Source organism: Amphiura filiformis, chromosome 12 (genome assembly GCF_039555335.1).
Source record: "Amphiura filiformis chromosome 12, Afil_fr2py, whole genome shotgun sequence".
Lineage (NCBI taxonomy): Eukaryota > Metazoa > Echinodermata > Ophiuroidea > Amphilepidida > Amphiuridae > Amphiura > Amphiura filiformis.
Genome location: NC_092639.1, coordinates 47,498,228 through 47,617,879, shown reverse-complemented (window position 1 = coordinate 47,617,879; position 119,652 = coordinate 47,498,228). Strand labels below are relative to the sequence as shown.

Sequence of the window (119,652 nt, the reverse complement as noted above, 5' to 3'; positions counted from 1 at the left end):
ATACACGTGCTATTATCGCGATTTTGTCATTACTTTATATAGGGCCTACATGTTAGCACAGGTGCCCGTAGCGCAATAATTTTGACTTTCATCGCTTGGAGGGGCGCAGAATCGATGCTAAATTGGTCAATTTGGCTCCCCTCTAAGGGTGGCGCCCGGGGCATTTTGCCCCTCTGCACCCCCGGTAGTTACGCCACTGATCTGCAGTGGTATTGATACCAAAATGAGTTCATTTTCATCAGTAAAACGTGAGTTTTGGTGATTTGTATGTCCCCTACCCCTTAATATTGTTATTATTTTATGTTGCTACACATGGAAATTAACCCTTTTTCACATTTTATGTCTATCTACCTGACAACTAATGGTTTAATTGCTTTTAAAATAATTACTAGAAAGTTAGAACAACCAATTAGCTACATATTGGTACCAAAATGAATTCATTTTTATCAGCAAAACTTGAGTTTTTCGTGATTTGTATGTCCCCTACCCCTTAATATTGTCATATTTTACGCTGTTAGACATGGAATATTAACATATTTATCATATTTTATGTTTAACTACCTGACAACTAATGGTTTAAATGCTTTTAAAATAATGCTAGAAAATAAGAACAATCAAATATAGCTACATATTGATACCAAAATGAATTAATTTTCATCAGCAAAACTTGAGTTTTGGTGATTTGAAATTTCGAATGTCCCCTATCCCTTAATATTGTCATATTTTACGCTGTTAGACATGGAATATTAACATTTTCGTATATTTTATGTCTATCTACCTGACAACTAATGGTTTAATTGCTTTTAAAATAATACTAGAAAGTTAAAACTATCAATTAGCTACATATTGTTACCAAAATGACTTAATTTTCATCAGTAAAGCTTAACTTTTGGTGATTTGAATGTCCCCTACACCTTAATATTGTCATATTTTACGCTTCTACACTGGAAAATGGATATTTTTTTACATTTTAAGTCTATACAGCTAACAACTAATGGTCATTTTGCTTTAAAAGATTACAAGAACCAAATAGCTATGTATTGATGCCAAAATGAATAAATTATAATGAATAAACATCGAGTTATGTTGGATTGTACGTCCCCTACCCCTTAATATTGTCATATTTTACACTGTTACACATTGGAAAATTTACATTTTTTCACACTTTATGTCTATCTGATGGTTTTTCTGTTAAAAATATTACTGGAAAGTTAAAACAATCAATTAGCTACATGTTGATACCAAAATGAATTCATTATTATGAGTAAAGGTTGAGTTATGGTGGTTTTTATTTCCCCTAACCCTTAATAATACCATATTTGACATGGTTATACATGAAAAATTAACCTTTTCTCACATTAAAGTTTGCTTTGCTTTAAAATAATACTAAAACATTCGAACAATCAATTAGCTACATATTAATTCAAAAATGAATTCATTATCATGAGTTGAAGTTGAGTTATGATAGTTTATATTTCCCCTACCCCTTGTTACACACGCTGCTACATGTGGAAAAGTAACTATTTTTTACATTTTCAGTCTATTTTCCTGACAAACAGTGGTTGATCTCACCCCGCACATATGTGACCGTACAGCACGAATGAGCCGTAAATGTCCTCAATTGTATTCTGAGTTACAGTGTAAAATGGGCATGAAGGTCGTATTCAAAGGTACCTCAATTGGGTGCTACGTGTACCTCATTTAATGAGATACACGTAGCACCAAATTGAGGTACCTATGAATATGACCTTCATGCCCATTTTACACTGTAACTCAGAATACAATTGAGGACATTTACGGCTCATTCGTGCTGTACGGTCACATATACATATTCAAAATATTACATGAGTGGTAACTTTCCAAACAAATTTTGTTAATGGAACTTATAAAATTCAGCTGAGTGACATATTAAGACATATTAAGACACGTAAAACACCCCAACCCCGAACCCTATACACACCCACCCCACCCCCACATACACACCCCCGCCTACCCTAAACCCACACAACACAAACCAACATGCACGCAAACATGCACTTTGATATTTGAACCGCGGAACAATAATGTTTGCCTAGATATGCTTGATATTAAAAACAAAATTAAAAAATGGAGCTTAATTAATTTTGAAAATAGAAATTGGCACAATAGTAAAATTTTAAGCCAGTGCCACAAAAACACCCACCCTACGCATTTTTGTGAAAAATCTGATTTTCTACTAGTGTATGAACTGGCCACTTCCAATCATGATCTAATGAAACCTAGGTTTGCTTTCAAATAATAGGCCTACTAGGAAGTTAGAACAATCAATTAGCTACATATTCATACCAAAATAAATTCATTATTATTAGTAAAAGTTGAGTTATGGGAATTTATATCTCCCCTACCCCTTAATTTTGTCCTATTTTTTGTGATTTTATGTGATTATACGTCCATATATAAAATGACCTGTAAACAAGAAATGTCTTTAAAAAGACAACGCCATGGATGAAGATCATGTTTCATAATTTTGCATTGCAAGTACTTGGAAAGCTAGTAAATTTGAATGTTTGGCACAACTAACCGGGTGCGAAATATTGGCATTTATTGGTAAATACCACCAATGACATACTAGGAAATACTCAAATTTTTTATGTCGAAAGCTGAATTGGAAAATGTGTGCTAAATTGGTCTACATTTAAAGTATTTAATTCATACTTGTAACAAACGGCTCAATTGAAATCACATCCTCTGAGTTTTACAACAATCCAACAATCTATATTCAGATAACCTTAAGAATGTTTGCTGCTTAATTAAGGGATTTCATATCAACCACATTTCATGACAATCCAATTATCTATTATCAGTAACTGTTAACCTTGATGAAGCATGGTAATTAATTTTAGATATATTTATTCGCAATGTATAGTTTACTGGTAGTTACAATCACATCATAAGGCCACTAACAGTCAATTTTGAGTTTCCCGTCACATAATTTCTGAAAACAAGTGAGGGAACTTTTTCATTATTCATTATTTTTCTGCCTTTCGTTATACGACTAACACGAATGTAAAATGTGTTGTTATTTGCCACTCACTCACTTGAAGATGGATGTTTAGCCCTAATGAGATTCAAAAGTATATTAAAAATAGTCACAATAATGAATTCAAATGAGGGTCAGAAAATGAAGTGAGGGCGGTGACGGGAAACTCTACACGTACCAAAAATGTATAAAACTAAAGCCACTATCTACCCCAATTACTGGTATCTCCCCCCCCCTCGACGACTAGTGTCACTCCCAACATCAATTAGTGTTGGTAGTAGTAGTGCACTATTTATACCCAGCTCTGGTCAGATCAGGGAATGGTCAGATAATGCTCATTATTATTGTTACCACAATTTGAGTCCACTACCTACCTAGCAGTGATCTAGAGGGTCCATACTAACTACCTATGGTGTCAAACCTTGTATGTAGTGGGGCGAACGAACTCCTTATTTAGGGCCCCTGTGTGATCTTGCTCCTGGACTAGTCGGGCGTGCCACCGCATTCCGCTGTGCGCTCCCACAAAATAGGACCACCTCGGACCCCGATCGGATGGTACGAAATTTTTTGCCAATAAACCGTTTTGAAAGGATCGCTCCTTGTCAATATATCTGAGAATACTGCACACGTATTTTATTATGGGTTTAAGTTATCAAAACCGCATCATACCGATCAACCAGGCTTCCAAAAGAGAATGACCGAGAATAGGTATAGAAAAACTATACGGTGACCGAGAATAGGTGTTTAGTGACCGAGAATAGGCGTTGTCGTCGACTTTGACCTTTTGACCTTGTACTCCCAATACAAGTTCAATGGAAGATGTCATGCAGGGTATGGTAAACGGGGTGTTGTGGGGAATGCACATTCCCATATAGCTAACTTTTATAATTATTTACGCAAGAAATAGAGCGGGTTGTTTCTTAAGTGACCGAGAATAGGCGTATTTACCCTAATCAAGAAATCTTCACAAACAATTCTAAATTTGTTATGTGGTGTCAAAACAAAATTATCTCACTCTAAAACCGTTGGGGTACGACAATGTACCACACTGTAAGTATGTTAATTTTCCATTTGTAATTGCTAACCGTGTATTTTGAATGGGGCTGTCAGCCCTGTATCTTCGCCAGCCTCATACGTCACGTGTTGCGCTTCCTATGCCGCCTGATGAAGAGCTCTGTTGCAAATGCCCTAGCAAAAGCCCTTACATCCACTTTTGGCTGTTATTGAGTTATTGGGGGTTATTGGCATATTTATAAAATAGGTAAAAACAACATATTTTAGTGGTTGTTTAACCTTCATACCACCTTCCCTTCCGGAAATATCGCATATTTCCCGTTTGGGAAATCTTAGGGAATTTCCATAAATCTGAACTTCAAATGAATATTAGGAAAATATTTTTTTGATGTATAATAGTAGCCTTGAATGTTCTTTCTATATTAAACCCAAAAGTAACTGTTTTGTGGTCACTATGTTTGAAAAAAAAAAATCATTGTAATTAACGAAATCTGTAGCTTCGGAAATGCTCAAAAATGTAATTTTGCCGGGTTTAATTAAAAATTCATAATTAAAAAATGAAAAAAGTAGGCCTAAATGAGATATTTAAATTTTTCTTTTTGATTTTGAAAGCATTAGTCAAGTTACATAAAGTAGTGCAAACAAATGGGCTCAAATTTGATTGCAAAGGTGGTTTCTAGAAAAGGGGTAAACTTATTTTGTTGCAAAAGCCCTTACATCCACAATAGGCGCGATATAAAATATGTTTTTCTTCTTTTGGTTAATAAAGATGATTAAATAAAAATAATATAATAAACAGGAAGGCTTGAAAATGGTAACAAACCTATTCTTTTAGTTTCTATTCATCAACACTTTATCCGAACCCAAATTGAATCAAATCGAACAAGTAATAGGCCTACTTGCACAATTTTCTCAAAAAGTCCAAAGTGGATGTAAGGGCTTTTGCAACAAACTTCTTCATAATTATACTGGTTTATACAGGGTGTCCCCCCCCCCCAAAAAAAAAGAGAACCCTCATTGCGCTCTCTTTTTCTCCTATTTCTGAAAAGTTGATCAAATATATTTTGGTGTAAAGAAAACTCTATACGGCTCACAACTTTTGAAGATATTCCAAGCACCAAAGTTATCATTGAGGAATGTTTCATATTCATGCATGGTACGTGTACTCCTTTTCAATCTTGAAGTAGCCAAACCTCCTCCGTGGACAGAGTGAAAGTTGGTCAAATATGCTGGTTAAAACCCCTATACCAATGTATTCATCTCACCTTAAGGATTCACAAAAGTTTAGTTTACACTGCCTCCGACATACAGTTATTGAGTTAGGCCTATGGGTAAAAAGGCCAAAAGGCGTACATTTTCGGGTCCACAGCGTCTACAATCGAAAAATGCTCCGATTTAAATCAAACTCTCAAATCGTGCCTTGGGCAAAACTATCTCAAACTGAGAAAAGATGCATTGTTTTGGATGTTTTGTAACATGTAACATCACAAAATAGGTCAAGGTCAACAGGGCTCATTTGATTTTGATCTTTTTTGCCATGTTACCAGGTCACAAGCCACCTGAGATATGGCAAACTATATTCTTTGTTTAAAATAATTTTGAAAGCGGAGCAATCTGAGACCATTTTTATTTGTCAAAATCAGAGATTTGTTCAATTTTTGTCTCCTGTGGAATCCAAATTTTGCCATAGGACCTTTACCCCCGGCCTTTACCCCTGTAACATTTGTATACTTCCGTAAAGGTTCACCTGATGGCGCTATGGGATCCCTTTACATAAGTGGAACAGCAAATAAGGACACGAAACCTTAATTCCTGGGCGGGTTAGTGTAGTGGTCTTCTCACTCGCTTCTCACCACTGTGGCCCGGGTTCAATTCCCGCGGCGCCACATGTGAGTTTGGTTGCCGATCCATGCTCGTCCTCGCAGGTTTTTCTCCGGGTGCTCCGGTTTTCCTCCTGCATCTAAAATCGGACCTCTTCCCATATCCCTGTCCCGTCATATCCGGATGGCGTCCCTTAAATTTAGTAGCCTCTGAGCACTATTGGGATTAGCCTGGCTTCGGCCGAATGTTATAAATAAATAAATAAAAAATAAATATTACTATCAGCAGTAGATAACAACATATTTGAATTGTTGCTATCAGCAGTAGATAGCAAAATGCTCGAATATTACTATCATCAGAAGATAAAAACATGTTTGAATTATTGCTATCAGCAGTAGGTAGCAAAAATGCTTGAATATACAACTAGCAGTAGATAAAAACATGTTTGAATTGTTGCTATCAGCAGTAGATAGCAAAAATGCTTGAATATTACTATCAGCAGTAGATAACATGTTTGAATTATTGCTATCAGCAGTAGATAGCAAAATGCTCGAATATTACTATCATCAGTAGATAAAAACATGTTTGAATTATTGCTATCAGCAGTAGGTAGCAAAAATGCTTGAATATACAACTAGCAGTAGATAAAAACATGTTTGAATTGTTGCTATCAGCAGTAGATAGCAAAAATGCTTGAATATTACTATCAGCAGTAGATAACATGTTTGAATTATTGCTATCAGCAGTAGATAGCAACACGTTTGAATTGTTACTATTAGTAGTAGATAGCAAAATGCTCGAATATTTAATACTATAGCAGTAGATAAAAACATGTTTGAATTGTTGCTATCAGCAGTAGGTAGCAAAAATGCTTGAATATACTAATAGAAGTAGATCAAACATGTTTGAATTGTTGCTATCAGCAGTGGATAGCAAAACTGCTTGAATATTACTATCAGCAGATATAAAAACATGTTTGAATTATTGCTATCAGTAGTAGGTAGCAAAAATGTTTGATATTACTATCAGCAGTAGATAACAACATGTTCGAATTCTTGCTATCAGCAGTATAGATAGCAAAACTTATTTGAATATTACTATCAGCAGTAGATATTCGAATTCTTGCTATCAGCATAATTACTATCAGCAGTATAGATAACATGTTTGAATTATTGCTATCAGCAGTAGATAGCAAAAATGTTTGAATATTACTATCAGCAGTAGGTAACAACATTTTTGAATTGTTGCTGTTTCCGCAAAAATGCTTGAATGTTGCTATCAGCAGTAGATAACAACATGTTTGAATTGTTACTACCCATGCAGCAAACACAAAAACGTTTTAAAAATGTTTTAAATAAGTTATATTTTGGCTTTTGGTTTAGGTAAAAACGTTTGAATAACATTAAAATGTCGGGTTATATAAAGGTCATGATAACGTTTTAAAACGTTTCGTATGAAAACACACTACAACAATATTTTTAAATGTTTTCAAAAAATGTTATTGTAAACTATTTTTGTAAACATTTTTGCCAAATATTTTGTTAATACTTAAATAACATTATGTTAAAATATTTGAACACAGCAAACACAGAAATGTTCTTAAAATGTTTTTTTCAAAACATTTTAATAACATTTAAATGTCGGGTTATATAAAGGTCATGAAAACGTTTTTAAAACGTTATTGCAAATATTTTGGGCAAACATTTTCGCAAAATATTTTATCAACCCCAAAATAACATTCTGTTTAGAATGTTTTGTTTCAATTTTCAAGAATGTTTTTGGAATGTTATCAAAACGTTTTTATACCATTTATATAACCCGACATTTAAACGTTTTCTGTAAAACATTTTTGTTTGCTGAGTAGTAGACTATCAAAAAATGTTTTTTAAGGTTATCAAACCGTTTTATACTCTTAATATACCCTTTATATAACCCGACATTTAAACGTTTTCTGACAACCTTTTATAACCTTTTGCGAATGATGTGGAAAACGTTTTGTGTTTGCTGGGTATCAGCAGTGGATAGCAAAAAATGCTTGAATATTACTATCAGCAGTAGATAACAACATGTTGAATTGTTGCTATCAACAGTAGATAACAAAAAAGCTTGAATATTACTATCAGCAGCAGATAACAACATGTTTGAATGGTCACTATCGGCAGTCGATAGCACAAATTACTTGAATATTACTACCAGCAGTAGATAACAACATGTTTGAATTGTTGCTATCAGCAGTAGATAGCAAAAAATGCTCGAATATTACTATCAGCAGTAGATAACAACATGTTCGAATTGTTGCTATCAGCAGTAGATAGCAGCAGTAGATAACAAAAATGCTTGAATATTACTATCAGCAATATAGATAACATGTTTGAATTGTTGTTATCGGCAGTGGATAGCTAAAGTACTTGAATATTACTATCAGCAGTAGGTAGCAACATGTTTGAATTGTTGCTATCAGCAGTAGATACCAAAATATGCTTGAATCATAGGGCCTGCACTTTGGCTCGTTTTTTGCAGGTTTACATGGTCCAATAATCACAAGATGACTGACATGTGGTAACAAAGGAAGCAGTCACTGCAATTTGTTTATGTCCCATATGATTGGCCATTCAAGACACCCCTGTGAATATACTATAGCGGCCTTTTCAAAATATAATACCTGTTTGCTTGACTGTATTGACAATACCCGGGAACAATACACACAGTATATGCATTGGACACACTTTTTACAATAAGCATGATAATTGATGATGTGACCTCCAGATTTATTAATCGTTCGTCTCGCACACTGACAACATTTGATTGAATGGACTGTAGGCTATTGCGCCGTGATGACGGTGAAGGACACCGGTTCAAATCCTTTGTTTGGAGCCAATCGATAAAAGCATGCAGGGCTTCTATACCCATGTACAGTTTATCCCTACATAACCTATGTCTTGAATACGCTGGCAAAGTTATGTAATAATCGGATTAATACTATATAGCAGTAGGTAAAAATAAGTTTTGAATAATCCGCGCTATAAAATCCCATTCAGTGATCCCAGCGAAAGTGAAAAAAAAAATCAAATTGTTACGTTTATAAATTTTTTGATGAAAAACAAATGGCAAAAAAAACAAAACAGGAAAACGACAGTATTGACGAAGTTGAAGCCCCATTCAAATACATGTAGCTAATTTATATACTGTCAGTACCGGTATATAAATTACAGACTCACGTAAATGCATTATTTTTTTTTTTTTTTTCACACGGTTTTCGGCTGAACCACTGCACTAGCAAGCTATGTTAGCACATCTATGACAATGACGAAAGGTACAAAATCAGCCATAGGCCTTTAGGTAGCAGAAGACACAAAAGTGGTGTTTTATGACCTTTGACATTATTTTGTGGCGAGTGAGATGGTCTTTCAATTCACGCCGAGTGTCCTTGACAGGTTTGACTATGCTTCAGTGGTCATGAAAGAATTCAAAAGATAACCTCTGCCCCAATAATCCCAAGCAATTGTCTGAAACTGCTCCTCGGATCATAAGAACTCAGTCCTCAAATGATAGTCATAATAATGTCCAAAATATAAAAATTACTGACTATCATGGGAAGACTGAGTTCCGCAGTCTAGTATCCAAAATCTGAATTTTGATGATTTTTACGATCGTCGGGATGAAAAAAAAAATCAAAAAATCACTGAATGAGCCTTTAGTTCCCTCTCCTTACCCTGGCAATATAAATCAAAGAAAAATAAAGAAAGAAAACAAGAAAAGAAAATTAACCAAATTAAGGGATCTGGAATGAGCGTTTTGAGCGTTTCGATAGTATTTTTTGTGGGACATGAGAGCACATCAGACATATCGAATTGCATTCTGAATACAAAGAATGTCTTTCTGATATCAAATAAATTTCATTGTTTGAAATTCACGATATAATACAAATTTTATGACAAATTATTAAAATTTGATATTTTTCAAATTTTGATAAATAACAGTCCTCGAAGTAAATATCATAAATCTAATGTTATATTCTTAAACAGTCCCTGGCATGATACCATACATGTATAGGCCTATGTATAGTAAATCTGTCTGCTTTATCTGTTTTGTGCTGTTTAAGCAAATAGTTAAACATAATTTCCATAAAATGTAAGCTTTTACTGTCAGCTAGATATGTCCCCTTTTAATTTTGAGCAGAACAAGTGAGGTAAAGCAAAGAAAATTGAAATTTACTACTACTAGCGCCAATGAATGTTATAAGATTGTAAAACGGTACGATCCTCTGGGTGGAGGTGTGTGTGGGGGTGTGTGTGCGTATGTGTGTCCTGCACGCGTATTTTTTTTTTCTGCAACTATAACGGGACGCAATACGATACCGGTATGTTATAAGAATCAAACTTACAAGAAACATGGCTCTTGTCAAATCCTACAATTCTGTCAGAGAAAATATGCATATTTGCATTAAATTTTTAATTAATTGACATAATTGATTAATTAATAAATATTTTATTTAATGATTTACCATAATTCCAAATATGTCAAACAATATGTCAAATTAAAGCTAATGAAATGCTTTATAAATTGGTCAGAGCGCATTTTGCAGAATGCATTTAGTACTTTAGTTACATGATTCCAAACATTCTATTCCAATTTGTTGCTATACACGCATAAGAGCTGTACTTTTAAAATCCGCGCCTAATCAATAATAATAGTCTTTCACTCCATCGTCAAAGTACTGTGCTCCCTGTAGCTGTAGCATTATGGAGTGACCAGGTCCTAGAGTGTGATGGTTTTGTAGCAGATGACAGTGCTCATTCAAGCCTGTCAAGGTCAGTTAGTAGCCACTTGCTGAATGGATGGCCATGATCAGCTATCAAAGAGATGCCTTGTGCAGCTGCCAATCACAGTAGAGGTTTGATAACATCATGATGCAGTCATGTCTACAGTAGAATTCATCTCGACCTTTGCAGGACTTAACCCCATTAAAAGCTATTAAACCAAGATAACACTCATTGAAACAGCTCAACTGATTAAATCGGATCTTCTCTGGCTGTGCACATGTGACTGTTTTCATGTGCGATATCGCAATAAAGTTTGTATTATAGCTTCAGTTGGGTAACCGATTATAAAGGAAACGAAAGGAAACAATGGTATGTGTACTTTTGTTCACGAAATGAGACAATGGCGTGCTTTTTGTAAACCAGCATTCTTGAAAATGAGCAACATAATGATTGTTGACTTAACACGGTTTGGAAATAATTTCTTCATATGTTTGGTGTTATCTGTCGTTTACATATCCTTCCTAAAACACAAAAGTACGACCCTCTCCAAACACCTAAATTAGCTAAAAATTTAGGACATGTTACAAAACTATATTGTCTAGAATTTTAGAAGAGTACTTTTAATATTGGCCGGTTATTTTTCACACAGCGACGTTAACTAGGCAATGTACTATTACCTATAACATTAACTAAAACACCAAAGTACGAATATTTCCAAACATCTAAATTAGCTAAAAATTTAGGACATGTTAAAAAACTATATTTTCTAGAACTTTAGAAGAGTACTTTTAATATTGGCCGGTTATTTTTCACACAGCGACGTTAACTAGTCATATCCCCATACTTATAACGTAGGGCTATTTGTAGAGGTCACGCGTCAATGGGAAAGAGCACTGTGTATTGTGTATAGGAAAACGGACAGTAACTGCAGTATGTTTTGTTAAAACCCCAAATGTGATATAAGGACAAAGCTGTGCATGTTGGTACTTAATTGTTTGGTTTCTTACGTTGAAATTCCCTTGTATTAGTATTTTTATGTGTAGTGTATAGTGGTCATAAATTATATAGCTTTTAAATTTTGGGCATTTTTGCTCTGTTGCACTGTACCATTATGGAATTTGAGCAAATCAATTACCGACACAAGCAGGTATACAGTGTATTATTTTATTTTTATTTCGTATCTCAGGAGCACAGCTCACTTGGTAAGGCATCAGAATTTGGTACACTAGCGCTTCGAACTTTAAATCGGAAGGTGGTGAGTTCGAGCCTCATCACGGTCACATTAATTTTATAAACCAAATATTGTTCGAACTTTTCATATTTGTTTTTCTTTTATTGTTTCTTTTCTTTGTTTTTTTTCTTGTTTTCTTTATTTTTTTCTTTATTTTTCTTTGATCCATATTGCCAGTGTAAGGAGAGGATGGAACTAACGGCCCATTCAGTGATTTTTTTTTCATCCGGACGATCGTAAAAATCATCAAAATTCAGATTTTGTACAAGACTGCGGAACTCAGTCTTCAATGATATAGTCAGTAATAATCTTTTGGTCATTATATGTGACGCGATCAAGCCAAATCAGTCGGAACTCGGAAATATTGATTTTGAAATATAGCCAAACAAAGGAAACTTTTCCTTTTGTTTCCTCTTGTTTTGGAAACTCTTTAATTGCTCATATCTTTGGAACTGGTTGTTCAATTTCAATGGGGTTTTCTGCAAAATCTAGCTTTGTAAATGTTTTTTACTATCCTATAGAAAACTGAAAATTTATTATTGCCGAGTTCCGACTGATTTAGCTTGATCGCATCACATATGACTATCATCATTTGACGACTGAGTTCTTATGATACATCATCCGAAGAGCAGTTTCAGACAATTGCTTGGGATTGTTGGGGCAGAGGTTATCTTTTGAATTCTTTCATGACCACCGAAGCAGAGTTAAACCTGTCAAGGACACTCGGCGTGAATTGAACTGACCATGTCACTCGCCACAAAAGAATGTCAAAGGTCATAAAACATCAACTTGGTGTCTTCTGCTAGTGGTTCAGCCCCACACCACTCCACGCCATACATAAATTCTCCCAGTCACATTTCCCCAATATGAAATTTTTAAAAAGTAAAATTTTAATTTTAATTCTTTTAAAGTTGGGCAGAGGCGGGGTTCGAACTCACGGCTCACCGCTTTGGCTAGTATCACGTATACCATACGTCCAGCGCCTTAGACCGCTCGAGCACGAAGAACTTGACAGTGTCATCGTGAAAATTTATACATATAATATTAATAAATCGCAACTTCATTACTGCATCATATTTTGGAATTTTATCTGCTTAAAACATTAATGTGTATTATAATAAAGCTACCATTATTTATATTGTTGAATTCTCAAGCGCATAGAGACAATTAATACGAGGGTCCTATGAATAGGCCTACATCCACAATACATAAAATCGATTTTGATATCGGCCATGTGCTCTGCTGTGCATGTGGTTTCCCGCAGTGGCGGAAGTTGTATTACGAAGTGCATCCGAACTCCATTTTGAAGCAAATGATTTTGACAAGGCATTGGATTGTTCCAGTTTGCATCCTAAATCCACATTAGACCCTAATTTTATTTACAAAATCAAAAGATTAGATTATCATAACAACAAAACGGTAATCTTTTGTCGGGTCTAATGTGAAAATTACATAAAAAAATACAGTTTTTACAGAATTAATTTTCACTTAATTCCAAAAAAAAAAAATGGCGTATATAAGATTGAAATAAATTATCTACCTTCTATACTAGATCAATTGTGACGCAAGTTGTTATCAAAAATTGTTGTGATAGATGTACAGTTAATATTCATATATTCCATTACCTATCTGATGGTACAGTTTTTACACAGAAAATATTTATTTGAAAAACCTGCCACTCGGCTTTTTCCGGAAAGGTCACAGGGTCGCCGTGACCTGTGCAATAATTACAATTAAAATTTTTCTTATTCTAACATCAAGCGTTTCTAGAATATATTATGGCGAAATGTGGTGTAGTTCAGCCCTAAGCCGTGTAGGCCTATTTAAGACAAAAATAATGCATTTACGTGAATCTGTAATTTATATACTGACAGTATATATAAATTAGCTACATGTATTTGAACGGGGCTTCAACTTCGTCAATACTGCCGTTTTCTTGGGTTTTGTGCCAATTTTTTTCATTAAAATTGTTTATAAAAGTAACAATTTGATTTTGTTTTCACTTTCGCTGGGATCACTGAATGGGGCTTTGCAACGCGATATATTCAAAACTTGTATTCACCTACTGTTATAGCATTAATCCGATTATTACACAACCTCACCAGCGTATTCAAGATATCCAATGCAAATAATCACCTAGATTATGACGTATCATACCGTAAATATGGCGGAGTACTCAAATTCATTCAACAAAAGCATGATTACAAGCTATTGCAATCTACCGCGACAGCTCGTCTCACACACATAACAAATGCACAAATACGATCAAATAGGTTGACGACAACGTTTGATTGAATGCACTGCATTGTGCCATGATTACGGTGAAGGACACCGGTTCAATTCCTTTGTATGGAGCCAATCAATAATTTCACGCACATCCTCTATTATTGCCCAATTATTGCCCGGGATGATTGCACACTGTAAAAGAGCTATTGTTATAATGTTTGATGAAATCGTGTTTAACTACCGTATTTGCTTAAGAAGGGCACAATACAGATAAAGCAGACAGATTGACTACATGTGGTACATGTATATACATATTAATATAGGGAATGTGTGTGAGTCGAGTATTACCTAATTATAATAGGGGCGTATCCAAAAATGAATTCACGCCCCTTTCAAATGTCGAGCCAAAGTGCAGGCCCTATGATTAATATCAGCAGTAGACAACAACATGTTGAATTGTTGCTATCAGCAGTAGATAGCAAAAAAGCTTGAATATTACCATCAGCAGTAATTTTTGGGCCCTAAAATAAATTTCTTAAGCGTTTCAATATTTTTAATAACTGATATCTATTTGGAGTAGCCTAGATACCTGACTTTAATTGCAGAAAATGTATAAGACGAGTGAGATATGGCAATTTCCAAATTTCCATTTAAAGACCCATTCAGTGATCCCAGCGCAAGTGTGAAAAAATTAAAAGTGTTTATAAATTGCTTAAAAGTGAAGGATAAGTCATTCAAATTCAAAATTGTCATTTGGTATTTTTGAAATGACAAATTTGGCAAAGAAACGAAGAAAACAGCAGTACTGACGAAGTTGAAGCTCCATTCAAATACATGTAGCTAATTTAGATACTGTCAGTATCTAAATTACAGATTCGTGTAAAATGTCTTATTTTGTCTTAAATACACGGCTTTCGGCTGAACCACTCGTAGGCTATATGTTAGCACATCTATGACAATGACCAAGGTACCAAAATCTGAATTTTGGTGATTTTTACGATCAGCCGGATGAGCAAATCACTGAATGGGCCTTTAACTAAAAAATTGCAGTGCACTTCTTTTAAAATATTAAAGGGCATTTTGTAATCCACCGCCTCGTCCCCCACCCCCATTTCATTTACCACCGGAAAGCTCTGACTACATAAAAGACCTACAAATTCTTGTCTTTTGGTAAATTTTTATATTTTCAATATTTCAAAATTAAAATTTTCAATTGATGACCGGCTTTTCATCCCAGCTACATACATTAGATTTATAAAGTGCACTTTGAAGACTGTTAAATGTCAATTTTTAATAATTTGCAATACATCGTGAATTTCAAAAATCAAAATTATTTGATACCAGAATTACATTCCTCGTAGAATGCAATTTCGTGTGTCTGATTTGCTCTCTGGTTTCCCAAAAAATACTGCGCAAAGGTGGGGGACCGAGCCTAAAATCATCTTTTTGAAAATGAGTAAAGGAAGCTAATAATCGCATTTATATTTCCAAAGGTCTTGCGGTTCTTCAGATAAGGCCAATGTTTCGGGCGTTATCACCTCCCGTGAAAAAAAATATGCACATAGGGCGAAAATATCACCCCTTATTTCATGTCTTGTGATCTCCTTATAGAACCCATATACCATTCATCTTGTGTGCCTAGGCTATTTCAGAAAAGTTGATCAAATATATTTTGGTATATATACAGAAACATTTTATTCGTTTAACAAAATTCAGTTTCAGTTTTATTTACCATATAAGTTTATCATATAAATCGAAACAAACGCAATTAATGGAGGGATGACCAAAAAAGAGCACAAGGCTCGTACAAGTTTGGCCACCCTGAGAGAAATTTATGAGAGAGCTAACTTAAATACTACGTGCAGAGACAAGAGACATTTTAAAGCGACAAAACTACAATGTGCAAAACGAGACAGGACAACACAGGTGAGACAGACAAGTATGTTGGCAATGGCAGTATAATCATGATAATAAATAATGGTTTACGAGACACAAGTCAAGTAAATATTTATTGGAAATCAACATGATCAATAGCTTTAAGGGCTCGAATAACAACGCTTACACCGTATTTTTTCTGGGACATGAGAGCACATCAGACGTATCAAATTGCATTCTGAATGAGGAAATGTCCTAATGTTTATTTGTCCTTCTGATATAGGCCTATAATAATTTTGATTTTTTTGAAATTCGTGATGTAATACAAAATTTATGGCAAATTATTAGAATTTGATTTGTAACTTTTTTTTTGATATTTAACAGTCCTTTAAGTAAACTTAATGTACTTAAAGTGTAGGCCTATGTAGCTGCTGGGAGGAAATACCGACGATCAGTTTTGGCCAGTTTCATATTGAAGGTACACATTTTGTTCCCCAAAAGACCTAAAAAATTGGGGAAACATGTGTATCTTCAATACGAAAGGTCAAATTTTTTGAATGATTGCCGGCTTTTCCTCCCAGCTACATACACTTTAAGTACATATCATCAGATTTATAAAGTTTACATTGAGGACTGTTAAATATCAAAATTATAAGTTTTTAATAATTTGCCATAATTTACTCTCTTAAATTGGCCGATTGAAATATGTCAATCTTTTAACAATTGATAGGAATCAATCTAAATAGATTGAAATGGTTTTTTGTTTGTTTTCACTCTAACTCTCTTTGTAGACTGATTTCCCTATCTAATCAAGTGTTACTCCTAATGAGATGACGTCATTAGTTTGAATATTCATGAGATGACGTCATTAATTTGAATATTCATGAGATGACGTTATTAATTTGAATATTCATGAGATGACTTCATTTGAATATTCATGAGATGACGTCATTAATTCGAATATTCATGAGATGACGTCATTAATTTGAATATTCATGAGATGACGTCATTAATTTGAATATTCATGAGATGACGTCATTAATTTGAATATTCATGAGATGACGTCATTTGAATATTCATGAATGACGTCATTTGAATATTTATGAGATGACGTCATTAATTTGAATATTCATGAGATGACGTCAGTAATTTGAATATTTAAGAGATGATGTCATTTGAATATTTATGATGACGTTATTTATTTAAATATTCATGAGATGATGTCATAATTTGAATATTCATGAGATGACGTCATTAATTTGAATATTCATGAGATGACGTCTTTACTTTGGAATAGGCCTACAAGTTACAACATCATTAACAAAAAGAGAAACGAACAAAAATCTCATCCGCCATGTTGTAAACACGCCAGTTTTGTGAGCTCCGGATATACCTCCTATTTTTACCAATCCTGCGAGCATTTTTCATCTCAGTTTCATCTCTTCATGTCTGGCAAGCGTCCAAGATCACAACTGAGTTCTTCAGAAGTCTCACCAATTCAGCAAAGAAGTGAAAAACTGTTCAGAAGTTCGACTTCTCCTCCTACTACCATGGCCTCTACTAGTCACGATTATGCACTTTCAGTTTCCCACGCGTTTGAACGGGAATTGGATTGCGTACTTTTTCGATGTCTAGTGAGCAAATTTTTTCATTATTTTGAGAAAATGATGTCAAATTTTCTATTCTATATTGTTTGGTAATAATGTCTTTTGCCAATAGTATGTTTAAAGTTGTAATTTTGTGTTTTTGATCGCAAAGATCGGATATTTTCGTTCCCGATTCGAATTCTGAACCCTTCGCAAGGGTGCCGATTTCGGCAGAACTTTGACGATAATTTTGCCTTTTTGACACTAAAATGCTTTCGATCCTTAATTTTGTTTCAACCGAGTCTTAAATTATCAAGCACAATACAGTTGGTACCACATTTATATACATTGATGAAATTTTAAAGATTTTTTTTTTTCTAACCGGCGCAAATCGTTAAGTGTGTATTTCCCATTGACATCCAAAATGGCGTAAGCCAGTCCTCAATATAGGCCTACATAGGTACGGCGTATATAGGACTGGCAAGCGAGTCTAGCCTCTACGCCTACCATGATACCGTTACTACAGACTGTACAAAATCCGGGTACTATCGACCTCACACTGGTATACAATGCCTTACAGGCCTTGGCGGCAGATATGAAATCCCAGTTCGTGGCATTGTCTACCCAATTTCAGGAAGTCAAAGATGAGGTACATAAAGTACAAACAGACATCAAGGAACTAAAGAATGGTCTTAATTTCACAGATGAACAGGTAAATGATATCAAAACAAAAACTTTACCAAAATTAGAAACCGACCTCCGTGAGCAAATCAAAGCACTGGAGCAAAGTCGTCTAGAGACCGAACTTTACAGTAGGAAAAACAACCTACTTTTCTTTAATATACCTTGCACCAATGACGATGAAGACACCGAGGCTGTGCTCCGAAATTTCATATCAAGTCAACTAGGGCTAGATCAAGATATTCTGTTCATGAATGTTCACCGCCTGCCTACCAGAGACACCTCCAAGTCCAACCGTGCTGTACCGATTATTGCTAAGTTCGTCTCCATGCGTGATCGAAACCTTGTTCTTGATACCGCTATAACTAAATTATCGAAGACGCAATCCAAGGCTGGTCCAGGGAAGAAGTTTGGTGTTGCCCAGCATCTCCCTGCCCAAATGCAGGCCGAACGGAAACGACTCGTCGCAGTTAGGGCCCAGCATTTTGGAGGCAAGACCGCGAAGATTCGTGTGACTGGCACCAAGGTTCAGCTGATAGTTGATAATGTTGTTTGGAAAGGATAAGATATAATAACTGTCATTGAACTTTCAAAGCAAACTGTTTAAGATACTTGTTTCCAGAGCTTTTTCGGTGAAAAGTTATCATGTTGATCCACACTATTTTATTTTAATATTTTCTCTCGTTTAAATAATGCTGTTTGGAAAGAATAATTTTTCTTATGTGACTCTTGAACTTGAACTTAATTAATTATCTGAATGTGAGCATTTGAACTTGAATCTTTCAAAGCAAAACAGTATTCATAGCATGAAATTCATGTATGAATTGGTGAATCTGTCATCTATGATTATGCATCATGAAATTGTTTATAAACTTTATTTATCTTTGAACTTCCTTCGCAAACTATTAAAGATACATGTTTCCAGAGCTTTTTGGTGAAAAGTTACTACATTGTTCTCCACTATTTATTTTAATATAGCTCTCGCTTTGATAATGCTGTTTGGAAAGAATAACTCTTCTTATGTGACTTTTGAACTTGAACTTGATCATTTGAACTTGAGCATTTGAACTTGAGCATTTGAACTTGAATCTTTCAAAGCAAAACAGTGTTCTTAGCATGAAATTCACGTATGAATTAGTGAATCTGTCATCTATGATTATGCAACATGAAATTGTATTTAAACTTTATTTATCATTTCCAGAATGTACTTGGTGATCATCATGTTTATTCATATCCATATTGCTTAAATTTATCTCGTATTGAAATGATGTGTGTGTATTTTTCCCACATTTTCCCATTATGTTTCCTCATTTATATTTTTTTCTCTCGTTTACATATTTCTTATTTGTTTTATTTACTTACCTACTTTAAACTCATTCTTGTACTGTTTAATTCTTAGTCGCCTTTTATTGACTATCTTTAATTATTAATGTTTTTCTTATTTATTCAATCTCTTATTTATTTATTTATTTATTTACTACTTATTTACCATTATACTTGTTTTTTCTTTTTACCCTGTCATTTGTGCTCTATCATTCATTATTATTCTTGGTAGGTTTCCGCCTCACACCACCTGTGTTTCTACTGCCTTAACTTCTTTTAGTGTATTAAACCCCCTTGTTTTTTGTGTTAAGTGTTTTTCGTATCTATATAATTGTTGTATGTTGGTATTTTATGGCAGAAAAGTGTAATAATTGCTGTAAATTAATTTTAAGACATCATTCTCATATATCATGTACTTCTTGTAATTATTTATATCATACCCGTTGTGTTTATACTGATGTTGACAATCACCTAGATTGGTTTTGTTTCAAATGTACTGGTAATCTTTTCCCTTTTAACCATTATGTCGATGACGATGAGTTCAGATTTGCTTTATTTTGTTTTGACAATACAATTGAGTTTAATCGTATGCTTAGTTTGAAATTAAATCCCTTTAACTTTGAAGATATGTTTCGGACATCATCCAATGAATCTAATAATTTGAATGAGCACACAAGCCCTCTCAATAATTGTTCTTATTTATTTGACAACGATATTACCTGTTCAGGTGATAATGATTTTTCAATTTTGCATTTCAATTCACGTAGTCTCAACAAAAATTTTGATAACATTCATAGCTTTATTTCTGGACTAAGTCACACTTTTACAATTATTTCCATTTCAGAAACGTGGTTAAATGATGACAATTTTAATATGATTGATATTGAAAATTATGTTCTCGTTAATGCACCCCGACAAGGTAGAAGAAGTGGTGGCTCTGCTATTTATATTCATGATTCAGTTGCTTACCGTGAAAGGGAAGATCTTAAATTAATTGTTGAATCATCTGATGACATCGATCACTCTGAGTCTGTATTTGTTGAAATTTTAAATTCTGTTAACAAAAATATAATTGTGGGTAATATCTATCGTGCTCATCGTACTAATGTATAAATATGTTCCTTACTGACTTGGAAAATTGTGTTGCTAAATTGTCGTGTGAAAATAAGCAATGTTATATTTCTGGTGATTTTAATTTTGATCTACTACAGTATACTAACAATAACACAATTAATGATTTTCTCAATATTTTTTACAATAATAATATGCACCCACTGATTGACAGGCCTACTAGAATAACACCCACTACCGCTTCTTTACTTGACAATATTTTTACAAACGTCCTCACACACCAAATAAAATCTGGTATTTTCGTTAGAGGCTTAAGGGGGTACTACACCCCTGCCCAATTTTGTGCCTATTTTTGCATTTTTCTCAAAAGTTATAGCGCATTGGTGACAAGTAAGATATGTATATTATAGGGGCAAGGACTACAACTACTGCACTGGAAATTTTATTTCAGCACATACAACAATTGTGGAGTTACAGTCAAAAATGAGGAAAACCAATATTTGATCAATAAATCAATAACTACTTGCCTTGAGTTGCTGAATTTTCAGTGCAGAAGTTGTAGTCCTTGCCCCTATAATATACATATCTTACTTGTCACCAATGTGCAATAATTTTTAAGAAAAATGCAAAAATAGGCACAAAATTGGCCAGGGGTGTAGTACCCCCTTAACTGATCATTACCCTATTTTTCAAATTACCAAATCTATTCCACTTACACACCCACGCCACCACCAGCATACTACATATCGATTAATTAATCAAAATAGAATCCGAAATTTTCAGAATCATTTAAAACTGGTTGATTGGAATTTTGTTGAAAGCATAGGTTCTTGTGAGCCTGCCTACATGGCTTTTCTTAATAAATTTTCTGATTTATATAACATTCATTTTCCCTTGAAATCGTCTCGCTCTAGTAGTTCCAGTAGTCGTCGAACTCCTCGCAAACCGTGGATTACAACAGCTGTCCTTAAATCTATTGTTCGAAAGGAAAAACTTTACAGAAAGTATGTCGGTCATCCAACAGAGTCTAATAAAACGAATTATCATGTTTATCGCAATCGACTGACTTCTATCATTAGGTCTTCCAAAAAGACTACTACGCTGAGAAACTAGAGAATTGTAAAAATAACTCAAAACGAACTTGGAATATTTTAAATTCCATTCTAGGTCGCCAACATAGGCTTGATCTTCCAACCATGTTTAACATCAATAACGTTTCAACTTCGGATTCTCAGCATATTGCAGATCATTTCAATTCATATTTTTGTTAATATTGGATCTAAATTAGCTAGCAAAATTCAACAACCAAATACTGATTTTCGTGAATTTTTAATTAATGCTCATTCTCCTGTTAACTCACTCTTTTTTTCACCCACCAACTTCGATGAAGTAGTCAATCTTTGTATGGCACTGAAACCTGGTGCAAGCTGTGGTCATAATGAAATCAAACCCGAGGTTATTAAAGCAGTCAGCACCTTAATCGCAACCCCACTTGTCCACATTTTTAATTTATCCCTGTCTTCTGGTTTTGTTCCCCACCAACTCAAGATCGCTAAAGTTGTTCCCATTTTTAAAGATGGTGATCGCCACGATTCTTCCAATTATAGACCAATTTCAGTTCTTCCTGCTTTTTCAAAAGTTCTTGAGCGTCTGGTCCACAAGAGGTTGTACAATTTTATTTCCCGATTTAATCTACTTCATAACTCCCAATTTGGTTTTCGTTCTAACCGTTCCACATCTATGGCCATCATGGAAGTCTACAATAAAATTGTTAACGATCTCGATAACAAAAATCACGCCCTTGGTATCTTCCTGGACCTCTCGAAGGCATTCGACACGATTAACCATGATATTCTTTTTTCAAAACTCGCTCATTACGGTATTCGTGGGAATGCCTTCGATTGGTTCAGGAGTTACCTTACTGATAGGTCCCAGTTCGTTAACTTTAATCATCGTATATCAATTCATTTGAATACAAGTTGTGGAGTTCCACAGGGCTCGATCTTAGGCCCCTTATTATTCATTTTATATATAAATGACATTGTGTTTACAAGTAAATTCTTCTCATTTGTCATCTATGCTGATGACACTAATTTATTGGCTTCACATAAAAATCTCCATCACCTCATACATTCAGCTAATATCGAACTTACAAAAATTTCCACATGGCTCAAAGTAAACAAACTTTCCCTTAATATTAAAAAGACCACGTATATGTTATTTAAAAACAAACACAACACGCGCTTAACGTATCCAGACACCATATCAATAAATATTGAAAACAAACCAATCTCAAGGGTCTCTCACACAAAATTTCTCGGGATAATTCTTGATGATTCTCTAACATGGCATCAACATAACATTTATATTACAAATATTGTTTCGAAGTATTCAGGTATCCTTTATCGTCTTAAACACATACTTTCTGTCTCAACGTTATTTTCTCTTTATTCTAGTTTGGTTCTACCACATATTCAATATTGTAATATCATTTGGGCCGACAAGAATAATTGCAATTTACAATCTATTTAAAAGAAAATTGTCCGTTTATGTACCAACTTACATTACCTTGCACACACACAACCTTTGTTTAAGAGATTAAATACACTTACAGTCTTTGATATTTACAAATATCAAATTTCCCTCTTTATGTATAAGTTCAAAAGTGGCTTACTCCCAAATATTTTCACTGATTATTTTAAGAAGAGTAATACCTTCCATTCTTATGGAACCAGGTCAGCTGAACTGTATAGACCTCACAACTTCAGAACAGATCTTGCAAATAACACAATTAAAAGACAGGGTCCATTAAGTTGGAATGTAATTGATCTCAATATTCGTAACTGTAACACCGTTAAATGTTTTAGTAACCTGTATAAAGATTATCTTGTATCACAATATGAGTTGTAATTAGATTGCTTCGGGATTTATCTATTCATCATGTTGATTTCCAATAAATATTTTCTTGACTTGTGTCTCGTAAAACCATTATTTATTATCATGATTATACTGCCATTGCCAACATACTTGTCTGTCTCACCTGTGTTGTCCTGTCTCGTTTTGCACATTGTAGTTTTGTCGCTTTATAATGTCTCTTGTCTCTGCACGTAGTATTTAAGTTAGCTCTCTCATAAATTTCTTTCAGGGTGGCCAAACTTGTACGAGCCTTGTGCTCTTTTTGGTCATCCCTCCATTAATTGCGTTTGTTTCAATTTATATGATAAACTTATATGGTAAATAAAACTGAAACTGAAACTGAAACTGTTTATGAATGCAAAATTATATAAAACACTAGAAACCAACACTAGTTCATGAAATTGAAATATAAATATATATTGATAAATTCGTATTGTAATCCTTTTTGTGATCTCAAATTTATTTATAGATATGGTGCAACCTTCCACAACTCATATTTCTCTCTTGAAATTTGAAACTCTTTGCATCTCGAAACAATAGAGGTAAAAAGTTTTATTTAAAATTAATAAGAGGAACACGCCGAGTACAATTAGAGAGGACTTGTGTATTTTTGTAAAGCATCTGCAGGGTGGTGCTTTAAAGACATACCGTAAAAATTGGATAGTTAGCATAATGTGCTTACTATCGAGCGCTTTTAAAACATGCAAGCATGAAGTGCCCCATCCACAAAAGTGTAAAGGGTATTGAGCAAATCATCGATATACGAACAAGTAAACCTGCAAATTTGTGTCTCGACCCCATTAGCTCAGTTGGAAAAGCGCCGGACTTTGGACAATTGCATGTTTTCAAAAGCTCTCGATAGTAAGCACATATGCTAACTATCGAGTTTTTACGGTAGTTGTATGCGACACAGAGACGTTAACTCTCAAACCATACTACCCCTATAATCATCCGACATGGTAGTGCATTTATAGTTTATATGTACATTTCTACATTTCAGCAATCTTTACTCCCAAGTTCAATTCGTTGTTTCACACGCTTCCACTCATGACGTATGTGTGTTAATTTATTTGAAGAATATTCTGTTAGCTTGTCGTCTAATCATCGGCAGGAATGGTTAAGTGGCGGGATGATCCTGAATAAGTTGTAGAATCAACTCTATCTTCTTCCTTCAACAAAATACAAGAAATTAAAGAATATTTAGTGATAAAATCAAAATTTGGCCGGTGGTTACCGGCGGTTCAACCGCGGTCCATTGTTTAGAACAATAGAAACCGGCTCCAACCGAACGGAACCGCCGGTCGAGTTTTGATTTCATCCCTTACATATCTAATAAAACGTTTCTGTATTAAACATGTTAAAGAAAAAAGTAAACCAACATAATGAAAATGACCAAAAACTAAATAAAAGGGGCGATCAGGATTGTGGCACAACGTTCGATGTAGTATACGTGCTAAATTGGTGACGGGGGAAGTGCAAGAAGTTGAAGTAATCAGTCCCTGAAAGTTGTTGAAGACGAACTATGATAAATTGAAAAACGATAATGAGTCCAATGATAAATATATGCCAATAGGGGTGGAATTGTGCAATTTTCCGTAAAAGCAACAAATTTGGCACAGTGGTAGAGTTTAGTAAGCTGAACATTTTAGTCTAGAAACAGGCGGCATAGGAAGCGCAACACGTGACGTACGAGGATGGCGAAGATACAGGGCTGACAGCCCCATTCAAAATACACAATTAGCAATTACAAATGGAAAATTAACATACTTGCAGTGGGGTACTTTGTAGAACCCCGACGGTTTTAGAGTAAGATAATTTTGCTTTGACACCACATAACAAATTTAGAATTGTTTGTGAAGATATCCTGATTATGTGTTAATCCAATGGCGACCTCAAAATTGGCGATATCGCTTCCATCACCGCCTGGTCTAGAAAGACATTAAAAATACGCCCCCTATCGGTGAACAGCGCCCTCTATAGTTTTGATTAACTGAGTTTACACGTTATCCAATGTAAAGCGAGTGTACAACTAAATTGCACTAAATTTGCCAGAGTGGCAAAGTTTATTGAGCTGAACATTTAAGACTAGCGAGATATAAAAAAAAATACGCCCAATCGGTGTACAGCGCCATCTATAGTTTTGATGAATTGAGTTAACATGTTATCCAATCTAAAGCGAGTGTAAAATGACAAAATTGCATCAAATTTGGCACAGTGGTAGCGTTTAGTAAGCTGAATACTTGAGGCTAGTAAGACATAAGAATATGTCCCCTATCGGTGCACAGAGCCCTTTTATAGTTTTGATCATCCTCGTACTTTCTAGAGTCTATGTTTTGATGAACTGAGTTTACACGTTATCCAATCAGCCTCTTGTATCACTTTCACGATATCCGACGGGTACCTATTCAAGCGCTACGAAGCGTGCCTCTTCACACCTTTCGAAATGCTTACTAGCGTTGCCTTGTGTTGCGCTCCGTTGTCAAGTTACCTAGGCTACTATTTCCTCTTACTTAAGGGATCTAAAATGAGCGTTTATTGCGTTTCGACAGTATTTTTTGTAGGACATGAGAGCACCTTAGACCTATCGAATTGCATTCTGAATACGAAGCATGTCTTTCTGATATCAAATAATTTTCATTTTTTGAAAATCACAATATAATACAAATCTTATGACAAATTATAAAAATTTGATATTTTTCAAATTTTGATATATAACAGTCCTCGAAGTAAATTATATAAATCTAATGATATATTCTTAAAGTGTATGTAGCAGGGAGGAAAAGACGACGATCAATTGAAAATTTTGACCTTTCATATTGAAGATATGGATTTTTTTCCAAAAAGACCTATTTTTTTTTTGGTGTTTTGGGAAAAAAAAATCCATATCTTCAATACGAAAGGTCAAAATTTTCAATTGATCGTCGGCTTTTCATCCCACCTACATACACTTTAAGTAAAATCATCAGATTTATAAAGTTTACTCCAAGTACTGTTCAATATCAAAAATATCAATTTTTAATGATTTGCCATAAAATGTGTATTAAATTGTGAATTTCAAAAATCAAAATTATTTGATATCAGAATGACATTCTTCGTATTCAGAATGCAATTCGATATGTCTGATGTGCTCTGATGTCCCAAAATAAATACTGTCCAAACGTTCATACCCCAGCCCTTAATAAAAAGAAACGAAACAAGTTAGATTTAAAATTCTACCAAGGATCCACCGGGGTTCGAACCAGCAACCTTTCGATCCATAGTCGAGGCAATACACACTACGCTACAAGTGGTTGTGCTAGAAAGCCGTCTATTTATTATACTTATTGTTTACGGAATAAAGCGCGCGCACACGGTATACTATTACTAGTATATTACCAATGAATAACCCTAACCCTAATCCTAACCCTAACCCTAATCCTAACCCTAATCCTAATCCAAACCCTAATGCTGGTCCTAGTGAGCTGCGCCGGGCTGAACAGGTACGACGGGTAAAACAGGCACCTGCTAAACGCTTGCAAGCGGGTTAGCCAGTGCCTTTTATAGCGCTTATAAGCGATAAAAAGTGTGACAACGGGGTGCTCCAATATCAGTCCCAGAACAACGCCAAATATGGATTAAAAGACCTTTGACCTTGGATGTACAACAGCATGTTATGATCTAATGGGAAACTGTGCACATCCACAAACACCATTTCTATCAAAAAGGCAACGTCTGATATAATTTGAAACCACATAAATTACTAGAGTTGGTTCTTCTCTTGGATTTGGACCAAGCTTTAGAATATCGAATGTTGCGTTTTGAAATAAAACAAACCAGAAATTTATCACCCATTGTAAAAGATATGGTACATGTACCGAATACATGTACATACATTGGCTGACCTTGTGGATTTCCTGGACCAGCCATGCTAACCACATAAAGAGATTATACGATTAACCTAGTGCAGCTATTGTCATAGCAGGGTATTATTATGTAATACTCCTGATCCATATTTGGCGTTCTCTTGGACTGAATATAAAGTAAGTGTACAATGACTAAATTGCACAACATTTGGCACAGTGGCAAAGTTGATTAAGATGAGAGATATAAAAAATACGCCCAATCGGTGTACAGCGCCCTCTATAGTTTGATGAATTGAGTTTACATGTTATCCAATCTAAAGCGAGTGTAAAATGACAAAATTGCACCAAAATTGGCACAGTGGTAGCGTTTAGTGAGCTGAACATTTTAGACTAGGGACACATAAAAACACGTCCCTATCGGTGCACAACGCCCTCTATAGTTTTGATGAACTGAGTTTACACGATAAAGCAAGTGTACAATGACTAAATTGCACCAAATTTGATACAGTGATGGTACTTAGTGAGGTAAATATTTTAGGCTGAAGCAACACTAATATAGCGCCTTCTATTGGCTTACAACGCCTCTATTGACCTACTGAAACTGGTATGTACGGTATCAAGTAAAAAACCATGGTGTATTATTGCCACATTATCAAATTAATCCAAATTTGGTAATGTGATAGTGCCTTGTACGCAGACCAGTTTCATGAACTCTAACATGGTGCCAAATTTGGTGCAATTTAGTCATTGTACACTCGCTTTATATTGGATAACGTGTAAACTCAGTTCATCAAAACTATAGAGGGCGCTGTGCACCGATATGGGGTGTATTTTAATGCATCCGTAGCCTAAAATGTTCAGCTCACCAAACTCGACTACTATGCCAAATTTGGTGCTTTTACGGAAAATTTCACAATTTTACCCAAAATCTGCTGAGCTTTTGAACCGAGAAATCATTTTCCATCCTCGACTAACTTAACTGATAAACCTTTGCTGTCATTGGGCATATGAAACACAGGTCAAATGACAGTGTGCAATGACAGTAGGCATACAGAATCATCAGTCAATCGATCTACTGGAATTACATCGCTGACGACGGTGGAGAATGGTTTCTCTAAAATATGTTCAAAAATGCGAGTGTTGTTGGCCAGTTTTAAATTTAATACCTACTCCATTGTTTTTAAAGAATCCTTCATTTCGGTCATTTCCAGTGACAATTGTGTTGTACTTCCACTTCTCACTGGTATTTCGTCATCAGAGTCAACGTACGTCCCGACAAAGCGATCAACTATGATTTTAACTAATGCCTGAACAAAAATAGAATGAAAAATTCGATGAGTGCACGTTATAATATGACCGTTTCTAGTCAACTGGATCACGCTTTCTTTGTTACGAACCACTGATCGAAATGATCACAACACAAAGCCTATGGCATATCAAAATTCGGAACAGGTGTATGAGTCCAGGCTTGGCGCAGTAATCAATGGTTACTAACGTGCACTACGACAGCGAATAGTGATTGTTTGTAGGTAGATATCATAATTTACTTTTAAAGGCGGCACTACACCCCTCGATAAATTTGTGTATATTTGTGCATTTTTCTTAAAAACGAATAACACAGTGGTAATTAAAGTTATGTATATTATAGGGGCAAGGAATCCAATTACTACACTGGAATTTCAGTGACCCAAGACAAGCGGTTCGTTATTTATGATAAGAAATAAGGTACCGCTAAGATGTACCCCTTGCCGCAATAATATACATAACTTTTGTTACCAGTGTGTTATTATACCACAGGGATATAGTACCCTCTTAACCTACCGTATTGTTCCTAATAAATGCCCCCTAACAAACGCCCCCATATTTTTCAATGAAAAGTGACGTAAATGCAGAAATTTCCATGCCATATCATGAGTGATAGGTCAATAATGACAATAAAAAAACCCCGCTGGCTTTGACATATTTTGGTACGTACATAGGTAATGAAATATTCTACATATTGCCAACTAGCATTATTTAAGATCATTTATTAATACGAAGATTTTGACATCATATTCATCAAAATCGGAGCAAGTTTAAAATTTTGACCCTTTAGAGGTCAACGGTTGACCTTTGAGCTTTTTGGTAATATATAGCTCAAGAACGGTACATTTTTTAAATCCTTATGACATTATATGTTTTCGACACAATTTGATAAAGTTTGAAATTTGACCCCATGTAAAGTTCAATGACCTTTCCCCCACCCATGGGACAGTATTTTGTTTTGGGAACAACAAAATTTGTATACTATTGGACTTTAAGGATTATGAAGAAATAGGATAGAAATATACACCATTCAGGTACATGCAAAGCCATCTGTTAAATAGACTCTTAGGCCTTTGATATTAACTTCTCTATGGAGAAAAATGTAAATGTTAGAGAGATAGCGATGTTACATGGTGCGTGCCACGTACTTTGACCCGTGCGTTTATACGATGTTGAAAACGGTGTTAAATATTGCTAGTCTCGGTTCCAAACTGGATTGTGCTCGTTCGTCACGAAGGAGAACAAGGCGGCTCGAACAAAGACTAATATCTGATCTGGTCGTCAATGGTCGATAGAGGGCAATGATTGAAAATTTACTGGTTATCGAGTCTCTGCCTAAATTCAATACCACATGCTTTTGATTTTGACTAAACACCAAAGTTAACATGCTGATTAAACTTAATTTGTATTTAGGTGCTCCCCAAATATTATAGTTGGCCAAAAACATATATTTTGGTAGATTAAGGACCACAACATCCATATATCATGACTTTTAATTTCAAAATGAGACTTTTTCGTGCTGAAAATTAAGCGCGTTGCATGAACTTCGACATGTTGTAAAATCAGCATATTTCACCGTAAAACGTGCGTTTTATACGACGTTGGTGTTCAAAATGTGAAATTGCAATGTCCTTTTTTCACGGAAAGTGTTACACACATTTCAATCTCTGCGTATGAACATCGCGTATAAATGGAGTCAATGTTTAACACATCGCTGTAGCTTTATTATTTGTTGCAAACAAAAAGATCATAATAATGATAAAACTTTCCTTCGTATGTTCATTGTTCTTGACTGTCTTTAACATATTGTTAAAATTTAAATGGACAAATTGTGTGCATTTCAATCAAATGTTGTCATGTCATCAACATATTTGATCGTTGTGCATTTGTTATGTGTGTGAGACGAACTGTCGCGGTAGATTGCGATCATGCTTTTGTTGAATGCATTTGAGAAGTCCGCCATATTTACGGTATGATACGCCATATCATCATGCACAACCTGTATGTATAAAGAAGTTTCAAGTTGTAGCATACCTTGTACGACGTTGTCTGCTGAAGATCAATAGTCTCATCTGTTATTTTGTTCTGCAAAATATAAGAAAAAATATGTTTCGTTACCTAGGTAACATCACAAAACAGCAATCGCAAATCTACTGAGTACTTTAACCAACAGCCGTTGGTTTGACATTATACCAACAGTTATACCAACAGTTGGGTAAATTCATTCCACCCACTAACACTGTGTTTTTAACATTACACAACATCTGCGTTAATATTTTACCCTGTAGTGGATTTATATTATCCGTTCCGCTATTGTACCACGCGTAATTGCATAGGGCATATTGCAGCATGGCGCCCACTCCATTTTTGCCCTTGCCGCTATACAGAAGGCAAAAGAATGAGGAAAATGTACCTAGCTAGCTAGTGCAGTATGGCTGACTCAGTCCTTGACCATGACAATCACGGATTCGTATATCTTATAGAAAAGCTCAGGAGCTCTCAGGGTTGCTTCAAAACTCTCCCGCCGGTTGACCGGCACGCCGCGGCGGTTGATCCGCGTTCCATTGCTTCGTCGTCGATTTATTCATATCTGAGTATTCGTGACATTTCATGTACATATCCTTAAAACTTTTGAATCCATGCTTTCTTCAAATGTTTTCAGCTTTGACAGCCAGTTGCCATGGCAATTGTCATGAGCATGAAAGTTAGTCTTAAAAACACAGTGGTCAATCTGTCATCCTAACCAGCTGGACTTCACTTGGCATAGACTGCGATGCATTCCTTTTTTTTTTGGTAAACAATTCATACGTTTCCATGCATGAAACCATTTAAAATCTATGACGAAACACATCACATCTCCAGTGACTGCCCTGCCCAGAGAAAAAAGGACTGCGGTAGTTGGATATGACCTGTGTGACCCACCATATCTTAACACATAGACTCAACCTCTTTCATCTCCAATCTGAGATGAATGTTAATGAAGTAAAAATCAATGTGGGTGGTAAATCTTAACCAATAACAGATAGGCAAGCATACATGTTTATGCATTAGCCCAACCCACTGTGTTCACTGAACCCAACCCACGTGGGGTAGCTCTATCTGGGTCAGGTAATTCAGATTTCCTTTTACAAATTAAGCGTACTAATAGCCGTCCAGCGCGTATTATTTGCACAAGGTCCATTGTATACGCTTGACGTCGCGCACGTATACGCGATGGTTAAGCTGTCAAAGGAAATCTGAATAAACCACAGGATATGTGCATAAACAACCAAGACTGCATTTTTAATGAGGTAACATCATAGCCACTATACAGCCTGTCTCAAAAAAAATTGTGCAAGTGAAAAGCGCCCTCTCTGGCCATTAGAAAATACCCTTGTGACATAATGCTTATATCAACGTCAAGGGCGTAGTCTGAGCTTTCCAATGCCGTTTGTTCTGTTCAATTTGCTTGTTTTAATCTCGAGATATGTTTAGTTAAAGACGAAAGGGTAAAATCACAATTGTGCCACTTTTATAGGGAACATGTAACAGTGATAGCATCAAGTTTATCAAGAGTTCCTTCGTGAAATCAAAAGAATGCATCAATTACACAATACAAAATGTTTTTGACTGTTTTTACTCTTTTATCATGATGCAGGAATGATGATTCTCTTTTTCCACTTAAAAGAGATTAAAAGATAAATAAATATTTTACATTCTGCTGTAAAAATTAAATACATGTGCATGTCAATGTTTTTATCATGGTAAATACTGTTCTCTTAGTCACTTAAGACATGTTAAAAGACAAACAAATATTGCGCACTTATACATGTTATAGGTTAATGAACGCGTATTACTTGTTGGAAGAGATATTAGACAAAATAATGCACGCGTGCTGATGTTGATGCGTCTAGTGCATGCGCCCCGAAAGGAGGAGTGCATTAGACGCATCAAAATCAACTATCATTGATTTACATGTACAGCTCTCTTCCCTAGTAAAAGTGGCACAATTGTGATTTTACCCTTTCGTTGTTAAATAAACACATCTCGAAATTGGAACAAGCAAATAGAACAGAACAAACGGCATTTGAGAGCTAAGACTGCGCCCGTGACGTTGATGTAAGCATTATGTCACAACGATATTTTCTAATTGCCAAAGAGGGCACTTTTCACTTGCACAATTTTTTTTGAGACAGGCTGTAGAGTGCATAGTTCATTGTAATTTCCAAATACAGTAGACCAGTTTTCTCATGGATAGCTGAGCTGTTGAATCAGAACAGGAATGATGAGTTTTCCATGGTCAGGTTAGAGAGATTAGGGAATGATAAATTAAACTGGTCTACTACAGTAGACTACACTTGGCACAGTGTCGACGTCCTTTACGATAAATATAAATTTAATACTCCGTTGGTGAGCGACGGGCGAGTGGTATTTCACCGAACGCAAGAAAAGGAGTTCTATCTGATTGGCTAGCAATCGGTCGCTTAGTAATCAACTACAAACTCAAAACTGAGCAATGTATTCAATTCGATTGAAATCGATATTCTATTATTGACGTAGATAAAGAGAGTGATAGTGTGACAATAATGTACATTGTATTGCACCTTGATTCTACATGCATTCCTTTATATAAATATTTTCTCAAAGAGTTGAAATGATCACAATTTTTACCCAGGATTTCAAAAGTTTACCGCAAAATTGCAGTTAAACATATCCACAGCAAAATACCGGTCCTCACTAATTAGTGCATTTAATTTCCAGTTAGTGTAATTAAGATAAAACCTGTGATTTATCTGACAACAAATAAAATTTTCTTGTAATAGAAATATCATATGGGATACTGATATGGTAGGCCGCAACCGCCACAACGTGGAGCTGCTACGCGTAGCTGACTTTTTGCTCCGTGGAGCCAAATTGACCAATCATGATCATGTTAGAGTTTTTCATTACTCGGAGGTAAAACTGACCAATCAAGTACGACTTACTCATTACGTGAAGCGAATTTATTCATTAAGAATTTGCCAGACGAGCGTCACGTAGTTGCAAGATATCCTCGGTCACAAAAGTTATGATTCAAAAAGTAGTTTATGAAAAGTACGAACCGACTTATTATTAAGATGGACATGCACTCATAAGAAACTCATACCGGGACTCATACAGTATCGTACATAACTATATAGCTAGGCAGAGTGGTGGTAAACCATGCACATAGTTCTGCGATCTGCAGTGTATCGCCGGGAGCTAATTTGTATAACTTGCGCGGTGTGGCCTGCGGAATTCGACCTTCAGCAAACTGCAAACCAGTTCGGATTTACTTTATATACTAGTAGTAGGCCATACATACTGTAGTTACTGTCCGTTTTCCTATACACAATACTCAGTGCGCTCACCATTGACGCGTGACCTCTACAAATAGTGTATGTTAGAAGTATAGGCCATTGCCTAGTTGACCTCGCTGTGTAAAAAATAACCGGCCAATATTTAAAGTATTCTCTGAAATTCTAGAAAATATAGTTTTGTAACATGTCCTAAATTTTTAGCTAATTTAGGTGTTTGAAAATATTGGTACTTTTGTACCAAAAAATATGAAGAAATTATTTCTAAACCGTGTTAAGTCATTAAGCTTCTCATTTTCAAGAACGCTGGTTAACAATAAGCAGACTATTGTCTCATTTCGTAAACAAAAGCCCACAGTATTGTTACCTTGCGTTCGCTTTATAATCGTTCACCCAACTGAAACTATAATACCAGCTCATTGCACAGGTAAAACAGACACAAGTGCAGTGTGTATTTAACCAGAGAAGATCTGATGTAACATAGTTGAGCTGTTTTCATTGAGTGTTATCTTGGTTTAATAGCTTTTAATAGGGTTTAAGTCCTTCAAAGGTCGTGGTGAGTTCTACTGTAGACATGACTGCATCATGATTATTTTAAAGTCAACAACATTCAACAATATGATCACCGTGATAGTATGAGAGTATCAGTACCGTGGGTGTCAGTGATCCTGGCCTGACACAGTAGACAAACAAACAAACAAACACGCCACACACATGACACATGCATGCAAGGTAACATTGACTATACACTAATCAAACAATGGTATTGATCCTGTACAACTGGTCGTAGTTTATTTACAATCGATTCATTTAAAATCCCCATAGTAAACATTAATTTTGGCAAGAGTTTTCTCTCTCTGGAACGAGGATGCATGGAAAAGATCTAACATGATTGGTCAATTTAGCTCCGCGAAGCGAAAAGTAAGCTACGCGTAGCAGCTCCACGTTGTGGCGGTTACGGCCAGTCATATATTGATCATGCGAAAATCGTAAAACATAGAATAGAAACAGTGTGGCAGGCTCTCAAAATCTCAAATTGTATGCTTAGCCTGAGTCGCACCGCCTATCTCGAACAAAATCACCATGCGTAGTTGTTGAAAAATTTGTAACACGAAGATATAGGGACGATGACGGTGTCCTTGGGTCACCATACTATATGCCCTCTGGCAATTCCAGCCCTGAAACTCACTCCCCTGCCCAGCTGACCTCCAGAGCACCAGGAATGTGTTGACCTTTTGCATGTCAAACATGCACAAGCGCTCGCATAGCAACCAGGTCGAGAAAGGGGGAACTGCACATGCGCACACATGTTTTACAAGGCTATTTCCCGTTTGTGACGTCAGCCCGACCAAGAGAATGAAGTTTCTCCACTCATGTAAATCTTGTGCTTTGGTGTCACAGCCGTAAATTGACATTTTGGTTAACGAAACAATCCCAGCTGTCCACCTGAGTCTCTGTCTTCCTCAACTTTTCCGAACATTATCACTTTCTCTAGATTGATTCCTTCTCACCTGGCAACATGCCCAACATACTGTAGCTTCTGTTTCATCACTGAGTTTCTCTCCTATTTCACGCCGAACACTCTCATTTGTCTTTTTGGCGGTCAATAGAAGTTTTCTCCAGCACCACATCTCAAACGCTTCATGATCTGCCGCATTGATCACCCACGTTTCACATGCATATGTTGCGATCGGGAAAATCAAAGTGGAGACAAGTCAAATCTTTGTTTACTTGCTGATGCATCTGTCTTTCCATAACTTGTGCATTGTGCACATTGGTGTTTTGCCCTTGCTATGCGACGTCTGATCTCAGTAGAGCATCCGCCTTGATTTGAAATCATGGATCCAAGGAAGTTGAGCTGTTCAATAACCTCAATTACTTGGTTTCCTGCATGGTGTTCTCTACTTGTTGGTTGATGACCATCACATTTAGTGAAATAATGAAGTGGGTTCCCGTTTTCTTCTTCACCAACAGTAGTCTTCAGTCATAAGAAAGATCAAATCATCCGACTGCCAACTTCCATCATTCTGCTGTTGGCTGATAGTTCTTCCACCAGGAATGAGTACATAAATGCTGCTGCCCATTGACGGTCGCCCTGCGACATGTGTCTACCATTAGATAGCATTTCTTCTATCAGAGTGTTGACAAAATCCCACTCAGAAAAATCTGAGTCGGTCGGGTTATTTTATTTACCGCCGCCCAGTGCTCGGCGGTGGTGCTAACTGGCAATACTGACTCACCATTATGGCAATTAGGCTTGGTGTCGCCCCACAGTAGCAACAAGAACCAAAGAACTCCCTGGTCAGACAGTCGCATCCCAAGATGTTAAAACAACCTACTTACACTGTATGATTGGGGAGAAAGAGAGAAAGATGAAAGGGAAAGACACAATACCAGTTAGTGTCCACATTGCCTGCAACCATAAACAGTATAACTGTACATAGTTTACAGGGGATGGCACACAAGAAAGTGCCCATGTGGCGCTGGCCTTCACCATATCCTGTACCCCCAGAATGATATTACAGTCGGTATCGCCCCTGGGATCAGGCGCTATACCCTATACTAAGAACAAAACCCATTGTCCTAGACAAACCTGATGATATCCTACCAAGCCAACTGGATTGCGAAATGAAAAATGATAGCAAGAAAAGATTATAGAAAGAGCGAGAGGTGAAAGGCAGAGATGAGGCAGGTTGGGAGCAAACCATATAGATAAATCCATGAGGGGAAAATCCAGCTTCTGCACCTACTGGTGCAGGTGCTGGAAAAGGGTTATTTTCAGCTCCTCGACACTGGGACAGTGCCTCCCCTTTGAATAGTCAATATTCAGGGTGGGTAAAATTTATATTAGATGTAACATAGTAATAATTTTAAAATATATGCAATTTGTTATAACCTGGTAATTTGTTTCCCATTGATGAAAAAGTAAAAACAGATATCGGTGAGCGATTGGTTAAAAAGCAATCATTGGCTAAAAACCAATCGCTAATAGCTCAGCGATGTAATTAATTCAGCTATGCGCTTTCTTTCAAAATATGAGGCAGACCAGGCTAAACCTATTGTCACTGTATTGTTGAAGGTCGAGTCTTCCAATGTCTGTATAGAATAGATTTTTATTCCTAGCTAATTGATTTTTATTCCTAGTTGTAATGAAAATAGACTACATGTGGTGATCTGATGGTGTAGATTCTTCTGATATGATTATATTCTCGAATCCAGGAACATATTTTGTTATGTTTGGTATAGAAACTTTTGTAAGACTTGCAGTTGAATATATGTGTTGAAATTTTTTTTTCTTGGCAACGTTAACGGTCAAGAACGGTCAAACTATATTTTGTCTGAATCACTGAGATAAAAGGAATATTTTTGAGCAAGTTTAAGATTCGATCGCTGTGTTGACTTTTGCTTGACCCCTATACGCTCACACCTACTACCAGATATGCCAAACAAGCAGGTTGTGAGTCCGAAATGAATTCCTTTAAGCAGATCAGTACGTATTTATTCGATTTATATTCTATTGGTATCAAATGTAAGTGCGATACATGTCGCACTTAGGGACCGATCGTTATTTACGGCAGGGGGGGAATGGGTGTTTTGGCAAAAATATCGACAAAAAATTTCGCGTTCCCCCCTCGCGTCCGCTCAAAATTTTCGCGTTCCCTCTTGTTTTCGCAATTTTCTCCATTTAAAATTTAACAATCCCCCCTCCTGGTTCAACTAAAAATTTCAGGTTCCCCCCTCAAGACCACAAAAAAATTTCGTGTTCCCCCCTAAATTTACCCATTCCCCCTGCCATAAATAACGATCGCTCCCTTACCTTGGGTTTCTGATAGTCACTTGGGCAATGACAACATAGTCTTCTACAGCCACCAATAATCCAGTTGAACACCGTTTTCAATGTTACTAACAGGTTGAATGGCGGCGGAAGTGTAGCATTAGCCATGTAACGTGCCATTAGATTGGTACGAGCAACTTTCCACTTTACATCTGAGTTTTCCTAGTACAATTTGAAAAAGCACCGTTAATGGTTTATGATAACAATTCTATTGAGAAATATTTGTTATTTTCTGCTGGGTCTATTGGTTTCCAGCGGTTTCCCCTTCGCCAACAGTTTCCCCTTCGTATTTCTTCCTTTCTTTCTTTCTTTCTTTCTTTCTTTCTTTCTTTCTTTCTTTCTTTCTTTCTTTCTTTCTTTCTTTCTTTCTTTCTTTCTTTCTTTCTTTCTTTCTTTCTTTCTTTCTTTCTTTCTTTCTTTTTCTTTCTTTCTTTCTTTCTTTCTTTCCTTCCTTCCTTTTTTTTCTTCTTCTATCATAGATTCATCAAAACATAATAATGACTGATTGAACAAATTAATCAGGATCGGTAGAGTAAACTCAGTAACCAAAGTTTCTTGTATATGATCCAATTATACACTTACTTGGGAACGTTTGAGCAACCACTGTTGCCTTTGTCAACACTTGATGAGGAATGACTGCATCTACTGACAACCATCGCTAGAGGGATTTCCAGCGTGATTTTTGGGGTTGCCAAATCACCAAAGAAAAGCTATCAAAGACCAGAAAAAGCAGAGGATATCATCATACTTCCAGCAGACAAAGGGAAATTCACAGTGGTGTTAGATGAGGTAGAATATGAGGAGAAAGTTACAACCATGCTCGATGACAAGACGTATGAGGAATTACCAGCTGACCCAAAAAGTACAAGCGTAAACTCTTCTCGATGTTGTCTAACATGAAGAAGGAAGGTAAGATCAGTGAAGTTAAGTATAAACAACTGTATCCTACGGCTGAAAACGTGCCTAGGTTATACTGTACGCGAAAATTCACAAGCCAAACACTCCGTTGCGTCCCGTCGTTGATTATACGGCGACGATTGGGTATAGCTCTTCCAGATGGCTGGCAGATATTCTAGGTGGATTAGTAGGCAACACGCAGCATCGTGCACGAACTCCCAGCATTTATCTGAAGTACTTGGTAAAGTAATCATCGAGGAAGAGGATAAAGAGGATATTCTCAACTCCCATGATGTGGTCAGCTTGTTTACTAATACTCCTATTGACCAAGTGCTGGATATCGTAAAAAAATGGACCTGAGAAAGCAGTTAACATATTTATGGAAGCGTCGGAACAACAGGCTATCGCTACAGCTCCTCTCGACTGCAGACCGAAGTTTTGGCTTCGTTACGTAGATGATGTGATAGAAGTTAGAAACAAAGACGCGTTCAACAGCTGACTGACCACATCAATCAAGTTGATAAGTTTGGCTCCATCAAATTTACTTTTGAGCAAGATACACAAGGTTCGCTTCATTTTCTGGAACATTGATTGTAAGGAAAGAAGATGGTACGGTTAAACTCATGGTCTACCGCAAACCAACGCACACCGAACAATACCTCAGTAGTCAGTAATCAGTCCCATCATCCTCTGCACCAAAAACTTGAGGTCATACGATCGTTGTACTACAGAAAGGACGCTATAGTGACAGAAGGTTCAAATTGTTAAACCAAAGAAAACTACAAAGAAGACGGAGAGGAAAACAACAAGAGCAAAGGCATGGTTGGTCTACCATTATGTGAAGGGTGTCACGGAAAGAGTGTCCAGAATAATGAAGAACTATAATATCTTGAGATGAGACCGCACAACACCCCAGAAAGCACCTGGTCCATTCAAAAGATAAGCGAGACTCTCGCAACATCACTCAGGCAGTGTATAAAATCCCCTGCAAGAACTGTATCTTGTCTTATATTGGTGAAACATGAAGGAACTTCGGCACGCGATTAGAAGAGCACAAAAGAGCAGGGAGAAAAGAGTCATTAACTGCCACAAACAAGTCAGCTATAACAGACCACGTTGTTGACAAGAATCACGTCATTGGGTGGGGGGGCGCTAAGGTCATTGGCACAGAGCAAGATAGATACAAACGCTGGATTAAGGAAGCTGGGGCGTAGCGTTTCTGCAGCAGGGACCAAGAAAATCCCTAGAAAGAAAACCATCTGGCAACCTAAAAAATCACGCTGGAAATCCCTGTCGGTTGTCAGTAGATGCAGTCATTCCTCACCAACTTTTGACAAAGGCAACAGTAGTTGCTGAAACGTTCACAAGTAAGTTGGATCAGATAGAAGGAACTTTAGTTATGTTTTGACAATATTTATGGTTATCGTGTTTTTGATAATATTACTTCGTACGTGATATTTTATTACGTACGTGATATTATTATACTTTATATATATATATATATATATAAATATATATATAAACAAATTCAAAGTATAGACCAAGGGGCTGACACTAAATTCACGGTTGTTCTATTAGCAACGCAAAATCTATGAAAAATTCAGCTGGTTTACTAGCTAGAAAGTGAGGCCAGTTATCGATCCGTTATAGCTCGTTATGAATAATTCATGTTCGACCCCTTGGATCATGTTAATTGAGTTTGGCAAATAACAACGTTGTTAGTTTTGCGAACTTTGCCTGTTCAATGAGAGTATAGCGCGCCCCAATACATCTGGGCGCAAAACAGGCGAAAACGATCCAGTTTAATGAAATGGCGGACGGGTATTCCCATCAGGCACCAGTGATTTGTTTTTTCAAAGAAAGTCTACTAATTTGATATGAAATGACATTTTGCAATAGCAAAGTCAAAATTAGGACTTGCTGTCAATAATATGAAGGAAACATGTGACAGAGGCAAGGTGGGAAATACAAGTAGTATTTAAGTTATGAATAACCTTTGATACCCGACCTGACCTTCCATCATGGCGCCTTATTCGTTTTTATGTATTTCTATTATGCTCTCAAGTAAAATAAAATACCAATCTGCTCTGAGCAGACAATGTTACTTGGCTCCCAGCATGAATTATTGATTTTATACAGAAGGAAAGAAATGCACAGTGTATGTGCATGATGTGCAAGCATACTCCAAATATTTACGGTAAATCTGAATAGTGGTCACATGTTAACATATCATGTGTTCGGGAAATCACGTGGCAACATTTTAAGATTTCAGGCTTGTTTACTAGTTAATTGCCATTTGTACTCTTTATTATTTATCTTTGTTAATTAACATATATTTTAAATGCTGATAAATCGTGGTTGGCTACCCACGATATCTGTTAAATTCAACATTTTATGAATATAATTCTACCACGCAGAGGGGGTCACGCAGCAGAATTTCACATCACCTGACTTAGCTACATTTCGAAGCTCTGCTCTTCAAATTCATGTAAATTTCAAAGTTTATACATTTAATATATTTAATATGATACTAATTTTTTTGTTATAACCAACTGGTACACGAAATATACTAGCTTGTTACCTATACAGAAAGGTAATTATCAGCCTTCACTCAGCAAATTGACATGCCCGGCATATGCAGCCATTCTCCGTCTGGATAACATGACTGTCGCCCTCAATACGTCTGGGCGCAAATTTAAATAACAATACGCTATTTACATATCAATGCGGCCTCATGCTAATTAAAGCTGCCCCATCCAGGAGTTCATCTATGGTATAGACCTCTGGCAAGGCAACCGTTACTTAAAGTTTCACGGAATACCCTCACTTACGATCATTGGGTAAACCGATCATCAGACGGATAGTTTGTCATGATTTCAAATTTACAAAAATGTTTATACGAGTATATACATTCTGTGGTGTCAAAATCATGACGAACCAAGCCAACCAGAACAGTCTCTACTCCAAAAGTAGTCGAGAGTGCTCAACCACTAAAAATAGTGGGGGCGTATTATAACAAGTTTACTTTACAAGTGACTAACTTTGGAATTTTAGAGTGCTCAAACCCATTACAGGTGAGCAATAGAAACAAATTCAAAGTATAGACCTCTGGCAAGGCAACCGTTACTTAAAGTTTCACGGAATACCCTCACTTACGATCATTGGGTAAACCGATCATCAGACGGATAGTTTGTCATGATTTCAAATTTACAGAAATGTTTATACGAGTATATACATTCTGTGGTGTCAAAATCATGACGAACCAAACCAACCAGAACAGTCTCTACTCCAAAAGTAGTCGAGTGCTCAACCACTAAAAATAGTGGGGGCGTATTATAACAAGTTTACTTTACAAGTGACTAACTTTGGAATTTTAGAGTGCTCAAACCCATTACAGGTGAGCAATAGAAACAAATTCAAAGTATAGACCTCTGGCAAGGCAACCGTTACTTAAAGTTTCACGGAATACCCTCACTTACGATCATTGGGTAAACCGATCATCAGACGGATAGTTTGTCATGATTTCAAATTTACAGAAATGTTTATACGAGTAAAGTAAACTTGTTATAATACGCCCCCACTATTTTTAGTGGTTGAGCACTCTCGACTACTTTTGGAGTAGAGACTGTTCTGGTTGGCTTGGTTCGTCATGATTTTGACACCACAGAATGTATATACTCGTATAAACATTTCTGTAAATTTGAAATCATGACAAACTATCCGTCTGATGATCGGTTTACCCAATGATCGTAAGTGAGGGTATTCCGTGAAACTTTAAGTAACGGTTGCCTTGCCAGAGGTCTATACTTTGAATTTGTTTCTATTGCTCACCTGTAATGGGTTTGAGCACTCTAAAATTCCAAAGTTAGTCACTTGTAAAGTAAACTTGTTATAAATATATATATATATATATATTATATACTTTACCATGTCCCTCTGGGTGTTCGTACGTATGCACCTATACCTCAGCATAATTTTTTGTGCTTTTAATTTTTCCAAACATTGTGTTACCCGTTACTTAAGGTACCTTAAGTCGGGTGCTACATACATCTCATTTTGCTGTAGGCCCTATCTATGTCTATAGAACTGTTTGTGATACAGCTTACAGTCTTTGTTTGCTATGGCTAATCCTAGCCACCCACTAACAATGAGAGGACATACCTGAACCTCGTTGACTTGGGGATGATTTGAAATGACCGCCACTTCAGATTGTCATGATCATGGTCATGATTGTTTGATATTTTCTGCCAACAATGTTGACAATGAGACACATGTAGCAGCCGACGGACCTTTCGCTATAGCGGGTCACATATAAAGTTATTTTTAATGTGAACACACCATTTGAAGGGTTGATTTTTTCGGTGTATTTTCTTTGGTTTATATTGTCTCGAGTATGTACATAGAACAAGAATAAAATATGAATATTATACAAACCTCTACACGCGTATACGTGTTGCTCAACATAGCGATCAGTGCATTTAACATGACTACAACAACAAGTATCAAGTAAACTGCATAGAGTATCTGCCCTACTATGGAAGTTATTTTATATTGCGATCTTAAATGTAATTCTTCTTTGCCCAGTATATTAAAAATAGACCAAAATAACATCTCAAGTGAAACATAGAACCTGGAAGAGAAAAAGAGGTATCACATGTATTTATTATTATTATCCCTGCCAGGGAACAACTGAAGAAATAAGCAGGTAAAAGGCAACACAAATAATATTCAAAAGCTGAATTTACACTCGATGGCTTTCGCAGAAACGCGATTCTCACGCATGCTCAGTATTTACTTCCGTTTTTCAGAGCGTCAAGCCGATCAATTGATACCAATCGCCGAGGCAAAAACGACGTCGTTTTTGCGAGTTGAAGAAATCTCAATTTCCGAGTGATATCGCTTTACACGTGAATGCATCAACCAATCATTTACAACAAACTGGGTCTATTATTTTGCTAATTAATTTACCCATGAATTTACCTTTCACGATTATTAACTTTCGGTGATGAATTAATTCAAAATAATAGTTATTGACAGCAATGGATGTTCTAAAAATGTATTTTGTGGCAGTTAGAATATTTTAATTGTCGTCTGCAATCGCTATATTGCCGATAATGTAAAAATGCAAAAGCGCCCGAGCGGTGCATCGCAAAATTCGGCGATTTCCCATCGCTTTCCAAAAGCGGTGCATCGCAATCGCTCGGCGATCGAGTATAAATCCAGCTCAACGCAAAAATACCAAAAACCAAAAACAACAAACAAACAAAACTAACCAGCGCCTATATACTCGTTTTGTATGTGCAGAGGTGTTAAACTGAGAGTACTAAATTAAGAGAGGTGCTACTTGTGTAAGAGCTTGTCGCGGCCATTCAAAAAAAGGTGACTCTTGGCCTATGTCATTGATCTTTAATTCTGTGATCTTGGCCCATATTTAGAGAATGACGTCATTCTTTCTACGTGCCTTTATTTGGCAGACGACGCCACAATAAAAACGTTTTTCTCCTCTTTTCTGAAGTTGTAAGTAACTACTCTTTCATAGATTATTTAATTACCTTTTAAAACAAAATGTGTGGTAGAGTTACCTACTTATATTTGTTTTTATATTCTTATTACCGATTTCAGCAATTCTGCTTGTTGCGCATGATGATTGACAGCTGCATATCAATGGTACAAAAAGGTGACTCTTAAACCTTTATTACCTAGAGGGCGTTGCACAGTTCACTGACCTCCGACCCTGACTGACCTGCACTGTTTGTCGCGTAAACAGACCGTGACTTGAGTGACTGCTGCGTACAAGCAGGGAGTCTCGACTGTTGAACAGTTTTTGTCCTCAGGGCAGTTCGTACAAAGTACCACTGGGCTGTGTCACAAACTTACTCAGTGAAAGCAGACAGGTTGCACGAGTAGTCCTCTCGTTGATAGCAATTTGCAATTTCGATAGTGTCGTAAGTGGAGTAAACTGTTGTCATTCCAAGTGCAAATGAAATCCAAACGAACATGAAAAGGATGACAAAACGAACCATATCACTAATCATGCCTCCAAACGATACTCTGAGTGGGCCAACAAAACCAACGATGTCAAAATCTCTCAAGAGAGCCAAGAACGACAAAACGGTAGCAACACCGAAGAGAGCATCTCCTATTAAGATTTTATCGTTGGGGGCTAGGGTGTCGAATATTGGAACTTCTTGTTGATCGGTATCTCTATAAAACAGAAATCAAAAACAAAAAAGCAGATCAGTATATCATGTCACCCTACCCTTGTGGTTTTTGTCTACTTTTGGGAAAAAAACTACGCAAATTTGACAAATTTGACCGCAATTTCCTCTCCGATATGCGTCATGAACATTACATCTGTAAGACCCAGGTCGCTGAGAATCGCGCAACAAAATGCGTCAATACGCAGCTAGATGGCTAGCATTTTATCCGTGAACTCACATGATCACTTGGCTACCTTGGATCACGCTTCGGTCACCTTAAGGTTAGCAACTATTTTAAGCTGTTGTGATTTGGTTGTTCATAGCAGCTTACAAATGGCAGTGAGCTTTGGCAAAAATTGCCTTGATCCTTTCATAGCGAGTGTGTAGAAGAATTCAAATACTACAGATATACTTTTGTAGGTCCTGTGGTTCTTGAGTTATGTTGTAATGAAGGCTTAAACAACAACACTTTTGAAAAACGTATATAACTCATTCACAAAAATAAATCAAGGAAGTTTTTAAAGCATATGATTTGTAGAATGAATCATCAAAGGGACCCGTACCCGTACTCTTGGCCCGGCACACGTACCCGTACTCATGGCCAGGGACCCGTCCCAATACTACAAGTCTGCTATTTGTGCGCAGTTATTGTGCGCAGTATATTTTGGCAAGGGGGACAAGAGAGAGCGAAAGTGAGAAAGTTAAGGGTAGACTATGTATTGTTGGTCGAAGCAACCAAAATAATGACTTTCATTATCTACATCAATATATTATTGACAAATAACACTTTGATGTTTTGCAAAAGTTCATTCTACAAACCATATACTTTGAAAACTTGCTTGATTTATTGTTGTTAATGAGTTATGTACGTTTTACAAAGGTGTTGTTGTTTCAGCCCTCTTTACAACATAACTCAAGAACCACAGGACCTACAAAAGTATATCTGTGATATTTGAATTCTTCTACACGCTCGCTATGAAATGATTTTTGCCAAAGCTCACTACCACTCGCAAGATGCTGTGAACTACCTAATCACAACAGTTTAATATAGTTGCTAACCTTAAAGGACGTCTCCGGCAATCACAACATTATACCTTATACGTTAGAAAAATAATTATCAAGCTCGAATCACATGGTTTTATTTAAAACAAACTCATATTGGCCATAAAAACGAATAAACACGCGATATTCAAAACTCCTGCGCCGAAATGTTCTAAATACAATGACATAATGGTTACTTGTGCTCAATTGTTGGCAACCTTCATTGTATTACTGGGACGTCATTGCACTGGACAATTTCGGCGCCCGGAAATTTTGAATATCGCGTGTTAGGAGACGGCTGTATTAATTCGTTTTTATGGTCAATATGAGTTCTTTTCGTGTGATTCGTTCATATAAGGCATAATGTTGTGATTGCCGGAGTCACCCTTTAAGGAGAGATAGCGATTGGATAAAAAAAAAAAAAGAGGAATCTACCTTTTGGCCAAACCTTTTACCAAGAATCTGTCACAAATCGTATAAGTCTCGAGTATATTCTTCAAGTATAAACTGTCAGAAACGTTGTAAATGGTCCGATTTGTGTCTGCCTCCAACAGTTTAGCAACATCAAACATCAGTTTACAAACTGATTCAACTTCATCGTTCTCCTACCAATAAACATGATAAAGAAATTGAATCTGACTTTAGAACGCATTACAGAAATAACGCCGGCGGAAATTACCTTGGAATGGTGCAATATGTAGAGAACGAAACTTCCAATCTCATTTGCCACTTAATATAATTTCTTGCAGACTTTTAGTATAATCTGTTTTAACCCCATGAGAACTACCTGCCTATTGGTCAAAAAGGAGTTTTCATTATCAATTGGACCAATCAGCAACATCGTTAGCATGAATTCAACACACAAAAACATTAGGGTGAATTATTTGCAAAACTCCATTCTGATTGGTGATTAAAATTAAGATATTATGTAACTGACCAATCAGGCAATGTTAGATCGGCAGGTAGTGCTCATGGGGATTAACGGGAAAATTAAAACAGGATTTATGCATAATTTAAAAGAGATTGAAATCGAATTCGAAACTGCGATCTATAATATTAAAGATATAGGAACAAATAAGGCAAAGATATAAAAGAAACTATATATTACCTTATTATATGCCAATATGTAGTATATCAATGCTGACCAATAGAGTATAATCTGCAGGATATCGGTATAGTTGAATAAATCAGTCCAATAATTCCAGAACCCGTCATTACACATTTCACGGATTTCACGCCATGTCATACCTTGGTAGGTGGAAGACAATACAAACGCAATAATATTGTCAATGGGCCTTTTCATGAAGTTGGGCCTCTATGTATTCGTGAAATTGTGTGGACCGTTCCAATGTTAAATAGTTTCCATACAGTTTCAGTTTGTTAGAGTAGCACTACCAAGATGATTTTTTTCCAATGCCGAAAACTGTTACACTGTAACGGGACTCCGAATCTTTTGTTATGTTTTGATAAGGTTTTATACAAATTAATAATTAGTAGTAATGAATAAATTAAAAGTCAGGACATAAGTTTATTACCAGAATATGGCACACAAAGTGATCTCATCAGCAGGTTAACATCAACACAAATAATGGCACAAAGCTAGATGTGGTGAAAGACTTGAAATATCTTGAAGCATGGGTGGCTAGCGCAGGATATGATGTTAAAACACGTAAAGCAGCAGCTTGAGGAGCTTGTAGTAACCTAAGCATGATCAGCTGGAAGTCTGCTCTACCAAAGTAAAGTAAATTACGGGTCTTCATTGCAACAGTGGAATCTGTGTTAACATATGGATGTGAGTGAAGCCTGGACCATGACTCTCAAACTTCTTCAGTGCAACAGTGGAATCTGTGTTAACATATGGATGTGATGCCTGGACCATGACTCCCAAACTATATATCTAAAGAGCTGGATGGCTCGGAATATTTAATAGGGCAGTATGTAGCATCCACTGGAAACACCACATAAGTAACAAAGAGCTAAGAGATACCATCCAAGACTTTTCATGGAAGAAAGAATGACACTCTTCACTGGCCACTGCTTTAGGCGTAAGAGTCAGCCTGTCGCCAATCGGATGAATTGGACACCCACGCATAAAGAAACCTTACGTTGGCAGGCTGTCCCTTACATATGTAGATGTGATCAAGTAGGACACTAGAAAAGTCGGACCTGAGAACCGAGAACTGCGTTGCAAAACCGGAGGATATGGAGAGATATTGTGATAATCACATGAAGTGAGCAAGCACTTACTGGTTCAAATTGGACGGTCTCAACGGGTTCACCATGTTTTTTATTTGTTTAGTTATTAACCAGCAATCCAGTTAAAAACTGAGACAACTGGTGTACAATAATATTCAGCATTCAGACGGTCAAAAACAACAGGAATGGTACACTTTCTATTATATAACGGCTAGGCAGATTAAGTTATTGTGCATTCTTGATATTTCGCATTTAGGCGCAGGAAGCATGTTCTTATGACGTCGTGATTTTTTAACACTCTGGCAAAAACCTCGTAGGAGATGCTCCCATCTTTCAACTAGTGAGCAGAACAGAGGAGAGCACTGATCCTGTCCCAAAGCCTCTGTATATGACCTGAAGTGATTTAAATACCAAGTAAGACTACTGCGTCACTCATAGTAGTGGGCTAGCGTATTCGAGCACATGCTGCACGTGCATCTTATCTTAAAGTACATGCATAATATTGCATGTACTTTAAGATAAGACATGTTGGAGTCTTTTGAAATCATTTGGCCCACTTGAATATTCCAGTTTAGATTAATTATATTTCGAATTGTGACGCCCAGCAGTTTCATATTTTCCGTTTGTTTTTCACTTTGCAAATGTTCATAAACCTGTCATTTTTTCTGGTTTAAGGAGTGTATCATTTCCTGAACAGACTGTCCCTGATAAGCAGGACTCAAGTCTGGTACTTACGAGCTCTTACGGATATGAGCAGTCAGGGTAAACAGTACAAACAACACATTAACATACCAGTGTACGAGATCAATCAAATGTTTCCATTTGTAAATTCATGTTTAATAGTGCGATGTGTAATTCTTCTTTCTCCTGTACGATTATATTGATATAATAAGAACAACGATTAACCATATATTATATTTCGAATTGTGACGCCCAGCAGTTTCATATTTTCCGTTTGTTTTTCACTTTGCAAATGTTCATAAACCTGTCATTTTTTCTGGTTTAAGGGATGGGTTTATATGTGTGTAAATGGAGGAGAAATGGGAGGATTTTGGCATGTTTGCTGTGATTGTTTGCCTAGCAATATTGATCACAAGTACACAATTGATGGTGCATATCAAGGACCAAACTCTATAGTTGTATATTTGAGCACGATCACTTCTGTAAGGTCATGGGAAATTATGTAAATCGGCTTTTATATTTGATGTTGCATATCGGCTCACGCACTTTTTTTTTGTACCCAGTATTTCACAAAGTCCCTGTACTCTGATGACTCTATGACTTTTTGCTGGTATGTTGAGCACTTTAAACAATTGATTATAGTACTTACCTCCTACTTTAGGAACATGCGTATGCCTTAATGTATGTCGACCATGTCAACAACCCAGTGTAGTTTTACATGGTTGGAAAAGTCTATTTCCTTTCGCTATTTTGTCAATCATAATTCATAAATTGTCCAACTTTTTTGACAAAAAAGAGTTTTGCAACTATTCCGCCAGCAAGGAAACACAAATTTATGTGTATCCAGTGCGTCCTTTACGTTTAAATAGTTCAGTGTATTGTCAAGTTGTGCCTCTATACGCCATATTTACGGAATTGATGATACGAGCTGATACGGAATTTTTGCACCCAAATTTCTTGAAATATACATTACCTTTTTAACTTCTCGCCACGAAATTGGATTCATAAGAAGGTCAAATACAAGCCTTCCATTATGGCTGGTATCATCATCTCGATTGGTGTCTTGTGTTAGTATTATTCCATATTTTGCTGGTAGAAGTTCAATGAAACCCTCCATAATTCACGACTACTGTCACTTGTGTTATAAACTCGATGTGTTTACTATATTGTCGCTCGGGTCCGCGACTAATCGCAGGTACCGGTCTATCATTAACTATTCTATACCCTTTTCAATAGCCTTATTGTGATGTGTGGGAGTTTTAAAAGCCGAGCCATGAACAAAATATAATGCGAGCACCCGGGGGGCATCAACTTTAGAGGTGACGGTATGTGCCTGTCAATATATGCCCCTCTTTTGAAGCCGACTATACCTGATGACCAGGCACCTTCAGTTTTCAAAATATTATACCCAATGACCCCTTTTTCATTTTGATTGTACATAATGACCCTTTTTTTAAATAAAAAAAACCCAACGTTTTGTACTGATATGCGCCTACTTCGCGAAGCTTGTAGGCACATATACCCATCAATTCTAAAGTTGAGTGCCCCGGGGCGAGCGCATACTGCGGGCCAATGAACAATGAGATAGTGGCTTTTCTGATATCTTTGAGGAACTGTTGAAGTATAAATCAGCCAACGAGTAGGTGTGTCCAAAATTGCACATCTTGAATTGAGACCAAGACATGCTGTTATTTCAATTGTTATACCGTTCCGGTTGGTTTATTACCTACCATTGCCTACGAGATGCAGTTCTAAGGTGACAGAGGGACAGGTCTGCAATTCGATTCCACAACCATTCATACCTTTCATCTGTTTTATTGTATTATCGTGCGAATTGCTCCGTGGTACCTTACGGGTACCTGAATTTTATTTGAATGAAGATGACTCTGTCATGCTCGACGTCATATTGCATAATTTCTATACAGTATATGCAATAAACCAACCAGAACAGTATAACAATTGAAATAATAGGCAGTTCTAAGATAGGTTAAGAAGAATATAACGTCACAATTCTGTATTATTATTCAAGGTTGTATCGTGTGTCTATGCTGTCATGTAGGCCTACCTGGCAACAGACACGCCCCCGGTACAAACAGATGAAATTTGTAGAAAAGCGTGATTATGACAAAAAACATTAAAAATGATACTTTGAGGTATTGTTTTTTTAATTTTTGTATGGCAGATCATACATACACATGTGCTGAGGTCAAAAAGGTAAAAATTTTGTTTTTGACCCCTGACTCACCTGTCATTCCAAACAACCCCTTAAGGAGTGTATCATTTCCTGAACAGACTGTCCTTGATAAGCAGGACTCAAGTCTGGTACTTACGGATATGAGCAGTCAGGGTAAACAGTACAAACAACACATTAACATACCAGTGTACGAGATCAATCAAATGTTTCCATTTGTAAATTCATGTTTAATAGTGCGATGTGTAATTCTTCTTTCTCCTGTACGATTATATTGATATATTAAGAACAACGATTAACCATCATTAATTTGATCTCGTGCGCTAGTTCGTAATGTTTGAATGTTTCCATGTTCCAGTGTATGATGCGTAAACATATTCCCTTGTTTGTATGATTTTATTAGGCTGGCGGGTAAGCATGATTTATTGATCTCGTACACTGGTATGTAATGTGTTGTTTGTACTGTTTAAATATTTTGCATACTCTGGCTATTACATTTAAGCATAAAACGCTGATTACCTTAGCCAAATGGCATTTGGCTAAGGGTCTCTTTTTCTTAGATTCTGATTCTTAAGTTAGGCGTGCAGCCTAACTTATTAAGTTAGGCGTGCAGCCTAACTTATTTTTTTCTTGCTGTTTGTTTCTTTCTTTCTTTCTTTCTTTCTTTCTTTCTTTCTCACAATTGACTACTAGTGCTACATCCGTGATCGGATTTCGACCAAACGCATAGGCAAGCCGTATTGGGTCAGTGGCTACAAAAGTCTTAAAAAGTTTTAATATCGGAGGTCATCCAGGGGGTCACAGGGGTCAAAAATGGTAATTTTTGCCTCATATGTGCCGCACCCCCCATTATAATTAGGGGCAAAACATGGAGACATCTAGTCTAGTGTTTTGATAAACAAGCAATGGTTCTGCTGTCTGTGCTTCAAAACGTGTAAAACTTCGTCTGGATTCGTCTATTGCCAGGTGGTGAATGCCGTGCATTCTCTAAATTCAGTATATTTCCATCGTCAACCGTGTGGAAAATGTCATACGGCCGGGCGGTTTCACAAGTTGCCGGCTCTATCATACCAGTCGCTGCCTGGCTATTGCAGCTGCAATCCATACATCAAAACGTGTAAATTTTGGCTATTCCAACTGCAATCCATACACCCTTCATGCAAGACATGACTGGAATCGTCCACACAGGGAGTGAATATTACAAACGGAGTCACCCATTGAGGTAGGCCCATTCGAAATTCACACGCCCTGTGTGGGAGATTAAGATAATGTCTTCCGGAGAGGTTGTATGAATTTCAACTGAACAGCCCAGTTGGGGTGTATGAAACCCCAAGTGGGCGATTCACACGAAACAAACTGAGGTATGTTCAGATGCCAATTTTGTTACATATCTTGAGTGTAACTTGTGATGTGATGCCTGTATGCTAGATATAAACAGCTACATCATTTCCACTGATGGCTATAGGGTGTGGGTGGGGGTGTGTGTGTGTGTGTGTGGGGGGGGGGGATATCTTGGCTAAAACTGCATCACGCCTTCCCATGATGCATTTATGAAAATCAATAATCCCACTATATAGTTTCTACAGATGACGCAATAATGGTGAATACGGGGGTGAGGGGTAAGTAAAATGTTGAAATATGACCGCATTAAACCACAAAGGTCATGTGAGGTCAAAGGTCAGGTCAAATTACAAGTTGCTCCGATTGGGCTGTAACTCGGGGAAAATGATCCCTGACACTTAGGGAGTATAAAACCACAAAGGTCAAGTGAGGTCAAAGGTCAGGTCAAATTTGAAGTTGCTCCAATTAGGCTGTAAGTCGGGGAAAATGATCCCTGACACTTTGGGAGTATAAAACCACAAAGGTCAAGTGAGGTCAAAGGTCAGGTCAAATTTAAAGTTGCTCCAATTGAGCTGTAAGTCGGGGAAATGATCCCTGACACTTGGGGAGTATGAAACCGCAAAGGTCATGTGAGGTCAAAGGTCAGGTCAAATTTAAAGTTGCTCCAATTGGGCTGTAAGTCGGGGAAATGATCCCTGACACTTGGGGAGTATGAAACCACAAAGGTCATGTGAGGTCAAAGGTCAGGTCAAATTTGAAGTTGCTCCAATTAGGCTGTAAGTCGGGGAAAATGATCCCTGACACTTGGGGAGTATAAAACCACAAAGGTCATGTGAGGTCAAAGGTCAGGTCAAATTTAAAGTTGCTCCAATTGAGCTGTAAGTCGGGGAAAATGATCCCTGACACTTGGGGAGTATAAAACCACAAAGGTCATGTGAGGTCAAAGGTCAGGGCAAATTTGAAGTTGCTCCAATTGGGCTGTAAGTCGGGGGAAATGATCCCTGACACCTGGGGAGTATAAAACCACAAAGGTCAAGTGAGGTCAAAGGTCAGGTCAAATTTGAAGTTGCTCCAATTAGGCTGTAAGTCGGGGAAAATGATCCCTGACACTTTGGGAGTATAAAACCACAAAGGTCATGTGAGGTCAAAGGTCAGGTCAAATTTGAAGTTGCTCCAATGAGGCTGTAAGTCGGGGAAAATAATCCGACACTTTGGGAGTATAAAACCACAAAGGTCAAGTGAGGTCAAAGGTCAGGTCAAATTTGAAGTTGCTCCAATTAGGCTGTAAGTCGGGGAAAATGATCCCTGACACTTTGGGAGTATAAAACCACAAAGGTCATGTGAGGTCAAAGGTCAGGTCAAATTACAAGTTGCTCCGATTGGGCTGTAACTCGGGGGAAAATGATCCCTGACACTTGACCTTTGTATAAAACCACAAAGGTCAAGTGAGGTCAAAGGTCAGGTCAAATTTGAAGTTGCTCCAATTAGGCTGTAAGTCGGGGAAAATGATCCCTGACACTTGGGGAGTATAAAACCACAAAGGTCATGTGAGGTCAAAGGTCAGGTCAAATTTAAAGTTGCTCCAATTGGGCTGTAAGTCGGGGAAATGATCCCTGACACTTGGGGAGTATAAAACCACAACGGTCATGTGAGGTCAAAGGTCAGGGCAAATTTGAAGTTGCTCCAATTGGGCTGTAAGTCGGGAGAAATGATCCCTGGGAAGTATTAAACCGCAAAGGTCATTCGAGGTCAAAGGTCAGGTCAAATTTAAAGTTGCTCTGATTGGGCTGCAATTCGGGAAAATGATCCCTGACACTTGGGGAGTATGAAACCGCAAAGGTCATGTGAGGTCAAAGGTCAGGTCAAATTTGAAGTTGGTCCAATTGGGCTGTAAGTCGGGGGACATGATCCCTGACACTTGGGAAGTATTAAACCGCAAAGGTCATCCGAGGTCAAAGGTCAGGTACAATTTAAAGTTGCTCTGATTGGACTGCAATTCGGGGAAAATAATCCCTGACACTTGAGAAGTATGAAACTGGAAAGGTCATCCAAGTTCAAAGGTCAGGTCAAATTTAAAGTTGCTCCGATCAGGCTGCAACTTGCGGCAAATGATCCCTAACACTTGGGGAGTGTAAAACCGAAAAGGTCATCCGAGGTCAAATTTAACGTTGCTCAGAATATGAAACCAAAAAGGTCAACCGAAGACAAAGGTCGGGTCAAATTTAACGTTGCACAGTATTGCTGCGTGATGATGTCATCACAGTCATACGCCTAACTTACCTCGTGCCCTTGCAAAGGGCACAGTTGCTCTAGTTTTTTTCTTGCTGTTTGTTTGTTTCTTTCTTTCTTTCTCACAATTTACTACTAGTGCTACATCCGTGATCGGATTTCGACCAAACGCATACCCAAGCCGTATTGGGTAGGTGGCTACAAAAGTCTTAAAATGTTTTAATATGGGAGGTCATCCAGTGGTCACAGGGGTCAAAAATGGTCATTTTTGTCTCATATGTGTCCCACCCCCATCATAATTAGGGGCAAAACATGGAGACATCTAGTCTAGTGTTTTGATAAACAAGAGATAACCACAGACAATGGTTCTGCTGTCTGTGCTTCAAAACGTGTAAAGTTTCGTCAGGATTGGTCTATTGACAGGTGGTGAATGCCATGCATTCTCTAAATTCAGTAAATTTCCATCGTCAACCGTGTGGAAAATGTCATACGGCCGGGCGGTTTCACAAGTTGCCAGCTCTATCATACCACTCGCCGCCTGGCTATTGCAACTGCAATCCATCACAGATATTGAATCCATACATCAAAATGTGTAAATTTTCGTCTAGTAGGCTATTCCAACTGCAATCCATACACCCTTCATGCAAGACATGACTTGAATCGTCCACACAGGGAGTGAATATTACAAACGGAGTCACCCATTGAGGTAGGCCCATTCGAAATTCACACTCCCTGTGTGGGAGATTAAGATAATGTCTTCAGGAGAGGTTGTACGAATTTCAACTGGAACAGCCCAGTCACACTCCCTGTGTGGGAGATTAAGATAATGTCTTCAGGAGAGGTTGTACGAATTTCAACTGGAACAGCCGGCCCAGTTGGGGTGTATGAAACCGCAAGTGGGCGATTCACAGGAAACAAACTGATGTATGTTCAGATGCCAATTTTGTTACATATCTTGAGTGTAACTTGTGATGTGATGCCTGTATGCTAGATATAAACAGCTATATTATTTCCACTGATGACTATTATAGGGGTGTGTGTGTGTGTGTGTGGGGGGGGGGGGGGTTGATATCTTGGCTAAAACTGCATCACACCTTCCCATGATGCATTTATGAAAAGCAATAATTCCCACTATATAGTTTCTACAGATGACTCAATAATGGTGAATAATGGGGGGGTGGTAAGTAAATTATAGAAATATGACCGCATAAAACTGCAAAGGTCATGTGAGGTCAAAGGTCAGGTCAAATTACAAGTTGCTCCGATTGGGCTGTAACTCGGGGAAAATGATCCCTGACTCTTGGGGAGTATAAAACCACAAAGGTCATGTGAGGTCAAAGGTCAGGTCAAATTTAAAGTTGCTCCAATTGGGCTGTAAGTCGGGGGAAATGATCCCTGACACTTGGGGAGTATAAAACCACAAAGGTCATGTGAGGTCAAAGGTCAGGTCAAATTTGAAGTTGCTCCAATTAGGCTGTAAGACGGGGAAAATGATCCCTGACATTTGGGGAGTATAAACTGCAAAGGTCATGTGAGGTCAAAGGTCAGGTCAAATTTGAAGTTGCTCCGATTGGGCTGTAACTCGGGGAAATGATCCCTGACACTTGGGGAGTATAAAACCACAAAGGTCATGTGAGGTCAAAGGTCAGGTCAAATTTGAAGTTGCTCCAATTAGGCTGTAAGTCGGGGAAAATGATCCCTGACACTTGGGGAGTATGAAACCGCAAAGGTCATGTGAGGTCAAAGGTCAGGTCAAACTTGAAGTTGCTCTGATCAGGCTGTAACTTGGGGAAAATGATCCCTGACACTTGGGGAGTATAAAACCATGAAGGTCATGTGAGGTCAAAGGTCAGGTCAAATTTGAAGTTGCTCCAATTAGGCTGTAAGTCGGTGAAAATGATCCCTGACACTTGGGGAGTATGAAACCGCAAAGGTCATGTGAGGTCAAAGGTCAGGTCAAATTTGAAGTTGCTCCGATTGGGCTGTAACTCGGGGAAAATGATCCCTGACACTTGGGGAGTATGAAACCACAAAGGTCAAGTGAGGTCAAAGGTCAGGTCAACTTTGAAGTTGCTCCAATTGGGCTGAAGTCGGGGGAAATGATCCCTGACACTTTGGGAGTATAAAACCACAAAGGTCATGTGAGGTCAAAGGTCAGGTCAAATCAGAAGTTGCTCCAATTAGGCTGTAAGTCGGGGCAAATGATCCCTGACACTTGGGGAGTATGAAACCGCAAAGGTCATGTGAGGTCAAAGGTCAGGTCAACTTTGAAGTTGCTCTGATCAGGCTGTAACTTGGGGAAAATGATCCCTGACACTTGGGGAGTATGAAACCGCAAAGGTCATGTGAAGTGAAAGGTCAGGTCAAATTTGAAAGGTCAGGTCAAATTTAACGTTGCTCCGAATATGAAACCAAAAAGGTAAACTGAAGACAAAGGTCGGGTCAAATTTAACGTTGCGCAGTATTGCTGCGTGATGATGTCATCACAGTCATACGCCTAACTTACCTCGTGCCCTTGCAAAGGGCACAGTTGCTCTAGTTCTTTCTTTCTTTCTTCTACCAATCGTGTAATGAGCCATCGTAGCCATATTCGTTTGTCAATTTTGACGAAATTTGGTTATTATGACTATTGGGGGGTGCCACAAATGTCATGTGAAAATGTCTGGCGCAAATGTCTTCTCAAGGTCATTATAGCCCAAAACGTGTTTTTCACTTAAAATGCTACTCATTCCCCATATTACATAGCACCGTCTCATCACTTCCACACATGCATCGTCTATAGCCAGTGTCTAAAAGTTGTACACAGAATTGGGGTCAAAGGTCATTTAGGGGTCATTTCCGGCATGTAACCAAATACCTTAAATCGGCCATCGTAGCCATATGCTTTTTGCCATGTTGACCATAGTTAAGCACTAGGACCATTGGGTGGTGCCACAAATGCCATTATGATCATTTGCGGTCAAAGTTCTTCCACTTGCGGACAATGACCAAAAACATATTTTTCAAATTGACTAGGGCCTAGGGGGGCTATGACCCCCCATGATAGATTTGCACACAAATATGTCATCCATACAGCAAAGATATATAGTCCTTATACAAGCCCATTGTGGTTCAATGAGCCATGTATAATAATAACACTTGGGCTGATCATTCCTCACTTATGTGTACTTTAAAGTATACATTATAGTAAGAATAGGTATGTCCTTGCATGCAAGGCTGGATAAACAATCTTTACAGAGCCTTCCAAGGGCATCTGTGTATTTACCTAGCTGAGCCTAGGTCCTGTTTTCTATCCAATTCTTCTTCTTTCTTTCTTTACCAAATACTTTCAAAATCCTGCTGCTCCCGTAAATTACATAGTAGGCCTACAATGTCGTCACCACCATGAACCATAGGCTGGTGGTACAAATGTCGCATGAACATCTCTAGGTCAAAGGTCATAAAAAGATCAACATCACTGGCTAAGGGCCGTGCTCTGTGAGCACAATGTCTAGTTTTTATTAATTTGTGTGCAATTGATAGATTTGCACATCTGATATTTTCAGTCACCATACTCCCTCTGTTTGTTAGCTTCCCAAGTGGACTACTTACTTTGGGTTGCGGTTAAGATTCTTAACACGGGACTCTATGGAGAGTTAGGCCAACTTCTGGCCTAACTAAAATTGGCCATGATGTAATGCATCTTTAAATGGACCTGGCTTGTGATTGGTCGCTCAGATCTCGCTATTGTTCAAATCCTCCGGGCACGTGCTATTGCCATTAACTACATCGGACACAACAATCTGTGGAATTTGCGACGCCTTTGTGGTGGCGCGAAAGTTAAACTCTCAGTGATGCATGGACGTACATTTAGTGCGTCATGTACTACCATGCTTAGTACTTGCGGTTAAATTGGATTGATAAACAAGTATGATTGACAGTGTGTTTTAGAGACCAAAGTCCCGGGGTAAAGTTCTGTTTAAACTCCAATGTACATAGTCGGATTTTTTACTCGGGCTTTCGCGATCAATTAACTGGTAGATTCCAAAATCAGAATTGTTTAGTTAAAATTGTCTCCAGCGATTATAGTAAAAATCACACTGTGATTTCCACTCAAATACATTATATCAAGTTATAATATAAGTTACGTCTCAGATATTCACATTCTGCATTGAACACTGCACGGATTACTCAAATGATTTTTTCCCATATTAATGCATTCTAATAATATCTGGGAAATCCCCGAAACAAATATGGACTTGTTTGATGATGTCATTGTAAACAAAGGGGATTTTCTTGATTGCGTGAAAGGGGATCTTCCATCTCAAATACATTTACATGCAAAAACAAACTAGATCAAATCACAAAGGAAAGAAGCAACAAAAGAAAAGAGTAAGGGGGAAATGCGAAAGATGTACCTAAAATCCAGATGTAGGCCAATATTACGACAGGTAAAGAAGACCAATATGTTAAATACTTCAGGACCTCGTTGATTCGTTGGCCTTCGTTGTCTGTTATTTTAAAGTTGGCCGCTGCAGAGCCGGATTCGTCTAATGTGATATGCAAGATTAAACATATGAAGTAGATGCGAGAAACCCAATGTAACAAAAACCGAACGTAACTGCAAAATAAAACCATGCAACTATTATATTAGACATGACGATGTTTTAACACCATTGAATATATTTTAATACCGCAGGTAGACTTTAACATCTTATCTTACATAATAGACAATATTTGAGGCATTATGGAAGTGCTCTATGCATGTTTTAAACAGATTAATTGAGCAACGCACACTTATCAATTATGCCTTTTGTTTGAAGCAAATTGGACGGCTTTCATAATACATCAATTTATATTTTTTGTATCATATTGTTTTTATCAATAATCAGTAAAGTTAATGAGCTAAAAAGACTGGAGAAGCTCATTAACATGAAATTTTTGCCTTGAAACTTGGTCAAAGTGTTTCTTATAGTGTTCTAATATATTATATAGTAAAGCCGCCTTTAATTTGCATAATTAATTAGCATTTATGCAAATTAGCTCATGAATTATGCAATTATGCAAATTAGAGGAATCAATTGCAGAAAGAAATAAGATTTTATGAATAATACGTACGGTGTTTTCATTATAAGTCGATGCCACATACAAGGGAGGAAAATGTAAGCAATACACATAACTGGTTGAAACATGATAACTATCGTTGTCCAGAGAATAAAATGGAGAACAGACAGCTCCTTCCACTTCATGTACCATTGGTTGAGAACAAAATGCGTACACGCAGTGCTGGAGATAAACTAAGAAGGAAAATAAGCGCAGTGATTTATAGTGCGCTACGAACAGGCATTTACCCTACAAGCCTTAGCAGACATGAATTCACTGACCACTGTGCCCCAAAACACAAAATATAAACCATTAATCAACATTCAGGGGCTTGCAGCTAAGAAGCGCACACCCTAAACATACAACGAGATGACGAGAGTCCTCATCGGCTCCACTAGTTCTCGTACGGATAACCGATGCAATAAGCAGTTAGCATCTTGTCTAGAGGAGCTGGGTCAATTGACCTTTTCGGTACACCCCATAAGCCTTTGCAAGTACACCTGAGATGTCGTCATTTGTCGTCACGCCGACTTGTAATGCGCAGTAACGATGTTCGCTAAACGATGTGCGCATCGGCCTGACGCATGACGACATCTCAGGTGTACTCGCATGACGCATGACGACATCTCATGTGTACTTGCTAAGGCTTATGGGATTTACCGAAAAGGTCAATTATTTTACGAGAAGAAACAGGGACTGTGTCGGAGCTTGAACCCGAATCGCCACACACCAATTCACTGGAGTCTTGAGCTAACTTGACTGCTGATGATGTGTCAACTAGGCCTACATACGAAGTAACTAAGGGCCATGTGGTTCTCTTTATAACACAAGAAGTCAGGATTTGACTGATCAAGATTTCTTGAGTTACAAAGCGAACCGCATGGCCTTTGTTTGTCAAGACAGACAAGAGAAGACAGACACATAAGCGACGCCGACTCAACTGATATTGATAACGTCTTTTCTTCTGAGGTGGATACCATTACCTGAATAGACTTACCACTTACAACCATCGGTTTTGTAACTATGATAGACCTAAGTCTAAGTTGCCATAACCCGTTACCGGCATTGAGCTGGTCATAACAATTGATCAACTTTAGTGTGTGGCCTTAACCGTATGCTGCTGATCAAGATATATCCAGCCAACATATTGTTTATATGATCCTTGTTCTCTGATTTTGGCCCTGATTAATTAAGTGTGCTGCAACATATTTTGTGAAATTCGACATGTAAACCCGAGGGGGGGGGGGGTCACTCACTACATGACTTGCTACGCACCCGCCGCGTCCAAGAAAAAGGTCTAAAAGGGTATGTTTTTCACCACACAGCGTCGTCGACGTCTTTTTGCAAAAGGGGTACTTTTTCAGAAGGCATCGCCATTTAGGGGTCCTTTTTCAGCCAAATCCTTTAGACGTTTAGGGTTAGTAATATTATTGTTTGAGTGAGTTTGCACTAATTTGATGAAAATCACCACTTTTTAATTGATTCTTATTACCTTTGTGCATGTTTTCTTTAGTATCTATAGGTCTGCAACATCAAAAAGACACCTTGGGTATCAAATTAGTTAATTTTCCTGTTTACGCCACTTAGGGTATAAATTAGTTGACGCCATTTAGGGTATGGTTTTTGCATTTTGCTACGCCATTTAGGGTAGGATTTTGCATGTGTTTCGCACAAGGGGTGCAATTTGGTTATGTGCAAATTTGCCATTAAGGGTGCATTTCAGAGGTGGTCGGACACGGGCGGGTAGTACTTTTGTGTGAGAGGTACCCCCCCCCCCCCGGCATGTAAACTTATGATGCAAAGCTTTGGCACCCAGTAAAGCCCTAAGGACCTTGCTAATTATCTTTTAAGATTCTTTTTAACATTTTGGAAAATTTAATAAATCCATTTCAACATTCATGCCCTGTGTCAGTTTTGGCCTTACCCTTGCTTACCTGGACAAATGAATCACTCATTATAATTGTAAACCAACTGGACTCATAGTGTTGAGTTTGCACCAAATACTTTAGCTTACTTTATTGAATCTATACAAGAATCTTTTCTGCAAAAAGGGGCAATAATGATAATTTTGAATTCAAATACCTGCTTATACTTGAGACTAAGCGCGTCATGTATCCTTTGTGGAAGAACACCAACTTGAAGAATGGAATTCTCATCGTTGAAATCTTCTTCCCTATTCCAGAGTAATGCACGAATTTCATGCTCTGAACTGGCCATAGCAAATAACTTGGTAAGAAACAGATCTAATCGAGTTATCAAGTCCTCATATTGTGACCGAAGATGACGTTTCTGTACAGAACAGCTCTTTCGAACAGCTTTCCCTGCATCAATAGCTGCTTGAATGGGGTCTTTAAATGCATACAGAAGATATGCTTCACATGATATAGCTTGATGCCAGCTGTAGCTGGCTATATATTGTTCGTAGGTATCTTCTTTGGAGTGGTCTAGAACGGTTTGTAGATCTGGCATTTCAGCACCATATTCTATTAAGGTCTGAAAACAAAGTGTTACACAATATAAAGCACAGCACATTTTTATAGTGAGCTACTGCGCTATGCACAGGCATAAAGCTCACTTTACAGTAATTCACTTGCCGCCATTCCTTTACTTTCTAGAGTAATGGTAAGAATGAAATTCTTACATTTAAAAAATAGAAATGTAGGCTACATAAGGTTTAATATTCCATGTTTTTGTTGTTCCTTTATCGGCATCGGCAAATACAGTATTGATTGGTTATAGTTATCTTTCAAACATAACCCAAGCTATATACATCAGTTGATGGTTCTCTTTCTGATTTTGATCGTATTAGTTACGGAGTGCCTCAAAGTTCCGTACTTGGACCTCTCATTTTTATTGTTTTCATTAATGATTTACCAAATTGTCTTAAATTTACTAAGATCAGCATGTATGCTGACGATACCATTACTCAAGAAATATATATCGGAGATAGGTCAAACTATACTTTTTCCGAATCCTTTACCCCGTTTACATTGGACAAAAGTCGTAATCGACTTAAGCTGTATTTTGAATTACAACAGCAGATTAATTCGAATGATGATACAAGTCATCATTGGAATTACGACTTTTGAATTACGATTAATTACGACTGTACCTGTTTACACTTATGATACGAATTAAGTCGATTACGACTTTAGTGAATTCGATTACGACTTTCGCCCAATGTAAACGGGGTATTAATCACGAAAGGAATACATTGGTGGTCATAAGCAAGATTAGACCTACCAATTGCATTACGTTTTTCAACAACAATTGACCAAATTTGAAATTTCACCTCTGCATAAGCGACCATTTTGGATTTATGCAAATTAGGCACTGTTCCACTACTTTGGGGGACTTTTAATATGTTCTTGTACTTGTAAATGGTGATTAAATGGTTTCTATTGCAATTAGTGGTGGGTGATTTTTGTTGTTATTGGCCTACATCTGTAAGTTTTGTTGCTTTGTTCCATATTGCCATATCGTCACCCTCATAATAAAACTGCCTTAGTCGTTATTACATGTTTCTCATTTGCAATTTTGATTTTCTGAGTAATAATCCCATAATTAATCAAATATCCAGCCGCATTCTTGATGTATTCCACAAGTTAATGAAGAATGCGGCTGTATATTTGATTAATTATGGGTTTATTACTCCGAAAATCAAAATTGCAAATGAGAAACATGTAATAACGACTTAGGCAGTTTTGTTATGAGGGTGACGATATGTACCATCAAGCATAATGTACCACATTCAGTATGATAATCGTAAAACTAGACTATAAAGAACGAACGATTATGGAACCTGTGTCATCTTTTGTACAAAGTTATTCGTCTCTATCAGGGTCAAGGAAACTGTGCAGTCTTTTGTTCAAAATGCATTGATTGTGTCAACGGAACCTAAATCGCTCAGTACTATGTCAATTCGCTAAATTTTTGTGTTAAAGGCAAACTCTTTTAGGGCAATTAATGGAAGAAAAAAATATCTTGCAACTTTTAATTATCGGGATAAGTTGTCAAATCCAAGATGGCCGCCAAAACCCTATAAAACTGGCTGACAAATGTAAAAAAGCCATATATCACTTTCAAAATAGGATCTAAATTATACATTTTAAACAATGCAACTAAGTTGTTTTTTAAATCAGAAACCTTAGTTTAACGTGATAATCTATATTTGAGTAACGTGATTAATATGGTGACCAATATGGCTGCCAATATACTCCGCGCTAGTATGTATAAATGTATATGTATGAGTAACGTGATTAATATGGTGACCAATATGGCTGCCAATATACTCCGCGCTAGTATGTATAAATGTATATGTATGAGTAACGTGATTAATATGGTGACCAATATGGCTGCCAATATACTCCGCGCTAGTATGTATAAATGTATATGTATGAGTAACGTGATTAATATGGTGACCAATATGGCTGCCAATATACTCAGCGCTAGTATGTATAAATGTATATGTATGAGTAACGTGATTAATATGGTGATCAATATGGCTGCCAATATACTCCGCGCTAGTATGTATAAATGTATGAGTAACGTGATTACGTGACCAATATGGCTGCCAATATACTCCGCGCTAGTATGTATGTATGTATATGTATGAGTAACGTGATTAATATGGTGGCCAATATGGCTGCCAATATACTCCGCGCTAGTATGTATAAATGTATGAGTAACGTGATTACGTGACCAATATGGCTGCCAATATACTCCGCGCTAGTATGTATGTATGTATATGTATGAGTAACGTGATTAATATGGTGAGCAATATGGCTGCCAATATACTCCGCGCTAGTATGTATAAATGTATATGTATGAGTAACGTGATTAATATGGTGAGCAATATGGCTGCCAATATGCTCCGCGCAAGTATACTTAGGTCCCTATGTATAAATGTATATAATTATGTATGAGTAACTTCGCTTTTTGATCAAGTACCGTATCGAAGTGATATATGGTATGTCTTTTTACTAAAAGGACAATATGTTATATTTCCATCCCATTTGTCAAATCCAAGATGGTCGTTATCAGCTACATTACACTCGTTTCACTGGTAATGAAACATACTACAAAGTACTAAATTTCACTTGACCTAGATTTCCAACAGTCAATACAGTCACTGCCAGACAAGACATAGATTATAGACTATGCAATATAGGACTTATACTGCCTACTTAAGTTCTTGATTTGCATGTTTTTTCATTGAAAAGTGCATGATTTTAATCATATTTGGCATTTGAAATTCATAATTTCACAAACATGATTAAGTGCAGGTACATGATTAAAACTTTTTTCCAGTTCAAATCTGGCTTCCTTGATCACAGGGATTCTAATCGATGCACTTTTTTTTTCATTTGATTTGTTCAGGTTTAAAATCCATTAGGGTCCATTTGAACACCTGGACGGGTTGTGAACAGTCTTTTCGAAACTGGCTGTAATATACATGTACGATATGGCTCTCTTTACATGGAACCGACGGATTAACGTCCCCTCCGAAGGACGGGGTACGTTTATGATTCATTTACCGAATTCTAAATGAACCCATATATCTGCAATGTACTTGCTAGAACATTTTGTATCTTCTACCTTTAACCGCCCGAGCCTCTGAGATCGAGTCCCGGAGGATTCCGGGGGCTGTAGTACTTCAGTTCAAGGGCGGATTTAAGGAAAAGGGACCTGTCATCAAACTATCCCGGGGGCACTACCAGAGACGGATCCTATTCCTCTTAAGCATGCAAAGGGGGTGTATTAGGGGCGTACCATTTGATTTCCAGGGGGCATGGGAGTTTTTTTGCCCACTAGTGAGACGAAAAAAATTCATGAGTAAAAACAAACAAACAAACAAACAAAATTGCCGCCTTCCGAAAAAGTGTCTTTGTGCATGATTATAGGTGCTCTGGTTCAAAACTTAAATTTTCAAAATGGTGGCGGCGGCCATTTTGGATTTTGGCCTCTAGCGAAAAATGCCGGGATTTTCGCGAGGGACATGGATGCTATTTTTTTTCTAAATGGTCCATGGAAGTCGAATCAATCGTCAAACCTTACTAGCCAGAGAGTGGTCACCAAATTGAGTTTTTTGACTTAACTAATAATATATTATACTTACACCACAACGTTAATGTATAAAACGTGAACATAATGAAGGCACATGCATTAGGAAGCCCTGTTGTTAATGGCAACAAATTTGTTGAAATAATAGCATACCGTATTGCGTTAGATTCATTCATTCATTCATTCATTCATTCATTCATTCATTCATTCATTCATTCATTCATTCATTCATTCATTCATTCATTCATTACACAGCCGGTGACGTTAGTCACGGCTGCGTCTTTTTTCTTACAGGATCTTCTTCTTCTGTCGACCTTTACATTTGCTCTAGCACTGACATGTGTACACCGATTTTGACCTAACTTGGTCACAATCATCAATGACCATGCCCCTACATGTCACATGAAATTTGTGGGGTCAGAGGTCAAGTAGGGGTCACAGGGGTCAAAAACGTTTACTTCACCCTCAAATTTCGTAGGACAGTAACGCCACTTGCACACATGCATTGTTATTAGCCAGTGTCTATGAATCATACATAGATTTGAGGTCAAAGGTCATTAAGGGGTCACTTCCGGTATAAAACCAAATTCCTTCAAAAATTTGTATATTAGCTAAGAAAAACATAGGAGAGTGATGGTATGTGCACACATGAATTATGTTAACCAAATGTATATGTGATATTTTTTTTAAAGGTCATTAAGGGGTCACTTCCGGTATAAAACGAAATAGCTTCAAAATGCTACTTCTCCCACAATTTCCATAGGACGGTGATGCAACTTGCACACATGCATTGCTATTACCCAGTGTCTATGAATCATACACAGATTTGAGGTCAAAGGTCATTAAGGGGTCACTTCCGGTATAAAACCAAATTCCTTCAAAAATGTGTATAAGCTAAGAAAAACATAGGAGAGTGATGGTATGTGCATACATGAATTATGTTTGCCTTATGTATATGTGGTATTTTTTGTTTGAAGTCAAAGGTCATTAAGGGGTCACTTCCGGTATAAAACGAAATAGCTTCAAAATGCTACTTCTTCCACAAATTACTTAGGACGGTGATGCAACTTGCGCACATGCATTTCTATTACACAGCGTCTATGAATCACACACAGATTTGAGATCAAAGGTCATTAAGGGAGCATTTCCGGTCTAAAACCAAATTCCTTCAAAAAATTTTATTAGCTAAGAAAAACAGGAGAGTGACGGTATGTACACACATGAATTATGTTTACCTAATGTATATGTGGTAGTTTTTTATTTGGGGTCAAAGGTCATTAAGTGGCCACTTCCGGTCCAATACGAAAACATGCAAAATATGTCCCTTCTGTCACAAATAACATGGCAGAGTGATACTATTTGCACACATGCATTGACATAAGGCAATGCCCGTGGAGTTTTCGTAGATTTTGGGGTCAAAGGTCATTAAGGGGTCACAACACGGCTGTGTTTGTGGTCTTAGACCACAACTCAGTCTAGTTTTATTTTTCATCATCATCAATACATATATAATCAGCATAACAGAGATAAACAATGTGGAAAATAGTGATGTGATGAGGTAGATGCATTACAAAGGCCTGAAAGATCTACATTACTTTTATTTTATCATAAGTGTCACTATAGTTTATTAAGCATGTTAAATGATTTGCAATTACTATAGTAAGTTTACAATTTTGTAGGTTTTTAGCGGGTTCGCCGTCGGACATGTTTAGAACTGTCAAACTTTCGTCAGGAGTAGCTCTTACTTCTTCAGGACAAAGTACCTAAGAGACATGTAGGCCGCCCCTTGCCTACTGATGGCTCTGAAAAGAGCCGTTCACTGAAGACTGCCCAATGTCTACAGAAAACAAGCAGACCTCGCCTATCTGCTAAATTTAAAGGTTTGGTGGCCCTGAAAGAGCCGTTTACTGAAGAATGCCCCTTGTCACCAGAAAACAAGCAGACCTCGCCTATCTGCTCAATTTAAAGGTTTGGTGGCTCTGAAAAGAGCCGTTCACTGAAGACTGCCCCTTGTCAACAGAAAACATGTAGACTGCATAATAATGTAATAGATACTGCTTACCAGGAACGGTTTGGACCGATTGATTGATTGTATGCGCGATGAGCGTATATATCTTTACGCTCTTTACTCTAGCACAATATTCACTAGTGGCGGTTAGGGCTATAAATTTCTACTCCTATTTTATGCTGTGTTAATATATAAACACAGCCAAATTAAAAAGTCGCCACTAGTTCCATCCCCATTTAATCAAAATGGAACTAGTGGCGACATTTTAATTTGGCTGTGTTTATTATAGATCTCATGAAGTGCTTTTAAAAGATGCTAATACCTTCACAATTTCCTGAGAGTCTTCACTGGCAGCATACATCAACGGACTTGACACAGCTTTCAAATTGTCATCAGTTGATATTGTATTCAATGTTCTATGCAGCGATTCCTGAAGACAAAAAAAGTTAAATAAACTTGAAAACAATACAAATAACGCGTAACATTGTATAGCTATATTGAGTAGATTTCTGTTTATCAATTGAATGATACCAATATTTTAGCTGAATGGTTATGTTTTAGATCATTGTGCAATTATTTGACTAAACCAAATTTAACCCACTCGTCTAACTAAGTAATTTTGTTACATGTGTTACGAATGGGGTCTCTTTCCTTGATACCAATCCCGAAATTGACGTCATAATTATAGTTTGATCAGCTCGTAATGGGCGGGCCTCATAACATCGTGGATTCATATCAAATATTTTATTTCAAGAATTGCCTTTTGACATCTCGCCAGAAACATCACAAATTATTCATTCAAGTCCTAGACTTTGTCTACTTTTTCAACACGCACATGATAGACCATACGGGCCAAATATATCACTCTGAACATGGGTCTAGTGCTAGAAACCTAACAATTCCCGCCGATTACGGTTAATTAGGGTTAAAAAGGCGTTCTTATTACCTTAAAGTTAAAGTTACCCACCTGTGATGTAGCTTTGAGATGTTCACATATTAATCTCACCATGGCTTCATATCCTGTGTCTATACAGTAAAACAATGCGTCGTCTGATTTGGCGCCATGTTTCAATAACAAAGACATTAGTTCTGCAAAGGAAAGATTTTATATCCATCAGATTTCACTCTTTTTTTGTTGTCAAACAGTTCGTTTGACAGCACACATTACCATTACAGCTAAATTGTTGTTAAAATTCTGATTTTTACACGATTGTATTAAGGCACAACATCTTTTTTGGTCCTATAGCGCTATCGGCGCCCGAATAGGTACCGATGGCACCTTTTATCGTACCCTGAACATTTGTACTACGCAACTGTTAATTATTATGCTTGATACAATTTAGTACATCTCCAGGGAGTGACGTTAAGAGTTATCGGTACCTAACCGGGCACCGATAGTTCTATAGGACCAAATTCGATGCAGTGCCTAATGTACTGCACTGCAAATCCAGGCCTTAGGTGCTTTAGTTGGGACCAAATTTGAGATTTGTCATAAAACATTACAATACATCGTTTTATTCATACGACCGATAAGTCGAATCTGCGTATTGCTGAAATTTAAATAATGTCTTGTAATCATTGAGGGAAAAATCTAAATCTACTGTTATGCAAATGTTACAATATTGCTTTAATATCCCTAAAGGATTTGTACCCACCCTTTAAAATCACCAAAAGCTGTAAAAACAATTGCATTTCGTTTTCGCTCTCGTGTTTCAGTCGCAATCAATCAATTTTTGCAAAAAACGCGGGCTGATTTTACTGCAGCAAAAAATCCTCAAAAATTATTGTTTACACTTTTGGTTAATATAGCAGGTTTTCGGTGATTTTTTGTTCTGACTGGGGGAGGCGGAAACCAGGGGGAAAACTTCGGGAGCACATGCCCCCATGCCTCCCTCGACTCATTCAATGTTTAACACAGTACAATAAAGTGTTTTCTTTTTAATTGTGAACTGTAACAATTGCTGGTAATTATTTGTAACATTTTTCTAATTTGAATATGTCATTGCCCTTGCCCGATATACCATTATCATTGGTTTGTTAGCTGTAGTCTGTTAGTATACACCAGTGTACTTACCCATATGCTTCGATGTAATAGCTACAACCAGGGGTGTCTGCTGATCACCATTAATTGCATTGACATCCAAACTGATTTCATTTCGTTGTGAAGATTGTAGCAGTAATGCGACATTGGCAACATCATTCATTTCTACTGCCTTCAGAAATTCTCCCTGCGCATCAGTGTTATTCATCTTCAAGTAGTCTGTTTAATCTGCCCGCCCAGGTTGGACCCTGACAAAAGCGACCAAACTCTTATTATCTATTATAATATATTTATTTATACACCAGGCACAAAAAGAAACTCGCCAGTTATAGTCATCCTTGTTCAATAACCTGATAATTTTGGATTATTCTGAAAATACATTTTGTTATTATTGCACTTTGTGTTCACATTATTTTGACACGCTGTTCGTGAAAATCGAGCAAGAATTGAATAAGATATGGGCCTCTAGCCCTCAAACCCCAAAATCAAAAGGTGCAATTTCAACGATTTTCAATGGGAACGCATTGTTGTATTGCACACAGGCATCATGGGCCAATCAATAAAGCACACAATGTAACAGGCGCAATGATGAACCGGAGCAGGATTTTACATGTTACACTCTGTTTTTTATTTTTCGTATTGCACCAATAAAAGCATAATAAATAAAAAATAAAATTATAAAATCCAAAAGATTTCTTTGTGGTTAGAAGCATGTCCACATCATGTTTAAGTCATAGTTATTGCGTCCTTCTTGGTGTAAAACAAAGTCAGTATTTTGTAAGGGGCATCGTCATAAATCCCGTATTGATCAGTGGTCACAGTCAACGTCCATATAAAATCGTTAAAATTGAAACTTTTGATTTTGAGGTTTGAAGGTTTGGAGGCGCATATCTTGGTCAATTTATGCTCCATTTTCGCGAGTGTCAAATGAGAAAGCAAAGTCCAATTAACAAAATGTATATTTCAGAATAATCCAAAATTATCAGGTTGTTGAACAGCAATGATGACTATAACTGACGAATTTTTTTTGTGCCTGGTGAATATACCTCGTATAGTCGATTCTGACGCAGAATACTAAGTGATAATGTATAATAATTTCATTGCACTGTCGCGTGGGAGTTCACGCATGATGTCGCTTAATTGGTTCAAACAAAATGTATGTCAAGGTACAGAAATAATGTTGGTTAAAGTTCAAGTAATGCATTAGTCTATGGCCTTGTGTCATTTCGTGTGCATTTCATGTTATTTTTTTGTATTTTAAGCTAAAACCACTGAATCAAATAATGAACCATGATGTGAATTTTTCTGATGGGGTTAAGGGGGTCAAATCCAAGATGGTGACTAAGTTGAATAAAACAATCGACATGGCCTGATCAAGTTGTACAATTTAGCTTTTTAAAATCTCTGATCAAAAAAAGTAAATGGTCGCATATCAGGCTCTTGGATCATTCGGTAATGAGATGGTCAATAAGCAAAACGTCACCGACCTTTTGAATAGTGCTCAACCTTTCAATATTCTCTGATTGAAGCGAAAAAAATCTCAAATTAGTTACGAAAGGAACAAAAAGTTTGAGTTTATAATTATCTAAAAATGTATATATGGCGATAAAACTACAGGTCAAAGGTCAACCACCGTATGCTCATATATCACCATGGTCACCCTGACCATTGTGACCGTCCACCGTGAAACGGTCGTAAAGTCGACCCCTGTCAATTTTGTTTTATTTCGTGTTTAGAAAATGTATCATAAGCTTTGAAATGATATATAATTTGACTTCAAACAATATACAGAAGCGGAGTTATGGTTTGTTGAAATTTGCTCCTTCAGGAAAAGGGTACTACATATGTCTCTTTTTCCACATTGCTGGTAATATATATTAAGCGGTCATAATTGGCGGTCACTTCAAATCATCCCCAAGTCAACGAGGTCCAGGAATGTCCTCTCGTTGTTAATACATACGTAAACAAAATACAATGCTTTGTATCCCACCACTTTGCAAACAAAGACTAGAGCTATTTAAGAATTCTATACACAGGTAGAAGCTTATTATCCTCTTCAACAATAGGATTAATGATTGGTTTAAAAGTTGTTTGACTGGCACTAGCAAAATGAGATATAATGTAGCATCAACTTGAGGTGCCTATGAATAGAATCTTTATTCACATTTTGCACTGTAACGCAGAAAACAATTTGCCGACTCGGTTTGTGGCCGGATTGTGGTGGATGGTCACATATTATACCATCTAGCATAAAAATTGGGCTTCATAGCAATGCAAGACTATACTATAATTGAAGACTGAAATAAAAACACTGGTTTGCGTCTGACGTCAGGGTAAAGGTACAACGTGATTGGTTGCTGACCTGCGCAGTACAGCATTTTTGGTCTGGTTGACCGGATGTCAAACGCAAACTAGTCTTTTTATTTCGTCTTCAATTATATTTTTTCTTTGCTTCAAGCTATACATAATTCGAGACCATTTTCGTTTCAATTAGGGAATTCGGAAAAGTCGACCAATGTCTACAAGGTCCATCAAATGTGGTGTAGTCTTGTGTTGGTGAGACAATTAGATCTCTCGGCACCCGTACCCGGTTCAAAGAACACATAAGAACCACCCCCGAACAGCAGTCAGTGACCACAAAGCCGATCATAGACATGACATCAGTTTCGACGATGTGGACGTTATGGGCAGGGAGGATCATTTCTGGAATAGGAAGATCAGGGAAGCTATAGAGATACAACCTGCCTGCTATCTACGATGATCTGCTGACACGTGACCTCCCATTGGGTGATCATGTGACCGGAGGATTGTAAACACTACGCTGAATGAAGACGCCGTGATGGTGTCGCAAGCTACGTCGCTACTAATGAACTAAAGACTCTGATTTTTTAATCATTTATAATAATAATAATTATTATTATCACTATTATTATTATTATTATTATTATTATTATTATTATTATTATTATTATTATTATTATTATTATTTTTATTATTATTATTTTTATTATTATTAAAATAAACACTAACCGCGAAATGTGGATATCCAACTCCAACTACTTTGCCCCGCAGGGCTACAAAGAAGCACTAACCGCAAAATATGGATATCCAACAAGTTTAAACTAAAAATTAGCCCCCGATAGAGGGTAGGGCTTGAAGAATGAGGATTAAAAAAGAACCGCTGACCACGAAATGTGGATATCCAACTAATTTGCCCCGCAGGGCTACAAAGAAGCACTAACCGCGAAATATGGATATCCAATAAGCTGAAGCTATAAATTAGCCCCCGATAGAGGGCAGGGCTTGAAGAATGTGGGAAATTATCGGGGGGGGCCGGCCAAGATTGACTGAATTTTGACGTCGTCATTGGTTTTACACGAAAACACAAAAATGTCTCAAATAATTCCAAAAGTGTATGCATGTTATCAAGCACTATTTTATCAGTCTAAATCCGTTGAGGTTCGACAATGAACCTCATTGTAAGTACTGTTTTTTTGAAATGTTTGTATGAATAACGCACGATATGTTACGATATATACTGAAAATTCCCCCCTATGTATACCAATGCGAGTACGTGGTGTAATGGTTAAGAGTCTCGACTCCCACGCAGAGGGTCCCGAGATCGATTCTTCTTCTTTTTTCTTTGAATCTAAAATTATTTATTTTCATGTGAAAATGTATAGAGGAATCCAAATCCACGCATTCCTACACCTGACTAGCAGCCTTTAGTTGGGTAGCCATCGGCTACAATGCACTCAAAATGTGAAATGATTCGGCCTTGGCGGAAATTTTAAACTGCATTCCATCACCCGTTTTACACCTTCCGCGAAAACACAAGTAGACAAAAGAATGATTAAAGTTTTAGCTTCTACATGGTCTATTCGCTGTTGAAGTGACATAATAATCGGATTAACTACACCCGGTATCTATGCATTCATGTACTTGCGAACAAAAGGACTATGTATGAATAGATGCGACGGGATTACCTGCGGAATTATCTCCATTATATATATTATTAGCTATTATTCTATTAACCCTCCTCGTCCTTGCATCTTCTCTAGGTGTTAGGCGGCTTTTATTTGCACAATTGGACGCTCAAAACACCAGGTTGGTGCTAGCGGCTACCCAAAGATGTCCGACCAAATCCTGACCATGACTTGGCTCGCTGGATTCGTATATACATTTCACTGGGAAATATATTTTGTGCATTTTTTTCTGTAATGGGGCCATTAGAGCTAAAAACGCATCTTGGCTCGGGAAAAAATAATTGCGTCCAACGTGCAGGCAGTGTTGCCGTCATATTGTCTGTTTTGTTTACGCTTTTGGCTGTTGCCACATTGAATAATATCGTCCACCGTCGTCTGGGAAATTATGGGGAAATAGTTGAAGGCAAACTATGGCAAATTGAAATAGCAGCCAAAAGTCCAATTATGCTCTGCGTAGTTTAATACCGCATTCATTGTACCAATACTCCAAGAATGGTGCCACTATCGACCATTTTGAATGAAAAGATATAATTTGAAACGCATTATTTTGAAGTGTTTTCAGATGTGGCTCTGTAAAAAAAAGTTGGTTCCTTTTGTGATGTGTTTACGAAATGTGTTTTATTGTACTACCACGTCTCCTTTTTATTTTGTCATGAGCATCAACGTACGCTCCGACAAAGCGATACACTATGGTTTCAACCAATATCTAACAAAATAATATGAAAGTAATTCTTGGAAGACTACCAACAACTAGACGTTGAAAGTGTAAAGGAAGCCTTCAACAAGATGATGTAAAGTTCGAATAGCACTGCACATCTTTAAGCCATATCATAACATTTACTGAGGAAGACGCCCTCAATATTTTTTTAAATTCTGTTGTTTTACACGATTATATTGTCCTTCATTAAACCAACATACCCTGCAAAAATCAAGACCCTAGGTGCTGTAGTTTTGTCAAAATCCGAGGTTTTGAATAAAACGCAGGAACCGTCGTTTTATTATTAGGATGGAAATTAGTCGATGTTCATAACACAGTACGTGCATGGCGTGCGGGACGGTGATCTACACAACAAAGGATCGTGCTGTAACACGACCGAAGGATTGATAGGTATTGGCGACATCGGCGCTGGTAGTAAATTCCAATTTTCTTTGCTTTGCCTTAGTTGTTCGGCTCAAAATTAAAAGGGGATATATCTGACAGTAAAAGCTAACATTTTGTGGCGAAGAAATGTTATTATGGCTTTAAACAGACCATGAAGGTAGTAGAGGGCACGGTCGTGAACGCTCAATTGTTCATTTTCTGCTGAACCACAGGATACCTCTAACAGCATGCTTCGACTATATTTATAAATAAATAACAGAAGTTGGAGCTACTCTGTGGTTGGAGTCTCGAAGTGACGTACACAGCGGGCGGTCGTCCTGTATATTTGAATAAACTAGGCTCGAGGCGGCAAACAACACGGGACTACTATGCAGCAAAATTATCTATTTTTTCAACTTTGAGATTATATTGTAAACGTTTCCGTCGATTAATATTTTTGCCGTCATCAAACACTTTCAAAATAACATATTACAAATTCGGAATCTTCCCATATGTGTAATATTTGATATGCAATTAATACTTAAATTTGATTTTTTTTTTCGTCTGTGCCCTCGAAGTTTTATTTTGCCACCCCTGACCAAGAAAGCTGGCTACGCTCCTGCCCTGGAAAGGGCACTCCCAACCTTTCTATAAAATGGACAGAAAACACCAGACTTACTTTGCTTTTGTTTTGTCACTGTGAGAACCACGAGCCAGTCTTTTGAAAGCAGCAGAAATCCAGCTAAGAGCCGTTCTCAATGTTGCTAGAATGTTGAATGGGGGTGGAAGTGTAGTACTAGTATATCACTAGTAGACATCGTGCCATTGATTCATTCGAGCAACTTTCCATTCTACATCTGAGTAGCACTTGAGAACCAATCAGAATGGATAATTCAGAATTAGTAGAACAACTTTAGACCATACAGTCAGCACATTAAATAAGTAGCCCTTGATGAGGTGCACCGCTCAGTCAGTCCGACACGCCACTAGTCCGACACGCCACTACTACGACACGCCGCTAGTCCGACAACACAAATTCCCTATACTTAGAGGTGCGTCAGTCCGAAAATGAAAAGCACACCACTAGTCCGAAACTGAAAACCATGGCGCTAGTCCGAAACTGAAAACTACAGCGCTAGGCCGAAACTGAAAACCATTGCGCTAGTCCAAATATCAGACTAGCGTAGTGTTTTCCCCAATTCAAATTCGAACTAGCGCCGTGTTTTTCAAATTCGGACTAGCGCAATGGTTTTCAGTTTCGGACTAGCGCAGTAATTGTTAGATTCTGACTAGCGCAGTGTCGGACTGAAGGAGTGTTTTCCAGATTCGGACTAGCACAGTGGTTTTCCATTTCGGACTATCGCAGTGGTTTTCATTTTCGGACTAGCGGCGTGTGGGACTGGCAGTGTATTTTAGATTCGGACTAGCGGCGTGTCGGACTGGTGCAGTGCATTTCAGATTCAGACTAGCGGCGTGTCGGACTAGCGGAGTGTCGGACTAGCGGCGTGTCGGACTAGCGGCGTGTCGGACTAACGCCCTGTACCCGCAGTTGATTTCGGTGTAGAATAATTCAACGACGTGAGGGCGTGTCGTTTTGTAGCGAGAGCTGATTAATTTTGTGCGGTGTAATTCTCTTTCAAAATGCCGGGCACCAAAGATGCAGAGGAAAACTTCAAAGAGGATGGGTTCGTGTAGTGGTATTCTCACTCGCTTCTCACCACGGCAGACCGGGTTCAATTCCCCGCGTTGCCACTTGTGGGATTGGTTGCCGATCCATGTATTAAGAGTTCCATGCAATCTTAACCCAATTGGCTGGACATGTTAATTATTGTGTTGACTGTACTTGCACTGAGGAGATTGATTTAAGGGGTTTACTATAAATAAACTACCGACAGTAATCACATTCACCAACTTCAATAAAGCGTTTGATAGTGTTATCCATCGAGGTTATGAAGATTATTTTTGGCTTATGGAATTTCCGGACTGAAATAGGTAAAATGTATGAGAATACTAAGGCTAAAGTGTTGTCACGGGACAGGTGTACTACATCGTGATACGTGACATCTTACTACTTAGCACCATATCCATTACGTGGACGGCGCCTTAAAAATCAACAAGAGATGTCTTTAAAAAAGACAATACCATGGATGAAGTTCATCATAATTTTACATTGACAAGTACTTGGAATGCTAGTAAAATTTTGTGTGTTTCACATGTACAACTAACTGGGGGGATATTGTTACCACCAATGACATCAATGACACCAATTTTGGTGCAGAATTGTGATCGACACTCTGACAATCTATGCTTAAAGGCTCATTCAATGATTTGCTCATCCGGGCAAAAGTAAAAAAAATTCATCAAAATTCAGAATTTGGTACCTTGGTCATTGTTATAGGTGTACTAACGTAGCTAAAGGATGGGCAACGGTTGTCATGGACAAAACGGTGTACCAAGAAAAAATGTGCACCCTCCTCAGCGACTCTAAGACTTATGAGAAATTAGATGGAGATCCCACTCCAAAACACAAAAGAGAGTTGGTTTCAGTCCTATACATAATAAGGCTCGAAAAAGAAGACAAAATCAAAAAAGCGGATAAACAATTTCTGTACCCCACCTCGGAAAATGTACCTCGAATTTACAGTAGTCCCAAAATTCATAAGGACGGTACGCCGCTTAGTTCTATTGTGGATTTTACAGGTTCCATAGATTATAACGTTTCCAAATCTCTTGCTGATATTTTGAACCCCATCATTGGCCAATTTGAGCGCCATGTTCTAGCGCAAGATCTTAAAGATGTGACTCTCGAGGAAGATGAGATCCTTAATTCGCATGATGTGGTGGCGCTTTTCACTAGTACCCCTGTTGATCTCACTGTTCATGTGCTCAGAGAAAGACTTAATGAGGATAAAGATCTCAAAACAGACCCCTTCTCACTACTGATGACATAATAGAACTCACCAAATTTTGCCACGCTACGGTTGCGTACTTCAGCTATTCAGGTCAGATTTATCGCCAACGTTGTGACATGGCTATGGGTAGCCCCCTCAGCCCTCGTGCTTCCAACATCTTTATGGAGTGGCTTGAGCAGAAAGCTATTTCCACAGCTCCGGAAAGCTGTCGCCCACATCTCTGGAAGAGATATGTTGATGACGTGTTGGAAATCATACGCAAAGGATAACCTGACAATCTAAATGATCATTTAGGGATTCAATCATGTTTCACCGTTGTTCATCACCGATTAACAACGATGCGTCCGCGTCGTCTGTGTGGTTTACTTCGCGAGGCCAGCAATGATGGCATGAGAGATAAGAGATATGGTACGGTTATTAGCACATACCCTTGTGTCCCCTTTCTTTGGTAACGGGAGAAACACTGCTCTTTTCCAGTCTTCCGGCCATTCTTCATGTTCTTTACTTCTCCATATCTTGTTACAGAGTTTGTGGATGATGGTGATTCCTTCAACATCACTTTCATTCAACAATTCTGCCTGGATGTTATCAATTCCGGGTGATTTACCATTCCTGTGTCTTTTTATGGCTTGCTCAACTTCATTCACACATCAAGTATCAGCATTTGCATCTTCCTGATCAGATTCTACTTCAGGTGTATTTCCATCTAGATGCATACAGGTTTTCACAATATTGTTTCCATCTCGTTTTGATCTCCTCTTTTTCTGTAAAGATGTTGTCAGCTTCATCTTGCAACACATTGAGCCTGAGTTGGTTTGCTGGTACAGTTGCTTGATGTTTCTATACATGTCCTTGATGTTGTTTGTTATACTGTCCTTTTCAACCTCGGCACATTTCTGTTTGATGAAGTCAGTTTTATCTTTCCTGACCTGTTTTTGGATTCTCCTGCTCAGATCACGATAATCCTGGCGGTTATCATCCTTATAAAGCCCCCTTTCCTTCACTTTCCCAAGAGGTTGGTGGTCTGATCCACAATCTGCTCCGGGATATGTCTTTGCAGACATGAAACTAGATCACCATCTCTTCTGGACCAAAATGTTATCAATTTGATTCCTTGTACTATAGTCTGGGGACAGAGGTCTGGGGATGTCCAGGTGTAGAGCCTCCTTGGGTATTGCATAAAGAAAGTATTGAGGATGATAAGGTGGTTTTCTTGGCAGAAGTCAATAAGCATTTCTCCTCTCTCATTCTGTTCTCCCAGGCCACAGTTTCCCATCACATTTTTGTTGGTACTTTAATAATTGTCCTCCAACTTTTGCATTGAAGTCTGCAGTGATGATAATGATATCTCTCTTATTAATACTGTCTATAGCCAGTTGGAGGTCATCATAAAAGGTTTTGATTTCTTCTTCGTTTGGGTTGTATCCAAGAACACACCTGGCAACGTCTGATGGGTTGGCAATGAAAGCAAAACCATGCTCTCTCCTTGTGTCTTGAGTAGTAGACAACATGATTGCCAGTGGTGATTTCGTTTTTCCCTGTCCAACTCATCTCAGAAATTCCAATAAGGTTGACATCATTTCTATCAAGTTCTCTGGTTACAATGTCCAGTTTACCATGGTTCATCGTTCTAACATTGCAGGTTCCAATTTTCAAAGTTGTTTTCCAGAGGTTTCGTCTAGCTTGTGACACATTCAGGCCTGTGGGTCTCACTATTTGGATCACGGCAGAACAGTTTAAAATAATTAAAGCTAGGGAAGCCTCCAATTGCAGAAATCAACTTCTCGGACAAAATGCTGCTTCAAAATATCATGAATGAATGAATGCAAAACTTTAAACAAATACTTAATTAAGGCATTAAACATAATATTGCACAGTATCAAATATTAATCATAATATTTTTCCTGTTTTTTGAAAAGTTTAACATATTGCATAAAGAATTAAAGCTGTAATATAAGGGCCTATAGGGCGAGGTGGCCTAGTGGTCTAAGGCGCTGGACCATTTAATAGGTCGGAAATATTATATAGTCATAATAATTCTCTTTCAGTCTACATGTAGTAGAATATAGGCCTAATTGTGATATTTCTCCTCGCTCCATCCACCGTGTAGAATGCGCAGGTGTAGGCCTAGCGGTGGGTGCCCTGCGTCTCGTGGTTCGAATGGTCACGTATTAATGGCGGTTCCGTGTGTCAGACGAGTCAAACCTGAGCACGTAAATGTTGCAGGCCTTATCGAAAAGAGTACCGGGGTATGGGGTGGGGACCCGGGGTGGGGATCATCCCCCGGGCTTGTTACCGGCACCCTCCCTAGGTCCGAGTGGTTGTGTAGGCCTATACACTATACAGTGATGGTAGTAGATTAGTTGTGTTATTGTATAATGTTGCGAAATTGTGATATAGATAGATGTTCAAAGTAGGCCTACACGAGTGCTGACTGCTGAGCAGTGGTGCGCCTGAAAAATAGGCGGGAATTCCCAAATCCAATCCAATCCAATATAGCTATAGGCCTACTAATGTCAAGAATTCATGTTATAATAAAGTTTGTTACAGGCCCTAATTAAACCAAGTGTATCAATGTGAAGGCAAATCCGTTGGAAAATCAAAATATATTCCGGTTGTTTACCTTCAGTGAAGCATAAATAATATGACACCATCGGATTATAGAATAAATATTTAATAAAACTGACTGATAGGCCTACAGAAACTTTTTTAGGGGTGAGCAAGTAGGCCTATGAAAATAGCGCCTGTTGATCAAACTTTGGAATGAATCATATGTAGTAGGCCTATGCGAGCATCATGTAATTCCTCATTTCTTTGCAAACAGTCAACCGAATCATATAAAAGTTGCGTATTAATTTTGTGATTCTGATACCAGGTATTTCTCGACTTGTGCTTTTTTATGGGACACGCTGTACGCAGCTGTACGCAATCGATCGATCGCAAGATTTAATTCTCTGAAAATTCGAAGGTAATCCCTGAAATTGCACATTGAAGGCTATCCCTGATGTACAGGAAGTGCACGAGTTCAGCGGTAAATGGGTAAACAAAAATAGCGTATGGTTTGTGCTAATAATATTAGAAATAGCCGCAATAATAATATCAATTTTCTTTCTTTAGTGATAAACATATCCCAAAAATTCGGCTTTAACTAAAAAAATAATTTTATTAGATTTCTTTACCTTTATTTAAATCAAAATGGAGTAAAAATGTAAATTCTGCCCAGTCCTCATAACGCTATTATAATGTTTTCGACTAAAGCGTCAAACTGGGAAGTTTGTGAATAAAGAAAAAATTTCAGTTTTTGTGTACGAAACATTCAATGATTCTTCCTTCTTCGTAGCAATAATCTGCCTTTTTGGGTGTATCAGACAAACCCTCAAGATGTGGTTGTTCTCTGGTTCAAGTTGATAGGTAAGAAGGTTAAAACACCGAACATTTTTGAACGAAATATATAAAACTTGTTTAAGCTTACTAAAATCATGAAAATACTTACATTACAGTACACTGCAAAATTCCTGGCGACATAGTGACTATATCGCACTGGACCTCTAAAGTCACTACCGCCGTCACTCCAGAATAACCTACCTTATGGTGGCCGACGGAGTCACTACAGGAGAGTGACTACATCGGAAACAAGGCAGTAGGGTATTATGCAGCAGTGTCATCACGCAGTGACTACAACTGCTAGCCTCCGATGTGTTACCTGCTCGATGCCGCGCCGGCGACTCATGATGTACACCACTGAGTAGATTCCGACAGTGGTCCACATCTTGTAGTCACATCGAAGTGACTTCCGTAGCCAGTGCCCCGGGGCCAGTGCCCCCATGCGTCGCCTGCTCGGTGCCCAGTCGGCGACCTTTAAGGTGACTACACTGCCAAAAGGTCGTTGACCGAGCCCTGTTATGAGTTCGAACACCTGAACACTCTGGGGGCCAGCGTATATCTACAAAATACTGCGTTGATGATGACAAAATCGCGTATCATGCTTGTTTACTGCTTGCATACGCTCATGAATGGAATGAGTTGGTTTTATAATTAATTGATTGATGCATGCTGTACACTGGGTCCGTGGCTAGCTGTACTGCCGTCTTTGTGTTTTTTATTGTGCTTTTGTTTTGCATTCTTTATCATTTATATTTCAACTGTGAGACTTCCGATTAATTTTGATTCGTTTATTTATTGTTCTCTTTTATATATTTTCAGTCCTTCGTTTAAATAAATCATTGGAGCTCAATTAATTGCTCTCCTGGAATTGTTCAGGAGCGCAACTTTGAGCACTTAAAATTACACTCCTGGTAGAACCGAGGAGCTCAATTTGTGGAGCTCAATTTGTGCTCCCAATTGAACATGAAGGCAGATCGATCTGCGTCCATATCCCATGCATTTGTTGTATGTGGACGCAGCTGACAAAACTTCGAAATTTAATCATTAGTTGATGATGAAAATTAGAAATTTCCATTCTTAATTCTTATGATAAAAGCCCCAAAATTTTGACCAACCTGCTAAGAATTGAAGTAAATTCTGCAATATTTGCAAATACAACGTCAGGAAATCTTGCACTTTGTGTATGCTTTCCGTAACGATGGTTTGATGGGGATATCCCAGCGGGCGACCCGGTTGATGAAATCACACTTTGTTTTGTTTATTTTTTGTTTATGACGTGTTGGGTTCATGAATATTTAATTTAATGCTGCCTGACACGGTAAAAAAAGAAAACGGGGATCACCTAAAGTCCGATGCTATGCACTTTGCATGCTTAGTGGTGCCTGGCGTGCTAACTGGCTTCTTTAGTACAGTAACTTAGTACAGCGTGAATGGGGTAGTAAGATCAGAATTCAGGAGCGCCAAGGAGCGTCAGCGCAAAAACGAAGGACTGTATTTTAATTCTTTTCGTGCTGCATGTTTAATAATTTATTTGCAGTTCTTGTTCTTGGTTTATTTGTTTGTTTCATTTCAAACGTTTTTATTTTCTTTATTTGTTTGTTTGTTTTCCCACAAAACTTATATCATTGCTTTGTTTACTTCAGTGGTTAGATGGCATGTTTTGCAATCAAATTACATGTAGGCCTATTTTTCATATTTTGCATGATAACGTTATAGGCCTATTGACACTTTTTTTATTAAAAATTTAATTGCAATTTTCCTCAAGTTGTTTTCTTTCGAAGTGTTTCTTTGTTTCTTCCATTCTTTGCATGTTTATTGGTTTCTTCATGTTTAAATTTATTTCTTTTTTTTCTTTATTTATTTAGTTATTCAAATAACTTTGTTTACTTTATTTTATTCATCATTTCCCTTATTTTTAAAAGTGCAGTTTGCAATTTCCCCCTCCCTAATCCCTTAAAAAAGCAAGAAATAAAGAATATTAATTGAATAAATCAAGAGAATATAAAAAATATGGCAATAAAAGCAAAACCGGCAACCCAAAACCCCGGTACTGAGCACCCAGGCACAGTCGCGTAGTCACACCGGTGTGACTCTCCTGCGGAGTCACCGCACCGCGAAGTCGTTATGTAGAAACCTAGGAGGCTGGCTACCCGGCTATTTCGGACCGGCGATATGGAAAACCGAGGTGTAGTTTCCGATGGAGTGACATTGTGATGACATCGGCGTCACACAGATGAGAATCTTGCAGTGTACATGTACATCGAATGTATGGAGCCGGTATAAACCATTAAGGATTGTGAAAAGCCGTAACTCACACATACGATGGGTGTAGAAAATACTAAAATTTCAGTGTATTATAATGATTTACAATGTAAATTAATAAACAATGTTAAATATGATCACGAATCATCATGATCATGGAATGATTAAACATGATAATCATATTTGTTTGAGAAGTCTAGCCACAAATTTTGCTCACGAGCCTCACCAATTATACTAGATTGCATTTTAAATCATCGCTAAAGCATGACACCGTGTATTAAAAAGCAATGAAAATTCAGACATACAACAGGAACAGCTACAGCAGTACAGACTACCATACCGTAAATTAAGTGTTTCTTGGCTTGATCGAGAAATCTATCTACTATCCATGACAACACAATAGTTACCGTGTGGAATGTGGATAGGAGATAGAGGGTGCTAGTATAATATGGTCAGTCATCATAGTGTCGTCAGTTTTAAAACGCATAATAAAACAATTTTTTAGATTGTCCAATTTGGCTACAATTTATTTTAGCTTGGTTAACATTTATCTTAGCTGGCCTGAAGTGTTTGCTTTTAACCGGAATTGGCGGAAACACAGGCGCTGAAGTACAAATTCCGACCATATTTAATGAGTCTGTTTTTATAATTTTAATTTAAGCCAATGAATAATAATCATCAAAAATGTTACAAGACTCGGCATGCTCTGAACTTCCATTGCTTTACACGGTGTCATGCTTCAGTGAATCCAATTAGATTTTCAATGCGACGGTCTCTAGCCTCTTTAATGTGAAGCTCATTTGTGAGCAAATTTGTGGCTAGACTTCTTGACGGAAAAATACTGACCAATCGCGAACTGAGTTGAAATTGCAATTGTCATGATGCATTGTCATTGATGATGGTTGGATTCACTTTCTGTGTTTAAAAATACACTTACTCAGGCATTCACCACAATCGTCATGCTGTCTTCTGCTGTGTTCATTCAAATAAAATTTCTACTGGACATAGTTTACTCAAGAACTCTAGCTTTGAATTTACATACGGTAGTTACACATTCGATGCTAGAGTGCGTTGCTATCATTTTTCAGTCGGACAGCTGTGCAATTTTTTGCACCAGAGATTATTTATTCTGTTAATGTTGAAATTTAGATGCAAGTCATTTCAATGAGTCAACTGCATCTTTTGAGCAAGATTTGTCAAAATATTTTGGACAGTCTAAAATTTTGCTGAAGTATAATTTTAGCAACATTTTTGCTTTACACGGTGTCATGATCATGCGTCAGCGAATCTGACTAGATTTTGAATGCAATGGTCTCTAGCCTAGAATGTGAGCAAATTCTTGCCTAGACTTCTCGAGCAAGACATACATGTAGTACCGTAAGTTTTTGTTTTTGATGACGGTGGGTTTTGTGAAATGAAATTTCTACAGAAGCATGAGTTTTTGTTGTAAGTGAGTTCTTGTTTTTGACAACGGTGGGTTTTGCGAAAGTAAGAATTAATTGCCACAACCAAAAAGTTGTAATTTTCACAACAATCCAGATTTGCTCTGAATAGTGAAATAGTCTCTAGAAACTGGGAGGATGGCAAAATTGCAAAGTTGATGCATGTCCACATGAAGAAGTGTCAATTTACCGTTGCTGAATCATCCCTCGTTTAAAATGAAAGTTCTGTCAATCAAATACGTAAAAACTTGCTGTCTGTCAGGGTTCGGTTTTTGCCAGCAAAGACCAGTTTTTGCCTGGTTTAAACCGGCTAAAATGTCAAAAACTGCCAAAAACTCATAATAGTCACGCAATATTAAAAAGTAACACATAAACCTGTGAATCCCACTGTCTGAGTTATAATTATAACTATTATAATTATAATTCGGGCCAGCGAATTTGTGCCCATATCACTTGGGGTGATTGCGTCATCACATGCCTCGGGGCATAGTCATGTTTTTGAGATCACCTTGGGCCTATGATTTTAACCATGCCCCTCATAGCAGTCAATATTTGTATACTATACTGTCACCCCTGCATAAGAGTGTAGTGAAAGGTAAGCCAAAGGGTGACTCTGGTCAGATGGGTGACTGACTGTTAAAACCGTACGTTTGCTTCATTTATTTACCAAAATTTCACCTTTAATCACAGTTTGTTGATTTATGTTTCAGGATTGTTGATAATGAGGTAATCATCAACAAAGAACAGTATTCTCTTCCTGAATGTTATGACCAAAATGGGGGCAGCTGGAATGCGCAACCCTCGTGGTCTAAGAATGAAACTCAAATACCAAAAATACTATATCATACTCTTCACCATCATCCTGGTTGGTGTGATCACAACAGGATTGTTCCAGTTCTGGCCTCACTCCATCGATTCGGAACAAAACCAACATGGCTACATGATACGAGACTTGAGTTCTCTTACCGAGGTACAGATACCGTCCACTTTGCCGGTACCGGAGAAAGGAGACATCACATGCAGACACCATAGTTGTCTTAATGTGTACAAGTGTGGTGAAGTGAATAAAATTACAGTTTATATTTATCCGTTGAGGAAATATGTCGATGATAACGGCATTCCGATAAGTGGACAGATGTCCAGAGAGTTTCACGAGGTGTTGTCAGCAATATCTGAGAGCCAGTACTATGTATCGGATCCAGAGAGAGCCTGTTTATTTGTGCCAGCCTTGGACTTGTTAAATCAAAACACGTTGAGGGTTCATGAGATGGGACAAGTTTTGGGACAGCTGTCTAGGTGAGTACTGTGGTTAAAAAATTATGTTAATAGGAAATGTCAAAGTTTGCAGTAATGTGGTCAAACAGTACACAAGCAAATCATATGTTATGCAGTTAAGGTGGTACGTACACCCCTTGATAAATTTTGTGACTAATTTTGCATTTTTCTCAAAAAATAACTACACACTGGTAACAAAAGTTATGTATATTATACATGTAGGGGTTGTTGTAACAAATCCAATTACTTCACTGAAATTTCAGTGATTCAAGGCAAGTGGTTCATTATATACCTGTATGTTTAAAAATGAGGATTGAGGAACATTCTAGCAGTACCTCTTTTCTTATCATAAATAACGTACCCCTTGTCTTGAGTCACTGAAATTTCAGTGAAGTAATTAGATTCCTTGCCCTATAATATACATAACTTTTGTTACCAGTGTGTTATTATTTTTGAGAAAAAAATGCAAAAATAGTCTAAATTTATCAAGTGGTACTAATACCAGTAAACATGTACTGGCAGTCTGGCGCATTTGCATATATAAAGTACAGTGTTTGGGCCTCAAGCATGTTAGATTGCACAAAGAATTGTAAAGATAAAAATACTTGCTCAGTAGGCTGGAGCTTTACAACATTACACTTGAACCCAGAGAAGATTTCTTATATTTCCCATAATGCATTTCTCCCATTTTAATTTCTTGTATTGATTTGCTATCTATTACAACATGGGTCGATAGTGGTGAAATTACCTCAACAAATAGAGCACATCCAGATGTTGCAAATGTGTTTATTTCTTGGTTATTGGCTCATAAGGGAACCTATACAAAGTAATGGGAGTGTCATTTGATGAAATTAGGTGATATATCATGTTGCAAAGGATTCTGGGAAAGGTACGATATCTTCCCTAACTTGAACCTATGCTACCTGAACATTATATGTAAGTGATTGTAACCTACATCTTAAATTTGCTTGTGCTTTTCAGATGGTCTGGCGGTACCAATCACCTGTTGTTCAACATGCTTCCCGGTACCATCCCAGACTTCAACACAGTACTAGATGTGCCAAAGGGCAAAGCAGTAGTGGCTGGAGGCGGCTTTTCTACCTGGACGTATAGGCCTGGGTTTGATGTCAGTATTCCAGTATTCAATCCTGAAGTTGCTAAAATACAGCTTCCGTCCATTTCTGACAGGTATGTATTTTGTGGTAACACTTCGTTATTCCGAAGGGTCATTGCTTCAAAGGGTCATTACTCCGAATTTACAACAAGGTTCGTTATTTTGAAGGTTCTTTACTATGAATTTAATACAAGGTTTGTTATTCCGAAGGGCCATTACTCTGAATTTTAGAGTAATGGCCCTTAGGATAACGAGCCTTCGGAGTATCAACCCTTTGGAATAACAAACCTTGTTGTAAATTCGAAAATAATGACCCTCGCAGTAATAAACCTTCTGAATTATGACCCTTTGGAATAATGGTTATTTGGGATAACGATCTGTTCCCTATTTTGTTAGGTGAAAAAAATGAGTTGCCATCTCATGGACTATCTAAGATGAATCATTTGTTTCGTTCATTTTGTCCATTTCTATCCTAATATGGCAAAAAGTGCAGCGTATCCTTGGTGTAAGATATGCATGAGTTAAACTAGTATAAAGAGTCAGAAAGGTACAAAACTTAAATATACAACTCAAGAGTATACCAGATAACTATTTTTTCCCATATCAACTTTTACTTCAAAGTACACCAAGGAAATACTTAGCCATATCAGCTCAGATGGGCATCCATTCAGACTACAGAGCGGATCTAGACTCCATCGCAGCAGTGGACGACAAATTTTTAGTACTAGACAAATGTCAAGAGGAGTCTATAACTAAATTATGTCATGGCAATAAGCAGTACAAGTATCCACATGTTTTGCAGGTAAGATATGTTCACATTAAGATCGGCTTTTAAAGATAGAAGCATACCGTCAGGGTTGTCACTACGCCGGTCGGGGCCGTCCGGCACTCACAAAATTTTTTTTTTTACATTTCCGGAAGTGGATGATGATATTTCATCATAAAAAGAGCAAGATTTTTTTTTTTTTTAGTGGGGTGGTACCCTCAAAGCCTATTCCCCAATCCCTAAGCGTTTACTAAAAAGATAGTCGGGTAGCGAGAGCTTCGCTTTCTACGCTTCGCCTTCAATATTTAACCAGTACTTTTTTGGTCCTGGTGACAACCCTGCATACCGTGATAGAAGACTTGGGTATCGTAAGGTTACTAGAAGTAAGTTAGTTGCAGGAAGGTCTTATGGATCTTTTTCCAAACTTCCTATGGATCTTATTGTGCACATAGAAATTCAAAGAAGTTCAAATAGTAGTTTCCCGCCAAACAGGCTGTGTCATATTACCACACAATACTTTCTGAATCTGAACATTTCTGTTAGTAGTCAAGAGTCGTGAGTCCAAGTCCTTCAAAAGCAAGTCTGAAATCCAAGACAAGACTTGAGACAACCATCCAACATGGCTTCACTTATGGGGCTTTATGCTGCCTCCATTCTTTTTTAACCTTCTTTGAGCTGGTACAAAGCAATTTGCATGTAAGGGGAACACTATAGCTACTGATGGTATATTTGTTTATCTCTGTCTTGATCCAATTATAGGAAGCCACATTCTGCATCGTGCTGCGGCGGTCTCGTCTTGGTCAGGCGGCGCTGAGTGATGCTCTTCAAGCTAACTGTATACCTGTTGTTATCAGTGACAGCTATGTCATGCCATTTGCAGAAGTGCTGGATTGGCAAAGGTTGGTTTGTAATGAGATAAATCAGTAGAACGCAAGAATGTCATAAATGCAGGGTAATTGTAACAATGCACCGCCCTCTTGCGTTCAAGTCTCAAAATGTTTATGTCTTATCAAATTAAATTAAAATTTTTAACAGTTTTGCATTACAGTTTAAGTGATTCAATGAATTTTTGTTCATTTTGAACAATTCCTGTGAAAAATGAAGATCTTTTACTCATGTTTTAAGTGACGTTTCACCACTACACAATGGTTTCATCAGACTGGCAACTCATTACATCAGACTGTTATATGGGCAACAGGAGCCGTTGTAGAGTCAGTGCACTCAACAACATCTTTGACCAACTCATCATTCCTGTGTAAATCACTTTGGGTTCGGGTTTTAAATGTGCATTTTGTATCACTAACATTTGTGTGTTGACTGCATTCTTGTACAGGGCTGCCTTGATTGTTGAAGAGGAAAGACTAATGGAGTTACCGTCTATTCTGAGTCAAATCTCCCCACAACGCATCCAGAGTATGCTACGACAGGGGCGCTTCTACTGGCAGAAGTATTTCAAATCCATGAGGGATATCACTCTCACCACCTTGCAGGTTTTGAATGATAGAGTGTTTCCGTATAACGGAAAGAGTTATGAATATTGGAACGAACCAACTCCAAGGGTAAGCTTTATTTTGTGTAACTCTTGTTTTGTCCCTTCTGGTTTTGAAAACTGACTTCTTGGTTTTGAAATCTGGCTTCTTGGATAGAACTGAATTTAAATAAAACTAAATGTTGATGATGTTAATGATGATCAATTAATTTTAATTTGAATGACTATTAACATTTTAGGTGCCCTCCCATATCTCATTCATATGTTCCTTTCTCTTGTGATGTTAGGTTGGTGTAACAAGTCCACTCTTTGCTCCAGTGATCCCGCCAAAAGCTCAGGGTTTTACTGCTGTGGTGCTGACATACAACCGTGAGCAAAGTCTATTCACACTCATCACACAGATAGCATTGACGCCTAGCTTGACCAAGATACTGGTGGTATGGAATAACCAGGACAAACAACCACCAGCAGGTATGCATATGTATAGTTTATTACCTACACCATAAATTGAGGCTAGGTTGTGCAATACGGTATGCCTCCCACAAGCCGTGCATTATTCTGTGAGTTTGTATCGTTATCAAAATCATCAGCAGGTGTATGACGGAAGTGGCATCAGATTGTAAAGTTGCGCTCATTTAAATTGATTAAAAATAATGCAACATCTAATAATTACCATGTGCATATTACATAACTGGTGCACATTAATTTGAGCATACATGTAAGTTCAAACATCGACATAACCAAAAAAAAACATTTTTTGGCCTATTTTATATAATATAAAATGTGTAATTGAATAACAGTGCTTGTTTTCATAATACAGGGTAGAAACCTGTGTTACATACGCTTTTGGAGCTATACTTTTGAAAACAATTGAAATTTTATGGGGCTTCATTCTCTTTTCCAGTACCTGACTTTAAATTTATAACATTTTAAAGACTCCGATCAACAACTGGCATTAATGAAGGCTTCAACTTACTGCAAGTGACAGATGCAAGTGTATGAATAACTCAACTTGCTCAGTCTTGCTGACTTTACAAAGTATTGCTGGCTGTGCAGACCCGAAAATAATCGAAGCAGGCCCACAATTATTTTCAAGTGCATTTGGCCCAATGGGTTATTGCATTTGAAATCCATACGTGTACACCTTATGGATGACATTACCTTCCAGGGGCGGATCCAGGAATTTTCAATAGAGGGGGCGCCGAGCCACCGCCGCCGAGGCTCGGCGCCCACAGAAAGTCAGACGCCGCCCTGCAAAAATACACAGAGTCAGGCGCCGATCTGCAAAAAATAGAGGGGGCGCGCGCCGGGTGCACCCCCCTCTAAATCCACCCCTGCCTTCATCTTCCACACAGGGAGTGTGTATTTCAAATAGGGTTACCTGAATGGGTGATTTCCTTTTGAAATCTACACCCCCTGTGTGGGAGATAAAGGTCATGACTTCCATAGGGTATGTGGATTTCAACTGAAACAGCCCAATAGTGTGCTTCATTTCAATCACTGAATAACATGGATATCAGAATTTACATAATAATTTGTTGTCATATCCTTTCCCTACTTTATCTTCCATCAGTTGAAAAGTGGCCGAAGATTAATAAGCCGTTGAAAGTGGTTCAGACCAAGGCAAACAAGCTTAGCAACCGATTCTATCCGTACGATGAGATTGAGACTGAGGCCATCCTAGCAATCGATGATGACATCATGATGTTGACGCCAGATGAACTGGAATTTGGCTACGAGGTCAGTTTAAAATATATGCCAGTTGGTCTGTTTAACATTTTTGACAAAAGGGTGTTGAACTTGCATTGTATACAGGCTGTATCAAAATGATGGGTACCCACTAGTTTCCAGTAATTACGGACAGGACTACCACATCAAAATGAAACATAGGAGCTACCATATTTATAGATGAATGTTATGGAAGGTCATCAAACTACAAATCATGGGTGTTTCAAGAGGATCCAACGTTGTATATTGAAGAAGCAGGCTTGTCAATAAACGACAAAAATGGACGGGTACCAATCATTTTGATACAGCCTGTACTAACCTCAAAATCTGTAGTTCTTGGCAAGTGATATACTCTATGTAAACCACCAAGTTGCTGATAATGGCATTTATCTTGAAAATCAGAGATCTTCTGAAGTAATTACAGCATATGTTGTAACACATTTCATATAATGAATGCGATTTAAAATTAAAGCCATAATGTACATTTCATATCATATCATATCATATCATTTTATTTGCCAGCAAAAAGACACATATACATATAAAATATTGCACAATATCAAAATTACACATAAATATATAAATTACACATGCAAAGATATAAAAATGTAAACCATGGAAGGTCATAAAGAAAGAAATTGAAATTGAATTGACCCATGTTGGAGAAAATAGAGAGATGGCATGCCTTAACCAGGAACAGTTTAAACAAAGGACATGAGAACCCCTGGCAGGGATAGCCAGATAGTGACAAAGTCACTTTCAAAGTGGCTAAACCTAATTGATTCCCAGCACAATCACAATCAGCACAGGGGAACAGGGCAAAGGATGAATCTACCTACATTCTCCAACATGAGGCGTGATAATACAATGTAAGCACAACCTTTAGATAAAAAATAAGCCTAAGCCCAACTAAAAACTATTTTGAATTCCAGCTAATTGTTTTGAAATGTTTTTGAGATTGTCCAGGAAATTAAATATACTAAACAAGAATTGGTCTTTGAGAGATGGAGGAAGTTGATCAAAATAAACTGGAAAGCGATTGAAGACAGTGTATTTAAAACTATCGGTTCTAGCATAAGAATGGGAGAACTTAAGAGAATTACTATGACGAGTATTGATGGAAATATACTCCAAAGGATCAATATCATGCTTGCAGTAAAAACACTTGGCAATAAAGGAAATAGCAAGATAATTGTATCTATTGCACACAGACATCAGACCTACAATCAACGAAAAAAGTCTTGAAACGCTTGCGTGTAAATAACGGAAAGCTGTCACCCTCTCTCCCCCGTGCAATGTTGAGAAATACCAAAGTCTTCAGCGGTTTCCCAATGTGTTCCAACATTGATTGATGGGGAGAGGGAAGGGTAAATCATTGTTGTAGATGTCATGCTTGTTCCCAGGCAAAATATCGTCATTTCCATGATCATATGAAATTCTGCACGAATTTCGACAGAGTGTACCAAGCGTTCCACGGACTTTTTTCGTAGATTGTCTCTCCCGAATGCAAAATCTTCCATCTAAATTTCGCTTTTGTCTCATAACTCAAAAATGGAATGTCGTATGAGCTTCGCATTGCACACGATTTGAGAGTGGATTATATGCTTTGGAATCATAACAAAATTGTTGATAAAGAAATTGGTTTCTTAAGGAAGTGGTCACTGGAATCACCCCCTATGCTAAAATACACACATTTCGCAATCATAGCTCTAAACTGCTCTAAAATGTCGTTTTTGTCCCATAACTCAAAAACAGAATGTTGTATGATCTTCATATTTCACAGGATTTGGAGGTAGACCATGTACTTAGGAATCATAATACAATTGTTGATAAAGAAATTGGTTGGTTCAGGGAGTGGACACTGAAACACCCCATACCCTAACATACACGCATTTAATGAAATTTTTATGCTATATCTCAAAACCGAGAAATCATATCGCGGCTCTAAGGTGCATGATTCCGAGTTGTTTAATTTATTTTTGAAATTAATATTTAAAGTTCACCTTCATAGCACTTGTCAGATAGGTGAGCGAGCGTTACAAAACAGAAAAATGAGTTTTAATTAAATATTAAAACCGCATATGCGTTAAGATTGTAAGGAAGTCAATAATAAACTACGACTATCTTCAGTAGATAGCATTAACTTGTTTTTGACATGATGTAACAACTATCTTCAGCAGATTTGTGCTTCACATTTTTGTGTATGGGGTGTGTGTATAATGTGGGGGTGTGTGCGTGCGAGGTGTTGGGCGTGGGATGTATGTGAGGTAGGGCGGAGGGAGTTTGTAGGACTATTATAAGATCACATTTAAATCGGAAAGTATTTCATTTGGGGGCTTTTGGGAAAGAAAGAAAGAAAGAATTTAATTAATTAATCAAACATAGAGAAAGAAAAGAAGAAAGAAAGACAGAAAAAAATAAATCAAAAATGTATACTTCATGTATTTATAATAAACAAATATTTTCACCGGGTTCACCGTCGCAAATAATAAATGAAACAGAAAAAGTAATACCGCCTGGGAATCGAACCCAGGACCTCATGTTTACAAGACCTATGCCTTAACCACTCGGCCACGTGAGCTTCGTGATTAAGCTGCTTGCAATTTGAATAAGCGGTCACTTCAACCTTTTTCCACGTTCATGTTTTTATTTATGTCAAATGACTTTCGTTCATTCATTCATTCATTCATTCATTCATTCATTCATTCATTTCTTTCCTTCTTTCTTTCTTTTTTCTTTCTTTCCTTTTTTTCTTTCTTTCTTTCTTTCTTTCTTTATTTATTTATTTATTTATTTATTTATTTATTTATTTATTTATTTATATATTTATTTATTTATTTATTTATTTCTTTCTTTCTTTCTTTCTTTCTTTCTTTCTTTCTTTCTTTCTTTCTTTCTTTATTTATTTATTTATTTATTTATTTATTTATTTATTTATTTATTTTTTTATTTTTTTATTTATTTTTTTATTTATTTATTTATTTATTTATTTATTTATTTATTTATTTTAATACAAAGAAAGAAAAAAAAAGAAGCATTGAAAATAATGAATGCATAATTTAGCGATGATTCACGCAATTAAAACACGAATAGTCAAAGGGTGTAAAGTGTAAACCCATAATGGTAATCTGTAATGGTAAACTGCTGCATTGAATAGCGTGCATACTGAGCAGTTTGCCCTGCATTGATATTAATATATACGTATAGATATTTATTTCAATTCAAAATGGCAAACTGTTAACAAATGTCATAAATCACGATCAATTTGTCATTCCTTTTGTATTCAAACATTCTCAATTGGTGTAGCCAAAGTAAGCGAACGTCAGGCTCCATGAGATCGGCCTAAAAACCATAAAATGTGGATTTTGGACCATTTTGTCATTATGGTAAACTGATCCACTTTGCCATTTGCACTATGCAGCTTTACACTTTCCCGATACCTGACTACTATAAAAGACCAAAACTGATTACTTGATTGCGAAATGGCAGCGTGGGCATAGCGGCTTAGTCCTTCGACTGGTAATCTTTTGACTATTCATTGATGCGAATGGTTCGAGTCCCTGTGGTGGTCGATTTTTTTCTTTAAGTGTATTCAATTGTTGTTTTCTTTTTTTTTTTTTTTTTCTCACCGCATAAAAGCGTATCTTATTATAAATAATATTCAGAAATGAGTTGTTTCAAATTGTTACATCACAATCTTTCTGATTCGTTCGGATAAGCCTATACTCAGCAAACGCAAGTTTTACAGAAAACATTTACATGTTGGATTATATTATAAAGGGTACAGAACGTTTTAATAAAATTTAAAAACATTTTGGAAAACATGCTGCAAAACATTGTAATATTTTTAAAAACTATATTTGTAGTGTTTTTGAATTATGAGACAAACACGAGATTTTAGTAATAATTACGAAATGTGTGTAATTTAGCATAGGAGGTGTTTTCAGTGACCATTCCTAAATAATCCAACATCTTTATCAACAATTTTATTGTGATTCAAAGGGATATTATATACTCCCAAATCGTGTGCAATATGACGCTCATACAACATTTTGTTTTTAAGTTATGGGACAAAAATGACATTTTAGAGCAGTTTAGAGCCATAATTACGAAATGTGTGTTGTTTAGCATAGGGGATGGTTTCAGTGACCACTCCCTAAATAAACCAATTTCTTTATTAACAATTTTGTTATGATTTCAAAGCATATAATCCACTCTCAAATCGTGTGCAATATGAAGCTCATACGACATTCCGTTTTGAGTTATGACACAAAAAGCGAAATTTAGATGAAATATTTTGCATTCGGTAGAGACAATCAACGAAAAAAAGTCTTGAAAGCGCTTGCGTGTAAATAACGGAAAACTGTCACCCCTCTCCCCCGTGCAATGTTGAGAAATACCAAAGTCTTCAGCGGTTTCCCAATGTGTTCCAACATTGATTGATGGGGAGAGGGAAGGGTAAATCATTGTTGTAGATGTCATGCTTGTTCCCAGGCAAAATATCGTCATTTCCATGATCATATGAAATTCTGCACGGAATTTCGACAGAGTGTACCAAGCGTTCCAAGGACTTTTTTCGTAGATTGTAGTTTTTCAAGGCGTACACCATACTCAAGCTCTCCCCTGGGTGCTGGAATACAGGCACGTGCCAGACGTCCCTGTATTTTTTCCAAGGATTTTAAGTGTCCACTTTGATGTGGAAGCCAGGCTGGGATACCATATTCAAGAATTGGACGACAGAGGGAGGTATATAATTTGACCAAAATATCTGGATCATTACAGCGGACCAGTCGCCTAATAAATCCCAAAAGTCGCGAGGTTCTTGAAGTGACTGATTTAACATGGTCCCCCCATTTCAGATTTGAAGAAATCATAATGCTGAGATATTTATAACTATGAACTACACCTAAGGGTTTGTTAATGTAATATTTTTTTTTTCATACCTGATTTTTGACATAATTGACCAGCTCCAACAAAACCCGGAACAAGTCGCCAGGCATGTTTTTGAGTTATAGGCCTTTAAAGATGAAATTCCCATAAAAAAATTCAAATTTTGGAATTCTTTATTTCATGGTATTTGACCTTGGGACTGAGTGGACTTTCAAATCCTTGAAAGTACTTATGTACTTATGAAATAAAAGCACTTGCTAATTTTACTTAAATTAGTGCAAAATTAAATACTCGTTGCAGTTATGCTGTAGTGTTGCCTACATGCTACATTAAGAACCTAAAGACCAATCACATTTTTGAATTTGTTGGCAGGTGTGGCGTGAGTTTCCTGATCGCATTGTTGGCTATCCCGGTAGATTACATGTATGGGATGACAAAACGAGTAAATGGAAGTATGAATCGGAGTGGACCAATGATATATCTATGGTGCTAACTGGGGCTGCTTTTTACCACAAGGTATGTGTAGACTCATATATGGCAAAAAAAAATTGTTTCCTTGCCCTCTACCGACCGACCCAAAATTGGCCAAAATCAGGGTCGGCCCTTTAAAAAAAAAGATTTTTTAGTCTATAGTTTATAATTTTAATGTTTTTTTACAATGTTCATTGCCTACAGGCCTATAAAGTAGTAGTGAGTCTATTAAAAAACAAAAATTTCAAACCGACTGGCATTTTCCGATCCTTTTGATTGGCTGGTATTGGTTGTTGAAGTAGAGTCCCTGATGGTCTGATCGAAGATAGTAGAGTTGGGCGACTATCACTTTTTTCCTAGTCGACTAGTCGGCAGCAAATAGTCGCGACTACGACTATAGTCGCGACTATCTGTGGTTAAAATTGGACTGAAAAATCGGGTGAAAGATTGGTGGCAATTTAGTATTTATAGTGCTTGATTACAGGACCCGTGATTGCGGGCATCGCATCACAGTTTGCTACACAAACCAGCACTGTTGCGATACAAATTGCTACACTGTATCGCACGTTTGCGATGCAAATATTTGCCACTTGCCACTTTCCAGCAACAGCACAAGAAACTTCATATAATTTCTCAAACCTTCAATATTCCAATAGCGATCTTCGTTCGTTTCCATGTTTTGCTGTGCATGAAAATATGTAAACATGCCGGTACGGCAGTGCATATTTTCCATGGTATGCTCATGAACGTGCTGCATCGTGCATGTACGATTAACTTTCACCTCCGACCTACGTCACCTGACCTCATCTAGATTACTGCATTTGTCGCTACAGGGGTGGCATTGCAACATTACGACTGTTTGTCAGCCAATTTGTTTATTTTCCTGTTGCTTTCTAAATATTCTGTTACCACAATAAGCATAGCTTTTTGAAATTACGTGAAAAGTACTTCTAATCTAATAATATTTTCCTAAATTTTCCCTTTTGGAAAACACTTCTCGGAAGTTCTCGCTGTTTCTTTCCAAAGTTAAAATAATCTCATACCTTCAGTAGTTGGTACAAACACCCAACCTGGGTCTGTACATGCACGCTATGATGCTGCTACACCTGTTATCGCTGCATAAATTATAATCATAATGAGATGTTCGACAGTTCTAAGTAATTTGAAGTTTTTGACGGCTTTTATCTTGTGGGAAAGTAGTTCGACAACAAGTCAATAACACCAATTTAATGATGATTTATGGACTTTATGATTACTTGTTGGTTAGTGTTACTATTGGTAAGACAATGACTAACATTTTTTCACATTTTTCGCAGTTTATATGTTAGTATTTGGTTGGTTTTGGTGCGAATAACTGGCAATTTTTTAACACAAAAATATACTTGCATTAGTTGACTTTTGGTTTTCAATTATAATCATAATGAGATGTTCGACAGTTCTAAGTAATTTGAGTTTTTTGACGGCTTTTATCTTGTGGGAAAGTAGTTCGACAACAAGTCAATAACACCAATTTAATGATGATTTATGGACTTTATGATTACTTGTTGGTTAGTGTTACTATTGGTAAGACAATGACTAACATTTTTTCACATTTTTCGCAGTTTATATGTTAGTATTTGGTTGGTTTTGGTGCGAATAACTGGCAATTTTTTAACACAAAAATATACTTGCATTAGTCGACTTTTGGTTTTCAATAGTCGTAGTCGCGACTATCAGTAATAGTCGCGACTAACGACTATAGTCGCCCAACTCTAGAAGATAGTACTGAGTTTTTATCAAAAAGGATTTTTTTCAATCATAATTTGAATACATTTAAACTGGATTTTAAAAAAAATCTCCCCAACCACATAACATCCTCTAAAGTCCACCAAAGTGACTCAAATGTAGAGTTGGAAATTCCAATTATGAAATAGTGATAAGAATAAAGAGAAAAATAACCAAACTAAACAATATACTTATAAAATCTAACAATTTCCCCCCTTTTTGTTACTGCAGTATTTCAGCTATCTATACACACATAAGATGGATAAAGAAATCAAAACTTGGGTGGATGAACACATGAACTGTGAAGACATTGCAATCAATTTCTTGGTTGCCAACTATACCGGCAAGCCACCAATCAAGGTTACACCACGGAAGAAGTTCAAGTGTCCTCAATGCACCAATACGGAGATGATCTCAGCCGATCTCAAGTACATGGAGGAACGATCCGAGTGCATAGGCGTGTTTGAGAAAGTGTACGGGATGATGCCATTGAAGACCGTGCCTTTCCGGGCGGATCCGGTGCTATATAAGGACAACTTTCCGGATGATTTGAAGAGGTTTCCCAGCATTGGAAGCTTATAGCAGTAGACTGGGAAATTTTATACATCATTAGTACATTGTATTTTTGTAGTTGTGGTTGATGCCCATTCTTGCATTTGTCCAGGATAATAGCTGTAAGTACAGGTAGTTAGGCCAAAAAAATGTTTGATTGGCGTAACCCGTCCGACCCTAAAAATAGGCCCGACCCTCAACTTTTAAAAATAATAAAAAACAAACAAAAAAGTTTGCAAGGCCTTTATCATACGCAATTTACAGCTTAAAATGTGTGTATAAAAAAATTTAAAAAAAAAAAATGCTGAACGACCTACCCTAATGTTACGCCAATCAAACAATTTTTTTAGGCCTTATGCTCCAGCGTAGCATGTTTGCTGTTCTTACGCTTGAGAGAGGGGTTGCCAGCTGTAAGTGAGAGAGCAATTACTTCTTAGTTAGTCATGTCATTGAGACTTTGACACAGGGGTAGCGCTAGGTTGCTTTTTGGGGTCCCGGACCCACCAAAATAGAGTTCGGACCCCCTGTTTTTAAATTTGCGCTATTGCAGATATACTATTTATGCTGCATTTGTGCAACTCGGACTCGCCAAACTCTACTCCGGACCCCCTACTTTTAAATTTTCTGCAAGTTAGGGGTCCCTGCAGACACTAGAGTGTTTAGTTCTAGCGCTACCCCTGCTTTGACATAACTCAGTTGTGTTGAAAAGGATGAACAGGGTATGTATGTGTTGAAATAAACAATTCTTGGCAGAAATGGTATAGCCTATAACAATGTCAGCAATATATATATATATATGTAAATATATTTATAAGATGAATAGATTATGCAAATTATTAGTAATTAGCATATATTTTGATTGAGAAAAAAATGGTTGAAAATGTCAGAAAACGTGTAGGACCATATTAAAACAATGCTGTTGTCTTTGGAAAACTTGCAAGATATTTCAGGATTTTTGTGGAAACAATAAACTAACATTCAAACAAACACAGGAAAATGAAAACAAATCTGAGACCTATCCCTTGTCAGTGTGAAGAACTACATTGTTATGGGATTTGTGTGTTTCTGCCCTGGGGATAACGGCATCATCTTGATATGGCCCTGCACAGATTATACAATTCAACATGTTCTCTGAAAGCAACAGTTGCAGTAGCAGTGCCACAAGGCAAATGCCCCCAGTCAGAACTCTTGCTCCCTATTGCCCCCCCCCAGTAAAAACCCAAAATTACGAAAATTTCCACTTTTTGTGGCAATTTTGTGCCAAATTTGTTGATTTTGCCCCCTGAAATTCACTTTGCCCCCTCCCCGAAAAAATTCCTGGCGCCGCCACTGAACAGTTAGCAAGAAAATTTGCAAGCAACAATGTTGTATATTCATTGAATAGCAAGAAAATTAAACAATTGTTAATAACACTATCCTCATTATACCAATTTTGTATTTTTATAAAGAGTATTGTAATGGTATGTCCTCTGTACAGGACATATCTTGTAAAATTTAGACATTTGTATTCACTGGTGCTTCATCTATCAAGATATTAATTTGAAAACAGTGTCCATAAAAGGGCAATTCTTGCTTGTATGTTGTGACAAGATTCATATTTCATACACTTGTGAATTTGTGTTGTGTGTGAATGGACAGTGAAAATCAAACTTTACACAAATGTTCACATTGAGCAACTACTTCAACTGTTCATGTAGAATGTCATGTTGTCTTGCTCGATCAAGTGTAAATATGTAATGATTATATAACACAAGAATTTGTGTATTAACTGATCAGCGTCAAAGGTATGCATGTTATTGGTGATATTATTTAATAGGAGAGTATGGTATAATGATGAATGAGGTCCCTGGTTCAAACCTCTGTGATCTATTTATGATCTGGATCTAGAAAACGGGGCTGGAAAGAAATATTAATTTCCCTAAAAGAATGAGCTTCATGAATTCCACATTAATCAGATCTGTCCAGAAAAGTGTTTGTGAAATAATACAACTCATGGGATTTTTGATTCCCTCTTTTTGTGGACAAAATGGAATAGTTAAGGTGGTACTACACCCCCTGATAAATGTTGTGCATTTTCTCGCAAAATAACTGCACACTGGTAACAAAGTTATGTATATTATAGGGGCAACGAATCCAATTACTTCACTGAAATTTAAGTGATTGAGACAAGTGGTTCATTATATATGTTAAGAAATGAGGTACATTTTAGTGTAGTAATTGGATTCCTTGCCCATAATATACACATATTTTTGTTACCAGTGTGTTATTATTTTTTTTGAGAAAAATGCAAAAATAGTCACAAATTTATCAAGGGGTGTAGTACCACCTTAAATATTGCAATTTGTTAGTGGGTGTGATGTCCTGGGAAATTAGAAACAAAGCTTAGGGAAAACTGATAAGTTTGTTTAGTCAGGAAAAAAAATATTCCTAGGAAATGGATAATTTATGTGTTTTTCTGTGGAACTTGTGGCAACTAACAGTATCTCCTATGGGTTTGTTGGTTTCAAACATTCCCAACTTATGATTGTAGAATTTAACCCTAATTTAGAACTTACTGTTTAAGGTTCTAAACTATACTTGGAATTTCAATTGAATGAACTCGGCTTTCAACAGCTGTATTCAACCCAACCGTATATCGCATTTTCAAACTACAACATGAATGCACGACCTTGGAGACAATAATCAAAATACTAACCAATCACAAGTGAGTTGGCATGGTTGGATATACTTCCGCGTCACACACATGTAAGCGTTCATCACACAGTGTACGCGGACGATAGTCACGCTGTTGTGCAGCTGTGTTTATTCAATTGGAATTTACAGTAGTTGTTGGTAATGCTCAACTGTATTATGTGTATAATGTAGTCCTATTTATTTGAAATAACTAGACATGTGATGCGATCAAGCAAAACCAGTCGGAACTCAGAAATATTAAATTTTCAGTTTCTTATAGGATAGTAAAATGCATTTGCAAAGTGGCATTTTGCAGTAAATCCCATTGAATTTGAACAACCATTTCCAAAGATATGAGCAATTAAAGAGGTTCCAAAACAAGAGGAAACAAAAGGAAATATTCCTTTGTTTGGCTATATCTCAAAATCAATATTTCCGAGTTCCGACTAATTTTGCTTGATCGCATCACCTATTTGTACCTGGTTAACCTAATTGGCATCCTATTCAGATTGTGTTATCTAAACAGTGAAATGGGAGTAAAAAATACAAGTTATCTGAAGTCCCAATCATTATAAATCTGTAACCAGGTTTTGCTGGGAATTTTGGTCAAAGTTTGGTTTGGTGCATTGAAAAGAGGGCCATTGGAAAGGAGGGTCCTTGGAAAGTTGTTACTTGGAAAATTCCATGGGCTGCTTGTTAGGGGAGTGGTGCTACATGTAATTAGGTCAAAAATGATTTGTTTGGAAGTTCTTTGCATTGTCCAAGTAGAGCATTGTGCCACTGGCGCACGCCAAGTGCTGTGCAGGCAAACCTTTGCAACTTAAAGTATCTTTATCATTCAATATCAGACTTTTACTTAAGAAATAAAGGGTAATGCATTATCCTTTACCTGCAAATAATGTGTCCTCGGCAGTAAAAACGTAAATAGTAAATAATGGGTGAGGCGCAGCCGAACCCATTATTTAAACGTTTTTACTGCCGATGACACATTATTTGTGTGTAAAGGATAATGCTGCACCCTTTATTTCTATTCTATTACCACAAAATAGTGCGATTTAAAGAGAAAATATCAAATTTTTTGCCCAAATATTTCAAGTTGTTTACCTCAAGGTGGAGCGCCTAGGCGTAGCCAAAGCGTAAGTGATAGCGAGTATTGCAAAACGCGTAACCAAGCTTAAAGCTTTGCGTAGAATGGGTAACGATGCTAATATACTGCATCGCGCATTGCTGTGTGCTGTGATGTGAGAAGAACATAAAGTTTGTTGCCCTGGCCACTTTAATGCTAATTAATGGTCTTTCACATGACACGTTCAACAAATCACAGTGCGCGATTTTGAATAATGGGTCGTAGAGGTAATAGAATAATAAATGTAGGGCTTTTAGTCTCCATGTGTGACAAACCAAAATGGTGCCATAATGTCACATGTGGGGCAATTGTGGGACAGTTCTCTTTGCATCTACATGTAATCTCTTTGATTTGGGCAAATAGTTTTAAAAAGCCCAACCTTAGGAGATGAGACAGCAAGTTACAAATGGAAGCCAAGTCAATCATTTATGCAGTAACAAATCACGAAAATTATTTTTAATATTATAAAATTATGTACAGTAATTATTGTACAATTTTATACTAATATAGTAATAAAATAACAAAAGTTAACTATAAGTTTTTGTTATTACTTGTCTTATTACGACTCTCTCCTTTATAACAGGATAATTTCAAACATTAATACAGTTTTCAATTTCAGTTTTTCAATACAATAGTTTTTCATTCTATTTGTCCATAATTTGCTATTGTTTTTACAAATATTGGTTTCTTTTAATTCTGAGAACAACATTAAAAGCTTTACAAGTGGGAATGTTGAGATAAAAACAAATAATGCAAGTTGCATTGATCATGGAAGAGACCTTGATTGATTCCGTGCATATGATGACAAATAACTCGTAAAACAGTTTTTCACTGGCTGTCATTTATGTATGTGGAGACTTGTGTTAAGAACCTTTCTCATATTTCATTTCCCACATAGCTTAACTTTATTTGCCCGTCTTGAATATGATTTTGGAATGATTTCCAAACCTCTTTCTTAAAAATTGGTAACATCAGAACATCTCATTCACAGAATTGCTGTTAAAGCACTTCAAATTGTTACACATTGGTATAAGAACATGCAATACTCAGAGAAATTTTTTTAAACAAATCCTCAAGCCAAGTATTGCTCAGCTGCAAGCTTTTATAGTGTTCGTTAAATATGGGACCCAACTAGCATATCTATAGTTTTTAAAAAAAATGGCCCAAAAGGCAAGCTCAATTTCTCAGAAGTGTTAATATTGTTCACAAGAAAAACAAACTATCAAGCTAAATTTGATGAAATACTTCATTGTCCAAGTTTTGCCATACCATACAGTGCTTATGACTCCTTGAATAACCATGGATAAATGTTTAGGCAATAGAAACAAATTAGCTCGATCTTTCGATTGACCATCGATGCTTGGTCGATCCTTATTATTCATGCAATAAGTAAATTTACTATTGTTAATTGTGATAAATGGTAATTTGTGCCTGTAGTGATATTGACCAATAAAATTTAGCGTTAATTCTGATTAATTAGTTAATAGTTTATTAATAACAAGCATCGAAGCAGCATTGACGGTCAATCCAAAGATGGAACAAATTTGTTTCTGGTGCCTTATGACCCTGTAGTTACTTGGCCCTCCACTCTAGTTTATTTGGTTATTGAAGTTGAAATCCATACTCCTCTATGGAAGAAATTACCCTAATCTTTCTTCCACACAGGGAGTGTGAATTATAAATGGGGTTACCTGAATGGGTGACATACCATTTAAAAGCTACTATAGTTGGGTCCCCTATTTTCCTGTATTTTATATGGCTACATTCCACTGTTAAATAAAAACCTTGTATAAAGGGCATATTATGTTGGCTTAAACCTGTTGAGGGGGCATTATGGTTCAAACTTTGCAGAGAAAATTTTGTGCAAAACTACACTAAATCCTTGTTTTAAATAGGATTCATTTTTGGTGAAGGCTAAAACTTGTTTTGGGGGTATTTTGAAAGCAGTTGGTCACACACCTGTTCTTTATTATGGCTGAATTATGGTTTAGATAGTCAGGATGCACCAAAGGACATCTGAACATAATGAGTTAATTGGCTTCTTTTCATTATGCTTGTCACATAATTACCTATACAACAAAAATTAAAACATACAATTCTTACAATCATTTACAGAAAATTTAATATACTATTTATACAAAAGCAATTGTTAAAACACAATTTTGAATACTGATTATAAAAAATATTTGCACTTCATTCATCAAAATAGGAGTTGTAATTTTTTCAGCAAGTTATTCTCTAAAATAATATCTCCACCACCATGGGTCAAAGTAATTTTTTTAGGGGGCTGTTTTTTTTTATATACCTAAAAAAGTCCTTTGTTTCACGGGCTGTTTTCAGGTTCCAAGGGATACTTTTTGGTGAGATTGTGAGCTAAGTTATAGCACACTTAATTGTCCAGTTTAATAATGGTGAAACGAAATGATAAAAGCTGTCAAGTTTACAAAACAATTATGAGATTTCCTATTTTTTCAGATTTTTTCGTATTTTTAAAAACCTTTTTTATCAAATAACAAAAAAAAATCTGTCCAGTTGCAAAAAATAGAGCAAGTGAGGATGATATACATGTAATTTATTTTACTTGGCCTTGGCTTAAGGGCTGGGGTATGAACGTTTGGACAGTATTTATTGTGGGATATTAGAGCACATCAGACATATCGAATTGCATTCTGAATACGAAGAATGTCATTCTGATATCAAATATTTTTGATTTTTTGAAATTCGCAATTTAATACACATTTTATGGCAAATCATTAAAATGATATTTTTGATATTTAACAGTACTTGGAGTAAACTTTATAAATCTGATGATTTATACTTAAAGTGTATGTAGGTGGGATGAAAAGCCGACGATCAATTGAAAATTTTGACCTTACGTATTGAAGATATGGATTTTTTTTCCCCAAAAAAAAAAAAAATTATGTCTTTTTGGGAAAAAATCCATATCTTCAATATGAAAGGTCAAAATTTTCAATTGACCGTCTGCTTTTCCTCCCTGCTACATACACTTTAAGAATATATCATTAGATTTATATAATTTACTTCGAGGACTGTTATATATCAACAATTTGAAAAATATCAAATTTGTATAATTTGTCATAAAATTTGTATTACATTGTGATTTTCAAAAAATGAAAATTATTTGATATCAGAAAGACATGCTTCGTATTCAGATTGCAATTCGATAGGTCTGAGGTGCTCTCATGTCCCACAAAAAATACTGTCGAAACCCAATAAACGCTCATTTTAGATCCCTTAAGAAGATGAATTTAACACAATTATCAAGTTACGGTCTTTCTCCCATAGCCAATTTTCGATTGATATCAAGAATAACGCTCGGTAGATCTACTACACTATCAATTACGTAATGGGATCCACACTCCGCGAGAATATCGTAGGCACGATTTATGCGCTTGTCGTACTCGTTCTTATCCATGCTACGTAGCTGTTCCTCTGATGCTGCCATATAATTACCCTGAAAGAAACAATAAAATATATTGTATAAAATAGAAGATACAGAATGTATGGCTGTGTATGCTATGCCATGCTGTGAATTATATTGCCTCACAGGCATGGTGGTATCGTTATAAACTATTACCTGGCAACAGTACTCTTGAGGGTCCCAGCATTCCCCCATTGAAATAAGACATCATGCACCTGTCAATAGACCCCCATTTTCTCAAGAAAAATCTCACAATTGCCTCCTCCTTGGGATCTTGGGTACATTGAATGAGCCGAGTTGAAATCCATACCCCCTATGGAAGACATGACCTTAATCTCCCACACAGGGAGTCATTCACGGTAATCCAACTTAAAATTCTTACCTTCAGTGTGGGAGTTTAAGGTCATGTCTTCCAAAGGGTCTTAAAGTGTATCATGGATTTTAACTGGAATAGCCTGGAATAGTCCTTTTAATAACTCATCATATTAATTAACTCTATCATCGTAAGATTTACAATGACTACTGGACTTACCATGTATATAGCACTATCGATGTGTCGTAAGTGTTAGTGACATATCATGTGCCCATGGTCATGGGTGTCAATCTGGTGGGGGGGGGGAAGGGGGATGTGTCTCACCCACCTTTCAACAAAATGACCCATTTTTGTTCTTTTCAGGTACTTTTTGACAATTCAGGCTGTTTGTCCCCCCCCCACACACATTTCAAGCCAGTTTGGCACTAATGCCCATGGTCATGATCATCAAATGACCCCTTTCTTAAACTTTTTCACCAAATGACTTATTTCCAATCAGTTACAATCTACTGACCACTTCTTTTGATGCAAATTTCTTTCCCCCAAGAACTCCCGCAAAATATGCACCCTACCACATTATTATAATGAAATCTGTCTCTGAAGGGTGGGCCCCCTTTTCAATGCACAAAAGATTCCATCTGAATAACATTACCTCCAGATTAGGATATGATGTAAAAATTTCAAATACACTGAATGCTTATGCATGCCTGTATATTCAAATTTCTTAATTTTAATGAGTGCTCCCTGAAAATGATTTAACTTAAGACCGAATTTTCATTCTTAAGGTACCATTACCACAACTTACCGTTTTGGCCACACCCACTGTCCAGCAACCAGCTGCTAGTCCCTCTCTTATTCCATCAACTGTATCATCAACCTGTAGCAAGGAATGTAATAAGACGAGGTACATATTCATAAATGCAAAAAGAAGCGATTTACACCATCACTGTGATGCCTTGTGTTTTCTTAATTAATATTGCTAATTTAAAAACAATTTAATATTTAGAGAAAGTAAAAAAAAGGGACAAAAAATTACCTCAAATTTTTGAAAACACACTGTAAAAAAAGTGGCAATTGTGTTTTGTGTGATCTAGACACTCTACTTCAGATTTAGCCAAAGATGGTAAAAAGTCACATTTTTGGCCTTATTTACAATGTAGGCCTACATGCATCAGTAATTAAAAAAATAAAACTAATATTCAAATAAAGAAAAAACTGTTTCTGGAACAGAGTGCCAGTAGATTACAAAAAAAATACACAAAAGCCAAATTCTGTATTTTTCCTTTTTCTATAATGTGTTTACAAAAAATTGAAGCTTTTTTATTTAAGCAATTTTCTCCAAAATTATTGTTTTTGCACCAAATCTGTGTTTATATTTAGATTCCTTGACTAAATCCTTTTCCAAAAATGTATACCTTTAAATATCTTGCATAAATAATTAAGAAGTTACAGCACTTTCAATGCATTTTTGAGAGCGTACAGTCCACTTGAATGGGCATATTATTCACTGAAAATAGCTGGATATCCTTTCTTCCACCATGTTGTACAGATGGACAGAAAAGGACATTGGTGCACATAATCAGGCAAGACAAAAATGGCAATTTTGTTGCAGTTAATCTTAATTTCATGGTACCATATCATGATCTACAAAATAAAAGTGAACTCTACTGCAGAATTATTTACCGACTACACAAACCTTAATGATAGCTTCAATAGGATGTACATTCATCTGTATTGCATTGAGCCATACCATATGAGGACATGGTCTAGCCGCTGGTACCAGGTCAGCCGTAGCATAGAAGTCTGGTGCGAAGCCTTGGCCCTCTGCAATAGGCTTCAAATCCTCCATAATGGGAGACGTATAGCCTGTAGATGACCCGATCTTCAAATCAAATTTTGTTCGCAAGGTATCGATGGTTTCAACCACACCTGTGGGTAGATTTTAAAGAAAATAAAAATGCAGTTGTCAAATTCCGTATCTAAAACAGTTGAATTACACAAAGTTGGAAACTACTTCATGTGCTTGTACTAACAGGATCATCAGCTGAGTAACCTGTCTTCGCGAGTTTTAGCCCTGGAAACTCAGTACTCACTCTGGGTGGGTGGTGGGCCAGCAGTGGACACAACCTCCTGTTAGTGGGTTAATGACGCACAATGCTTCAGTCCATGCTCTTTATGGGTTAGGAACTGTTGGTGTAAATTGGGCAAGCAACGTGCCAAGTCTTACCCCTACTTTACCAAATAATCCCATGCACTTGAGGCTGAAAGGCAGGCCACAGGTGCTGGAAGATGTCATTCTTATTTTGCCCACCAATGTGTGGTGGGCAAAATAAGACTTTTTGTCTTACCAGGAGCCCAAGAATACAGGTGAAAAGGTACATTAGCCCTTGCCTGATCAATCCAACAGGGAAAAACAACAGGTTTTTTTTTTTTTTTTTATCTTTTGACATAGTATGTCAGGCAAAATGCCTTTTATTCACATTAAATACACTATAAATATTATAACAACAAAAGTTATTGCACTGCACATAATCCATATATAATAGTAGATGTTATAAAACAAATTTACATACATGTGTATATAATAAGAAAATCAAACAAATAATTTAAGCAAAATGACAGAGCCAAGAACAGACACGGAAGTCATCCAAGTAACTGTTCATCTGCGATCAACTAGCTAAAGTCATGAGACCAAACCTCTCATAATGAAGTTCCTGCCTAAAGAGGAACAGAAGACAAGGATGATCCCCGTATCTGAATTTGCCAATGCACATTTTGCCAACACATATAACATAATTGATATATTTTGACAGATCACTGGTTATGTCATTATGATAATTAAATAAAACATTTTCAACAGAAAGCCTAAAGTTCTTACCAAGCCTTTGTGTAATAACCCTGTTAAGCAAATTCCCAAATAGGAGTGGTCTTATTACAATGAAAAAAGAAGTGCTCTGGATGATCAACAGCATTAATTACAGGAATTGCACAAATTTGTATCTTCTTTCCCCATTTTACATAATAAAACTTTTGTAGGATAAATGTTATGAATAATTTTCCAATTAAGTGAAATAAGTCTGGCCTCACTGGTACAACATGGTATTGAACCCCAAATCTTTTCCCAATCAAAATTGTAATTGGGGAATCTTCTACACCAATAGTTCATACAAATTGGTGGAACATAAATTTTATCAACCATGGCATGTCTAAAAATTTTTGAAGAACAGGCTTCCATAGGGACTGCATTAAAGACAATTGATTCAGTCCTAATTTGGTCCAGAATTGGTGCATTCTTCTAATCATTCGGCAGAGCATTGCAAAGAGCGAAGTACTGAAAAGAGTGTTGCCAGTGCGCGAATGTGGTGCCTAAAATACTCAAGTGAGTAGATTGAACCATCATCATCAAAAAGATCTTTTATAAAAATAAAGCCAGCTTCAATCCAGTCTCTATAGAAAAGTGTTTTCTTGTTAACAGTTACAGCATCATTGTTCCAAATGATTTGATTGTAGTAATCAGATATGTCAGCTTTATTTGAAGTACATTTAGTATTGAACCAGACTTTAAACATGTTGTTATAAAAACAGGAAAGGTGTCAATAACATTCTTGCATACAGTGTTGATTTGGTTGAAGCTACAATTACAATTAAACACATTCATACCCAAACCAAACTTGTTGACATAGTAAAGTGGAATGTTCTTCCAGCAAGCAGGACTAGAATTGTTTAGTTTTTTGATCCAAGACATCTTTAAAGCATTGAAAAACATCTCAACCTGAAATATGTTTATACCACCTCTTTCATAATCTGCAATAATGGTGTTCCGCTTCACCGCTTCCACTCTATTCCAAATAAATTTAAAAAACATAGTGTTTAATTTCTTTACAACTCTCTCAGGAAGGTCTACAACTGGAGCAATGTATGAAAGTTGTGAAGCCAACAATGTTTTCACGATCAAGTTTCTACCAACCATTGATAGGCCTTGCATCTTCCATGCACGGATTGAACACTGATCTTATTCATTTTATCCTCCCAATTACAAGACAAATGATTTATTGAGATACTTGGGGAGAAATACACACCAAGGATTTTAACAGTGTTATTTGGCGCTAATTTCCAGTTAACATTTCCGATGCGAAATTATTATTTTTCAAGGACCCAATCCATACGGCATCACTTTTGGCATGATTTACTGAAAGACCAGATAATCTTGAAAAGTTATCAAATACATCCATAACCGTTTTAACACATTCAGGGTCTTTTACAAAAATGGTAGTATCATCTGCAAAAGTAGAGATGCGAATTTCTTTACGCTCATAGTTCTCAAATGGTAAAGTAATACCCTGGAATTTTACAAGCGAGCAACTCCACACTAAGGACGAAGATCAAAGGCGAAATCGGACAACCCTGACGTACATGTACGCCACAATTTACATGAGATGTGACCATTATTAATAATACAATTAGTGGTATTGGAAAAAATAACTGAAATCCATTTTCTGAACATTGAACCAAAATTCAATTTTCTGAGCGCATAAAATATAAAGTCACATTCTATACTGTCAAATGCTTTTTAAAAATCAATACACATCATAACACCAGGTAAATTATTATTATCAACATATCTTAAAATATCTTCAATAAGGCGGATATTTTCGTGTATACTTCTACCCTTAACAAAACCATTCTGGTCAGTATTCACAACAGACTGAAGAATGTTTTAAATACGCGCAGCCAATGCTTTAGTGGCTATCTTATAATCAATATTCAACAAAGCAATTGGACGCCAGTTATTAAGGGAATCCCGGGGAAGTCCTTTACCTTTATGAATGAGGGAGATTATGCCACGATTCTGACAGGTGGTAAGTGACCCAGAAAGATACGCATCATTAAGCGCCGTAACAACAATGGGACCAATCTTTGGCCAAAAGTGCTGATAGAACTCTACCGTGAGACCATCATAGCCAGGGCTTTTATTTTTGCCATAGAATTGAGCGCGCCTACACATTCTTCTGCTGTCAAGATACCCTCACAGCTTTCACTCTGTTCATTAGTCAGAGTAGGAAAAATTGTATCTCGAAAAAACTTATCCAATTCTATTTCAGACACATCAACTTTGCTTTTAAACAAATCAGAAAAATAGACAAAAAAACAACAGGTTACCAACCCTTTTTTTTAACAGCTAGTCCCCGAAGTCCATGCTTGGTTTGGGCTCACATTATACATGGAAATTCTGAGAGAGATTTTATATAATGAATGTAGCTAGAAGTGGAGTGCCTAAAAATACCTAAATATCACCCACTATCTCTCATCTGTGGTAGACTTGCAGAGAGTGAACACTACTAGTCATGCTGATCCCAATTTTAACCCAAATCATGCTAATTTCTGCTAATTCTAATCTTTAACTTGGCCTGACCTACATTTTCTACCAGCAACACACTCTCAATAATATAGAGGGGTGAGATATCTTAAAACACCCAGGGGGCATCCTTCCATGCTGAGGTGTACAGGGACGTGCCACCCAAATTAGTTCGTTTTTCTCACAGAAAATCTAGGTCCATATTTACAAATATTGCCCCATAACAGCAATCGCCCTTAAAGTGCAAAATTTAGCTGTTTGTTGTATAATGTGTAAAAATTACTCTTAGAAATAGGGTGGAGTTTTGAAGCTAAGGCAGCACACCCTGTCAAAACATAATGAAGTACCCCCTCAGGAAGGGAACAGATTTTTATTCCAAAATGACTGTTATTATGAAGGCTTCTTATTCCAAACGTTTGTTATTCCAAAGGGTCATTACTTTAAAGAGTAAAACTCTAAAATTTGGAGTAATGACCCTTCCGAATAACAAACCTTGTTGTAAATTCATAGTAATGATCCTATGGAGTAATGACCCTTCAGAATAACAAACCTTGTTGTAAATTCATAGTAATGATCCTATGGAGTAATGACCCTTCAGAATAACAAACCTTTGGAATAACAAATCTTCAGAATAACAGTCCTTTGGAATAATGAAGCATAACCGTCAGGAACACACTTACCTGGAATCATTTGTGAGTTGGTTTTAAGAGATTCTCTCTGTAAGGGAACAAATCTATCATACATGCGATCCACATCCGCTTCCGTTGGCGGTCTAGCAAACTTGGCAATCCACCTACTGCGTACACCGGGATCATCAAGTACCTTCTGAATATGAACCTGCATGGTAGGGGACATGCATACAAAGTATAACATGACACAAGTGATGAGTACATCATTTATGATCATTATCACAACAAAAACTTTGTTGAAATTACCTTGCTTGTGTCAAAAAGTCTTACAGCATAATCTATAAAAAGTGAGCACCACAGAATTCAGGTGTATTTATCTCAAATTTGTGGAAGCATATTTGTTGATTTAATAGTGACAAGTACCAGTACATAAAGGTGGCTGTGTACTCTCAGACATGCATGTAGTAAAAGTGCAATAACTTTGCAATTATTCGCGCAAGACATATAAAAGTATACATTTTTATGAAGGCAAGACATCAATAAATCTTAATATAAATACAAATTTGGGGTAAAAACAACAATTATGAAGAAAATATAAAAAAAGTGAGTTTTTGGCAATATTTGTTAGGTACATCATAACAAAAAAACACTCTTTCCAAAATATTTTATTTTGTTTTTAGCTCAATTTTGAGGCTCCATTCCAAAAACGTTTTTTTTTTAGTTTTTTGATATTGGCCTTGTTGTTTGAGATATTGACCATATAAGGCATCAAATTGAACTTTTTAAAATTCACAAACGCCTATTTGCACAAAATCTGGATTTTCTTTCCTTGAATTTATAAAAAACATAACAAAGTAAATACATTTCAAAAAAGCTCAATTTTGCGAAAGAAACAATGTCTAGAGTACACAGCCGCGTTAAATTAGAGTGAGCCAACATTTAGATTTTTGTGCAATGGGAAACCAAAGTAAATGGGCAGAAACCCTTTTTAACCATCATTAATACCGTACTGACGTGAGTATAGTCCCACCTTCGAGTAAAGTCCCACCCCTAAATTTTCAGAAATTAAAAAAAAAAAATGAATTTGTATGCATTTTGAAATCATTAATAGAGTATGACATTAGTCCACATTTATTCAAAACACATACATGTAGGCCTACATTTAAAAAAAAATCAACCATGAATGATCCTAGCATTTAGCTCTAGGTCCAGGGACACTTCAAAGCCGAAAAAATAAATAACTTAAAAAAAAAAACGATTAAGAAAAAAATTGAGTATAGTCCCACCCCCCAATTTTGAAAAATGTTCAACTAAAAACAGGGTGAGACTATACTCGAGTCAGTACGGTAATATTATTTCAGCAGTTTGGGTAAAGACCAAAAAGAAATGCTTACTCTTTTATGAGTGCCCATGGGTCCTCTGGCTTCTGCATCGGTAATTGGAACTCCTTCAAGTTTGAAAATTTGCACAAATGTCCGAGCAGGTGCGAATACTCCACAATCAATGACTGTGCCAGCCCAATCAAATATAACAGCTTTGATTTTGCCTTGATATCGCCGGGTGAACCGGTATGGCATGTGACTGTTGCTCCATGGTTCTGATGCTGAGAAAGAATGGATAAATAGGAATGTCAAAGAGCTGTTCCATTTGAAATCCACACTCCACCTGTGGAATATTGGCTATTTAAGTCTTCCACAGAGGGAGTATAGGTTTCAATTAGAATAGATGGGAGAATAGACTTCCATTTGATCACACTCCAGCTGTGGAAGATACCTGCAGTAAAGCTGTATACAGGGAGAGTATGGGTTTCAAATTAATTATTATAAACCCTAGACAATTCCATTTGAAAAACATACTCCCTCTGTGGAATCTTGACTTTTCTTAAATCTTCCACAAGGGTAGATTTCAAAGAGAATATATTCCGAATATATATAGCCCAATCATCTGACCATTTAGTTTTGAATTTGGTGTTTTTTGAATGAAGATGGGGAGGAAAGAAAATTTAGCTGAAGCAGATTCAAACCAGTGGCCTCTGGATTGCAAGTCCAGTGCCTAACCACCTGAGCTATACAGTCCTATATGATGACAGAAATCCTAATGCCAAATCTAGAGCCAAATACTTCTATTATTGCTTTTTTTACAGCAATTCTAGCAACACAACTTATAATACTTAGTCTTAGGCTACATTATTAGGCCACAAAATCCAAAATTTGTTTCACATCCCAACTATCGGGGAAAGTAAGGGATGTGTTTTGTTGTTGTTATAAAGTTGCTATATTGACAAAATACAAACGTTTTCACGTAAAATTGACAAATGTTGCTAGCAGTTTTCATCAATCATCATCTAAAGAAAATTAGGCCCTTTTTATTTAAGATTATTAGGGGTTAGATCCTTAGAGCTCCACAAAAATACTTGCAAGTGATTCATGCTGATTAATCAACCTGTTTATCATTTTACTAAAGTACCGTACGTATTAAAAACTTAAAATTTAATATGACAATTGAAAAATACAAAAAATCGGGACTGATCCCAGAAAGTGAGGGGGAGGAAAATGCAAAAACAATTTGTTGAAATTTGGCCTTGCCCTTGCCATACTGTGGATCGTTAAGGGCCTGAGGGGATAGGGTCTTCAAAAATTTGTGTACAGGGATGTGCCATGCAGACTGGGAAATGCTGAATTTCTCTATACCTCTCGTAGCTGTATTTTTACCACTCATTAAAGGAGGATTTTGTGATCCTAGCATCCTCTTTTTATGACATTTTTCAGTACATATCCACGAAAAAAGCCTATTCCCAAAATTTCAGTTGATTCAGATTTTTCCTTTGCGAGTTATGCATGATAATATGTGTATTACACTGCTCCATAGACAATGCGTTGTAATTTCGTTCTGGTGCACCAGAACGAAATTCAAATTTCACGATATCTTTGCAAAACGAATTAATCTGCAAGAAATATTTTGTACATAAACATTATGTAGCCAGAGGTTTCCAGTGATATAAAAATCTCAACTTTTTTTTGAGAAAAGTGGGGAGATGAGGCTGTGGATCACGAAATGCCCCTTTAATACTAGGCATACGTTTCATAAAAAGCACATTAGGGAGCATTTGCTTTACCGGTACTATAAAAATTCTTGAAAATGCAACCCAAAACCATGGTACACACATTCATGACATTGTACGTCATCAAATTATAAAACAGGTACCGGTATGTTGAATCAGTGGATAATGGTTTAAACAAAAACATATAGCTATTTTGCAAAGACCTAGATTGCACCCGGGAGATCACACTGGTTGACCGATAGTGTAAGATCAGCCCTTCGTCACATGATGCTACTACATGTACGCAGATTGATCAGCGAATGAGGTGCTGATGTGATGATGACAAGTTCGATGACACGATTCAGAACCCGACTTAATTAATGTTCATGACACGCCATAAATTGCGCCAAAGTGGGCAATGTGAAGATCTTTGCAACTAAATAGGTACCGGTATAGAAGATACTGGGAGAATTAAACAGGAACCAAGCTTAAAATTTTTATTGATGCGTGCTTTGTTTGCACATGGACGTACTGCATGGTTTGCATCAATACAAATTTTAAGCTTACCTAGATTTTTGAATTATGACTTACACAAGCTCATGATGAGGTTTACTGGATCTGCCACAAAAATTCTCGCCACGAGGTCTCTTGATAAAAAGCTAAGAAGCTTATAGGCCTATCATGAAATAATCAGACACCAGAAAAGCAATCACACTGCTGCTGGACAAGTCAACAATGCAATCAGCTGTTTGATCCAGTGAACTTTGACCGCACTATAAAGCAACTTATTTCTAAACAAGAACTGTCTTTAAAAATATATCCACTATAATTAATAGTTTCCAAATTGACCTCAGTCTTTTTCGGGCGCCTGCAACGGCGGGGGCACCTTATTGGCATGACTTTGTGAAACGCTTCTAATTTCACTCTTGCTAGATTTACTTCGCAATTGTTTTGCTAAAAGTATGGCCAGCTTAGAAATAAAACCACAATTTGCATGGATTTTATCCCGGGATTTTATTTTATTATTGTTTTCTGATATGCACGGGATAAAATCTTGTGCGTATATTCTTTGTTTAAAATACAAAATTAATGGACTTATAAAAACACCAAATAAACCGAGACCTTTGTATGGCTTAAACCAGTTTACCGCCTCTTAGAACCCGATAGACGGCGACCAACACTATGGACCACAATAGCCTAATCTCAATGGCATAGTCCAATAACTTCAAATAAACAATCATAGTGCAAAAAGTTGCAGAGTATGAGTTTTTGTACTCAAAGTTTCAAAGTCATTCAATGAATGCACAAATCGGTACTGGGGTTAAAGAACCATGTGCTGATAGATGCGCATGTCTTGTGGATCAAGGCCAAAAATAAAAAGACGTTTGCTTGCCCTCAACCGCGGCCGGCCCTATAAATTTGGAAATCAGAATTTTTTTTCCTATTTACTGTACAAAAGAATACCGACCCTATTTTGGAAATTGGAAAATCTTTTCAAATTGTTGCATTCTGAAGATGTAAAAAAAATGTATTTTAGAACTTGTGTTCAACATTTTAGTTGTTTTGTAATGTTAGTTGATTCATTTTGACACCAAAATTGTCTGATTTTTCATATTTTGAGCCTTTAAGTAATACAAACAGTAGAGTTTGCTAGTAATAATAATTTAAAAAAATACCGACCGACCGACCCAATTTTGAAAATTCATTTGAGGGCAAGCAAACAATTTTTTATTGGCCTAAGATCAATATTACGAGGCAGTAAAACGCCTATTTTGACTATACAATGTAAACATGAGCAAGGCCATGTTTTTTTAGCATGCAGATAGTACTGATAATGATAATTGCACGCTAATTAAATCTGAATACAAGTACACAATTATTAAAAACCGCTTATTTTGTAAAGAGATAATACTCTGTGATTATTTATGGCAGAAAGTTAATGGAACTGCTCTCATTGAAATAATTAATATATTAAACATACATTTTGTTTTGTCAACGATGAAAATCCGTTCACAAATAAAGTTTTTAGGACATTATTTGACCATTCAATTCATTCAGAAAATGCAGATTGCATTGAGTAATCATGCAGTCTTTTTAATTTAATGTGCTTGTAACTAAATCCTGTTATCTATCCAGCAATGTTTGCTTATCTTAATTGTAAAAAATTGTAGTGTACTAAATGGTACAAGACAGAAAAGGCAAACAGACAGAAATTTAGAGTTTTAAATTAGAGAGTTGACAGGAAGTTGTAAGAGTTAAGAGTTATGGACATAATTGGTGTAAGCGTGAAAATGTTGAATGCCCAGGGCTCATAATTATTGCACAGCCCCTAGTAAAAGTCACATTATTTTTACAATTTGATTGAGGGAAAATTAATCAAAAAGATGCAATTCTTGAATGTTGTCTTACTATTTCAGTCACAACATTCAAAGACTTGGAACAAGTATAAGCATTCAAAATCTTTTAGTACCGTATAGGTCAAGAGTTTGTCATTTTTATAAAAATATCCGAAGGCTCAACAATTGTATGGGTTTTATTGTTCCGCGAGGAACTCTATGCCCAGATTGATCAAAACACCCAGTACCAGTTCTTATTCGGGGGAAAACGCTAAAACCGCACCTTACACACCTAACTCAGACTCCATTCGGGGGAACTGAACAACCTGACACCCCCCCCCCCCCAACTTCAATGTGCTGCACGCCACTGTTCATGAATAGGCCTACTTGGTGGTTTTGTTTTTGGTATTGGAACTACAATGGCCTTCTTCCATTGAGAAGGGACTACTCCCTCGATCAACGTCTTAGAGCTTCTTGGTTAATTGAATACTCAATCCATACATGTATCAGTTCATAGGCAGATGCAGATTCTTGGCAGATTCACTCTTGGTGAGATGCCAAAAACAAAAAAATGCAACGTGATTTTAACTCTTTTTTCGGCCCATGTCTAAAATGGCTCTTTCTAATCTATCCAGTAACCTTTTCTGCTCTTTGTAGAACCATTTAAGGTTCCATATACAGGACAGCTCTAAAAACCATTTTAGGTTCTACTTAGGATTGTTTTATGCTGATCTCGGAGTGTACTAACGCTTTTATACATAAGCCTATCCATATTGGATGCCTGCACATATCCTAGCTTACTTTAGAGCTCTTTAGTCGTAATGGATGGTGTGATGTCCCTCTAACCATTTTCATTTAAAATTGTTCAAGAGAGATGGGAATTCCCTCTCGTGTAATCACAATAACAAAGTCAGTCATATCTATTAATATCTTACGAAATCCCAGATAACGCATTTTAACAATTGAATTGCATTATATTGAAAAATCCCTATTGCTATGTGTGAATATAAGAGAATGAGCTATTAATATGTCTGGGACAGTTTTACTTGTTTGGTATAAATGATTATGATAGAAGCAAGAGATATTTGGGGCAGATACGTGAGCTATATATCTGCTCTTCAAATAAGAGCACTTGCAAAACCATTCAATTACGTTTGCGTAGCTAAAGAGCTACTATTCCGATCTTAATGAAGGAGATTCTGGAGTTCTGTGGAGGTGTTTCATGTAACCAACACCTGCACCAAAGATACATAAATCGCGTACGTTCATAGTACCGATGCACTTTGGACGGTACTCAAATTTCAAATTATGCTTCCATATTTGCGATACCAAACATTACACTCTTTTGAAGAACGTGTGCTACCACCAGGTGCAAAGGGCAACCGGTGCAAAGATGGAGTGAAAACTTCATAAACTCACGAGTACCTGCAATATAAGTGTCTCCCTATAAATATAGATAGTTATATTGTGAGGCGGCAACGTTTTCTTTTTATTCGTGTACCTCGTATACTTAGTTCAATTTTCATGTCTTTGATAAATATAACCTTCAATGCAGTTGTGATTTTCATAAGCTTTTAATTGACGGACTAATTCTAGGATAGTTTTCAAAGGGAAATCCTTGCCACATAGATTTATGACGTATTTCCATTGCACGGGATGTTTAAGAAGATCACGCATGCAGTGAAGGTCGGCTTTGAGTGCTGATATAGAACCCCATTTTACTTTGGAATGTCTGGAAGCCACAAAGACGTTGTCAAAACACCCAGAGAGACGGTTTATTGCTTGATGAAACTCTGGTGAGGATTTGTTGTCGACATGGAGGCAGTAG

General features: G+C 37.1%; 4 protein-coding genes across 4 annotated transcripts; 2 read left to right on the top strand and 2 right to left on the bottom strand.

The window, feature by feature from the left end:
- Positions 1-23,879: 23,879 nt before the first annotated feature.
- LOC140166309 (short transient receptor potential channel 5-like) lies at positions 23,880-70,082 on the bottom strand. Its single transcript, XM_072189728.1, has 14 exons — positions 69,827-70,082; positions 68,720-68,841; positions 68,075-68,182; positions 61,764-62,174; positions 59,697-59,875; positions 58,997-59,199; positions 47,070-47,209; positions 46,397-46,566; positions 44,598-44,924; positions 43,155-43,350; positions 37,806-37,985; positions 30,708-30,758; positions 28,539-28,675; positions 23,880-24,695 (listed from the first exon to the last, which is right to left on the bottom strand). The coding sequence occupies exons 1-14, from the start codon at positions 69,999-70,001 to the stop codon at positions 24,644-24,646; spliced, it is 2,451 nt and encodes an 816-aa protein (XP_072045829.1). The 5' UTR covers positions 70,002-70,082; the 3' UTR covers positions 23,880-24,643.
- A 6,419-nt stretch (positions 70,083-76,501) lies between these two features.
- LOC140166862 (uncharacterized) lies at positions 76,502-77,811 on the top strand. The gene is made up of 2 exons (XM_072190350.1): positions 76,502-76,545; positions 77,259-77,811. Exons 1-2 carry the CDS (start codon positions 76,502-76,504, stop codon positions 77,809-77,811), a joined length of 597 nt encoding a protein of 198 aa, XP_072046451.1.
- A 3,241-nt stretch (positions 77,812-81,052) lies between these two features.
- LOC140166308 (exostosin-2-like) lies at positions 81,053-103,245 on the top strand. Its single transcript, XM_072189727.1, has 10 exons — positions 81,053-81,183; positions 85,571-86,156; positions 87,117-87,323; positions 87,871-88,051; positions 88,775-88,914; positions 89,349-89,574; positions 89,792-89,975; positions 91,078-91,244; positions 96,495-96,638; positions 98,589-103,245. Exons 2-10 carry the CDS (start codon positions 85,627-85,629, stop codon positions 98,937-98,939), a joined length of 2,130 nt encoding a protein of 709 aa, XP_072045828.1. The 5' UTR covers positions 81,053-81,183; positions 85,571-85,626; the 3' UTR covers positions 98,940-103,245.
- Positions 103,246-105,808: 2,563 nt separating this feature from the next.
- On the bottom strand, positions 105,809-116,287 carry LOC140165397 (phosphonoacetaldehyde hydrolase-like). Its single transcript, XM_072188710.1, has 6 exons — positions 116,080-116,287; positions 113,843-114,051; positions 112,500-112,656; positions 108,160-108,392; positions 107,269-107,340; positions 105,809-106,183 (listed from the first exon to the last, which is right to left on the bottom strand). Exons 1-6 carry the CDS (start codon positions 116,087-116,089, stop codon positions 105,995-105,997), a joined length of 870 nt encoding a protein of 289 aa, XP_072044811.1. The 5' UTR covers positions 116,090-116,287; the 3' UTR covers positions 105,809-105,994.
- Positions 116,288-119,652: the final 3,365 nt, after the last annotated feature.

Coding starts and splice junctions, on each gene's coding strand:
- LOC140166862 (XM_072190350.1), top strand. CDS start 76,502: ATGCCGGGCACCAAAGATGCAGAGGAAAACTTCAAAGAGGATGG. Junction 76,546..77,258: donor GAAAACTTCAAAGAGGATGG/GTTCGTGTAGTG, acceptor TCATTGTTATAG/GTGTACTAACGTAGCTAAAG.
- LOC140166308 (XM_072189727.1), top strand. CDS start 85,627: ATGACCAAAATGGGGGCAGCTGGAATGCGCAACCCTCGTGGTCTAAGA. Junction 88,915..89,348: donor GAAGTGCTGGATTGGCAAAG/GTTGGTTTGTAA, acceptor ATTCTTGTACAG/GGCTGCCTTGATTGTTGAAG. Junction 89,575..89,791: donor GGAACGAACCAACTCCAAGG/GTAAGCTTTATT, acceptor TTGTGATGTTAG/GTTGGTGTAACAAGTCCACT.
- LOC140165397 (XM_072188710.1), bottom strand. Junction 108,393..112,499: donor CAACTCACAAATGATTCCAG/GTAAGTGTGTTC, acceptor ATCTACCCACAG/GTGTGGTTGAAACCATCGAT. Junction 106,184..107,268: donor CAGTGGGTGTGGCCAAAACG/GTAAGTTGTGGT, acceptor TGTTTCTTTCAG/GGTAATTATATGGCAGCATC.
- LOC140166309 (XM_072189728.1), bottom strand. CDS start 70,001: ATGAATAACACTGATGCGCAGGGAGAATTTCTGAAGGCAGTAGAAATG. Junction 43,351..44,597: donor AACCTGTCTGCTTTCACTGA/GTAAGTTTGTGA, acceptor TTTCTCTTCCAG/GTTCTATGTTTCACTTGAGA. Junction 24,696..28,538: donor GATTCTTTAAAAACAATGGA/GTAGGTATTAAA, acceptor ATTTTGTTGAAG/GAAGAAGATAGAGTTGATTC.